This window comes from Apium graveolens, chromosome 10 (assembly GCF_009905375.1).
Source record: "Apium graveolens cultivar Ventura chromosome 10, ASM990537v1, whole genome shotgun sequence".
In the NCBI taxonomy this organism is placed as follows: domain Eukaryota; kingdom Viridiplantae; phylum Streptophyta; class Magnoliopsida; order Apiales; family Apiaceae; genus Apium; species Apium graveolens.
Window position 1 is genome coordinate 242,082,007 of NC_133656.1, and position 144,179 is coordinate 242,226,185.

The 144,179-nt window shown below is 34.9% G+C and overlaps 1 protein-coding gene, 1 long non-coding RNA gene and 2 pseudogenes across 2 annotated transcripts; 2 read left to right on the forward strand and 2 right to left on the reverse strand.

Moving 5' to 3' along the window:
- Positions 1-538, forward strand: part of LOC141693478 (blue copper protein 1b-like) — a 7,143-nt pseudogene extending 6,605 nt beyond the window's left edge.
- Positions 539-53,387: 52,849 nt separating this feature from the next.
- Positions 53,388-115,262, reverse strand: LOC141692234 (serine/threonine-protein kinase SAPK1-like). Its single transcript, XM_074496962.1, has 7 exons — positions 115,218-115,262; positions 115,066-115,119; positions 114,894-114,986; positions 114,693-114,785; positions 114,501-114,605; positions 96,367-96,465; positions 53,388-53,664 (listed from the first exon to the last, which is right to left on the reverse strand). Exons 1-7 carry the CDS (start codon positions 115,260-115,262, stop codon positions 53,389-53,391), a joined length of 765 nt encoding a protein of 254 aa, XP_074353063.1. The 3' UTR covers position 53,388.
- Positions 64,023-65,518, forward strand: LOC141689703 (uncharacterized). The gene is made up of 4 exons (XR_012562478.1): positions 64,023-64,148; positions 64,572-64,621; positions 64,742-64,813; positions 65,419-65,518. It is a non-coding gene; the product is annotated as an uncharacterized LOC141689703 (long non-coding RNA).
- Positions 115,263-133,177: 17,915 nt separating the features above from the next.
- LOC141692235 (serine/threonine-protein kinase SAPK1-like) lies at positions 133,178-137,385 on the reverse strand (annotated as a pseudogene).
- Between the last annotated feature and the right edge of the window lie 6,794 nt (positions 137,386-144,179).

Sequence of the window (144,179 nt, forward strand, 5' to 3'; positions counted from 1 at the left end):
GAAATTCAATTACTGCTGACAACACTGGATCGACAACTATCCCTCTGAAAACTGTGTGCAAACATTATTTCATTTGTGGTGTAATTGATCATTGTAGTGGTGGAATGAAACTAGCCGTACTGTTGCAGCTGGCGCGGGATCAGCTACTCCGGCACCAGCTGGTACTTCAGTGCCACCTGCGACAGATGGTGGAACTAGTGCTACTTTTCCAACACCAACTACAACTACCTCAGGCAATGTTCCGGTTTTAGCTAGTTCAGCAGGAAGTGTTTCTGCGATCCTAGACATTTTGCTTTGTACTTGCCATGGTGAAGCCTCGATTTTTCGACAGGCCAGGAGAGAGGCAGTGCCACAGGACTCTCTAGCTCCTTTATTTTTTCTATTTCTCTGGTGTTTGTTTTCTTATATTTATCAATTCGGACTGAGTATCTGCAGTTATATATGTGTCGGACCGTTATTATCGAGTTATCGGATCATTCTAGATTGCTAGTTATATATAAATTTTGAAAATAAAAGAGGCATTCCGTTTGTACGACAATGCGTAATTATGACTTTTAGCATTAGATCAAACATAAGCTGTACGAAAAAATTAAAAATGTTAGAAATGGTACCTTGTGTAAAGAATGTAGTGCACTGGGTAGGAACTTAAGTATAAAAGAGTTCGAAATTAAAGAGAAAAAACTTGTTTTCAATAATCCACACAACTAACTCACACAAAAGAGATACAAATTCACACTTGTATTTCACTCAAAAGATTATATAAAACTTGATGATTACAAAACTTGAAAAAGTGTCCTATAAACCTGCTAGAATATGCAACTCCCTAGGTACATGAAAAGCTAAAGGTCATAAACTCAAAAAACCATGAACTCAAAAGTCTTGAAACTCAAAGATCTATTCTAGATGTTTCGATGAACAATCAATATTATTATAATAATAATCAAAGTTTAGCTTATATTTATTTTAACTTCCCCCCTTAAGCTAAACTTTTTCTCATGCCAAGTTTATTCTTCAACTCCTTAAAAATATCGGACCTGCAAGGTTTCGTAAAGATATAACCAATTTGATCTTGTGACTTGCAATGTTGAATAACAACTTCTTCTTTCTTCAACAAGTCTCGGATAAAATGATATTTGATTCTTATGTGCTTGCTATTTCCATGAAATACCGGATTTTTCGTGAGTGCTATCGCTAACTTGCTATCACAATAAATAATTGGACTTTCTTTAGCGGCATGCTTGAGATCCTCCAACACCCATGTGATCCATAATGCTTGACAACTAGCTAATGATAAATAAATATATTTCGCCTCCGCTGTTGAGAGAGCCACAACTTGTTGTTTCTTTGACATCCATGTAATTGCACAAGAGCCAACAAAGAAAATATTTTCCGAAGTACTTTTACTATCATCAACACTTGCGGCCTAATCACTATCACAATATCCAAGCACCTTAGAGTTATTTGCCTTTTGATAATAAAGTCCATCTCCAAGTGTTCCCCGAACATACCTCAAGATTCTCTTTCCGGCCTCCCAATGTGTCTTCTTTGGCTGCTCTATGAATTTACTAATCAAACTAACACCATATGTGATATCCGGCCGAGTGGCGGTCAAGTAAATCAAACTCCCAACAATACTTCTATAAAATGTAGGATCAACAAATTTAGAATCATCATCCTTACTTAATTTCAAGCCAACTTCAGCGGGAGTACTACATGGTTTCGCCTCTTCCATTTGAAATTTCTTCATCAAATCTTTTGCATACTTTTCTTGGGAGATAAAAAATCCTCTTTCATCTTGCTTTACCTCAATACCAAGAAAGTAGTGAAGCAAACCCAAATCGGTCATCTCAAATTCTTGCATCATATTCTTCTTGAATTCTTCAATATCATCATGATTATTTCCCGTAAAAATCAAATCATCCACATATAAGCCAATGATTAGAATTTTCTTTTTGTTCTCCTTGATGTAAAGTGTATGCTCAAATGGACACCTCTTAAATCTCATCTTTACAAAATACTCATATATGCGGCTATACCATGCACGTGGGGCTTGTTTTAAGCCGTACAAAGCCTTCTTCAACCGATAGACTTTATCTTCTTCATTCATCTTCGCATATCTCGGTGGTTGATCAATATACACCTATTCTTGAAATTCGCCATTCAAAAAAGCGGATTTGACATCCATTTGGTGAACTTTCCACATATTTTGTGTGGCCAAAGAAAGTATCAAATGAATTATTTCAAGGCGTGCCGCGGCAGCAAAAACTTCTTTGTAATCAACACCATACTTTTGTTTGTAACATTTGACCACCAATCGCGCCTTATGTTTCTCAACTTCAATTTGTGCATTCATCTTTTTCTTGTATACCCACTTGACTCCAAAAGGTTTCTTTACTTTAGGAGCTTCAACTAACTCCCATGTTTGATTTCTTTCGATTGCATCAATTACTTGATCCATGGCATGCCTCCATTTATTTTCTTTAGCGGCATCTTCAAAAGACACCGGATCCGCATTTGCATATAAGGCAAAATCAACAAACTCATCTTTCAAAATTCTTCTTATTTCTCTATATAGATCCACAATAATTCTTGTCTTTCTAGATAGTGATTCGAAACTTGAGGATGATGATGATGAGTTTGGCGGAGAATTAGATGGTGGAGTAGGTGGAGTGGAGCTTTCTTCATCAACTGGATCAAATGCATCATCATCAAGAAAAACATTTGATCTTTCTTTCTCATTCTTCCATTCCCACGAAGCTTCCTCATTGAGGATCACATCATGACTAATTACAACCTTCCTTGTGATATGATTGTATAATTTGTATGCTTTGGAAGCTTCACTATAACCAACAAAGATGCATTTTTCAGATTTGTCATCAAGTTTGCCTCTCTTTTCATCGGGTACATGAGAGTAACAAATGCTTCCAAAAATTCGGAAGTGAGAGACACATGGCTTTTTGTGGCTCCAAACTTCTTGTGGAGTCTTTCCTTGTACACTTTTAGTAGGTGCACGATTAAGAACATAACAAGAACATGCCACCGCTTCAGCCCAAAACATCTTTGGCAATATTTTTATTTTTAACATACACTTTCGGCTACCCCATTTTGTTGAGGGGTTGAACGAACCGTTAGTTGATGGAGAATTCCATGCTTCTTCAAAAAACTTCCAAATTCTTCGGACATATATTCACCACCATGATCGGATCGTAGTGTCTTTAAAGAACGACCACTTTCTTTCTCCATATATGCTTTAAAATCTTTAAAAACTTCAAATACTTGAGATTTTTCTTTGAGAAAATAAATCCACATCTTGAGACTATAATCATCAATAAAAGTGAGGAAATAACGGCTACCTCAAATAGAGTTTGTGCGCATGGGTTCACACAAATCCGAATGTACTAATTCCAATGGCTTTTTACCTCTCCATGCCTTGTCTTTTGGAAATGGATCTCGATGATGCTTCCAAAAACATAATATTCACACACTTGATCTTGTCTTTGAATATTTGGGGATGCCTCTCACCATATGATCTACAAATCTTGGATAAAGTGCTAAAACTCAAGTGATTATATTGAAGATGCCAAAGCCAAAATTTATCATTCACAATATTAGAAAAGCATGGAAGAGACTCATTTTGGATTCCCAATGGAAACATTTAGTTAATGTCATATTGACTCTTACAACAAGAAGGCCTTTTTTGTCTCTTATCTCACAAAAATCATCTTCACAATTCACATGATGTCCCTTTCTTAAAAGTTGCCCAACACTTAAAAGATTATGCTTAAGATCGGGAACATAATAAGCACTAGAGATCTAGTTTGTACCTTTCTTTGTTTGGATTGGAACATCTCCACACCCTTTGACGAGGAGCCTATTATTGTTACCCGTCTTGACTTCTCATTGGACGCTTTCATCAAAATTTACAAAGCAATTTTTATTTCCGGTCATGTGGTTGCTACAACCACTATCGATAAACCAAACATCATCAAGTGACTCTTCTTGAACATTGTTAATAAGAAGCATACTTTCATCTTTCTCCTCAACATCCTCATGTAGAAAAATGGAATATTTTTCATCATTAATTCTTTTATAACAATCTTTTTTCATATGCCCAATTTTATGACAATAATGGCATTGAAAATTAAAATAATTACCTATTCCTCTTGCATTAAAGCCTCCACGAGCTCTTCATCTTCCTCTTTGATATGAGTTAAAATTTTCACTTTGCACATTTCCTCTTCCTTGTCCTCGACCACGAAATGATCCTCTTCCTCTAAAACCACCACGACTACTATCTTGAACTTGAAAAATTTGCTCGGAAGGAGAGGAGCCGAATTGCTTGATGCGGAGCTCGTGAGATTGTAGTGAGCCCAATAATTCTTCATGAGAGAAAGTATTTAAATATTTTGATTCTTCTATGGCCACAACAACATGCTCATATTTTCGAGTCATACTACGAGGAATTTTTTCCAAGACTCTTTTATCCGAAATATGTTCTCCATTAACACGAAGTTTTTTAGGTACCGAAGTATCGTAGACGGGGGGTTGAATACGATACTCACTAAATTAAAAAAATTCTTTCAAATTTTTTGCGCATATAAAATTTAGTGTCCGGTTAATGGTTCTGTGTTCTTGAGGTGAATAGTGATTAGGATGATAAATTAACAAACACAAGATATTCAGGGAAATATATATTCATATATAAATCCGCGAGGGGTGTTGCTACACTCCAGTAAATAAATTTACCGGCTACAATCCAAGAACAACAATATTCTTGCTTCTACAAAGATATTACAAAACAAATCATATACAATGATCTATCTTTATGTTTGTCTAAGGATTCAATTACCGGATAACATTTATAATGCCCCTAAGAATATACAAGAGTTAAATTGAGCATTTTAACGTTTCTCCGATGAGAAGTTAAACGGATATACAATGTGCTTTTTCTTCTCTATAAGTATTTGCTACTTGTTTTTATCTGCTCTTGTTTTTGTTGTTGAAGAAGATAAAAACTCAGAACAACTAAATTGATATGCTTCTCTTGTGTAGACTTTATATTCAAAATGAATTACGTGGTCATTTGTTTTACCATATAAATCAAATGAATAAAATCAATGAATTTTGTTGTTGAGAGTTACTTGTGACCTTGGGAAGCTAGGAGATTTTGCCTTAGTCATTTTCAACATAACAAGTTACTTGTTACTAGAGGGAGAGATTTGCCTTGGCCAATTTCAACCCGATAAGTTACTTGTTACTAGAGGATCCAAGGGAGTTTGCCTTAGCATTTTCTAAGTATCCAAGTTACTTGTTACCATGTGAAGCTAGTATACAAGTTACTTGTGACCTTCCTTCCCTGGTAGGAAGTTAGTTGCGACCATAAAGCTCTTGTAGGAGGTTACTTGCGACCTAAAACATGCATAGGGAGAGTTACTTGCGACCTAGTGTACCTAGGAGAGGATTTTGCCTTTGAAAAATATCTTGCATGAGTTACTTGCGACCAAGGGAGCTAGGAGGAGGATTTTTACTTAGTTTATTGGCATGCATTAGTTACTTACGACCCATGTTGTAGTAGTGCAAGACTTACTTGCGACTTAGAATACCAAGGGGGAATTTTTGCCTTAGAAACATTTCCTGTATGAGTTACTTGCGATCCTTGTATGCATACATGCACTTAGAATTTTCTTTCTGCTCTTGTTTCTTCCCTGAGACTCGTACCAAGTCAAGATCAGTTCCTGTACTTAAATATTGAACTGTATTTCCAAGATATTACTTCTGACATCCAATACACTGATCAGGGTGACTCCTACTATAAGGTAGTGATCACTTTGACTTAGTTTCCGTAGATCGCTTTAACCCTTAAACTATCCCGTATTCAAGTCTTCTATCTTGAGTCTTCATCTGAACCATATAACCTTCATCTTGAGATACGAATCCTCATTTAACAATTCTTCTAATAATAATACTCAAATTCCTTTCACAGATCACTGACGCCTAGTGCAACTGGTCTGGTTCACAGACGACTAGCTTCGATTCAGGTCTTTGTATTATATTCCTGATTATATTGTTAAGCTTGTAACAACTTCATCGCTTCGAACACTGACTGTCAATAAACAAATGTACTTTCACTGGAATCCTTCTAATACTTAGACAACATCTTCATTATTGTTCTTCACTGACGCTTGAACATATAAATGAACGACTTTAGTGAGTATAACTTTAAAACTGTAGCTGTCTTCTTTAACCTATGTATATACCATGTCTTCAATTTTTTCAGATTCCTATGCTTCATATACTGTCTATCTTCAATCAATGCCAATATACTGAAATCTTCTGGTGACACTTATACACTGAATCTTCAACATTTCCGAATTCCTGAAAGTCTTTAACCTTTATTCTTCACTGAGGCATGAACATATTAATGAACTTCTTTCAGTGACATGTAAACAGACTTCAAGCTTTCTTCTAATCTTTTGATTCTTTGTATTTGCCTTGTCTTCATTTCTTCTGATTTCTTGTGTAGACGTAGTATTATTTACCTGTCATGTTCTAGTGTTGTTCTCATATTGAGTTATCACGTAACTGTTCATACAGCTGCGCAGTCTTACCAATAAAGTTAATTAACAATTAAAACTGTTCGATTATAAAATTCCTCCACCGTTTCACTTTCTTTCATCTTTAGTAAATCAAACTCACCTCTTAGAGCTTGAAGTCTCACCATTTTTACTTTTTCTTCACCTTTGTACGGCTTGTTGAGGATGTCCCATGCCTCCTTTGATGTTGATGTCGTTGAAATTCTCTCAAAAATTACTTCATCCACCACTTGATAAATAAAGAAGAGGGCCTTCTTATCCTTCTTTCGGTTCTCCTTTAAAGTGTTTAATTGTTGCGGTGAGAGATTGACTTGATTCTCCGATTCTTCATAACCTTTTCAACTTTCTCCCAAAGATCTTGAGATCCATATAACACCTTTATTTGAATGCTCCATTGATTGTAATTCTTTCTCGTTAAATGTGGAAGTTGAGGTTGCAACATATTGTTGTTGGAAGACATCACTTAACCTTGCTCTTGATACCACTTTGTAGGAACTTAAGTATAAAAGAGTTGGAGATTAAAGAGAAGAAACTTATTCTCAATAATCCACACAACTAACTCACACAAAAGAGATATAAACTCACACTTGTATTTCACTCAAAGGATTATGTAAAACTTGATGATTACAAAGCTTAAAAGAGTGTCCTATTTATAGGCCTCCATGGAACCTACTAGAATATGCAACTCCCTAGGTACATGAAAAGCTAAAGGTCATAAACTCAAAAGACCATGAACTCAAAAGTCTTGAATCTCAAAGGTCTATTCTAGGTGCTTCCATGAACAATCAATTTATTAAAATAATAATCAAAGTTTAGCTTATAATTATTTTAACACACTGAAAGTCTAAAATAGAGAAAAAGACATGGTAATTTGGGCCCCTTATGGTACTTCACAAAAAATTGGCCATTGCTGGGAAAAATTCGAAGGGAGAAATTAACCTGAATTGTAAAGCAAAGGAGATCCTTTTAGGGAGGGTTCAAAGCTCATCAAATGCAAAGTGGTATGTGACTATGTTAAACTAGCGCAGAGAGAGAGAGTCATTTCAAGTCTATTACATGAATTTTTTAACACGGTTAATTAAGCTCAATTATAGGTGTAAACTAAACCGAACCAACTTGAAATCGACTCGATAAAATGAGTACAACTCGACTCGAACTCACTATCGAGCTCGAGTTTGTACGTATTTTCAGGCTTGATAAAAGAACTCGAGTCGAGCCAAGGTTTTTTGAGGTTGACTCGAAATTGACTCGATTCGAACTCGAACTCAATTAATTTTTTTTACGAAAAATCATTCGGGTATTTGTTAATTTATACTTCATCACCCAACTATTTAGAAAAATTAACTTTACAAACTAATTTACCAGTTTTTCATATATTGACGTGCATTATTATGTTATTATTAGATTTAGTAAAAAAATTGAATTTAAAATATTTTGTTATATTATATTAATTTATACTTTCTTATAATTAATTTATAAAATCAATTTATATCTCTTTGTTTAGTTCGGCATATTTGGGTATCATGTATAGGTTCCATTTTCGGTAGCCATATTTGGTATATGTCGGTTAACCGAAAAAATTCGATTTCAATTTTGGTTAACCAAATGCACACCCCTAGACTGAATATACCATTCAAATGCTAATATTCATTTGTATAATAAATTACTAGGTATGATAAATTACACTTTCAATTTTATCTCCCTTTAAAAATTTAAACAGCTCTAGATATTGATTTTAATCGAAGAATACTTGAAACTTAATTATAATTTCTTTGAACAATACAATATTATTAATAAAATTCAAACCATTTGCTTTAGTGATTTTGTAATACCTTCCAAACATGCCTTTAATATCTTTAATTGAGAGGAGAACTAAATCAATTAGCTACCTTCAAATTAACAATACTCGTCGATTATCTAAATTAATTTCTATGATTTGAATATGTAATTGTATGTCGTTTACTTTAATTTTCCCTTTTCAATTGGTCTATTGATTCAATATTTTCTTTTCAATTGATCGCTTATATGTTATCACATTTGATATATATTAGTGAATTTTATGATATTTTGTGTTATGGTATTTAAACTCATGAATCCTCAGTGATATATACAGTATACATGACCATGAAATACTTAACTCGTTCCTGATATTCCTCGATTGTTAGTACTATAATTTTTATAAAAATTAGATACTAGTGTATATGAGCAAGATGGAATAACTTGGTGGTCTGGTATGGTCTGTTCCAGGTCCTGGGTTCGAGTCTCGGTCATTAGTGAATTATGAAAAAACAAATACTATTGAATATTTGAGCGTTGCTTAAACTTAGAGTTTAGCGATTACTTGATATTGCAATAAAATTGATAATATATTTTTTTTAGCACGTTAAGTTGTAATTTATTCTCATTTTGAATTTTTCATTATGTTTTACTTGATTGCAACTAATTATTCTCCATTTATATTATACAACTATAACAGAATCTATAATTCACTTGCTATATAATGTGCATCATTCAAGGACAATAAAAAATAAAAAAGGTATAAAATAAGAAGTATATTTTCTATTTATGCCTTAGTGACTTAGTTATTTTGCCTTTGAAATAGAAGTACTCACCACTCTCTTCTTATTAGAAGGCACTGGAAAAATCATGATAACTAAAGATTCATTACCGATTTTAGAAATGTGTAAATCAAAAAATGAAAACAACTATCTAAATTAGAAGCTAAATTGTAAACTATATCTTATATGTTTTAAAAGAAACTATATATGAAACAACTTTCTAAGAGTTACCTAATTTAATTTACCTCATAATTTAATTTACCTGCAGTACTTAAAATATTATAAACTCGTTTATCCTAAATAACATGTCGTGAAGATGCACATTACCTTTATGGTCCAAGACTCTGTTTGGGATTGCTGTTAAAAATTGATGTGCTGTTAGAAAAAGTGTTGCTGAAAAAAGTGATGTTGTAAAAATCAGATGATTGTTTGGTAATTTTTTTGATACGTATATGTGTTGATGTAAAAAATTAAAAATAATGATGTTTTTGGTAAGGTTTGATGGTGAAATCAGCATCTGCTTCCCGCAACAGCTGAAAAGCAGATTTTTCTAAAAGCATGGGGGACTTGCTTTCTCTAACAGCAGCTTTTAGGCCAAAAGCACTTTTCCGGAAAACACCTTTTAAATTTTACCAAATAGTCTTTTAACTGCTTTTCAGCGAAAAGCTGCTGTTGCTGTCTGCAACAGCAATACCAAACACACCCCATGTCCGTCATGCAGAATTTGTCGGATCTCTTTTACTCATGCCTTTTTCAAATAAAATATTATACAGTATAAAATCGATTTGTAGAATCATATGTTACAGGAATGCAACAAAATTTTCGTTGGAAAATAATTTGATTCAGGATAATATTCTCTACATCTAATACTTACAAATATGAATTTGACAAAATACTCGAGGATCATGTGTCCTGAAAACTACACCATTCATTCAATTTCAATTTTAATAATGTTTGTAATAATTTATATATTATTTTAGACCGATGAACAAAAATATTTATGTGCTTAATAACATGCTCGTACTTTTTATTGGCTACATTTATAAAGACTTGTGATTTTCTTATTAATGCAACCAAAGTTCTGAGCATGGCTATTACATGCTCGTATATGTTTTGCATGATATTTTTTTGTAGGGTATAGATTTTGAATTAAAAAAGATATAAGAGTAGACGTTTTCATACCGTTAAAGAAAAGTTAGACCGCTTATTGAATGTGATTATATTATCGATTATAGTTATAATTCGGAAAAATATACTTATATTGATTTTATAAGAATTTTTGTAAAATGATTTTGATAATGAGGTGTTTATAGTTGCTCAAGTGATAACCAAGACCTCTAATGCAAAATAAATAAGTATGATCAGATGTAAGAATAATCAACACAATTTTATATCATTTGCGTTCGATGCATTTAGGCTTTTGGCCTATGATGCAATTTTATTTCATGATAGAAAAAAGAAAATAATAACGGAAGCTATAACTATTTTAGAAAGACATAAAAGCGAAAGCAAATGGGGTCAATTCCATAATTGAATAACCAACACCGAAAACCATTTTTACCAAAAGTTTGATGTTTCGATGATCCCTACTTTATTGACCGCAACTTCTGCTTTTATTATCGCCTTCATTGTTACTACTCCAGTAGATATTAATGGTATTTTTTGACAAAAAATATTGATGTCGATAACTGTAAAACATAATGTAACGTAATATGTAATCGAGGAATTATAACTAAACATGAAACAGAAACAGATAAATAATATTAAATTATGAAACACAGGAACCCTGATGATGAAGACTGAATAAATACAAAGAATCAAAAGATGAAATTGATGCTCTAAGTTCATAATCAAGTCATGGGAAGAAGTTCATTAACATGTTCAAGCCTCCATGAAGAATAAGATGTCAAAGGACTTCCAGTGTCAGTGAAATGATTTGATTTGAATTATTGAAGATCAGGGGTTCAGTTATTTACCAAGGGACTGGGAAGTATTTAGCTTCTTCAAAGCCATAAGAAGCACCATGCCTAATGACAAGTATCCAAAGCACTTCAACAAAACTCATCTACCCAAACCTTGAAACTTATTCTTCAACATTTATGTTCTTCTGCCTGTCTCCCAAGACTGGTGGATTTCATGGACTATCACATTTCATGAGGCTAGTTGGAGTGGCTATTGCTCATAATCTTTGAATCAACTTTGGATGTCTGATAATGCAAAAGGTATTGGAGAACCAAGCTCAAAATTGTTCAAAATGGTAAGCTCACAGAAGCTCAGAAGGCCTTGGTTCACAGAGATAATATGGAATATTCACAAGTCGTGTCCTAAAAAATGGTGGGTAAACTGTTCAGACAAACTCCTTTTTCCAATAACAACCCCATTCATGTGACGGACTTCATGCAAAAATACTTTGTCTCCATTGATCAAGAACCTGTCTCTGAGAATAAAAATGATCACGAACCTGATGCTGAAAATGAGGATGATCAAGAAGCAGAGGCTGAATATCAAGCAGATCCTCAGCCTAATCCTAACGCTCAACCAATGGATGTTGACCAAGAACCTGTATTTGCTGAACAGTCAGAAGAGGTTTCTCAACCTGAAGCTGCTGAACATCAAGAAGAAGCTGAGCCAAATCAACCAATGTTTAAAGGCAAGAATTCACAGGTACGAATGAATCTTCTATGAGTACTACTTTTGATGATTTGATTGACACTGATTCACTTAATCTTGGTGACTTTCACACACAACTTGCCTGAGAGCAATTATAATCAGAAGGCAGTGAGTTTGTATTCCCACAAATTTATAACTACCCTCTAGAGCCCATAAATACATCTCAATCTCTCTTATCCCAATCCCTGCCGTATAAGGATCCTTTGTGTATAGAGGGAGAAACTGCACACGATACAACAAATAAGGAAGGTACTTTGAGTGAACCCACAACTCTGTCTCCAACGAAGCAAAACAGTATCCCCACTAAGATAACTGTAACCTCCCATGTATCTTCCCAAAAGGATACAATGGCTGAAAAAGCACATAAACAGTTACCGGCCGGATCCATCTTTTCAACAAGGTGGGTCTATTAAAATTCGCCCGTTGGCCACGACATCCTTTAATAAGTCAAACACGCTCTCAAATCTTCAAGCTCCTGAAGTTTTACATGAGTCAATTAGAAGAGCATTATTTGGTGAGGATGTATTGACGGAAACGGGGAATTTAACCATATTACGGTTAAAATATCATGTTCGAGGTCCTTCAATGGATTAACTACCTTCACAGGTGTTAGGAGAGAGTGTTGTAATCACTGCCACATACAGCACAACACTTACCTCCCCGGGACTAAAAACCCTGGATACATCTGTGGATAGGGGATCCGACATTGGTGCGGATCGGAAACCCATTGGCGATGAACCAGATTCAACTGGTGAGCATACGGGGAAAGTGTCTTCACCGACACTGGAGGAAGCTGAGGAACAGATGCCAAATATGACAGCCTTAGTGATCCTCCCATATATTCAAACTCTTGACCAGTCATCTCATGATGACATGCAACTTGTCTTGAACAAGGATCGGGAATCGCGAACTCCCATTGCACCATTTTTGACCACCTTAAAAAATGGCTCCAGTGCTTTCTGCAGGTACATCTTCTGGATCTCGGAGCTATGAGCGGAGTGTATCCGTGAGGGTGAGTGAAACACAAATCCCTAAACCGAGTTATAGAGTGTTGAGTGATACACTGTGAGAAGCCCGTGAGACACCTACCTCCCAAACTACAACTATAGACATGTCACAATATGTAACCAAATCTGGATTACTTTGTATATTTTCTATTCAAAGCCCTCTATGGTCTTAAGCAAGATCCAAGGACATGGTATGACACTCACCAACAGTTTTTACTTGAAAATGGTTTTACTATAGGTGTTATAGATAAAACTCTATTTCATAAAATGCATAAATCTGATATGATATTAGTTCAAGTATATGTTGATGACATTATATTTTGTTCTACTAATGATGATCTTTGCAAGAGATCTTTTAAGCTAATGCAGAGTAAGTATGAAATTAGCATGATGGGAGAGTTGAACTACTTTCTTGGATTACAAGTGAGTCAATGGAAAGATGGTGTATTCATCTGTCAATCCAAGTACATAAAAGAGCTTCTCAAGAAGCATAATATGAAAGATTCAACTCTGGCAAATACTCTAATGCCAAAAGCCTCTAAGCTTGATCAAGACAAAACTGGTAAGAAAGTTGACATCACAAGCTATAAAGGTATTATAGGCTCATTACTTTATCTTACAACAAGTAAACCAGATATTATGTTTGCAATATGATTATGTGCTAAATTTCAAGCTGACCCTAAAGAATCTCATCTTATAGCTATTAAGCGGATATTTAGGTATCTTAAGGGGACTCCAAATATTGGAATTTAGTACCCTAAAGGTATAGGTTTTAACCTAGTTGGCTATACAGATTCACATTTTGCAGGTTATAAGAGTGACCAGAAAAGTAATTCAGGAAGCTTTTACTTTCTTGGAAGAAGCTTGGTATCATGGCATAGCAAGAAGCAGTACTCGGTATCCACATCAATTGCTGAAGCTGAATACATAGCTGCTGGAAGCTATTGTGCTCAAATCTTGTGTATGAGGAACCAACTTCGGGATTATGGTATGTTGATGTCAAAGATTCCAATATTTTATGTCAATACAAGTGCCATAGAAATCTCAAACAACCCAGTTCAGCACTCAAGAACAAAGCATATCGATATCAAGTATCACTTTATCAGAGAGCATGTCACCAATGGCACTGTGAAATTACATTTTGTACCCACAGATGATCAAATTGCAGAAATCTTCACAAAACCACTTGATGAAAACATTTTCTGTAAGTTGGTTAGTGAACTTCGGATGTTAAATCTTTCTAATTAATAAATTAGAAGTCAATAACTACAATTTGCATTAAATAAATTCACTTGTTATTCAATGTCAATATGATAACGACATGTGAATTTATGTGTCATTATTTATTTCTTGTAGTTCAAATATTTGTGTGCTTGTACCCAATTGATAGATATTTTAGCACGCTTATATTGATAAATTATTTGAAAATAATTTATTCATAATTGGTTAAGTTATGAGTAAAGTTTAGTAGCATAATTTTGATTTAATTATTTGAGACTTTATCAATTCAATGATAAAAGTTTCAATTTTAATAATCAAAGTTGTTATTTTTTAATTTTAGTGGCCTTTAAATTATTTAATATTTAAAGAGGTTCATTAAAGTTAATTAGTAATTAGCAGCATAATTAATTTCATAAAAATATAATATTATCAAGTTTAATGATAATAGTTGTATTATTATGAATATTATTTTGAAGTACAGAAATTTTTCTAAGTACAGATTTACTTGCGACCACAGTGCACTATAGGTCGCAAGTAAGTACTTAAACTATTTTTGTTCTTGTTACAGGGGATACTAGTCGCAAGTAACTACTTAGATTTGTGTTAGTTGCGATAAGGCTATTCCCTGTAGTAGCTAAGTAAGACTAAAAAAACTTGATGATTACAAAGCTTGAAAGAGTGTCCTATTTATAGGCCTCCATGGAACCTACTAGAATATGCAACTCCCTAGGTACATGAAAAGCTAAAGGTCATAAACTCAAAAGACCATGAACTCAAAAGTCTTGAATCTCAAAGGTCTATTCTAGGTGCTTCCATGAACAATCAATATTATTGAAATAATAATCAAAGTTTAGCTTATAATTATTTTAACACACTGAAATTCTAAAACAGAGAAAAAGACATGGTAATTAGGGCCCCTTATGGTACTTCACAAAAAATTGGCCATTGCTGGGAAAAATTCGAAGGGAGAAATTAACTTGAATTGTATACCAAAGGTGATCCTTTTAGGGAGGGTTCAAAGCTTGTCAAATGCAAAGTGGTATGTGACTATGTTAAACTAGCACTACAACATTTTTGCAATCATACAACTGTTTTTTTTCGTTGTCTGACAGGTAGAATTTTCGTTGTCTATTTTACACTCGTGTGATCGAAGGTTGGACAACGGTTGTTAATACAGTTGTAATAAGGGAGATTCAACAACGTTTTTCAATACTGGTTACAATCAATAAGGCACAACAGTTACTCTTTATTAACCATTGTTGGAACTTTATTAAAACAACTGTTTCTTTATTCAACTGTTGTCTACCTAACTTAACAACAATGGTTTTGTAGAAAAATCATTGTTGTTAACTTATTTAATATTATCATAAACAACAGTTTATAAACTTCTTTTCTGAATATTTTTTTAAAAGAAAATAGTGAAAAAAATTTAAACTGTTGCAAAGAATATCAAAAGACAACAGTTTTTTTTTAAAAAATATGTGCAGTGAGACATACAACGGTTTTTATCATTTTTAAGTGACTTTCACACAATTGTTTATAAAATTAATCTCATTATTTAAAATAAACCAATTTTAAAATAAAATTATATAATGATAATTCAATTATTATTTCACAATTGAAATTAAATTTACAATACAAAGGTTCTCTACAAGAATTACAAGTACAACAAAGTTTCATTAAAATTCACCAACAAGTTGGTAGTTACCAGTAAAATTCACTTTCACGCCAATTAGGTCCAGTTCTTTAAAATGCATTAAACTGGCTCCATAATAAGCTTCATCAATAAATAGAATGTTACTAACTTCAAAAGCAGCTTTCCACTTCTGGTTATATAAAACTGATTTATATGGGGCTCTGTCACCTTGGCTAGTCCTTAGCTATTGCCCACCTTTGATTCTACCAGCTCTCTTAGCGGGGGAAACTTTAAGTCTTGACCATTACTTCCAATCTCTAATCATCTGAATATTTCAATTCAGATGCTTTATAACCATTGTATAGCTGCAATGCTGAACTCTGCAAATAATAAATAAAAAAACATAAAGTTGTGTAACAAATCATGTAAATATATAATAAGGATGAATTGATAATCTACGAGTCTAAGAACGTGTTCAATACAAAATGAAGATTACAGAATGGATCAGTGCTTATTAAATAGAGACGTAATTCAAATAAATGCAATCCAAGTTCAGAATCTTACCTACAAGGTGATTTTCTAAGGAACCATTTGGCATGTATTCGTAGACTAAGATTCTTTGTTGGCCATCAGCACAATATTCCAAAAGATTGACAAGGTTTGGATGGTGAACAATACTAAGTGTCAAAACCTCTGCTAGGAACTCTCGATTTCCTTGATATCCATTTATGTCAAGTTGCTTCACTGCGACAATCTGAAGGACACAACCAAAAGCAGAGTTAAGATTGAAAAAAATTGGTGCACAGATGGAGGAAGAAGAAACAAAATAATTACTTTACTAGTGCGTGTTATCTGTCCTTTGTACACCCTCCCAAACCCTCATTCTCCTAATAGCAGATCAGGATGGAAGTTCTGTGTTGTAGCAGCTGGTGTTCTTAATGGAATCAGTACGCACAATTCTACAGCATATTACAGGAATTATTTAGGTTCCCCAGTCCCTTTTTTAGCAGTGGTTGTGAGCACACACACAACACATGGCTTGACATAAGTATGTGTAAGATGATTACCAACTAAATTGTGCTATTATTCAGAGGAATATAGATTAATATTATATGTGTTCTGCTATGCCTATAACCAAACTTGAATGTCAAAACTAATGGTTATTGGCAAGCACACAATGCAATAAATTTGATGATTTTGCGGCTGATAAATCACCCATCATTTTCAACATTCACAACACAATCTTGAGCACATTTAAGAACCTACAACAGAAAAAAATAACCAGCATATAATTACAATCAGTGCATGCTCCTTTTATACTATTCATGACTCAAATATCATTTAACATAAAAAAAGAACCCAACTCGCAGCATGTATCGCAGTTTTTGTTTTAATTCAACACAACTCTAGCAGCACATTTCTGCCATTAAAATAGACCACCCAAGTTTTACCCGGAGAGAGAGAGATCAAATTTAAGACCGACGCAATGACAATCATATGTTTTCAATTCAAAGAAGCTAAACATAATGTATCAGAATTTGGAACAAGGAAACACATAATCAAAATATGCAAACATACTAAGTTATAAGTTGACAATAGTTTATAATGTTCTTGCAGACTAGCTTACATTAAAGCTTGCATCTCTTAGATTATTAGAATTACAACAATTTAACAGGAGCAGTTACAGGCTTTTACCTGACAAGGCCCAAATTGAGTATACACCAAGAAGTCTGTGGCCAAGATTTCTTCTTGGCCTTCATCAACAAAACTCTAGCCCAAGCAATCCATCCTTCCCATGATATTCTCTTGTCCCATGGACTTCCCCACTCTAGCAGAAGTGTCAAGCCTTTCTCAGCTTCTTTCTCAGCCTCTTCATATCTGCACCTCCAGTCCTCCACAGCTAACATTTGTAACAAATTAAACTAAATGCAACTAAAAAACTACAATTGCCTAACAAACACAAAAGACATTAGAATTAAAGCTAAAAAACATCAATCATGATACCATATTTCATTTCATTTGAGCTTAACAGAGCAAATTGAAAAAATACAAATTGTAAATTGAAAATATAAATACCTTGGGACGTCTATCAATGAAGAATTTAATGAGCATCTTGAACCCTAATTTAACATCCTTCCACTCCTCCAAATCACAAAACCCTAACAAAATCCCCAAAATCCTAACCACGACTCTCAAACTCGGGGCTGGTTCCAAAGACGACAATGGCGGCGATGGAGGCGACGGAGCTGGTTCCAATGACGGCGATTGCGGCGGTTTCGAGGGTTTCGAGTTAGGGTGAAATGGAGGAGACTGAGAGGGGATTTCGGGTCAGGTTGGTGAGAGTAGGGAATGGGCTGGGCTTAATCGATGTGATTTTGAAAATAAAAAGGTAAGAAACCGGAGATAGAAGAGTGGCAGAGGAACAATGAGGGAGATGAAGGCGGTCAGAGATAAGATGGGAAAGGGAAAGGGAAATTGGAGGATCACACAAAAAATGAATTAAAGGAAAAAAGAGAGAGATAAGGGGGGAAATGAAATTTGGAGGAAGGGGGAAATGAAATTTCATTGGAGGGAATGGAAAAATTGGGTGATAATGGGAAAATAATTTAATAAATATTTTAATTTATAATTTTTTTTTAATATTTTAATTATATTTATCGTATTATATATTTATCGTATTATACTTAATTATATTTGTCGTAGTTTAATTATATTTGTCGTATTTTAATTATATTTATCGTAGTTTTACTGGATTTTCCTAATCCTGACATGCAAGATTAATTTCAAATTTGTTAATAATTTTTTCTTTTGACTAAAATTGATATATCTTAACATCCGTACGGTGGGATCTTCGAAAAAACCATTTTAAAAAATAATCTTGTGAATCGGGAACGAGTCTCGTTGTCGGGAGTGTAAGTTTTACTAGAATTTTCTAATCCTGACATGCAAGATGAATTTTACATGGATAAAATAAATATATTTTAACATCCGTACGGTTGGATCGTCCAAAAAATTATTTTAAAAAACTATGTTGTCAATCAGCAATGAATCTTGTTTCACGGAGTTGTACCTTTACCTCATTTTTCTTATAAAGTCAAGCAAGATAAATTTTGAAATTTTTAATTATTTTTTTACATGGCTAAAATCAATATATTTTAATATCCGTACGGTTGGATCGTCCAAAAAATCATTTCAAAAAATCATTTCGTTAATCAGCAAGGAATCTTGTTTTAGGGAGTTGTGCTTTTACCGGATTTTTCAAATCCTGACGTGCAAGATGAATTTCAAATTTTTTAATAATTTTTTCATATGACTAAAATCGATATATCTTAACATCCGTACGGTCGGATCGTCGAAAAAATCATTTTAAAAATCAATTTTGTAAATCGGGAACGAGTCTCGTTGTCGGGAGGGGTACTTTTATCGGATTTTTCTAATCCTGACGTGCAAGCTGAATTTCAAATTTTTTAATAATTTTTTCATATGACTAAAATCGATATATCTTAACATCCGTACGGTCGGATCATCGAAAAAATCATTTTAAAAATCAATCTTGTAAATCGGGAATGAGTCTCGTTGTCGGGAGGGGTACTTTTACCGGATTTTTCTAATCCTGACGTTCAAGATGAATTTTAAATTTTTTAATAATTTTTTCATAAGACTAAAATCGATATATCTTAACATCCGTACGGTCGGATCGTCGAAAAAATCATTTTAAAAATCAATCTTGTAAATCGGGAACGAGTCTCGTTGTCGGGAGGGGTACTTTTATCGGATTTTTCTAATCCTGACCTGCAAGATGAACTTCAAATTTTTTAATAATTTTTTCATATGACTAAAATCGATATATCTTAACATCCGTACGGTCGGATCGTCGAAAAAATCATTTTAAAAATCAATCTTGTAAATCGGGAACGAGTCTCGTTGTCGGGAGGGGTACTTTTACCGGATTTTTCTAATCCTGACGTTCAAGATGATTTTTAAATTTTTTAATAATTTTTTCATATGACTAAAATCGATATATCTTAACATCCGTACGGTCGGATCGTCGAAAAAATCATTTTAAAAATCAATCTTGTAAATCGGGAACGAGTCTCATTGTCGGGAGGTGTACTTTTATCGGATTTTTCTATCCTGACGTGCAAGATGAACTTTAAATTTTTTAATAATTTTTTCATATGACTAAAATTGATATATCTTAACATCCGTACGGTCGGATCGTCGAAAAAATCATTTTAAAAATCTATCTTGTAAATCAGGAACGAGTCTCGTTGTCGGGAGGGGTACTTTTATCGGATTTTTCTAATCCTGACGTGCAAGATGAATTTCAAATTTTTTAATAATTTTTTCATATGACTAAAATCGATATATCTTAACATCCGTACGGTCGGATCATCGAAAAAATCATTTTAAAAATCAATCTTGTAAATCGGGAACGAGTCTCGTTGTTAGGAGGGGTACTTTTACCGGATTTTTTAATCCTGACGTTCAAGATGAATTTTAAATTTTTTAATAATTTTTTCATATGACTAAAATCGATATATCTTAACATCCGTACGGTCGGATCGTCGAAAAAATCATTTTAAAAATCAATCTTGTAAATCGGGAACGAGTCTCGTTGTTGGGAGGGGTACTTTTATCGGATTTTTCTAATCCTGACGTGCAAGATGAACTTCAAATTTTTTAATAATATTTTGACACTAATCATTATAAAAATAAATAAATAAATAAAAAAAATTATACTCACTTTCATTTAATTCTTAGTTAAATAAAAAAATAATTACTTAAAAAATAATTATTTAAAATTTATTTTTTTAATAATTATGTACCAATATTATCTTTCCCTGGGTCACTCAATCATTTCCCCCTTCACAAATTTTTTGCCCCCCCTTTACTTGTAAATCTGATAAAATGTCTCCCCCTTTTACTTTCAATCTCAGTCCTCATCTTCAATTATAACATAGTGATGGGCTTCTATAGTGAATTGTTGGGCGGTCATTTTCCCCCCAAAACAATAAACTCCTCAATAATACTTCTCTCTCTGCCGCTGTCTTTTCTCTATCGATGCTCTCTTTCCCTCTCTCCCACTCTCTCTATGAAAGCATGAATTTTCGGTGTTTCAGGACTCCGAAATTCTTTCTCTCCACTGGACATGTCTATGGCTCCGATTAAATAAAAAGAAACAAGTGCTTTAGAAAGTAAAGACCCCAGCTCTGTTACTTTTGGTGCTCCTAGGTAAGCTTCTTTTTTCAAATCCTTATCTTTATTTTACATGCAATTTGAATTATCGGGTGTGGATCTGAAATGGGCTTTTATTGTTTCTTGCTAATTTAGAGCAAATAATTTTTTTTTGTTGGTATGTGGAAATGAGATAAAGATTGATTCTTTGATGACCCATTTTAGTTAGTGTTAATTGGTTTTGTTTGTTTTTCTGTTTAATGTTTTTTTGATAAATCTTGGGTTGCTTACAGGCTCATTTTGTAGGAAAGTTTGTATCTTTCTTCTTGGTAAGGTAGATTCTGATTGTGGTTAGTTGGTATTGTTTATTTGTTTGTTACGATGAGATTAATTGTTGGAGTTTAGTGATAGTTTGGAGCAGGCTGTAAGCTAGTAGTTGTTATAAGTAAGACTAAAGGTCGAATACCGGAGTCTGTTGTTTTCTACTTAAATATGAATCATATGAAAAAGTGACTAAATTTCGTATTTGTTTTTTAGATCCTGGAAGCTGAGCTACAACAGGTAGCAGCAGTGATGGGACTAGAGGATGAAATATATATCACAGAGGACATTGTCCTGGAAGATGCCTTCTAGCAACTAGTCCTGAACTGAAACAGAATCCTTGGATACGCATTGTAGCTAAATTTCAAAAGCTGCCTGTATTTGTTATTAAGGTATCCTGGCAAGTGGCATTACAGTTTTCTAGTTGGTTAAATAATGATTTTGTTTATCTCACTCTCAATTTGGTTTAAGATTTTCTTGACATGCAAACTATTACTTTGTTTATCTCACTTTCAACCTGATCTATGTTTGTCTAAATATGCAGTCAAGTAACATGTCACAACTGGTCAAGGCTATCTGCATGATTCTGGATAAGTGATACTATTGAATATCAGATTCCCAACAAGATTAGATCTAGTGACCAAGTGACACTTGCTTTTTCAAATAAATATAGTTCAGTAAAGTGATTGTACAAAACACCTTGACTTACATCGACACTCGACAATTTCTATGCTATGCTATGAGAGTAGTCAGCCCATATTCCTATTTAACAAAACATAAAGGTTGTATATGAAATGCGAGATAAATATACCTGACACTACAATTTAGTCTTACATTCTGCTAGAGTATCTCCGGATCCCGGGAGCAGGTACCATGCCATCTTTGAGTCGGGAACTAGTTTTCCTGATACAGCAATTCTTGGACGAGGAGAAATTCAAAGATACCGTTCATAAGTAAGTTATTTAGCATATCTTATCTTAGCTTTTCGGCTCTATCTTGTTGTTAATTTATTATATTTTTCAATGTAGGATCTTATATAAATTTGTTCGATGGATGTGCAACTTATTTTTTTCAGTTTTGTAAATTGTTATGTGTATTAGTCCTTCTTCAAGACAAAAATCGAAGTCTTCAGGTTTCAAGAACTGCTTAGATTAGACTTGTTTAGTTCATTTGTTATGTTCCAATTTTGGATAGTCAATCATTGATCATATTAAGAAAAACATAAGATGAAAAGATTTGAACTATCTGGCACTAGCATAGTTGGAATCTTGATGTAGTTGGAAGGACTAATCATTCTATTTGATGTAGTTGTCAGCCTCACTTTAACTGGCTACTTGGAATTTGGAATAACTAAGGGAGGCGGAAAGTATGGTAATGAGGGTCTGTCATTTGGAAATGGTGAAGTTGTTGAATCGGATAAAGTAGTTGTTGCTGCTGATGATGCGCGGTGTTCAAAAACTGGAGTGTCGATTCTTGGACAGGGTGGACATGCTGTTGATGCTGCAGTAGCAACTGCTTTGTGCCTAGGTGTTGTTAATGCAATGGCTAGTGGGATTGGTGGTGGAGGTTTTATGGTTGTTCGGTCTTCAGCAACTTCACGAACAGAGGCAATCAATATGAGGGAGACTGCTCCTATAGCTTCTTGTCATTTGGAAATGGTGAAGTTGTTGAATCGGATAAAGCAGTTGTTGCTGCTGATGATGCGCGGTGTTCAAAAACTGGAGTGTCGATTCTTGGACAGGGTGGACATGCTGTTGATGCTGCAGTAGCAACTGCTTTATGCCTAGGTGTTGTTAATGCAATGGCTAGTGGGATTGGTGGTGGAGGTTTTATGGTTGTTCGGTCTTCAGCAACTTCACGAACAGAGGCAATCAATATGAAGGAGACTGCTCCTATAGCTTCTTCCCAGGTTATTGGAATGTTAAGTTTCTGTTATAGCATTTATTTGGCAAACCAGAGTTTTTGTTACCAGTGATGATGATAATTACCTCAAACCAATTACCGGAGGCTCTTCACTGGACTTGTAGTATTATGGCATTGTGATTAATTTGTGTATTTTTCAATTCATAGATGAACTTGTAAATTTGTAAAAATATTTAGTTTGTTGATGAATGTATACGTGTCCAGGTTTACTCTCTTTATAGTAATGCAAGAGCTGCAAAATGCGGTCTCCATGAAATGGAGATTGCATTTTGCAGCTTTGTATTACTATAAAGAGAGTACACTTTGATTTGTATGTATTTATCGCCAAACTTTTAGTTTAATACTTGAACTCGTCCATTTGAGGTAGTATTTTTGGTTTTTGATTTGGCTCATGATTTTTTGATTGTTAGTTTGTTGGTCGAATGATTCATGGTTTGGAAATTTCTTGGTTAAATGTTTTTGGATCTGTTTTGTGGGGACTTGCATATTTTTGCAAGTCAATTTTTTTTACCATTACTCAACAGACAACGGTTACTGTCACAATGTGTAAAACAATCATCTAAATAAGGTGTTCAGATAACAAGACACAAGACCGGTTGTATGAACCTCATTTACCCAAAACTACTAATAACCATTGTCTGTGAGCTTTCCTTTTAATAATGGTATGTAAAAACCATTGTTTGATGTTCAATAAGATAAGTGTTATAATAAACACTTGTCTAAATTACACAACATAAGGCCAAAAACTGTAGTCTCACACTACCATAAGTTAGCTTATTAACAACGGTTTTTGACTGTTATGTGAAAGATTTATGACAACAGTGCAGAATCCGAACTGTTGTCTATCTCGGTAAGAGGATGCCACAGAGACAAGTCTTTCAAAAAACAGCTATAACCGTTGTTCTACATGTACTCCAACAACAGTTTTTCAAGGAAAGGAAATTCACAGTTGTCTACGAATTTGGGGTAACAGTTTTTTTGTCAACCGTTGTTTCATAGGTGTTGTGTGATTGCAAATTTCTTGTAGTGTAGCGCAGAGAGAGAGAATCATATTCAAGTCTATTACATGAATTTTTTAACACGGTTAATTAAGCACAATTATAGGTGTAAACTAAACCGAGCCAACTTGAAATCGACTCGATAAAATATGGTCAACTCGACTCGAACTCACTATAGAGCTCGAGTTTGTACGTATTTTTAGGCTTGATAAAAGACCTCGAGTCGAGCGGAGTTTTTTTGAGGTTGACTCGAAATTGACTCGATTCGAACTCGAACTCAAATCATTCGGGTATTTGTTAATTTATACTTCATCACCCAACTATTTACAAAAATTAACTTTACAAACTAATTTACCAGTTTTTCATATATTGACGTGCATTATTATGTTATTATTAGATTTAGTAAAAAAATTGAATTTAAAATATTTAGTTATATTATATTAATTTATACTTTCTTATAAATAATATTATAAAATCAATTTATATCTCTTTATTTAGTTCGGCATATTTGGGTATCATGTATAGGTTTCATTTTCGGTAGCCATATTTGGTATATGTTGGTTAACCGAAAAAATTCGATTTCGATTTTGGTTAACCGAATGCACACCCCTAGACTGAATATACCATTCAAATGCTAATATTCATTTGTATAATAAATTACTAGGTATGATAAATTACACTTTCAATTTCATCTCCCTTTAATAATTTAAACAGCTCTATTTATTGATTTTAATCGAAGAATACTTGAAACTTAAATATAATTTCTTTGAACAATACAATATTATTAATAAAATTCAAACCATTTGCTTTAGTGATTTTGTAACACCTTCCAAACATGCCTTTAATATCTTTAATTGAGAGGAGAACTAAATCAATTAGCTACCTTCAAATTAGCAATACTCGTCGATTATCTAAATTAATTTCTATGATTTGAATATGTAATTTTATGTCGTTTACTTCAATTTTCCCTTTTCAATTGGTCTATTGATTCAATATTTTCTTTTCAATTGATCGCTTATATGTTATCACATTTGATATATATCACTGAATTTTATGATATTTTGTGTTATGGTTTTTAAACTCTTGAATCCTCAGTGATATATACAGTATACATGACCATGAAATACTTAACTCGTTCTTGATATTCCTCGATTGTTAGTACTATAATTTTTATAAAAATTAGATACTAGTGTATATGAGCAAGATGGAATAACTTAGTGGTCTGGTGTGGTCTGTTCGAGGTCCTGGGTTCGAGTCTCGGTCATTAGTGAATTATGAAAAAACAAATACTATTGAATATTTGAGCGTTGCTTAAACTTAGAGTTTAGCGATTACTTGATATTGCAATAAAATTGATAATATATATTTTTTAGCACGCTAAGTTGTAATTTATTCTCATTTTGAATTTTTCATTATGTTTTACTTGATTGCAACTAATTATTCTCCATTTGTATTATACAACTATAACAGAATATATAATTCACTTGCTATATAATGTGTATCATTCAATGACAATAAAAAATAAAAAAGGTATAAAATAAGAAGTATATTTTCTATTTATGCCTTAGTGACTTAGTTATTTTGCCTTTGAAATAGAAGTACATACCAGTCTCTTCTTATTAGAAGGCACTGGAAAAATCATGATAACTAAAGATTCATTACCGATTTTAGAAATGTGTAAATCAAAAAATGAAAACAACTATCTAAATTAGAAGCTAAATTGTAAACTATATCTTATATGTTTTAAAAGAAACTATATATGAAACAACTTTCTAAGAGTTGCCTTATTTAATTTACCTCCTAATTTAATTTACCTGCAGTACTTAAAATATTATAAACTCGTTTATCCTAAATCACATGTCGTGAAGATGCACATTACCTTTATGGTCCAGGGCTCTGTTTGGGATTGCTGTTAAAAATTGATGTGCTGTTAGAAAAAGTGTTGCTGAAAAAAGTGATGTTGTAAAAATCAGATGATTGTTTGGTAATTTTTTGATATGTATATGTGTTGATGCAAAAAATTAAAAATAATGATATTTTTGGTAAGGTTTGATGGTGAAATCAGCATCTGCTTCCCGCAACAACTGAATAGCAGCTTTTTCTAAAAGCATGGGGGACTTGCTTTCTCTAACAGCAGCTTTTAGGCCAAAAGCACTTTTCCGGAAAACAGCTTTTAAATTTTACCAAATAGTTTTTTAACTGCTTTTCAGCGAAAAGCTGCTGTTGCTGTCTGCAACAGCAATACCAAACACACACCATGTCTCTCATGCAAAATTTGTCGGATCTCTTTTACTCATGCCTTTTTCAAATAAAATATTATACAATATAAAATCGATTTGTAGAATCATATGTTACAGGAATGCAACAAAATTTTCGTTGGAAAATAATTTGATTCAGGATAATATTCTCTACATCTAATACTTACAAATATGAATTTGACAAAATACTCGAGGATCATGTGTCCTGAAAACTATACCATTCATTTAATTTCAATTTTAATAATGTTTGTAATAATTTATATATTATTTTAGACCGATAAACAAAAATATTTATGTGCTTAATAACATGCTCGTACTTTTTGTTGGCTGCATTTATAAAGACTTGTGATCTCTTTATTAATGCAACCAAAGTTCTGAGCATGGCTATTACATGCTCGTATATGTTTTGCATGATATTTTTTTGTAGGGTATAGATTTTGAATTAAAAAATATATAAGAATAGACGTTTTCATACCGTTAAAGAAAAGTTAGACCGCTTATTGAATGTGATTATATTATCGATTACAGTTATAATTCGGAAAAATATACTTATATTGATTTTACAAGAATTTCTGTAAAATGATTTTGATAATGAGGTGTTTATAGTTTCTCAAGTGATAACCAAGACCTATAATGCAAAATAAATAAGTATGATCAGATGTAAGAATAATCAACACAATTTTATATCATTTGCGTTCGATGCATTTAGGCTTTTGGCCTATGATGCAATTTTATTTCATGATAGAAAAAAGAAAATAATAACGGAAGCTATAACTATTTTAGAAAGACATAAAAGCGAAAGCAAATGGGGTCAATTCCATAATTGAATAACCAACACCGAAAACCATTTTTACCAAAAGTTTGATGTTTCGATGATCCCTACTTTATTGACCGCAACTTCTGCTTTTATTATCGCCTTCATTGTTACTACTCCAGTAGATATTAATGGTATTTTTTGACAAAAAATATTGATGTCGATAACTGTAAAGCATAATGTAACGTAATATGTAATCGATGAATTATAACTAAACATGAAACAGAAATAGATAAATAATATTAAATTATGAAACACAAGAACCCTGATGATGAAGACTGGATAAATACAAAGAATCAAAAGATGAAATTGATGCTCTAAGTTCATAATCAAGTCATGGGAAGAAGTTCATTAACATGTTCAAGCCTCCATGAAGAATAGGATGTCAAAGGACTTCCAGTGTCATTGAAATGATTTGATTTGAAGTAATGAAGATCAGGGGTTCAGTTATTTACCAAGGGACTGGGAAGTATTTAGCTTCTTCAAAGCCATAAGAAGCACCATGCCTAATGACAAGTATCCAAAGCACTTCAACAAAAGTCATCTACCCAAACCTTGGAACTTATTCTTCAACATTTATGTGCTTCTGCCTGTCTCCCAAGACTGGTGGATTTCATGGACTATCACATTTCATGAGGCTAGTTGGAGTGGCTATTGCTCATAATCTTCGAATCAACTTTGGACGTTTGATAATGCAAAAGGTATTGGAGAACCAAGCTCAAGATTGTTCTCAATGGTAAGCTCACAGAAGCTCAGAAGGCCTTGGTTCACACAGATAATATGGAAAATTCACAAGTCGTGTCCTAAAAAATTATGGGTAAACTGTTCAGACAAACTCCTTTTTCCAATAACAACCCCATTCATGTGACGGACTTCATGCAAAATACTTTGACTCCATTGATCAAGAACCTGTCTCTGAGACTAAAAATGATCACGAACCTGATGCTGAAAATGAGGATGATCGAGAAGTAGAGGCTGAATATGAAGCAGATCCTCAGCCTAATCCTAATGCTCAAGCAATGGATGTTGACCAAGAACCTGTATTTGCTGAACAGTCAGAAGAGGTTTCTCAACCTGAAGCTGCTGAACATCAAGAAGAAGCTGAGCCAAATCAACCAATGTTTAAAGGCAAGAATTCACAGGTATGAATGAATCTTCTATGAGTACTACTTTTGATGATTTGATTGACACTGATTCACTTAATCTTGGTGACTTTCACACATAACTTGCCCGAGAGCAATTATAATCAGGAGGCAGTGAGTTTGTATTCCCACAAATTCATAACCACCCTCTAAAGCCCATAAATAAATCTCAAACTCTCTTATCCCAATCCCTACCGTATAAGGATCCTTTGTGTATAGAGGGAGAAACTGCACACAATACAACAAATAAGGAAGGTACTTTGAGTGAACCCACAACTCTGTCTCCAACGAAGCAAAACAGTATCCCCACTGAGAGAACTGTAACCTCCCATGTATCTTCCCAAAAGGATACAATGGCTGAAAAAGCACATAAATAGTTACCGGCCGGATCCATCTTTTCAACAAGGTGGGTCTATTGAAATTCGTCCGTTAGCCACGACATCCTGTAATAAGTCAAATACGCTCTCAAATCTTCAAGCTCCTGAAGTTTTACATGAGTCAATTAGAAGAGCATTATTTGGTGAGGATGTATTGACGGAAACAGGGAATTCAACCATATTACGGTTAAAATATCATGTTCGAGGTCCTTCAATGGATCAACTGCCTTCACAGGTGTTAGGAAAGAGTGTTGTAATCACTTCCACATACAGCACAACACTTACCTCCCCAGGACTAAAAACCCTGGATACATCTGTGGATAGGGGATCCGACATTGGTGTGGATCGGAAACCCATTGGCGATGAACCAGATTCAACTGGTGAGCATACGGAGAAAGTGTCTTCACCGACACTGGAGGAAGCTGAGGAAAAGATGCCAAATATGACAGCCTCACTGATCCTTCCAGAAATTCAAACTCTTAACCAGTCATCTCATGATGACATGCAACTTGTCTTGAACAAGGATCGGGAATCGCGAACTCCCATTGCACCATTGTTGACCTCCTTAAAAAATGGCTCCAGTGCTTTCTGCAGGTACATCTTCTGGATCTCGGAGCTATGAGCGGAGTGTATCCGTGAGGGTGAGTGAAACACAAACCCCTAAACCGAGTTATAGAGTGTTGAGTGATACACTGTGAGAAGCCCGTGAGACACCTACCTCCCAAACTACAATTATAGACATGTCACAATATATAACAAAATCTTACCTTGAAAAGCAGTTAGCATTTAAAGATAGCTATCTCAAAGAACAACTGGCTCTCAAGGATCAATATCTCAAAGATGAACTGTTTATCAGGGATCACCAGTTTGCATATCTTTCTGAACAACTTGACCTTCGACAAGCATCATTTGCTAATTTACGGGAATTCGTGGAGCAATCTCTCTCTCACTCAGGAAAGGGAAAAGAAATTGCCAATATTGAGCCAAAGATCTCAGTTAGAAAGCAAGCGCCAATCCATGACTCCTCTGGAATAGCTTTTTCCAGTACTGGGCCAAAGACCTTAGTCAGTAAGCAAATGTCTGTTTCAAAATCACCTACTCAAGAGATCCCTGTCTTGATCTTGCATGCTCAATCAACCCCAGCTCTGAAGGATAACACAACTGAGGGGGAGAAATGGGTGGAGCAAGAAAAAGTAGTTGCTGCTATGGACTTAATTCAAAATGATTTTCAAGTAGCTGATTCTGGATATGATGAGTTTGGAGATGAGCTTTAAGAAGAAAAGGAAGAAGAAGAGGAGAGGATTGATGAAAGGGTGTTACTAAAGTAAAGACATACTGCTGAGAAGAATTCTACAACTCAGGGGGAGAAATCAACATCAAAACAAGATCATCTGAACAAAGTCATTACAACTCAGAGGAATCTTCCGTCGGAGATATATGCTCCAAAGCCCTTATACTTAGAGTATGAACTGGAGGAGGGAGAGATAGAAGAGAGTGATGTTCCTAAGGGGTATGAACCTAGATTTGAAGAAGTGGTCACAGAGGAGAGAAAGATTATCTCTGAGGACTAGGAATATGAAGATGAAGATGTCTTCTCGGATGACTGTTTGTTCTATGTATAACAGGAGAAATTCAGCCGATCTTATGAAGAAATTCAAGGAGAGATTGAAAGATCAAGAGCTAGAGTGCATGTAATATCCGGGATATATCCTGTAATTATTTTTGCTAATAAATAATTAGTATGTATGTTCAGTATCTATTTTGTGAATTATTTGTTAAGTGTTAAATATGTTTGGATGTTTAAAAATATTATTAATTGAGTATTTCAATTTTTTTATGTCCAAAATAAAATATAGATAATTGTCATATCTTCCTAATTATTTTTATGTTAATTTATGAATTTATAGGAATCGTATGGATTTTTTTAAACTCTTGTTTCGGGTATTTAAAACCTATTTTATGAAAACGGGAACAACCACTGTTAACTGTTTTTACGTTTTTAGAACCAGAAACTCTTCCGAGAACTCCTTCCTAACCTAATTGCAATATTTCGAGCATTTTCCGTGTTTCGACTTTTTCGATCCGGCGTACGGTTTGTCCTGCGCGGGTCCCGGCGCAACATTTTCGATACAATATTCGTTTCGGTAAATCAATAAAACCCGTATTTTCGATAAACGGGAGCTTTTTATTAAACTATCCCAATTATCACCTCATAGTACGTGTAACCAGGCGCTGAGACCAAGACCGCAGTACAAATTGTACTGATTTGGATAATTATCCCGAAAACCGATACCGTTTGGATCAGTTTTTATAAATAAACATACCGTTTTAAATCCGGAATGATCCAATGGGATACTAATTCTCCGTAATTATAAATAGCCTTTTACCGTATTTTATTTCGTATCAAAATCATTTGCAGACAGATAATTATATAATTTTTACAGAGAAAAATCATATATTCATAAACCTTTCAGAGAATCAAACCACAAATTCAAGGTGTTAGTGAAATCCGTTTGGAAAGTTGGAGTAACCAATTTGAAGGTCTCAAGGAGTACTATCAGATTCCAGGACCTGTTTTACTGCAGAATCAAAGGTTGATTTTTTTTATAAATTTAATTATTTTCGAATTATTTTCATGAAAAATATGAATTTTTGTTCGGATGATTGTTTGTATGATTTGATGATTGCATGTTGTAGAGCTTGTTTTCCTGATGATTTTGGTATATTATACGTCTGATTTGGAGTCCAATAACATGTTCAAATTTGAGTTTGATTTTAAAATTTCAAAATTAGGGTTTATAACCCGTATGAATGTTCTTAATTAAAATTTTTGGGTTTCTTATTCTGGAATAGATTGATGTTGTGATATAGTGGATTGTGTTCCCTGTAAAATTTGCAATCCAGTCGTATAAGTTTCATGAATCAACGAGGTCTGTAGAGAAGGGAGTTGTGTTTTGAATATTTCCGAACTTAGCCGGAAACTGGCAAACTTCACGGCCAAATTCCGGCCAACTCAGGGATTGTTAGATCGATTTGATTGCATGGTTATGTTCCTGGTAATCCGTAGATGTGATTTGGAGCTTGTGGCAAGGTGAGGAGGCCGGAATCGTGTTCTCCAGCCACCCCTGTGTTTTCCGGCGACTGGACTGCAAAATTGCAGTTTAGTCCCTATAGTTTTGTAGATGATGAAGTTTAGTCCCTGAAGTTTCCAGACTTTGCAAAAATTGGATTCCTGTTTTAAAAATGTTTAAAAATCATATTTCCTATTTATTTTTATTATAAAAATCTGTTTTTAATTTCTGAAAATTCTAAAAATTATTATTTTAATTCCGAAAATTATTTTTAATTCACAAATAAATCTGAATTAATTAGTTAATTAATTTTAGTTAATTTTTAATTGATTAATTAGTCAATTAATTCGAAAATTAATTGATTTAATTAATTATTAATTGATTTTTAATTAATTATTTAATTAGATTTAATTATTTCAAAATGATTTAAAAATTTCGAAAAATAGTTTCGAGCTTTAAAATATTATTCTAAATTATTTTCAAGGCTCGATAATTATTCTAAAATTGTTTCGGAGCCAGAATTGGCCAACCGGACCCTGTTTATTATTCCAAAATTGATCCAACGACCCGTTTTAATTCCGAAAAATGTTTTAAAAATCATTTTAAATACCAGAAAGCCTATTTATGACCCGAAATGTCTTTATAAATGATATGTCATTGATTACGTGATGTATTATGTGTGACTTGTTTATTGACTGTCGGTTTATATATTCGATGATTACTGTTTATGGTGTAACTTTTAATCCGTTAATCGGATTTGGGTGAAACGAAGGGTAGATAGAAGTATGTGTTGAACAGAATCGTATGAGTGGAATATTGATAGATACTTATGATGCCTAGCAGAGTAAGCAAGGCGTAAGAAAGAGAAGCAGGTGATCAGAAAATAGAATTGACATGTAGAAAATACAGCAAGTGAGCAGAGATTAGAAGCGAGGCATAGGAGAAACAGATGAATGGTGGTTGAATAAAGTCGTAGACAAGTACAAGTGAGGTTGGAATCAATTATGATAAGGCAAGTACTTCTAAACATTTCTCGAGATTTATTGCAAATATTTCTAAATTCTCTTGTGACCTATTGTTAATATTCAAAATAGCTCTGTTTTATATTGGAAATACTTTGAATCCTCCAGCCTTGAACCTGAGCCACATCATTTGATCTTTGAGCCGTAGGCCTTATTCTTTGTGAACCATTTCTTGTGAATTTACCAAATATTAAACCACACAAATACGATACTACTCCACAAATATATATCCATCATATACCAAACACTGGAACAAAATTGTTTATATATACAAAAACTTTTATACTTAACCATACCTTGTGATATCAAAGCACTAAAACTTTGGAAAAACACTATTCATCTAATACCCGATTATCCTACCGGCTGGAGGCCACTTCTTTTATGTATTTTGACATACCCTTTTTGGTAACTATGAACTTTTACCTTGCTCTTTTACAAATGTTTTAAGGTTATGGATTATGATCTGGTTTTATTGAACTCTATTGTTTATCATATTGAAATTCTTTAGAATTGGATAGTTTTCTTTGTATGGACCAGATTCGTGGTCAGACCATATCGATGGTCAAGTTAGGCCAATGTGTGCCTTGGATCCAGTAGTTAGAGCAGTGCTGTGTGCTTTGCTCGGGGTTAGTGCGTGACTGATCAGCAGCCTAACCTTGGTTTTAAAAACTTAAAATGAATATCCAATTCTATTGGTTGTTTAACAAGAAACTTGATTCCTTTGAATCATTTCATTTATTATTATCTAACCTCAGTTATTGATAATATGACTTGCTGAGCTAGTTAGCTCACTCTTGCGAATCTTTTTATATATTCTACAGTTAAGAAGGATACGGTTGATAACAAGGTTTCCCAGTTCAATGTTCGAGCGAGGATTCCAGATTATGATTGATCGAGCTAGCAGGAGCTTATGGCAGTAGTGAGATAGCAAGGTTGTAAGAATGATTTTATTATCAATTGTAAGTTAAATTAGTTGGGATTTGGTATGATATAATAATTAAGGTTGTGGCTTGTTTTCATACTTTAGCCTGTTGCGATCCGTGGTTTTGTGAAGCAGGGTCATTATAAATAATATTTCTTATACAGGTTGATATATTGTGTTTGTGCTGTGGACCCCAAACTTCTGACCCGGGTTTGGAGGGCGCCACAGTGCAAAGAGCCATACAGAGAAGGGAAGCAAGAGAAGCAAAAGAATCATATTTTCGGGCAAATAGGAGAAGAAAGGAATGGGGTGAGATAAAAGGAAAATGGACAAACCTGTAAACTATCATAAGTTAGACCCTGACAACCGGAATCTTCTAAACACTATAGAGAAGTACATAGAGGATTATCCCAATATTCATGAGTTCTATGATCAGTTCAATAGGCTAATCACTGGTACCAAATTGAATATTCTAAAGAATATTCCAAATCTGGATGACTTTGTATATTTTCTATTCAAAGCTCTCTATGGTCTTAAGCAAGCTCCAAGGAAATGGTATGACACTCACCAAGAGTTTTTACTTGAAAATGGTTTTACTATAGGTGTTATAGATAAAACTCTATTTCATAAAATGCATAAATCTGATATGATATTAGTTCAAGTATATGTTGATGACATTATATTTTGTTCTACTAATGATGATCTTTGCAAGAGATTTTTTAAGCTAATGCAGAGTAAGTATGAAATTAGCATGATGGGAGAGTTGAACTACTTTCTTGGATTACAAGTGAGTCAATGGAAAGATGGTGTATTCATCTGTCAATCCAAGTACATAAAAGAGCTTCTCAAGAAGCACAATATGGAAGATTCAACTCTGGCAAAGACTCTAATGCCAACAGCCTCTAAGCTTGATCAGGACAAAACTGGTAAGAAAGTTGACATCACAAGCTATAAAGGTACGATAAGCTCATTACTTTATCTTATAATAAATAAACCAGATATTATGTTTGCAACATGATTATGTGCTAAATTTCAAGCTGACCCTAAAGAATCTCATCTTATAGCTATTAAGAGGATATTTAGGTATCTTAAGCGGACTCCAAATATTGGAATTTGGTACCCTAAAGGTATAGGTTTTAACCTAGTTGGCTATAAAGATTCACATTTTGCAGGTTATAAGATTGACTAGAAAAGTAATTCAGGAAGCTATTAGTTTCTTGGAAGAAGGTTGGTATCATGGCATAGCAAGAAGCAGTACTCAGTATCCACATCAATTGCTGAAGCTGAATACATAGTTGCTGGAAGCTATTGTGCTCAAATCTTGTGTATGAGGAACCAACTCCGGGATTATGGTATGTTGATGTCAAAGATTCCAATATTTTGTGACAATACAAGTGCCATAGAAATCTCAAACAACCCAGTTCAACACTCAAGAACAAAGCATATCGATATCAAGTATCACTTTATCAGAGAGCATGTCACCAATGGCACTGTGAAATTACATTTTGTATCCACAGAGGATCAAATTGCAGACATCTTCACAAAACCACTTGATGAAAACATTTTCTCTAAGTTGGTTAGTGAACTTCGGATGTTAAATCTTTCTAATTAATAAATTAGAAGTCAATAACTACAATTTGCATTAAATAAATTCACTTGTTATTCAATGTCAATATGATAAGGACATGTGAATTTATGTGTCATTATTTATTTCTTGTAGTTCAAATATTTTTGTGCTTGTACCTTATTGATAGATATTTTAGCATGCTTATATTGATAAATTCTTTCAAAACAATTTAATCATAATTGGTTAAGTTATGAGTAAAGTTTAGTAGCATAATTTTGATTTAATTATTTGAGACTTTATCAATTCAATGATAAAAGTTTCAATTTTAATAATCAAAGTTGTTATTTGTTAATTTTGCTGGCCTTTAAATTATTTAATATTTAAAGAGGTTCATTGAAGTTAATTAGTAATTAGCAGCATAATTTATTTCATAAAAATATAATATTATCAAGTTTAATGATAATAGTTGTATTATTATGAATAATATTTTGAAGTACAGAAATTTTTCTAAGTATAGAGTTACTTGCGACCACAGTGCACTATAGGTCGCAAGTAAGTACTTGAACAAAAAACTTAAACTATTTTTGTTCTTGTTACAGGGGATACTAGTCGCAAGTAATTACTTAGATTTGAGTTAGTTGGGACAAGGCTATTCCCTGTAGTAGCTAAGTAAGACTAAAAAAACTTGATGATTACAAAGCTTGAAAGAGTGTCCTATTTATAGGCCTCCATGGAACCTACTAGAATATGCAACTCCCTATGTACATGAAAAGCTAAAGGTCATAAACTCAAAAGACCATGAACTCAAAAGTCTTGAATCTCAAAGGTCTATTCTAGGTGGTTCCATGAACAATCAATATTATTGAAATAATAATCCAAGTTTAGCTTATAATTATTTTAACACACTGAAAGTCTAAAACAGAGAAAAAGACATGGTAATTAGGGACCCTTATGGTACTTCACAAAAAATTGGCCATTGCTGGGAAAAATTCGAAGGGAGAAATTAACCTGAATTGTATACCAAAGGAGATCCTTTTAGGGAGGGTTCAAAGCTCGTCAAATGCAAAGTGGTATGTGACTATGTTAAACTAGCGCAAAGAGAGAGTCATATTCAAGTCTATTACATGAATTTTTTAACACGGTTAATTAAGCTCAATTATAGGTGTAAACTAAACCGAGCCAACTTGAAATCGACTCGATAAAATGAGTTCAACTCGACTCGAACTCACTATAGAGCTCGAGTTTGTACATATTTTTAGGCTTGATAAAAAAACTCGAGTCGAGCCGAGTTTTTTTGAGGTTGACTCGAAATTGACTCGATTCGAACTCGAACTCAATTAATTTTTTTTACGAAAAATCATTCGGGTATTTGTTAATTTATACTTCATCACCCAACTATTTAGGAAAATTAACTTTACAAACTAATTTACCAGTTTTTCATATATTGACGTGCATTATTATGTTATTATTAGATTTAGTAAAAAAATTCAATTTAAAATATTTTGTTATATTATATTAATTTATACTTTCTTATAATTAATTTATAAAATCAATTTATATCTCTTTGTTTAGTTCGGCATATTTGGGTATCATGTATAGGTTCCATTTTCGGTAGCCATATTTGGTATATGTTGGTTAACCGAAAAAATTCGATTTCGATTTTGGTTAACCGAATGCACACCCCTAGACTGAATATACCATTCAAATGCTAATATTCATTTGTATAATAAATTACTAGGTATGATAAATTACACTTTCAATTTCATCTCCCTTTAATAATTTAAACAGCTCTAGTTATTGATTTTAATCGAAGAATACTTGAAACTTAAATATAATTTCTTTGAACAATACAATATTATTAGCACGCTTATATTGATAAATTATTTGAAAATAATTTGTGTGCTTGTACCTAATTGATAGATATTTTAGCACGCTTATATTGATAAATTATTTGAAAATAATTTAATCATAATTGGTTAAGTTATGAGTAAAGTTTAGTAGCATAATTTTGATTTAATTATTTGAGACTTTATCAATTCAATGATAAAAGTTTCAATTTTAATAATAAAAGTTGTTATTTGTTAATTTTAGTGGCCTTTAAATTATTTAATATTTAAAGAGATTCATTAAAGTTAATTAGTAATTAGTAGCATAATTTATTTCATAAAAATATAATATTATCAAGTTTAATGATAATAGTTGTATTATTATGAACTAATATTTTGAAGTACAAAATTTTTTCTAAGTACAGAGTTACTTGCGACCACAGTGCACTATAAATCGCAAGTAAGTACTTAAACTATTTTTCTTCTTGTTACAGGGGATACTAGTCGCAAGTAACTACTTAGATTTGAGTTAGTTACGACAAGGCTATTCCCTGTAGTAGCTAAGTAAGACTAAAAAAAACTGTATCAGAGTTAACATCACTGTGGTCGCAAGTAACTACATAGTTTTTCCAAGTTACTGCTTAGGTTACTTGCAACCCCTGTGAACTATAGGTCGCAAGTAACTGTCTTATTTTTTTTCTTCTGCGTTACTGCTGTGTATTTATGTGATCTCTCGGTTCATATATTTTATATATATACACACAGTCGCAAGTAAGGACGATAAAAGAGAGAATAATTTTCAATCGATTGGAACAGTACTCAAATTATGCTAAAATCTCTAAAAATTGCAGATTTGTGAAGCCCGCGACCTACTCTATCATTTGACTGTAAAATCACTCATTTTCACTGGTTAATTTGATAGATCTTAAACTGTGATTTCTAAGGAATAAGGCTTTGTTTGGTTTGTACTTAATTGATTATTCTTATTATTTGCTCTCTAGTGTTCTGTTATTGCATATTTGCTCCGCATAAATTTGTGTATTTTGCATATTAGTCTCGTGTTATTATTTCAAGTGCACAATAAATTTGTTTTACGGTCAAAATGTTATTCTCATTTTTAATTAAAATAGAGGAAAATATTACGATACCTAAAATAAATTATGTCTCGGTTATAAATCGCTATCCAGCTCACATGGGCTATTTTGAAAATTGGATTCGCTTTTTAGACGAGCACTCGATTGTGCATGATGCTTTAACTACTAATGTCTAATTAAATGATGAGCTCCTCAGAAACATTCACACCTCAGCTAAAGACACATCAGATGAGATCAACTAAGCTTCATTGAGAATGATTTCAATGAACATCTTCATTTTCCTCGGGATGATTTCGATGATTTACCAAGGGACTGGGAAGTATTTAGCTTCTTCAAGGCCATAAGAACCACCATGCCTAATGACAAGTATCCAAAGCACTTCAACAAAAGTCATCTACCCAAACCTTGGAACTTATTCTTCAACATTCTATCCTTCTGTCTGTCTCCCAAGATTGGTGGACTTCATGGACTATCACATTTCATGAGGCTAGTTGGAGTGGCTATTGCTCGTAATCTTCGAATCCACTTTGGACGTCTGATAATGCAAAAGATATTGGAAAACCAAGCTCAAAAACTAGATTATATCTTATATGTCAAGTTCCTCCAGATTGTTCTCAATGGTAAGCTCACAGAAGCTCAGAAGGCCTTGGTTCACACAGACAATATGGAAAATTCACAAGTCGTGTCCTCAAAAATGGTGGGTAAACTGTTCAGACAAACTCCTTTTTCCAATAACAACCCCATTTATGTGACGAACTTCATGCAAAAATACTTTAACTCCATTGCTCAAGAACCTGTCTCTAGGACTAAAGATGATCACGAACCTGATGCTGGAAATGAGGATGATCAAGAGGCAGAGGCTGAATAAGAAGCAGATCATCAGCCTAATCCTAACGCTCAACCAATGGATGTTGACCAAGAACATGTAATTGTTGAACAGTCAGAAGAGGTTTCTCAACCTGAAGCTGCTGAACATCAAGAAGAAGCTGATCCAAATCAACCAGAGAAAAATGTTTAAAGGCCAGAATTTACAGGTATGAATGAATCTTCTATGAGTACTACTTTTGATGATTTGATTGACACTGATTCACGTAATCTTGGTGACTTTCACACACAACTTGCCTGAGAGCAATTACAGTCAGGAGGCAGTGAGTTTGTATTCCCACAAATTCATAACAACCCTCTAGACCCCATAAATACATATCAAACTCTCTTAGCCCAATCCCTGGCGTATAAGGAGCCTTTGTGTATAGAGGGAGAAACTGCACAGGATACAACAAATAAGAAAGGTACTTTGAGCGAACCCACAACTCTGTCTCCAACGAAGCAAAACAGTATCCCCACTAAGATAATTGTAACCTCCCATGTATCTTCCCAAAATGATACAATGGATGAAAAGGCACATAAACAGTTACCGGATCCACCTTCTCAACAAGTTGGGTCTATTGAAATTCGCCCGTTGGCCACGACATCCTATAATGAGTCAAACACACTCTCATATCTTCCAGCTCTTGAAGTTTTATATGAGTCAAGGTCCTTCAATGGATCAACTGCCTTCACAGGTGTTAGGAGAGAGTGTTGTAATCACTGCCACATCTAGCACAACACTTACCTCCCCAGGACTAAAAACCCTGGATACATCTGTGGATAGGGGATCCGATATTGGTGCGGATCGGAAACCTATTGGGGATGAACCAGATTCAACTGGTGAGCATACGGGGAAAGTGTCTTCACCGACACTGGAGGAAGCTGAGGAACAGATGCCAAATATGACATCCTCACTGATCCTCCCAAAAATTTAAACTCTTGACCAGTTATCTCATGATGACATGCAACTTGTCTTGAACAAGGATCGAGAATCACGAACTCCCATTGCACCACTGTTGACCTCTTTAAGGATGGCTTTAGTGCTTTCTGCAGGTACATCTTCTGGATCTCGGAGCTATGAACGGAGTGTATCCGTGAGGGTGAGTGAAACACAAACCCCTAAACCGAGTTATAGAGTGTTGAGTGATACACTATGAGAAGCCCGTGAGACACCTACCTCCCAAAATACACCTATAGACATGTCACGATATGTAACCAAATCTTACCTTAAGTAGTTAGCATTTAAAGATAGCTATTTCAAAGAACAACTGGCTCTCAAGGATCAATATCTCAAAGATGAACTGTCTTTCAGGGATCATCAGATTGCATATCTTTCTGAATAACTTGACCTTCGACAAGCATCATTTTCTAGTTTACGGGAATTCGTGGAGCAATCTCTCTCTCACTCAGGAAAGGGAAAAGCAATTGCCAATATTGAGCCAAAGATCTCAGTTAGAAAGCAAGCGACAATCCCTATCTCCTCTGGAATAGCTTTTGCCAGTACTGGGCCAAAGACCTTAATCAGTAAGCAAGTGTCTGTTTCAAAATCACCTACTCAAGAGATCCATGTCTTGATCTTGCATGCTTAATCAACCCCAGCTCTGAAGGATAACATAACTGAGGGAGAGAAATGGGTGGAGCAAGAAAAAGTAGTTGCTGCTGTGAACTTAATTCAAGATGCTTTTAAAGCAGCTGATTCTGGATATGATGAGTTTGGAGATGAGCTTCAAGAAGAAGAGGAGAGTATTGATGAAAAGGTGTTACTAAAGTAAAGACATACTGCTGAGAAGAGTTCTACAACTCAGGGGGAGCAATTAATATCAAAACAAGAACATCTGAGCAAAGTCATTACAACTCAGAGGAATCTTCTGTCGGAGATATATGCTCCAAAGCCCCTATTCTTGGAGTACGAACTGGAGGAAGGAGAGATAGACGAGAGTGATGTTCCTAAGGGGTACGAACCTAGATTTGAAGAAGTGGTCACGGAGGAGAGAAAGATTATCTCTGAGGACTAGGAATATGAAGATGAAGATGCCTTCTCGGATGACTATTTGTTATATGGATTACAGGAGAAATTTAACCGATCTTATGAAGAAATTCAAGGAGAGATTGAAAGATCAAGAGCTAGAGTGCAAAGAGCCATACAGAGAAGGGAAGCAAGAGAAGCAAAAGAATTATATCTTCGGGCTAACAGGAGAGGAAAGGAATGGGATGAGATAAAAGTAAAATGGAAAAATCTGAAAACTATCATAAGTTAGACCTTGACAACCGGAATCTTCTAAACACTATGGAGAAGTACATAGAGGATTATCCCAGTATTCATGAGTTCTATGATCAGTTCTATAGGATAATCACTGGTACCACTGTGAATATTCTTAAGAATGGATGGAAAATCACTGCCGATCACAGAGATGGACTTCAAATAAAGATCTCTACTAGTGTATTGAAGAAACTAAATATTGTGGAACTATTTGTCTTAGCATCAAAAATCCCTTGGTTGAAAAGGAATGAGAATGAATACTTCAGAGACAAGCTTCAGAAAATGATGATGGATGTGTCTCCTCAAGCATTCTCTTACCCATTCGTGATCAAAGTATTTGCAGATGGAAAGTCAACTTTCCTGGAAAGTCAACTCATGAGCAAAAGAGTAAAATTGGAGGCACCATGAGTCAAAAAATCAGAAGCAGGCTTTAGAGCTGCTGAAGTTCTATATGTTTCCAAGCTCAATGATAAAATGATCGGGGAGACAGAGAAGGACGTGAAGAAAATTAAAAGAGATTATCATGAGATGGTGTTCATAAATGGAGAGCCAGAAATTAATCTTCTAAAAGATAGTGAACCTATCATCAGCACTAATAGTGAAGGGCATCTAGTCTTTGAGATTAACAAAGCAAAGATTAAGATCAACGATTTCAGAACAAGCGAATTAGAATCAATACATCAAGCCTTGATGGATGTCAAACTATCCACATGTAAAAAGGACAAGATTGCTTTAATTCCAATCATAAGAATACTTGATGAGGTAGTGGAAGAAGAATCGATTAACGACACCAAAAGAGTACGAGGACATCCTAAAAGGATAACAGTCTTCGTAATGTCAAAAAGATCTACCATGTTGTTTGAACTTATTCCTAAGTGCTCCAAAATCAGGAATTTCTAGTTGATACTTAATAAACTGAATAATCCACCTCCCATTAAAGCACTTGAAATAGACGCTCGTGATTTGGTCCAAGCTAGACTGAATGACCTTCTGGATAGAATTAAAGGGTCATCTCTCCCACACTCAACAAAATCAACAGGTCCTAGAAAAAAAGCTACCAAGAGAAAGTCTGATCAGACTCAATCCATTCAAGAAAGAGAAGGTAGTCAAGGCAAGAAGCTCAAGAAAACAAAAACAAATAAGACATAGATTATCCGTTCAAGCTAGAGGAACACTTCTTTGTAATTTGTAATTTAAGAAATCTGGAATTGAATATGTAATCCAGAATGTATTTAATATCTTAATATATTTTGAGGTTGTACTTTTTCATATTGATAGTTGAGTTATCTTTAGGGATTCGCTTGTCAAACTCTAACAATCAAATAGGGGGAGATTGTAAAGCATAATGTAACGTAATATGTAATCGAGGAATTATAAATCAATGTAAAATAGAAATAGATAAACAATATTAAATTATGAAACACGGGATCCCTAATGATGAAGACTAGATATATACAAAGAATCAAAAGATGGAATTGATGTTTTAAGTTCATAATCAAGTCATGGGAAGAAGTTCATTAACATGTTCAAGCCTCCATGAAGAATAAGATGTCAAAGGACTTCCAGTGTCAGTGAAATGATTTGATTTAAAGTATTGAAGATTAGGGGTTCAGTGATTGAAGCACTGAATAATCAAGCAAGGTGTATCAGCACAGCATTAGAAAAGAATTTGAAATAAATTAATTCATGTTAGTTATTTTTGAACCAGAACAGTGCACCAAGCATCAGCATATTAGAAAGGGTTTAATTCAGTTATACAGAAAGATCAATGTTAATACAATTATTAGAGTCAAGAATTTTTCTAAGTCAAAGATCCACTGCCAAGACAACTAGATCCCAAGTAAATTGCAAGGAACAAAAATTGGCTAAGGCAAAATAGCTTGCGATCCTGGTCGCAAGTATCTCATTCAGGGAGCTACAGGTCGCAAGTAACTTTATGACTTGGGAAATATGCATCCTCCTAGAAGCACAAGGTCGAAAGTAACCTGTACAGAGAAAGACAGGTCGCAAGTAAGTATTAGAGATGAAATTAAGGAAAAATCCTACACAGGTCTCCCTAGGTCGCAAGTAACTTTGCCCTAGGGAACTCGGTCGCAAGTAAATGCTTAAGGAGAAATTTGCTAAGGCAAAACTACCTGTGATGTTCTGGTCGCAAGTAAGTGACTAGAAAAGACTACTAGTGGTCGCAAGTAAAGTAGCAACCAAAGAACTCTCTCATGTCGCAAGTAACTACTTGGTTCTGTTATTGTGAATTATAAATGCAGCAATTCAAGGATTTGAATGGACTGAAATGTGCCACCTGCCCAAAGGAATTGAAGTCTACAAAGCAGAAAATGAATACAATTTCATTTGGTAATCTTCCTCAGCCAACAGAAAGTATTTTTACGGGAGCTCCATTAAAGACTTCATTTATTAAGCTTGTAAACACAAAGTTGTGCTGTTGAATTTATCGTAGCTAATCAATTTATTGATTAGATTGTAGCAACCTCAAGGTTTATATTAATAAAATAATATATTTCTCGAATTATTTTGTGTCTATTTTAATTCCGTACTTATAACAAAGAACTTGAAACGAATCGAAAAAGATTGTAGGTATCGTATTCAATCCCCCCCTTATACGTTAATTTGGAACTAACAATAACATTTGTAAACTTGTTTCTAGATCTCTACTTTATGGAAACAATATTATTTTTTGACTTCTACAACTATTAATTTGCACTTTTATCAAATTTTGGAAGCGGCTTATGTTGATGAACGGTTATACAACGGTGGTCTTTATGAATTAACGTCATAAGTGGAAGCTTAATTTCCATCTCAATATGTGACATTAGATTGTGTTACATATTCAGCTCCTGGCTACTGTTGTTTTATTGATCTACGACTGTATACCTCTACAATCATCTAGTACTTCATGATTGTGATTCAGGTTGAGCACAACATTTTCATGCATTCATTTTACATATTAAGTGTAACATGTGTATTCGGTGGTTCCTTATTTAACACTATGCATAACTCATTGGTAACCTCTATTTTTATGAAGAAAACCGATAAAATGAATATGCTAATGAAGGCTACAGATTCAGATATTTGGATAAAAGGAAGAAACTTATAATATCCTAACCGCTCATGTTATTTTGGTGATTGATTTTTTAATATGCTAGTTTTAACCTGTGTCGGGGGGAGTAAAAGACCAGGGAAGGTTTGGACCCTCCCTAAAATTGGTCCAAATTGTTTTTTTAAGAAAGCCCAATGTAAAAGTTCCCCAAAAAATACACATTCACAAAACTCATGCATCAGCACATACACATCAATGAGAAATTCAGAAAACAGAGAAATGTGATAAGAGAAGAGAGATGTGACCGAGAGAGATGTGATAATAGTGAACAAAAACGGATAAGTGATAATAATTTGTAACATGATAGGGGACGAATGGTTAAATGTTTAAATAATTTATTGATAATATATATTGAGCGTTATATTTTCCTAAGGATGAAAACTGAAGATGTACTTCAAACGTTCGGAGCGTGGACGGGAACGCTGATAACATATAATTGTAATAAAATATGTTTTTCATGATATTGTTTTGCACTTTTCTACTTTTAGTTGAGAATTTTTTTAGCTTATTTTCGTCTTCTCTCTGATTTCAACAACTCTCATTCTTTACACTTCTTTCGAGCCGCTTATCACTGCTTTAGGTAGCACTATGGCCTTCAAAAAAAAATTACAATTTTGCTTTTATAAAAACGTAAATTTTAATTATTTTTTGCAAAATGACTTTTTTGGGGAAAAAATGTATGCAATTTTACAACTGAAATTAACCAAATCAACTTTATTGAAAATTTAGGAATAATAATCGGTGGTTGAAAATTGCATTTAAAGTTACACCCAACTTACAAAATCTTGTATCTGTAATTGGGATTTGCATTTAATATTGGATTTGTTAAATCAAATGTACCTTTGTTAAATGTAATCAAAAACAGTTTTAATTATTTTGCTAAAACAAAAGTCTCATTTTCTCTAGTTACAAACCATATTTTATTGCGTATATTTTAGCACTTTTGCTCGTTTTCCTTTATTTAATTAATTCATAAATTAATAAACTTCATAGAAATTTTAGAAAATTCAAACAACACATCTCACAAGAAAACAAACACCAATATTTCGCCAAAAACATTTTCCTATACTTTTTCATAAAAAATAATAAGAAAATATTTAATCCACATAATACATTACACTATCGACACACATTGTTAAACACAATAAATCACAAAGTTCCAAAAATTTTCTTCTCTAGGTAGTACTAGGGGTGAGCAAAACCAAATCAAAATCGAGAAACTGAACTGAATCGTATAATTTCAGTTCTGTTTGGTTTGATTTTTCAAAAAATTCGGTTAATTCATTTTTCGGTTTTAACCAAAATAATATTGGTTCAGTTCGGGTAATCTAAAAATAAATTCGGTTTAACTGAAATAACCAAAATCTAAATATATATATTTTTTAAATTATATTATATATATATAATGTAATATAGTAAATATAAAAAAAAAACAGACTCTATGTATCATCAATTGGTTAGAATGTATGTATCTTCAATTTTTTACATATATAATATAATATGTATTCTTTTAATATTTTGAATTATTTTTTGTATCCATTTTAAATTATTTTGACAAATTTTCAAATATTTCGATTTTCAGAAACCAAACCGAATTAACCGAAATAATTCAGTTCGGTTTGTGCATAAGTTTGGTTCGGTTGGGTTCGATTAGGAAAAAATTATCACTTCGGTTTTCGGTCAGCAAACGTAAACTATAGCCTTTAAATATATGTATTTAATTTTTTTGTAATAAACGTAAACTTTTAAAAAAAAATTGCAAAACGATTTTTTTTAAGAAAAAGACGAGCTATACAATTTTACAACTGAAATTAACCAAAATTAATTTTAAAAATTAATTGAAAATAATAATAATCATGAGACTACTCTAATAGAAACCAATTTTAGAATATAAAATAGAAACTGAATAATATTTTTTTAAAATTACTTTGAAATATATCAAATATGGTATGCATCGATCGTTGAGCGATGGAGAAAAATACAGTGAATTCGGATTTAAAAAGTCATACCCTTTAACCGGAAAAATCAATTTAAAAATGGAGGGTAAAAACTGAGATTTTCTGTTGTAGGGTGCAAATTAGTTGGGTGTGATATTTTAAGGGGAATCAGACATTAAATTAAATTGAACTAATGATTTATTAATATCTAATTTATATTCTAATTTAATTTTTATTTGATCATTTGCCTAATAATCATATTTAGTTGAAAATTGCATTTAAGGTTGCACCCAATCTACAAAATCTTGTAATTGTAATTGTATTTGGTTGGAAGTTGCATTTTGGATTTGTTAAATTAAATGTAATCCTCTTAGAGATTGTTTGGTTTAGCTCATTCTCATATTTCAAACCCATATGTGGTATTTAGTTGACTATTTTAAAATTAGATACCATTTCTTATACCCATCTAGAATTAAATTTGATACATGTGGATTTAAGAGAGTGGTATGAGGTATAAATTAAATTTCATTATCTCATTTTTATTTATAAAGTTGAATACAATCTTAAAACATATATGTTAAATATCATGTTGTTTAATTTTAAATACGTTATGCTTATTTTTATTTAATACAAATTATTAATACTTTTTTTTATTTAAATATTATAAATGAACAATGAAATTTTAAAATTTTAATTTTTTAATCACTTATATTTATTTATTGTTGTTTGTAAGTTGTATAACAACTTAAATTCGACATATGCAATATATAAAAATTTGATTCAATCAATGAATCAAAAATATTTAAATTAAAGAGATTTCATTCCAGCACCGAAACAACACATGATATGAGGATTGATTTCTGAACCCCATGTCGGTTCAACCTGATTCCTTATTCCAAACCCAAATCGCCTTCTGAACCAAACGACCCCTTAAATGTAATCAAAAACAATTTTAATTATTTTGCATAAGCAGAAGTCGCACTTGGTTACAAACCATATTTTTATTACGAATATTTATAGAAAGCAGCAAAATCGTAAAAAAGCTTTAAAAAGTTAGCACTTTTGATCATTTTCCTTCATTTAATTAATTCAGAATAAATACCTTTCATAGAAATTTTAGAAAATTCAAACAACACATCTCACAAAAAAATAAACACCCATACTTCCAAAATAAATAAATTCCTCTACTTTTTCATAAAAAATAATAAAAAAATATTAAATCTACAAAATACATTACAACAACATAACACATATTGACACATATTGTCAAACACAGTAAATCACAAAGTTCCAAAAAATTTCTTCTCTAGAACCCACTAGATCACACCAAAAAACAAATTTCTATCTACCACCCTCAAAATTTAAAAAAAAAAACTCCAAAAATTAAAATAGAGTACAAATTATATTACAACCTTGGACCCCCTTCTCTGATAAGAGACACACTTGCAATTCTCGCCACCTTCTATAGTTCTATTCCTCCTTCTTCCGACAACAACTACTACATCTTCGCGATTTCCGAGGTAACATTCTTTTTACCCCCAATCTCAGTTTTACTCTCTGTAAATATTTGTTGTTAACTTCATTTTTTATGTAAGTCATTTCAGTTCTAGTGTTCGTTTTATAGTTCATGTGATTTTACATAGTTTTTGAATTTTAATTACATGATGTTAATTAGGGTTTTGAATTTGTGATTATTTAGATTATTTTAATATGATTTTTTTTAACTGTAGCATTCGTTTTATAGTTGGTGCAATTTTAAGTGATTTTTTTTTAATTTTGATTGAATGGTTTGAATTTGTGAGTATTTGTTGTGTGTTGTTGTTTCAACTCCATGTTAATGTAATTCCTGTTAAATTAGGGGTTAATTTTCGTGTAATTTACGTGATTATTGGTTCTTGATTGTTTTTAAGTAAATGATGTGGATTGAGGTTTTGAATTTGTGATTGTTTGTAGTGTGTAATTATTTTTAACTCCATGTTAATGTAATTCATATCAATTTAAGCTTTGGTTTCGTATAATTTAGGTAGTTATTGATTTTTAACCATTTTTAAGTGAAAGATGTGGAATAAGGTTTTGAATTTGTGATTGTTTACGGTATGTAATTAGTTTAGCTCCATGTTGATGTCATTGATTTAGATTCAAGCCTTTGGTGCTTGTAATTTATGTAATTGTTGATTTTTAAGCATTTTTAAGTGAATGATGTAAATTAAGGTTTTGAATTTGTGATTGTTTACGGTATGTAATTATTTTAACTCCACGTTGATGTCATTCTTTTTTATTCAAGCCTTTGTTGCATGTAATTATTTATGTGATTGTTGATTTGTAAGCCATTTTTGGTTAAATGATGTAAATTTGGGTTTGAATTGTGATATAATTAGTTTATGATTACAGATATGGAGCCAACGGAAGATTGGGGAAACAAATCATGGACGGTGGATTGTGTGTGTGGAGTGAATTTTGATGATGGAAAGGAAATGGTGAATTGTGATGAGTGTGAAGTGTGGGTGCACACGAGGTGTTCGAGGTACGTAAAGAGCGAGAAAGTGTTTAAGTGTGAGAAATGTAGGAGGAAGAGTAAGAGGGGTGAGAATATTGAGGATGAGGTTGCTGATAGTTTGCTTGGAATGGCGAATAAGAGTAGGGAGAATGTGGGGTCTAGCAGGACGACTTGGACGACTTGGACAGGGAAATTTCCGAGGGAGGAGAGGGCGCATGTGCAAGGAGTGGTGGGTGGGGAAAGCGCGGGAACGGGGATTTTTGGGTCGGCGTTGTGGAGGGCGAGCGGGTATGTACATAAGAAGTTTGGTTTTCAGTATAAGGAGTTTGATTGGAATGACGGGAATGAGACTGGTGGTAATGAGGGTGGTGGAAATGAGCTTGGTAGTGAGGGTAGTAATTGGGGAGCGTTCTCTTTGTTGAATAATTATAAAGCGGGGGGTGTTGGTGGTACTGTAAGTTTTGGTGCGGGGAAGAGAACAAGAGATGAAGAAAGTAATAAAAAGAAAAGGGAGGAAGGCGAGGAAGTTAATGACAATACAACTACCACTTCTAAGTTGATGCATAGAAGTAAGACAGTTGACCATTTAGATTATCAACCATCATCGAAGGTCATCCTCACACTACAAGAGGATCAGTCAAGCACTCTAAACACTCCTGCAACAATAAGTGATGAAGAGGTCTGAGTCAAGCTGGCATTTTGTTGTCATGTTTTCTTGAAGTTCCTCTGCTAATGTTTTGTTAATTTCTGTTTCATCTTTTGCAGCTTGCATTATTATTGTATCAGGAGCTTAACAGATCTGCAAGAGTCTCGCGGGTGCCACGCATGCGGCATGCTGGTAGTTTACCCCAGTTAGCTTCTCCGACTGGTGCAAGCATGCTCATGAAGCAGTCACCATCTAATTCTGTGGGAAAAGACCATGGTTCGGTAAGTTGCACATGTCACTTTTAATTTCATTTATACTAGTGATTTCTCAATTACATTAATCGTTGTGCTTAAACAGTACAAATATTCATTTCGCCCTTGGTAAGGTCGGTCCTTGTTAAGTTAGTTGTGTACTGATTTTTTTTCCTTTTATATCCTTGTTGATTTAAATATAACGTGATAAGTACTGTTAGGGTGTTAAGTAACCATCTATAATTAAAATCCTAAGGTGTTAGGGGGCGTCCTCAATTGGGTTATATAACTTTAATATCTTGCGCGACATGTCTTAGATATATAACTCTAAAATCACTTTTTTTTAAAAATCGAACTTTAAAGCGCATAATGAGTATGCGTTTCCATAAACGTGATAAAAAACAAAGTACTGTTTTAGTTATGTTTCCATAACTAAAACTAGGTATGTTAACATCATAAATGTTTATCTCATCCTTCCAATTGGTGGATATTGATCCCTTACGTGTCATTCTTTATTGATATTTTTATCAATGTTTATGTCTCGGGTGTTGGCCTTTTATGGCGAATTTTGAGAAATAGTGCACCCAATATCATAAAAGGAAAAATATGGCCCTTTATGGCACAGAAAAACGAGTCTTAGACATGTCTTCTTTTAAAACGCAAAGGCGTGCAACGTTTCTTATATTTATAACTCTGAAGTCACTTTTTTTTAAGAAACAAACTTTAATGCGCATCATAAGTATGCGTTTCCAAAAATGTGATACACAGTGGCGTGTTTGGAAGACGTCACATGCAGTAGCGGTTTTACTAAATTGTAATGGATACCTGTACATGTGTTTCGGAATGGTTCCTCACAACTGGTAATGTGTGGAGTCGACTCTGTGATCTTCACTTGAATGCACTACAAATGAACCACTGAACCAGATATATGCTTTGGCAAGATGTGAAAAACACAATATTATAATGTGTCACATGTGGTATTAAGGGCCTTTCTATCCAGTTTATACTTTTTGGGCAATTTTCCTTAGATATCTATTAAGTTTCATCCTCTAATGATGTCATTTCTCATTTTTAATATTACTTGCACGGTTAATTTTCATATCTAATGAAGGTGAAGTGAAGCCTGAGGAGATTATATAAAAATAACCATGTTAAGGTAATGTCTTACATTGCCGAGGGTATAGCTTTGTACTTCTTTAGCCTAGTGGTATCCATCTTCCCTTGGTAACAAGAGGGCGAGAGATTGACCTTGTGTAGACAGCATTTATGATAGGCTGACAGTGTGAGTATTAAATTTTCTGTAAATGACCGATAATCGAAAAAAGCTATAGTGGAAAAGGATGAGTAAAAACAGTTTAAAATTTTCAATTGTTCTTTTTTTTCTTTTATAAATGATAATGGCTGCTCGACTTAGCTTAATGGTAGTATCTGTTGTTGCTTTTTAACAATAAAGGTTTCCACAAGAAAAGGAAAAAGTGTAGCAACAGAGGGAACTCAAAATTCTCAAGAGCTCCAGGATGAATCTAAGAGTATGAAGAGATCACTACTGCTGCCAGTTCAGAGGACCAATGACTCGACTCGCACAGAAAATTCTGTTACCAAGAGGGAAGTGGACAATGGGTCAGCACCAGCCATACAATCTGCTAACAAGAGTAATCCTCCTGCAACTAGCAAGCAGCATGTGTCTTCCAGATGTAAATCGACTCAAACTGCCTCTGATGATGACTCTGGCACTGAAAACCGTGTGACCTACCGCACCTTACCAGGTTATTGCTTTAAGTTCTAGATTCTTCACATGTTTGAGAAAGATATAGCAACGTACAGAATAAGAAAAAGAAGTACTGTAAAAGGAAACCACTAGATAAATATAAAAATAGATCCGGTCTATGATATTCTCTTCTTCATTTCCTCATGCATGAATCCTTGTCTATAGGATTGCTCTCAGAGATTGTAACCAAGCCCATGACTTATAAGGAGCTTTGCGATGCTGTTTTACCGGTATGTGTGAAATGTCTTTGTTCACGTTAAACGTGAAAAAGATACAGTCTCACAACTTTCTGATTCTCTGTGCAGCACTGGCCTCACTTGAGGAAGAAGAACGGTGATCGTTATGCCTATTCCAGCCACTCACAGGCGGTCCTTGACTGTCTGAGGAGCAGAAAAGCTTGGGCCCGCCTTGTTGATCGAGGTCCCAAGGTATGCCATTGTAATCATTAGCAACAATATCTAGTTCTGCTTTCTAGTTCTGCTTAAATCAGCAGGAACACTGTTTGATGTTTCACTCTTGTTTAAATATCGATCAATGATTACAAACGAGTCATGGCCCGTATAAGAGATGGAAGAAGTGCTATATATTAATATTACTTTGTTCACTAAAGTTTATAGAATTATACGTTTTTATGTATACTCATTCACCATGCCCCTTGTTTTTAAATGTCTTTTTTTATCGCAATTGTTATCAAGTATGTTAAATTGATTTTTAATTATTGCACTAGTCAAATGTTGGAAGGAAGCCCCGCCGGTCCGATGCTGAGGGTCTTAGTATTGTGGAATCATTCATTGGCCACATACCCAAGGGTAAGAGGCAGATGAGGAAGCGGCGCAGAGAGTTAGCGCTGCAAGAAGGAGATCTCAAGAGTGTGGACGGTGATGATGTCAGCAGTGGTGAAGATAGCTTGAGTTCTAGTTCCAGTAGTGGGTAGATGGGCTTGTCCAGTGGCGATGGTGGAACAGGTTCGAATGGGGGGCCATCTGGAGTTTATGCTTCAGAGTAGTTTCGTAAGTGTTGTAGTTTTTTTTATGATCTTCATGCCGGAAAACTCCAACGTTGTTCGAATTTTACCAAGTGCAGACTTTTTCTAGAACTTGGAAGGTGTTATGTGTCATAGTGTAGTTTTTATGAGGAGTTTAGAACTTGGAAGGTGTTCTCTGTCAGACTGTAGTTTAAGACATCGATATATGTTGCTTCTGTTTTTGATCATGTTTTAAGACATCCCCTGTGAAGCTAAAATTTATGGTTTCGCCCTTGGAAACAATACACGGTAGCAGCGGTGGTTCTCCGGGGCACCGTATATTTAAGTGACCATGTTACTTTTAGTGGTCTAAATTCAATTCTTTTTTGATCCTTTTGATCACTAGAAACCTAACATATTATACAAATTAAGACAACACACTCTAGATTTTTTTTGATACTCATAATTAATATTTCAACCAATTATTCTCCAATTTATTGATAATCATATAATTATAAACAAAACCAAATATGACTCAAATTATGAAAAAATTATTAATATTATAGAAAACCTAAATTTTTTAGTGGGGCACTATAAAAAATATATATTTATACTTTTTTTTAAAAAAAAAACATGGCTATTATGAAAGTCTACTGATAGAAGATATTATGAAAGAGGTCTGATCGTTTTCCATCATTCTAGTTGTTCACAGTTCTGCCAACACTTCCATTTTGAGATCTTGTAAGCTGTTTCTGAATAATTCACTTGATAAATTTGAATAAGTGATGCACTTCCACAATTGACGCGTGAAGTTCCATATTGAGATCTTGTAAGCTGTTTCTGAACATATTATCCACTTGATAATTCTGAATAAGCGGCTCACTTTCACAATTGACACACATAATCGCCACTTGTTTCTATGTCTTCAACATCTGCATCATCCATATAATCAAAGTCCATACTACCTCCAAGTGAAAATTTCCCACCTTTAGTTGCCTCAGAAGGCACAGTCCTTGCTTCCTGTAGTATCGCTAATACATCTTCAATGCTTTGGGATGGGATGTTTACATCATTGCATTGATAGCTTCCTCCTTCCATTAGCTCCATAGGCAAGTTCTTCAGGAACCAAGGATGTCTTTTAATTTCAGAAATCGTTATCCTCTGTAAATCATAGAAGAAAAGAAAATTATGAATTATGACAGAAAATTGTATGATATAATTCAGGGCAGAAATTATTACCTTTTCAGGGTTTGTGATGAAAATCTTAGACAATAGATGCTTACATTCCATGGAAATCTGAATGCGGTTTGTGTTGAAATTACACTAAAGATAATAATAAAAATAACTATGCAATGCACAAAAAGCAACACTTGTATTTACAAACTCCAATGTACTTAATTTCTACATTTGTGGCTAGAAAATAGCAAACTAACCTAGCTAATTTATCTCCACTATTCTTACTAATTCAAACTACCTCATACAAATATTCAACTAGCTACTTGACCAGATCACACCTATACATATAAAGTCTTACACGTTTAAATTATTCTTAACATTAAACATAAATATAAACCCAATCCCATCAGCTAATTACAAGGTCCATCAACCTAAACAAAACCAATTAGTTTAGATTAAAATCCCAACAATCTCCCCCTTAATCTAAACTTCTCTTCGTTGCCCATCCAGCATCTTGTTTATCAGCCCGTATGGCTCTCAACTTAGCCCGTATGGCTCTTTTGTTTGCTCGTATGGCTCTTTTGTTTGCCCGACAATTTCATTTTTCCCATCTGGCATGACCTTCAGTGCCCGTCTGGCAAGATTTTCGGTGCTCATATGGCAAGCTTCTTTATCCGCTTGTTTGGCTAAGCCCGTAGGGCTTTTCATCACAAGCCCATATGGCTTTCAATCTTTACACCCTCTTCAACCTTTGAAGATATACATCGATCCATCATCTAAAGATACGCACATTTGCTACACGTTCACTCCACAAATCACAGCAGTCTTACTGTAATATTGACCATCCATTACAACCCTTTGTCCTCCATCAACCACCTGTCCAGCATATCCGTATACACATCACCTTATACTCCTTTTGACACAACCTTTTTACTCCACCAACATATCCTCCTGGAGTGGCCTTATAAATCTTCATTGTCCAGCAATGAAGCATCACTCTAACGCTATACAGCAAAATAAAAACTCATCTTCTTTTCCCTTGTATCGCCATTTCCGGTGCTGAACCATACTGCTACTTTCTTCATTCTCTGTCACAGCACCTTGTCATGTCCTCTTGAAACGAAAGCTCTGATACCATGTTGAAATTACACTAAAGATAATAATAAGAACAACAATGCAATGCAGAAAAAGCAACACTTGTATTTACAAACTCGAATGTACTTAATGTCTACATTGTGTTCTCTCTGGTAAAATTATAAAACTGAACGTTTACATGCACTTATATAAGGCTAAAGCCCACCCAAGATGGTGGCTAGAAAATAGCAAACTAACCTAGCTAATTTATCTCCACTATTCTTACTAATTCAAACTACCTCCTACAAATACTCAACTAGCTACTTGACCAGATCACACCTATACATATAAAGTATTACAGGTTTAAATTATTCTTAACGTTAAACATAAATATAAACCCAATCCCATCAGCTAATTACAAGGTCCATCAACCTAAACAAAACCCATTAGTTTAGATTAAAATCCCAACAGTTTGGTATCAAGAATTGGGCTTTCAGTATTCTTTGTCAAAAGCCAATTGTACATACATTTACGAAGGCGTATAGCTCCCAATTTAAAATCAGGCAATTTAAAATTTAGCTTCTATTTCCCCTACATATGCAAACTACTCTCATGTGCACTAACCTCAATTGTCTTTTTAAAGTCATTTGGATCATTCGAATCCGAAAAGGGATAAGTCCCAACAAGCATCACATATAGAGTTACTCCGCAAGACCAAACATCTGAAATCTATTATCTCGATAATTAGATAGAACATATGGCTATTAGCAAAATTTAGTACATCACCTAGGAAATCAACAGAAATTAACTTATCACCTTTCCGTCGTACGCTTTTCTGCTCAGAACCTCTGGTGCAACATAAGTGTTGATTTGCAGATTTCTGATGATGACCTAATCCAAGATGTAAGTAGAGAATACAGATTATGGGACTTAGTTGTTGTAAGTGATAGGGTTTGGTGTAATTCTATTTGACTGGGTAAATAAGTTTATCTCCAAAACAAACTCTATCTTGATAAACCTATTTGAACTATTCTAATCTTATCCTTTCTAAGGTTTATCTTTTACAACCAACTAACGGGTTGTTTTAAAAAGACTTATTCAAATATTTGCAAACAAATAGATTATCCAATCTTATCTCTTCTTTGTTTTGAAAATTAAACCCATTAGATTTGTGTGTATAAATACACATCTTGTTTTTCAGATTCAACAAGAGTGCTTATTCCACGTTCTATCTTTATTCTTTGAAAAACTCTTCTTATTCCATTCTCTTGAATATTCTATTTAAGAAGAAGACACGTCTCATGTTTTCAGATTACACCTAATGATTCCATGTTCTATCTTTATAATCTGAAACACCATTCTTGTTTTATATCTCTTGAATATCTAGTCAAACAAGAAGCCTAGTTTGAGTTGTAATATTTCATTATTATCTATTGCGTGTATTCATATCAATTTTATGTCGGATTGTGGCAAGCTTGATTCCAAAGTATAGCAAGGTAGCTAGAAGGCTAAGGAATAACAGTTGGTGAGGTAGCATGGTAGCTTGGGAAAGGGTTTCTTTCAGGTGCTATATTTGTAATCAAGGAAAAGACTGTAAGTTCTTTTATTAAAGTTGATATAATACATTCTCTATGCTAGTTGGCATGGGGACTTGGATGTAGGCCATAGACTAGGTGTAGGGGCCGAACCAAGTGAAAACTTCTGGTGTTTTTACTTTTCAGTTTTCAGCATTCTGCATTTCTTATTTTAGCATTTTACTTTCTGCAGTTATTTGAGACTGTCTCATTCATTGTCTCATTTGTAAAGGGACTGTCCCATTTGCATAAGAGACAGTCCCATCACTACAAGAAATTTGCAATCAGACAACGCTTGACAAACAACCGTCGTCCTAAAAAATCAAACAACGGTGAATTGATTTTACAGAAAAAACAGTTGCGTGAGCTCCAGAACAAACAACGGATATTCATCTTTTTTAAACTGTTGTACAAGTTGTATCCTCTCATCGAGTCAGACAACAGTTTTTTAAATATAGTGTTGTTGTAGATCTTTAACACAACTATTACAAACCGTTGTTACTATGTTCACGTATAGGGATATAAGACAACGGTTTTGACATTACATTGTGTAATTGAGACAACGGTTTTTTAGAAAGGTTGTCCTCTAAACCATCAAACAACGGAATAAAACCGTTGTCTGAGGAATTTCAATGGGTACCACGTATTGAGGTGGCAGCACGTGATAGGTGGTAAATCATTCACAAGGATTGCTGACGTGGCGAAATGAGAGCCCTTCATTGATATGAGATTTGATATTGGCCGTTAGATCGAAAAATAGCCGAATTCTTATACAACGGTTTTATGTTAAATCAAAAGTGTTGTCTTAGTTGGTCTCATACAAGCTTTTAGATATTACGTTGTGTAATTCACACAACAGTTTTTACAAGGGTTGTCTTAGAAAACTTCATACAATGGAAGAAAACAGTTGTCTGAAATAGTTATTTTATAATTTCAATGGGCACCACCTGATGAGGTGGCACCCCATGATTGGTTGTAAACATTTTACTCGGATTGCTGAAGTGTCTGAATGATAGCCCTTGATTGAAATGAGATTAGATATTAGCCGTTAGATTGAAAAAAGCTGATATGCTCACACAACGGTTTTATAATAAAAAAAGCGTTGTCTTATTTTATCTTTACACAATGGTGTTTCAAGGAAACCATTGTAAAAGTATTACTCTATAAATGAGATTTCCGGTTTACAAGATTAATTTCTAAAATAAATTTTTTCGACGATCCAACAGTATAGATGTTAAGATATATCAATTTTAGTCATATGAAAAAATTATTAAAAATTTGAAATTCATCTTGCACGTCAAGATTAGAAAAATCCAGTAAAACTACCCCTTCGAACAACGAAACTCGTTCCCGATTTACTAGATTAATTTTTAAATTGATATTTTCGAAGATCCGACCGTACGGATGTTAAGATATATCAATTTTAGTCATATGAAAAAATTATTAAAAAATTTGAAATTCATCTTGCATGTGAGGATTAGAAAAATCCGGTAAAATTACCCCTCCCGACAACGAGACTCGTTCCCGATTTACAAGATTAATTTTTAAAATGATTTTTTCGACGATCCAACCGTACGGATGTTAAGATATATCAATTTTAGTCATATGAAAAAATTATTAAAAAATATGAACTTCATCTTGCATGTCAGGATTAGAAAAATCCGGTAAAAGTACCCCTCCCGACAACGAGACTCGTTCCCGATTTACAACATTAATTTTTAAAATGATTTTTTTGACGATCCAACCGTACGGATGTTAAGATATATCAATTTTAGTCATATGAAAAAATTATTAAAAAATATGAACTTCATCTTGCATGTCAGGATTAGAAAAATCCGGTAAAAGTACCCCTCCCGATAAAGAGACTCGTTCCCGATTTACAAGATTAATTTTTAAAATGATTTTTTCGACGATCCAACCGTACGGATGTTAAGATATATCAATTTTAGTCATATAAAAAAATTATTAAAAAATTGAACTTCATCTTGCATGTCAGGATTAGAAAAATCCGGTAAAAGTACCCCTCCCAACAACGAGACTCGTTCCCGATTTATAAGATTAATTTTTAAAATGATTTTTTCAACGATCCAACCGTATGGATGTTAAGATATATCAATTTTAGTCATATGAAAAAATTATAAAAAAATACGAACTTCATCTTGCATGTCAGGATTAGAAAAATCCGGTAAAAGTACCCCTCCCGATAAAGAGACTCGTTCCCGATTTACAAGATTAATTTTTAAAATGATTTTTTCGACGATCCAACCGTACGGATGTTAAGATATATCAATTTTAGTCATATAAAAAAATTATTAAAAAATTGAACTTCATCTTGCATGTCAGGATTAGAAAAATCCGGTAAAAGTACCCCTCCCGACAACGAGACTCGTTCCCGATTTACAAGATTAATTTTTAAAATGTTTTTTTCAACGATCCAACCGTACGGATGTTAAGATATATCAATTTTAGTCATATGAAAAAATTATAAAAAAATACGAACTTCATCTTGCATGTCAGGATTAGAAAAATCCGGTAAAAGTACCCCTCCCGATAAAGAGACTCGTTCCCGATTTACAACATTAATTTTTAAAATGATTTTTTCGACGATCCAACCGTACGGATGTTAAGATATATCAATTTTAGTCATATAAAAAATTATTAAAAAATTGAACTTCATCTTGCATGTCAGGATTAGAAAAATCCGGTAAAAGTACCCCTCCCGACAACGAGACTCGTTCCCGATTTACAAGATTAATTTTTAAAATGATTTTTTCGACGATCCAACCGTACGGATGTTAAGATATATCAATTTTAGTCTTATGAAAAAATTATTAAAAAATTTGAACTTCATCTTGCATGTCAGGATTAGAAAAATCCGGTAAAAGTACCCCTCCCGACAACGAGACTCGTTCCCGATTTACAACATTAATTTTTAAATTGATTTTTTCGACGATCCAACCGTACGGATGTTAAGATATATCAATTTTATTCATATGAAAAAATTATTAAAAAATATGAACTTCATCTTGCATGTCAGGATTAGAAAAATCCGGTAAAAGTACCCCTCCCGACAAAGAGACTCGTTCCCGATTTACAAGATTAATTTTTAAAATAATTTTTTCGACGATCCAACCGTACGGATGTTAAGATATATCAATTTTAGTCATATAAAAAAATTATTAAAAAATTTGAACTTCATCTTGCATGTCAGGATTAGAAAAATCCGGTAAAAGTACCCCTCCCGACAACGAGACTCGTTCCCGATTTACAAGATTAATTTTTAAAATAATTTTTTCGACGATCCAACCGTACGGATGTTAAGATATATCAATTTTAGTCAGATGAAAAAATTATTAAAAAATTTGAACTTCATCTTACATGTCAGGATTAGAAAAATCCGGTAAAAGTACCCCTCCCGACAACGAGACTCGTCCCCGATTTACAAGATTAATTTATAAAATGATTTTTTCGACGATCCAACCGTACGGATGTTAAGATATATCAATTTTAGTCATATGAAAAAATTATAAAAAAATACGAACTTCATCTTGCATGTCAGGATTAGAAAAATCCGGTAAAAGTACCCCTCCCGACAACGAGACTCGTTCCCGATTTACAAGATTAATTTTTAAAATGATTTTTTCGACGATCCAACCGTACGGATGTTAAGATATATCAATTTTATTCATATAAAAAAATTATTAAAAAATTTGAACTTCATCTTGCATGTCAGGATTAGATAAATCCGGTAAAAGTACCCCTCCTTACAACGAGACTCGTTCCCGATTTACAAGATTAATTTTTAAAATTATTTTTTCGACGATCAAACCGTACGGATGTTAAGATATATCAATTTTAGTCTTACGAAAAAATTATTAAAAAATATGAACTTCATCTTGCATGTCAGGATTAGAAAAATCCGGTAAAAGTACCCCTCCCGACAATGAGACTCGTTCCCGATTTACAACATTAATTTTTAAATTGATTTTTTCGACGATCCAACCGTACGGATGTTAAGATATATCAATTTTAGTCATATGAAAAAATTATTAAAAACTATGAACTTCATCTTGCATGTCAGGATTAGAAAAATCCGGTAAAAGTACCCCTCCCGACAACGAGACTCGTTCCCGATTTACAACATTAATTTTTAAATTGATTTTTTCGACGATCCAACCGTACGGATGTTAAGATATATCAATTTTAGTCATATGAAAAAATTATAAAAAAATACGAACTTCATCTTGCATGTCAGGATTAGAAAAATCCGGTAAAAGTACCCCTCCGGACAACGAGACTCGTTCCCGATTTACAAGATTAATTTTTAAAATGATTTTTTCGACGATCCAACCGTACGGATGTTAAGATATATCAATTTTATTCATATAAAAAAATTATTAAAAAATTTGAACTTCATCTTGCATGTCAGGATTAGATAAATCCGGTAAAAGTACCCCTCCTGACAACGAGACTCGTTCCCGATTTACAAGATTAATTTTTAAAATTATTTTTTCGACGATCAAACCGTACGGATGTTAAGATATATCAATTTTAGTCTTACGAAAAAATTATTAAAAAATATGAACTTCATCTTGCATGTCAGGATTAGAAAAATCCGGTAAAAGTACCCCTCCCGACAACGAGACTCGTTCCCGATTTACAACATTAATTTTTAAATTGATTTTTTCGACGATCCAACCGTACGGATGTTAAGATATATCAATTTTATTCATATGAAAAAATTATTAAAAAATATGAACTTCATCTTGCATGTCAGGATTAGAAAAATCCGGTAAAAGTACCCCTCCAAACAAAGAGACTCGTTCCCGATTTACAAGATTAATTTTTAAAATAATTTTTTCGACGATCCAACCGTACGGATGTTAAGATATATCAATTTTAGTCATATAAAAAAATTATTAAAAAATTTGAACTTCATCTTGCATGTCAGGATTAGAAAAATCCGGTAAAAGTACCCCTCCCGACAACGAGACTCGTTCCCGATTTACAAGATTAATTTTTAAAATAATTTTTTCGACGATCCAACCGTACGGATGTTAAGATATATCAATTTTAGTCAGATGAAAAAATTATTAAAAAATTTGAACTTCATCTTACATGTCAGGATTAGAAAAATCCGGTAAAAGTACCCCTCCCGACAACGAGACTCGTTCCCGATTTACAAGATTAATTTATAAAATGATTTTTTCGACGATCCAACCGTACGGATGTTAAGATATATCAATTTTAGTCATATGAAAAAATTATAAAAAAATACGAACATCATCTTGCATGTCAGGATTAGAAAAATCCAGTAAAAGTACCCCTCCCGACAACGAGACTCGTTCCCGATTTACAAGATTAATTTTTAAAATGATTTTTTCGACGATCCAACCGTACGGATGTTAAGATATATCAATTTTATTCATATAAAAAAATTATTAAAAAATTTAAACTTCATCTTGCATGTCAGGATTAGATAAATCCGGTAAAAGTACCCCTCCTGACAACGAGACTCGTTCCCGATTTACAAGATTAATTTTTAAAATTATTTTTTCGACGATCAAACCGTACGGATGTTAAGATATATCAATTTTAGTCTTACGAAAAAATTATTAAAAAATATGAACTTCATCTTGCATGTCAGGATTAGAAAAATCCGGTAAAAGTACCCCTCCCGACAATGAGACTCGTTCCCGATTTACAACATTAATTTTTAAATTGATTTTTTCGACGATCCAACCGTACGGATGTTAAGATATATCAATTTTAGTCATATGAAAAAATTATTAAAAACTATGAACTTCATCTTGCATGTCATGATTAGAAAAATCCGGTAAAAGTACCCCTCCCGACAACGAGACTCGTTCCCGATTTACAACATTAATTTTTAAATTGATTTTTTCGACGATCCAACCGTACGGATGTTAAGATATATCAATTTTAGTCATATGAAAAAATTATAAAAAAATACGAACTTCATCTTGCACGTCAGGATTAGAAAAATCCGGTAAAAGTACCCCTCCGGACAACGAGACTCGTTCCCGATTTACAAGATTAATTTTTAAAATGATTTTTTCGACGATCCAACCGTACGGATGTTAAGATATATCAATTTTATTCATATAAAAAAATTATTAAAAAATTTGAACTTCATCTTGCATGTCAGGATTAGATAAATCCGGTAAAAGTACCCCTCCTGACAACGAGACTCGTTCCCGATTTACACGATTAATTTTTAAAATTATTTTTTCGACGATCAAACCGTACGGATGTTAAGATATATCAATTTTAGTCTTACGAAAAAATTATTAAAAAATATGAACTTCATCTTGCATGTCAGGATTAGAAAAATCCGGTAAAAGTACCCCTCCCGACAATGAGACTCGTTCCCGATTTATATCTCTCTCCGTTTCTTCTCACTCCTCTCGTAGCTTAATCGTCAAGGCTGTAAGTTTTTCTTATTTTTATATATTTATTACATTTGTGATTGTTGTAGTTTATAGTTGACCATACAAGTGTTGGTGTTAATTAATTGGGCAGATTTATGTTTAATTTTTTTTCCGATTTGTGTGTTGTTTAGAGTGAGCTTCCTCTGGTTGGAAATGTAGCTCCGGATTTCGGAGATGAAGCTGTTTTCAATCAGGAATTCGTCAATGTAAGTAACTAAATATACGAGTTTTTGTACCATTTACAAATTTTCGGCTAGAGTTGATTACTCTCGATATTACTAGTTTTTATAAATTGAGCGTCTCTTTGTACTTGGAGTTGTTCTAATTGAGCACGATGCCTTTTTTTGGCTGATTAATACATTATTATTGTCTTATAACACTTTTGTTTTGATGTCTTATTTAATTGAGATATATGTTATGAGAGCATACAATGAGAGCATGCAGAATACGATGAGAGTTCAATCCACCAATTGTATCATCCTTTGTTGAAGTTCAAGTTGGAAATATGGGTGAAGATGCAAGGTTGATGATACGGAGAGGTGTTCACGGACCAGGAGAGCCCTCTGGCATAATTTTGAGTGCCACTTTGTCTGTTTGGATTCCTGTCCAACTGCAACAATTGTTTGATTTGTTGCAGAGGTACAGATGCTCAGCTTATGCCTTCTGTTGCTAAGATTTCTAATTTGAAGTCTTTGGGAGAAAAGAATAAATAGTATGAGCTTTGTGCTTTTATAATGGTATAGAACCAAGCGTCTACAATTCGTGAATGGGTAATTTACCATGCCTGGATTGGAGTTGAGAGATGGTTTATATATGATAATAATTGTGATGACGGAATTAAGGAGACCACCGAAAAGCTTAACCTTAAAGGATATTTGTGAAAGCTACTAGCTGTTTTCATTTGAGGTTAATGGATGTTTGTAGAGAAGGATTTTGTTTATGTGAAGTCAGGTCAGGTTTGACTAATTTTGGATTGAACTCTTGGTTGTTAGGTATGAGTGATTTTTGATTGAACTCTTGGTGGTGGCAGACATTATCACCCTTATTTATGTGTTTGTTTTGATGCACACAGACGGTACGGCTCTATATATTTAATCCCTTCTTCAGGTTTGTTTTGTACCATTTTGTTATCTTCTAATTTAATACTCACCTCACTGGCTTATATTGGTTTTTTTTGCAGAAGTACACACAACTCTATCAGCAGCATTATACTCGGATAAGAATGCTCCCCTTCTTGTCACAACCAATTTAATATTGCAACTCTTCCTTATCTTCATTATACAGAGAACTCTGTCATATTAGAGAAAAAGCATTAGCCTCCAAGTCAAATTAGCTCTCTGCAACAATATTTTACCACACTTTCTTAAAGGTTTCATGTTCTTTCTTGTTTTTTTTACTTCTATCTCCTAATTGTTTATCTTCTCTGCCCTCATTTTTTCATTCACCATGTTGCAATTATGTTAGTCACACATGTTTTCGTGCTTATTACATAAACTGACAACAAACAACTTAGGTAGTACAAATGCTCCAACCCAGTTGTAAATTATTGTAACTTATATGTTATTTTGAAAAAAGATGTTAGCTGGTAATATACATTTGGGGCTGAAAATAAATGCAGTATTAAAAAATATTATATCATTTCCATGGATGAAACAAATACATATGCTGCTGGTAGCTGTTTATTCCGAAATTGAAATATGAAATTTGTCTAACTTTACATTTCTTTCCTAAGTTTCACAATAGTCTAACTTTATTGTTTATGTAATATATCATTTTTCAATTTTAATTTTAGGTGATAAGGACATGGGGTGTTTAAAACAAAATGCATAAGATGTTCGTGAAGTAAGTTCATTTTCTGGCATTAAACAGGAATTTTTCAAATTTCTTTTTATTGTTTGTCCTATAGTTGGTACTAAATGCTCAGATTCGTGCGATAGCTAACTTCTTTTTGCTCATTTACAGGCTCGTGACTATTTATCTAAGTTGGGTGATCTGAGCCAGACTCAAATATTTGCAAGAATTGAGAACATAAAAGTGAGTTAAAAATATTGATGCCGGTTCTACACAATTATCTAGTATATTGATTATTGATTTTCTTCCTCCTGTAGTATTGCTAGATAGGGATCTCTACATTATTTTCTTTCTGATTTAGGGTTTGACTCATTTTGATGAAATCCTGCAAGAGGCATATAGTGTTATCCTTTCCGGTGGAAATCTCAGTATAGACCTTCCATCTGAGAAGGTCACTTCTCAGAGTAATAATTTATATGATACTAAAATTAAATTTAGATTAGCTTCATTCAGGGTGAAGACACATGTACCGATAATTGCCCACATCACACACACAGTATACAAGCCAATGGAGGTAATCATTTATCAAAACTTCTTATTGTTGGACTTATAGAAGCTGAGGGTGATAGATGGGTTAAACAGAGGAAAATCCTCAGTCTTGCCTTTCATATGGAGAAGTTAAAGGTCATTCCTCATACTAATTGTCATGTTCATCTTCATATTACATAGATGTACTTAGTTTTAGCCTTGTTGGTATAAGATCATAAAGATTATTTAGTATTGTAAGTCTGTAAAAACTATGCATGTACCGAAACTGTCGGGTATTAATTTTTTATGTTTGGAAACAGAATCTGTTGCCAGCCTTTTACATGGAGTTCTTTTGAGATCATGCACATATGAGAAGATATGGTTTCTGTACAGGAGCAATGTGAGCTGGATGTATGGCCTAATTTACAAACTTTAACAAGTGATTGCAAGCTACACCATCAGTGTGCATACCTGGCATGAGGTCATTTACTCATGTTATCCTGCCTTGATCAAAATTGATGAAGAATTCTCTTAATCTTTGGAGAAAGCAAGGGAAGATTTTTTATACTAAATAGTTTTGTATCCCGATTAATATTGGTATAATTTTTTAGTTATAGTTGTAACTTTTGTTGATGACTTTTGTATATTTAATATTAGTTTCAATTGTAAAATAACTATTGTATTACGACAAATACAATTTTATTTATAAATTATTGGTTTCTTTTATTTTATATAATGTGCTTAATCTTGTAAACAATTAGGTAAAAGTCACTCAAAAATGATTAAAACCGTTGTATGTCTCATTGCACAAAAAGATTTTTGCAAATAAACAGTTGTATGTGATAATATGGGATAATTGTTTTTGAGTAAACATATGGTTGAATAATTAAGTGGACAATACTTTAAGAAGGAAACCATTGTTTGAGGAAGACTATAACAAATCTTTGATAAATATAGAAACTGTTATCTGACAAACTTGCTAGTAAATGGTTGTCTGTAACAAAGTAGAATAAAGGTTTTATTTATAAAATTGTTGTTGTTAAGTTTTCAAACAACTGTTTATATTATATTAACCGTTGTCCCTTCTATTTTTTAAGTAGTGCAAACTATTGTTGAACAATTATCTAGACAATATTTCAATAGAGAAACCGTTGTTTGAAGAGGACTGTAACAAAGGTTTAAAAAATTAAAAACTGTTGTTTGACAAGCCTGCTAGAAAACCATTGTGTATATTATACTAGAATAAAGGTTTTATTCATAAAACTGTTGTTGTTAAGTTTTTAGACAATGGTCATGTTAAACCACCCGTTGTCTCTTTTGTATTATAACATGTGTTATAAAACTGTTATGAAGTCTTCTTCTAACAAGTGTATAAACAACCGTTGTCTGGTATTCGATAACACGAGTGTTGGATAGACAACGGAAACTCTACGTGTCACACAACGGCAAAAAAACAGTTGTATGATTGCAAATATGTTGTAGTGCATTTACTGGCAATTAATTAGAATATTATATTATCTATTGAGCCAACGAATTCCAATAAGCTGGTGTTCCCACGGTAGATTTTGGTTGAGAATGAAAACCTGATGACTGGCATTACACAAATCCACCCAAAGAAACGAGAGGAGGGAAGTGGATTTAGCAGACAGAACATTTTTGTAATGGTATATATCCCAAAATCACATATTTTGACAGTGTATTTTCGAGCTTCAGATCTCTATGGCAGATATGTTGTACAATATCATAGATCGCTAAAAACTAAAACTGTGAAATTCAGAGTTGATACCAAAACAAAGCACAGACACATACCATTGAATGACAATAGCTAACTCCTGATATTAGTGGTTGGAAGAAAAACCTTGCCTGGTGTAAATATAACAGGAAGTGCAAAATGAGTACATAAAATTTACTTATTAACAATTATAATGATGCCATTGGGAAACGTCAAGATCTTATCTGCCTCGACAAAGAGTTTTTATTCAAAGCCCTCTATTGTCTTAAGCAAGCTCCAAGGACATAGTATGACACTCACCACGAGTTTTTACTTGAAAATGGTTTTACTAGAGGTGTTATAGATAAAACTCTATTTCATAAAATGCAAAAATCTGATATGATATTAGTTCAAGTATATGTTGATGACATTATATTTTGTTCTACTAATGATGATCTTTGTAAGAGATTTTTTAAACTAATGCAGAGTAAGTATGAAATGAGCATGATGGGAGAGTTGAACTACTTTCTTGGATTACAAATGAGTCAATGGAAAGATGGTGTATTCATCTGTCAATCCAAGTACATAAAAGAGCTTCTCAAGAAGTACAATATGGAAGATTCAACTCCTGGCAAAGATTCCAATGCCAACAGCCTCTAAGCTTGATCAGGACAAAACTGGTAAGAAAGTTGACATCACAAGCTACAGAGGTATGAGAGGCTCATTACTTTATCTTACAACAAGTAAACCAGAGATTATGTTTGCAACATGGTTATGTGCTAAATTTCAAGCTGACCCTAAGGAATCTCATCTTATAGCTGTTAAGAGGATATTTAGATAACTTAAGAGGACTCCAAATCTTGGAATTTGGTACCCTAAAGGTATAGGTTTTAACCTAGTTGGCTATACAGATTCACATTTTGCAGGTTGTAAGATTGACGAGAAAAGTAATTCAGGAAGCTGTTAGTTTCTTGGAAGAAGGTTTGTATCATGGCATAGCAAGAAGCAGTACTCAGTATTCACATCAACTGCTGAAGTTGAATACATAGCTGCTGGAAGCTATTGTGCTCAAATCTTGTGGATGAGGAACCAACTCCGGGATTTTGGTATGTTGATGTCAAGGATTCCAATATTTTGTGACAATACAACTGTCATAGCAATCTCAAACAACCCAGTTCAGCACTCAAGAACAAAGCATATTGATATCAAGTATCACTTTATCAGATAGCATGTCACCAATGGCACTGTGAAATTACATTTTGTACCCACAGAGGATCAAATTGCAGACATCTTCACAAAACCACGTGATGAAAACATTTTCTCTAAGTTGGTTAGTGAACTTCGGATGTTAAATCTTTCTAATTAATAAATTAGAAGTCAATAACTATAATTTACATTAAATAAATTCACTTGTTATCCAATGTCAATATGATAAGGACATGTGAATTTATGTGTCATTATTTATTTCTTGTAGTGCAAATATTTGTGCGCTTGTACCTAATTGATAAATATTTTAGCACACTTATATTGATAAATTATTTGAAAATAAATTAATCATAATTGGTTAAGTTATGACTAAAGTTTAGTAGCATAATTTTGATTTAATTATTTGAGACTTTATCAATTCAATGATAAAAGTTTCAGTTTTAATAATCAAAGTTGTTATTTGTTAATTTTAGTGGACTTTAAATTATTTAATATTTAAAGAGGTTCATTAAAGTTAATTAGTAATTAGCAGCATAATTTATTTCATAAAAATATAATATTATCAAGTTTAATGATAATAGTTGTATTATTATGAATAAAATTGTGAAGTACAGAAATTTTTCTAAGTACAGAGTTATTTGCGACCACAGTGCACTACATGTCACAAGTAAGTACTTAAACTATTTTTGTTCTTGTTACCGGGGATACTAGTCGCAAGTAACTACTTAGATTTGAGTTAGTTGCGACAAGGTTGTTCCGTGTAGTAGCTAAGTAAGACTAAAAAAAATTGTATCAGAGTTACTTGCGACTTTAACAACATTGTGGTCGCAAGTAACTACATTGTTTTTCCAAGTTATTGCTTAGGTTACTTGCGACCCCTGTGAACTATAGGTCGCAAGTAACTGTCTTATTTTTTTTTTCTGTGTTACCGCTATGTATTTATGTGATCTCTCAGTTCATATCTTTTTTATATATACATATATACACACAGTCACAAGTAAGGACGATAAAAGAGAGAATAATTTTCAATAAATTGGAATAGTACCCAAATTCTGCTAAAATCTGTAAAAATTGCAGATTTCTGAAGCCCATGACCTACTCTGTCATTTGACTGTAAAATCACACATTTTCACTGGTTAATTTGATAGATCTTAAACTGTGATTTCTAATGAATAAGGGTCTGTTTGGTTTGTACTTAATTGATTATTCTTCTTATTTGCTCTCTAGTGTTCTATTATTGCATATTTGCTCCGCATAAATTTGTGTGTTTTACATATTAGTCTCGTGTTATTATTTCTGTTATTCTCATTTTTAATTAAAATGGCGGATAATATTACGATACCTAAAATAAATTATGTCTTGGTTTTAAATCGCAATCCAGCTCACATAGGATATTTTGAAAATTAGATTCGCTTTTTAGACGAGCACTCAATTGTTTATTATACTTTAACTACTAATGTCTAATTAAATATTGAGCTCCTCAGAAACATTCACAACTCAGCTATAGACACATCAGATGACGATCAACTAAGCTTCATTTTCCCCATTAATGATGAGATAATTGAAATCATTGAGGACGATTTCAATTAACATCTTCATTTTCCTCAGGATGATTTCAATGATTTACCAAGGGACTGGGAAGTATTTAGCTTCTTTAAGGCCATAAGAAGCACCATGCCTAATGACAAGTATCCGAAGCACTTCAACAAAAATCATCTGCCCAAACCTTGGAACTTATTTTTCAACATTCTGTTCTTCTGTCTGTCTCCCAAGACTGGTGGATTTCATGGACTAAAACATTTTATGAGGCTAGTTGGAGTGGCTATTGCTCATAATCTTCGAATCAACTTTGGACGTCTGATAATGCAAAAGATATTGGAGAACCAAGATCAAAAATAAGATTACATCTTATATGTCAGGTTTCTCCAGATTGTTCTCAATGGTAAGCTCACAGAAGCTCAGAAGGCCGTGGTTCATACAGACAATATGGAAAATTCACAAGTCGTGTCCTCTTCCTTTTTCCAATAACAACCTCATTCATGTGACGGACTTCATGCAAAAATACTTTGACTCCATTGCTCAAGAACCTGTCTCTGAGACTAAAGATGATCATGAACCTGATGTTGAAAATGAGGATAATCAGGAGGCAGAAGCTGAATATGAAGCAGATCCTCAGCCTAATCCTAACACTCAACCAATGGATATTGACCAAGAACCTGTAATTGCTGAACAGTCAGAAGAGGTTTCTCAACCTGAAGCTGCTGAACATCAAGAAGAAGCTGAGCCAAATTAACCAGAGAAAAATATTTAAAGGCTAGAATTCACAGGTATGAATGAATCTTCTATGAGTACTACTTTTGATGATTTGATTGACACAGATTCACGTAATCTTGGTGACTTTCACACACAACTTGCCCGAGAGCAATTACAATCAGGAGGCAGTGAGTTTGTATTCCCACAAATTCATAACCACCCTCTAGAGGCCATAAATACATCTCAAACTCTCTTAGCCCAATCCCTGGCGTATAAGGATTCTTTGTGTATATAGGGAGACACTGCACACGATACAAAAAATAAGGAAGGTACTTTGGGTGAACCCACAACTCTATCTTCAACGAAGTAAAACAGTATCCCCATTAAGACGACTATAACCTCCCATGTATCTTCCCAAAAGGATATAATGGCTGAAAAGGCACATAAACAGTTACCGGGTCCATCTTCTCAACAAGGTGGGTCTATTAAAATTCGCCCGTTAGCCACGACATCCTGTAATGAGTCAAACACACTCTCAAATCTTCAAGCTTTTAAAGTTTTACATGAGTCAATTAGAGGAGCATTATTTGGTGAGGATGTATTGACGGAAAAAGGGAATTCAACCATATTATGGTTAGAATATCATGTTCGAGGTCCTTCAATGAATCAACTGCCTTCATAGGTGTTAGGAGAGAGTGATGTAATCGCTGCCACATCCAGCACAACACTTACCTCCCCAGGACTAAAAACCCGGGATACATCTATGGATAGGGGATCCAACATTGGTGCGGATCGGAAACCCATTGGCGATGAACCAGATTCTACTGGTGAGCATACGGGGAAAGTGTCTTCACCGACGCTGGAGGAAGCTGAGGAACATATGCCAAATATGACAGCCTCAGTGATCCTCCCAGAAATTCAAACTCTTGACCAGTCGTCTCATGATGACATACAACTTGTCTTGAACAAGGATCGGGAATCGCGAACTCCCATTGCACCACTGTTGACCTCCTTAAGGATGGCTCCAGTGCTTTCTGCAGGTACATCTTCTGGATCTCGGAGCTATGAGCGGGGTGTATCCGTGAGGGTGAGTGAAACACAAACCCCTAAACCGAGTGATAGAATGTTGAGTGATACACTGCGAGAATCCCGTGAGACACCTACCTCCCAAACTACACCTATAGATATGTCACAATATGTAACCAAATATTACCTTGAAAAGCAGTTAGCATTTAAAGATACCTATCTCAAAGAACAACTGGTTCTCAAGGATCAATATCTCAAAGATGAACTGTCTATCAAGGATCACTAGATTGCACATCTTTCCGAACAACTTGACCTTCGACAAGCATCATTTGCTAGTTTACGGGAATTCGTGGAGCAATCTCTCTCTCACTCAAGAAAGGGAAAAGCAATTGCCAATATTGAGCCAAAGATCTTAGTTAGCAAGCAAGCGCCAATCCCTGCCTCCTCTGGAATAGATTTTTCCAGTACTGGGCCAAACAGCTCAGTCAGTAAGCAAGTGTCTGTTTCAAAATCACCTACTCAAGAGATCCCCGTCTTGATCTTGCCTGCTCAATTAACCCCAGCTCTGAAGGATAACACAACTGAGGGGGAGAAATGGGTGGAGCAAGAAAAAGTAGTTGATGCTGTGAACTTAATTCAAGATGCTTTTGAAGCAGCTGATTCTGGATATGATGAGTTTAGTGATGAGCTTCAAGAAGAAAAGGAAGAAGAAGAGGAGAGGATTGATGGAAAGGTGTTACTAATGTTAAGACATACTGCTGAGAAGAGTTCTACAACTCAGGGGGAGCAATCAACATCAAAACAAGATCATTTGAGCAAAGCCATTACAACTCAGAGGAATCTTCTGTCGGAGATATATGCTCCAAAGCCCCTATTCTCAGAGTATGAACTGGAGAAAGGAGAGATAGACGAGAGTGATGTTCCCAAGGGGTATGAACCAAGATTTGAACAAGTGGTCACGGAGGAGTGAAAGATTATCTCTGAGGACTAGGAATATGAAGATGAAGATGCCTTCTGGGATGACTGTTTGTTCTATAGATTACAGGAGAAATCCAACCGATCTTATGAAGAAATTCAAGGAGAGATTGAAAGATCAAGAGCTAGAGTGCAAAGAGCCATACAGAGAAGGGCAGCAATAGAAGCAAAAGAATCATATCTTCGGGCAAACAGGAGAGGAAAGGAATGGGATGAGATAAAAGGAAAATGGACAAATCTGAAAACTATCATAAGTTAGACCCTGACCACCGGAATCCTCTAAACACTATAGAGAAGTACATAGAGGATTATCCCAATATTCATGAGTTCTATGATCTGTTCAATAGGATAATCACTGGTACCACTGTGAATATTCTAAAGAATGGATGGAAAATCACTGTCGATCACAGAGATGGACTTCAAATAAAGATCTCTACTAGTGTATTGAAGAAGCTAAATATTGTGGAACTGTTTATCTTAGCATCAAAATTCCCTTGGTTGAAAATGAATGAGAATGAATACTTCAGAGACAAGCTTTAGAAGATGATGATGGATGTGTCTCCTCAAGCATTCTCTTATCCATTCGTGATCAAAGTATTTACAGATGGCAGAATGCAGAATATCACCATGTATGATCAACCTATAAGATCCATTCATTATCTACAACTCACTTTCCTGGAAAGTCAACTCAGGAGCAAAAGAGCAAAATTGGAGGCACCATGAGTCAAAAAATCAGAAGCAGGCTTTAGAGCTGCTGAAGTTTTATATGTTTACAAGCTCAATGATAAAATGATCAGGGAGACAGAGAAGGACATGAAGAAAATTAAAAGAGATTATCATGAGTTGGTGTTCATAAATGGAGAGCCAGAAATTAATCTTCTGAAAGATAGTGAACCTATCATCAGCACTGACAGTGAAGGGGATCTAGTCTTTGAGATCAACAAAGCAAAGATTAAGATCAATAATTTTAGAACAAGCGGATCAGAATCAATACATCAAGCCTTGATGGATGTCAAACTATCCACATGTAAAAAGGACAAGATTGTTTTGATTCCAATCATAAGAATACTTGATGAGTTAGTGGAAGAAGAATCGATTAACGATACCAAAAGAGTATGAGGACATCCTAAAAGGATAATGTTAGGAATATATGTATTAGTTTGATGATAAGTTAAACAAAACACTTAAGTAGAAATCTAGTGTTTGTAGCCTCAACGGATAAGACCATCTTGGCTATCCGTTGATGGAGTAGCTTTACTTAGAAATAAGTTCAGTATTGTAGCACATCTCAGTCTCTGCATTTAAGTTATAATTCTTAGAAGTTGTGGGAAATTATAAGTCATGTTGACTACTAGTGGATATGCAAATAGGAGGGCTAATTGTAAATATTTCATGCCTTGTAATTTTGTATAAATGAATTAGTATCAACTGATAGATTAAAGGCCTTCAACGGATGAGAAACAAAGCTTCAACGGATGTCTCTAAAGCTTCAACGGATAACATCCATCAACGGATGAGTGCATCAACGAATAAAGCTTCAACTGTTAGAGCATCAACGGATGTCACTAAAGCATCAACGGATAAAGCCATCAACGGATGAAAGCTTCAACGGATGCTTAGTTCCATAGCAGTTGATAGTGACAATTCATAAGCTGACAGAGACACATGGGTTGACAGAGACAATTGGAATGTGGTAGCCACTTGGAGGAATCAAGAAAAAGCAGCATTTCCATTCTAGTGCAAACAAGGAAGTATTCAAAGATTCATAGATTATCTTAGATTGCATTGGATAGAGAAATGAAGAAGAAACATGTGAAGAACTATTTTATAATTGTATTTTATCTTTGTCTTCACTTGTAAACTTGGTGATATATAAACCAAATAGCAGCGAGTAATTAGATGTGAATTTTCCAGAGCTGTTTAGAAAAACATAGAGAGAAAATCATCTAGTTTGTAGGAAGCAGCTGTGATCAATTCTTTGTATCACAGATTTTCTGAAATACACATCTCTGGTGGAACAACAAATCCACCAGAAAAGTTTTTAAAGCCTTTGTGTTCTTTACATTTGTGTCTTGAATATACATCTGTCTGCACCTGCTCAAAGCAATTCACACACAATTGTTCATCATACACTTAGCTTTTGCAACTGCTTAAAACTTGAAAAAGTTTTGAGATTTACATTCAACCCCCCTTCTGTAAATCTCATTGTTAGTTCCTTGGGAATAACAATTGGTATCAGAGCTAGCTCTTGACATACAAAGAGTTTAAAGATCGATTTTACTAACATCATGAGTAAGAAGGATATTGGAGTGAAGATTCCAATATTGGAAAGAGATAATTATCATCACTGGAAAGTGAAGATGCATCTACATCTTCTCTCTCAAGATGAAAGCTACATCAACTACATTGAGAATGGTCCTCACATCCCTCACAAAGTGGCCACAGCTGCCACTGCCACAGTTGCTATTACACAATCTATTCCCAAGCCAAAAGCAGAATGGACTGATGAAGATATTGAAGAGGTTCACAAGGACAAGAAGCCCATGAACATTCTGATTAATGGCCTAGACAAAGATATGTTTGATAATGTCATTAACAGCCAAACTGCTAAGGAAATTTGAGATACTGTGCAACTTATCTGTGAAGGTACTGAACAAGTTAGAGAAAATAAAATGCAGCTTCTCATTCAATAATATGAATATTTTCATTCTGAAGAAGGAGAATCATTGAATGATACCTTCAATAGATTTCAGAAACTGTTGAATGGATTGAACCTGTATGGCGGAGTGTACCAAGTCAAGGATTTCAACTTAAAATTTCTGAGGTCTCTACCAAAGGAATGGAAGCCTATCACTGTTTCACTTAGGAATTCTCAAGATTATAAGGACTTCACACTTGAAAGATTATATGGAATTTTGAAGACCTATGAACTTGAGATGGAGCAAGATGAGTTGTTGGAGAAGGAAAAGAGAAAAGGTGGATCAGTTGCACTTGTAGCTGAAAATGAGAGAACTGAAGCCAGGAATGAAGAAAAGACAATGCGAAGTCTCAAAATTGGCACAAGTAAATCAGAATTAAGCAAGGGAAAGGAGCAAGAAGCTGAGGTTGAAGACAATTCCAGTCAAGATGACTTTGATGATGTCGATGAACATCTGGCTTTTCTGTCCAGAAGGTTTGCAAATATGAAATTCAAGAAAAACAATAGAACCATTAAGCCAAACAAGAACATGGTGGACAAATCTAAGTTCAAGTGTTATAACTGTGGCATAAGTGGACACTTTGCAAGTGATTGCAGAAAGCTAACTTCTGAAAAGAAGAAATTTGAGCAAGTGGATTACAAAAAGAAATATTTCGAATTGCTCAAACAAAAGGAAAGGGCCTTTCTGACTCAGGAAAATGACTGGGCAGCTGATGGAGCCAATGAAGATGATGATATGGAGTATGCTAACTTAGCCCTGATGGCTAATTTTGATGAAAATGAAACTAGTTCATCAAGCAACCAGGTAATTAGTACTGACCTCTCTCAGCTTTCTAAAAATGAATGCAATGAAGCTATAAATGATATGTCCAATGAATTATATCATTTACGTGTTTCCCTTAAATCAACAAAGTAAAGGATCATCTCTCCCACACTCAACAAAATCAATAGATCTTAGAAAGAAAGCTACCAAGAGAAAGCCTGATCAGACTCAATCCATTCAAGAAGGAGAAGGTAGTCAAGGCAAGAAGCTCAAGAAAACAAAAACAAAGAAGACATAGATTATCCGTTCAGGCTAGATGAACACTTCTTTGTAATTTATAATTTAAGAAATCTGGAATTGAATATGTAATCCAGAATGTATTTAATATCTTAATCTATTTTGAGGTTGTACTTTTTCATATTATCATTTGAGTTATCCTTAGGGATTTGCTTGTTAAACTCTAACAATAAAATAGGGGGAGATTGTAAAGCATAATGTAACATAATATGTAATCGAGGAATTATAACTCAACATGAAACCTAAATAGATAAACAATATTAAATTATGAAACACATGAACCCTGATGATGAAGACTGGATATATACAAAGAATCAAAAGATGGAATTGATGTTTTAAGTTCATAATCAAGTCATGAGAAGAAGTTCATTAACATGTTCAAGACTCCATGAAGAATAAGATGTCAAAGGACTTCCAGTGTTAGTGAAATGATTTGATTTGAAGTATTGAAGATCTAAAACACTGAATAATCAACCAAGGTGTATCAGCTCAGCATTACAAAAGAATTTGAATTAAATTAATTCATGTTAGTTGTTTGTGAACCAGACCAGTGCACCAAGCATCAGCAAATTAGAAAGGGTTTAATTCTGTTATACAAAAAGATCAATGTTGATACAATTAATAGAGTCAAAAAATTTTTTAAGTCAAAGATCCACTGCCAAAACAAATAGATCGCAAGTAAGTTGCAAGAAACAAAAATTGGCTAAGGCAAAATAGCTTACTATCCTGGTCGTAAGTATCTCATTCAGGGAGCTGCAGTTCGCAAGTAACTTTGTGACTTGGGAAATATGCATCCTCCTAGAAGCACAAGGTCGCAAGTAACCTGTACAGGGGAATACAGGTCGCAAGTATGTATTAGAAATATAATTAAGGAAAAATCTTACACAGGTCTCCTTAGGTCGCAAGTAACTTTGCCCCAGGGAACTAGGTCGCAAGTAAATGCTAAAGGAGAAATTTGCTAAGGAAAACCCACTTGTGATGTTCTGGTCACAAGTAAATGACTAGAAAAGGCTACTAGTGGTCGTAACTAAAGTAGCAACCAAAGAACTCTCTCTTGTCGCAAGTAACTACTTGGTTGTGTTATTGTGAATTATAAATGCAGCAATTCAATGATTTGAATGGACATAGATGTGCCACCTTCCCAAAGGAATTGAAGTCTATAAAGCAGAAAATGAATACAATTTCATTTGGTAATCTACCTCAGCCAACATAAAGTGTTTTTACGGGAGCTCCATTCAAGACTTCATTTATTAATCTTGTAAACACAAAGTTGTGCTGTTGAATTTATCGTAGCTAATCAATTCATTGATTAGATTGTAGCAACCTCAAGGTTTATATTAATAAAATATTATATTCCTCGAATTACTTTGTGTCTATTTTGATTTCGTACTTATAACGAAGAACTTGAAACTGAATCGAAAAAGATTGTAGGTATCGTATTCAACCCCCCTATACAATACTTTGGAACTAACAATAACATTTGTAAACTTGTTTCTAGATCTCTACTTTATGGAAACAATATTATTTTTTGACTTCTGTAACTATTAATTTGCACTTTTATCAAATTTTGGAAGCGGCTTATGTTGATGAATGGTTATACAACTGTGGTATTTATGAATTAACGTCATAAGTGGAAGCTTAATTTCCATCTCAATATGTGACTTTGGATTGTGTTACATATTCAGCTCCTGGCTACTGCTGTTTTATTGATCTACGACTGTATACCTCTACAATCATCTAGTACTTGATTATTGTAATTCAGGCTGAGCATAACATTTTCATGCTCTCATTTTACATAATAAGTGTAACTTGTGTATTCGGCGGTTCCTTATTTAGCGCTATGCATAACTCATTGGTAACCTCTATTTTGATCAAGAAAACCGATAAAATGAATATGCTAATGAAGGCTACAGATTCAGAGATTTAGATTAGAGGAAGAAACATATAATATCCTAACCGCTCATGTTATTTTGGTGATTGATTTTCTAATATGCTAGTTTTAACCTGTGTCAGATGGAGTAAAAGACCAGGGAAGGTTTGGACCCTCCCTGAAATTGGTCCAAATTTTTTTTTTAAGAAAGCCCAATGTAAAAGTTCCCCAAAAAATACACATTCACAAAACTCACGCATCAACACATACACATCAATGAGAAATTCAGAAAACAGAGAAATGTGATAAGAGAAGAGAGATGTGACCGAGAGAGATGTGATAATAGTGAATAAAAACGGATAAGTGATAATAGTTTGTAACATGATAGGGGACGAATGGTTAAATGTTTAAATAATTTATTGATAATATATATTGAGCGTTATATTTTCCAAAGCGTGAAAACTGAAGATGTACTTCAAACGTCTGGAGCATGGACGGGAGTGCCGAAAACATATAATTGTAATAAAATATGTTTTTCATGATATTGTTTTGCACTTTTCTACTTTTAGTTGAGAATTTTTTTAGCTTATTTTCGTCTTCTCTTTGATTTCAACAACTCTCATTCTTCACATTTCTTTCGAGCCGCTTATCACTGCTTTAGGTAGCACTTTGGCCTTCACTATGGCCTTCAAAAAAAAATTACAATTTTGCTTTTGTAAAAATGTAAATTTTAATTATTTTTTGCAAAACGGCTTTTTTGGGAAAAAAAGGTATGCAATTTTACAACTGAAATTAATCAAATTAACTTTATTGAAAATTTTGGAATAATAATCAATGGTTGAAAATTGCATTTAAGGTTACACCCAACTTACAAAATCCTATATCAGTGATAGTATTTGGTTGGGATTTGCCTTTAATATTGGATTTGTTAAATCAAATGTACCCTTGTTAAATGTAATCAAAAACAGTTTTAATTATTTAGCTCAAACAAAAGTCTTATTTTCTCGAGTTACAAACCATATTTTATTGCGTATATTTACAGAAAACAGCAAAATCATAAAAAAACTTTAAAAAGTTAACACTTTTGATCATTTTTCTTTATTTAATTAATTCATAAACAAATAAACTTCATAGAAATTTTAGAAAATTCAAACAACACATCTCACAAGAAAACAAACGCCCATATTTCGTCAAAAACATTTTCCTATACTTTTTCATAAAATATAATAAGAAAATATTTAATCTACATAATATGTTACACTAACATAACAGATATTGACACACATTGTCAAACACAATAAATCACAAAATTCCAAAAAAATTCTTCTCTAGGTAGTACTAGGGGTGAGCAAAACCGAACCGAAACCGAGAAACTGAACTGAATCGTATAATTTCGATTCTGTTTGATTTGAGTTTTTCAATAATTTCGGTTAATTCGTTTTTTCGGTTTGAACCGAAATAATATTGGTTCAGTTCGATTAATCTAAAAATAAATTCGGTTTAACTGAAACAACTGAAATCTAAATATATATATTTTTGAATTATATTATATATATAATGTCATATAGTAAATATAAACAAAAAATAGATTGTATGTATCTTCAATTGGTTTGAATGTATGTATCTTCAATTTTTTACATATATAATACAATATGTATTCTTTTAACATTTCGAATTATTTTTTGTTTTCATTTTAAATTATTTTGACAAAATTTTCAAATATTTCGGTTTTCAGAAACCAAACTGAATTAACCGAAATAATTTAGTTCGGTTTGTGCATAAGTTTGGTTCGGTTCGGTTCGATTACGAAAAAATTATCACTTCGGTTTTCGGTTAATTCGGTTCAGTTCGGTTTTTTGACCGAACCGACCTAACGATGAGCTTTAGGTAGCACTATGGCCTTTAAATATAAGTGTTTAATTTTTTTTGTAAGAAACGTAAATTTTTTTTAAAAAAATTGCAAAACGATTTTTTTTTAGAAAAAGACGAGCTATATAATTTTACAACTGAAATTAACCAAAATTAATTTCAAAAACAAATTGAAAATAATAATAATAATAATGAGACTACTCTAATAGAAACCAATTTTAGAATATAAAATAGAAACTGAATAATATTTTTTAAAAATTACTTTGAAATATATCAAATATGGTATGCAAATCGATCGTTGAGAGATGGAGAAAAGTACAGTGAATTCGGATTTAAAAAACATACCCTTTGAAGGGAATATTTAATTTTAAAATGGAGGGGAAAAGCTGAGATTGTCTGGGTGCAAATTAGTTGGGTGTGATGTTTTAAAGAGAACCGGACATTAAATTAGATTGATCTAATGATTTAGATTAATTTCTAGTTTGTATTCTAATTTAATTTTTATTTGATCATTTGCCTAATAATCCTATTTAGTTGAAAATTGCATTAAGGTTGCACCCAATTTACAAAATCTTGTAATTGTAATTGTATTTGGTTGGAAGTTGCATTTTGGATTTATTAAATTAAATGTAATCCTCTTAGAGATTGTTTAGTTCGGCTCATTCTGATATTTCGAACCCATATCCGGTATTTAGTTGACTATTTTAAAATTAGATACCATTTCTTATACTCATCTAGAATCAAATTTGATACATGTGGATTTAAGAGAGTGGTATGCTTATTTTTATTTTATACAAATTATTAATAATTTTTTTGATTTAAATATTATAACTGAACATTGAAATTTTAATTTTTTAATTTTTTAATTTTTTAATCACTTATATATATATTTATTTTTGTTTGTATGTTATATTTATTTTTGTCATTCTTTTTTATTCAAGCCTTTGTTGCATGTAATTATTTATGTGATTAGTTGATTTTTAAGCCATTTTTGGTTAAATGATGTAAATTTGGGTTTGAATTTGTGATATAATTGGTTTATGATTACAGATATGGAGCTAACGGAAGATTGGGGAAACAAGTCATGGACGGTGGATTGTGGTTGTGGAGTGAATTTCGATGATGGAGAGGAAATGGTGAATTGTGATGAGTGTGGAGTGTGGGTGCACACGAGGTGTTCGAGGTACGTAAAGAGCGAGAAAGTGTTTACGTGTGAGAAATGTAGGAGGAAGAGTAAGAGGGGTGAGAATATTGAGGATGAGGTTGCTGATAGTTTGCTTGGAATGGCGAATAAGAGTGGGGAGAATGTGGGGGCTAGCAGGACGGCTTGGACAGGGAGGGTTCGGAGGGAGGAGAGGGCGCATGTGCAAGGAGTGGTTGGTGGGGAAAGCGCGGGAACGGGGATTTTTGGGTCGGCGTTGTGGAGGGCGAGCGGGTATGTACATAAGAAGTTTGATTTTCAGTATAAGGAGTTTGATTGGAATGACCGGAATGAGACTGGTGGTAATGAGGGTGGTGGAAATGAGCTTGGTAGTGAGGGTAGTAATGGGGGAGCATTGTCTTTGTTGAATAATTATAAAGCGGGGGGTGTTGGTGGTAGTGTAAGTTTTGGTGCGGGGAAGAGAACAAGAGATGAAGAAAGTAATAAAAAGAAAGGGGAGGAAGGCGAGGAAGTTAATGACTGGAGCAGCCAGCAAAATCGTTTGAAAAAGGATAGGAGTTCGATGAAATCTATTATGAATTACTCTGGCAAGCGTAAGAAATGTTAGAATGTCAAACTCTTCCAGATGCATAGTTAATGAATAAAACAAAAGAATAAATGTAGTGCAAATCTTCATCCACGAAAAATGGTAGGCAGCTCGGTGCAATAATTTGTTATGCATGCATGGTCAACTATTCACATAAGAAATACACAAAAGTCTTCCTAAGAATCAGGGAGTTGTATGGCGTTGGTATGCAGCAGCTGTTAAAATGAAAGGCTTTGTTTTATCATTGAGCTACTAGTTGGAAGAATCAAGTTTGAATGCTAGATATAAGGTAGGCTACATGTTTTCTAGTTAAAATAATATGTAAGCAATGACATAAGAAGTTTGTACACTATAAATAGACATACCCAGGAATATAGCATTACTACAAAAATTTGAAAACATCAGAGGGAAAAAAAAGAGTCATAACTCTTGAAAGAAAGAAACAAGGCCGTAGCCTTAGTGGTGTAAACAAAACAAAAGCTGTAGTTTTTATTTATATATAAAGAGTGTGCTTTGTCTGTTTTAAAAAAAATAATTATACATACATAGCAGCAGGTGTTTTAAATATTAGAGTTAGCCCATTCACGTTTCCAACAACTGGTATCAGAGCCAGCGTTCCGTTCAAGAAAATGGCAAATATGGTGCAACCAAATATTCCAAAATTAACGGCAATAAATTATGGGAATTGGAGTATCCAGATGAAGGTGTTACTCGGTTCCTACGACAATTGGGATATTGTCGAAAGTCGGTTTATTGAGCCCGCAGATGCTGCCGCTGAAGTAGCACTACCAAATGCCGAGAAGACGGCATTAAAGGAATCCCGGAAAAAAGACAAGAAGGCGCTATATACAATTTTTCAAGGTGTTGACGAATCTTTGAAAAAATTTCAGATGCAAAAACGGCGAAAGAGGCATGGGAGATTTTACAAAAATCTTTCCAAGGTGTCGAAAAAGTTAAAAAGGTGCGGCTCCAAGTTCTTCGTGGCAAGTTCGAAAATATTAAAATGAAGGCCTCAGAAAATATTGGTGAATATGCTACTCGTTTAAAAACAGTGACAAACGAGATGAAGAGAAATGGAGAAAGTCTCGATGATGTTCGGGTCATGGAAAAATTACTCTGTTCATTGACAAGAAAATTTGACTATGTCGTTACTTCTATTGAGGAGTCAAAAGATTTGTCCACAATTTCCATTGATGAGTTAGTTGGTTCACTTCAAGCGCATGAACAGCGGATGAACCAGTATGATGATATAAGCCATTTGGAAAAGGCGTTGCAAAGTAAGGTGTCCATTGGTGAAAGTTCAAGCAGTAGCAGTTCTGGTCGTGGAAGAGGTGGCTTTAGAGGTGGCTACCGTGGTGGAAGAGGACGTGGAAGACAGTCCATCAACAGAAGCCAGAACACTGAAGGTTATCGTCCATCTGGCCGTGGTCAGAATTTTAGAAGCCGAGGACGAGGAGGATTTCAACGAGGTGACAAGTCTCAATTTCAGTGCTATAATTGTAATAAATTTGGCCATTTCAGTTATGAATGTAGATCACCAAAAGTGGAAGAAAGGAGTCATTTTACAGCAGCATAAGAAGACAAAGATGTTGGCACTGCTATGTTTCTCACTTACAAAGGAGACGAGGAAAGCAAGAAGAATGTTTGGTATCTTGACTCAGGGGCCAGTAATCACATGACTGGTCACAAGGAATTATTCACGGAGATAGACGACACCATCAGCGGAGAAGTTACTTTTGGTGACTCGTCAAAGATTCTGGTGAAAGGAAAAGGTACCGTGCACAATCATGTCAAAGAAAGGTGAAAAGAAATATATAAATGATGTTTATTATATTCCTGCATTGAAAAATAATATTATCAGTCTTGGCCAGCTTGTGGAGAAAGGATATAATATACAAATCCAGGACAATTCCCTCATTATCAGAAATCAAGCTCGGGAATTGATTGCAAATGTTGAGATGTCAAAAAATCGTTTGTTTACGCTTGATATGCAAATAAATGTGCAGAAGTGCTTAAAGTCGGTCATTAAAAATGACTCGTGGTTGTGGCATTTGAGATATGGTCATCTTGGATTTTCTGGCCTGAAATTATTGTCAAAGACAAAGATGGTAGACGGTTTGCCAGAAATCAACGAACCAGAAAATTTGTGTGAAGCGTGTGTCAAGGGGAAGCAACACAGACAAAGCTTTCCCGTTGGAAAATCGTGGAGAGCCAGGAGGCCATTGGAGATAGTTCATACAGATATAGCTGGTCCATTTGATATTCCATCACTTGGAGGTAATAGGTATTACCTAACATTTATTGATGATTTTAGCAGGAAAAGTTGGGTGTATATCATCAAAGAAAAATCGAAGGCTCTTGATAAATTCAAGGAGTTCAAAGCACTGGCGGAAAAACAAAGTGGATATTATTTTTAACACTCAGATCAGACAGAGGAGGCAAGTATACTTCAACCATGTTCAAAAGTTTTTGCAGAGCACATGGCATCAATCATCAGTTGACAACAACATATACTCCTCAACAAAATGGCGTTGCAGAAAGGAAGAACCGCACAATTCTTGACATGGCAAGGAGTATGGTAAAAGCAAAGCACTTGCCAAGAACTTTCTGGGCGGAAGCCGTTTAATGCGCAGTTTATTTGTTGAATCGTTGTCCAACAAAAAGTGTCAGAAATAAAACTCCGAATGAAGCATGGAGCGGAAGCAAACCATCAGTTGGACATCTCAGAATTTTTGGGTGTATTGCTTATGCCCATATTCCCGATCAGAAAAGAAAGAAGCTGGATGACAAAGGCGAAAAGTGTATTTTAACCGGATATGACAAAAGAAGCAAGGCGTACAGACTCTACAATCCCCTGACGAAGAAATTAATCATTTCTTGTGATGTTGAGTTCGATGAACCAGATTATTGGAGATGGAGCGAGGATGAAAGAAAAGTTGCTGGTTTATTTTTCAATGGTGATGACGATGACAGGTGATAACCAGAACATTGAAGATGACAGAGATGATGATCAAACTCCTCCACCAAGTCCAAATCAACAAACTCCTGGATCGACACCATCCACGGGAGGAAGCAGCAGTTCAGGGAGAGCACCACGAAAGATGCGGAGTCTGGATAATATTTATGAAGCAATAAGTCCGGTACAAACATCCTTTGATTATTCCTTATTTTGCTTAATGGCTGAATGTGATCCAGTTACATTTGAAGAAGCTTCTGAAGAAAGCAAATGGAACAAATCCATTAATGAAGAAATTGGCGCAATCAAGAAGAATGATACATGGGAGCTCACAGATCTTCCAGAAGGACACAAAGCAATTGGTGTCAAGTGGGTCTATAAAACCAAGACGAATCAAGATGGAGAAGTGGAGAAATACAAGGAGAGGTTGGTGGCTAAAGGCTACAAGCAGAGATATGGCATTGACTATGATGAGGTATTCGCTCCAGTTGTAAGAGTTAATACCATACGGCTTCTGACAGCAATTGCAGCTCAGAACCAGTGGAAGATATTTCAGATGGATGTCAAGTCAGCATTTCTAAATGGTTATCTCGAAGAAGAAGTCTACATCGAACAACCTCCAGGATATGTTCAGAAAGGCCAGGAAGATAAAGTCTACCGGCTAAAGAAAGCTTTATACGGCCTAAAACAGGCACCGAGAGCGTGGAATACAAGGATTGATGAGTATTTTCAGAAAAATGGTTTTGTGAAGAGTCCATACGATCATGCTCTCTACACGAAAACAAATTCAGGGGGAGATATTATGATCATTTGCTTATATGTGGACGACATGATCTTTACTGGAAACAATCCTGGTATGTTTGATGATTTTAAGAAAGTTATGACTAACGAATTTGAGATGACAGATATTGGTCAAATGTCATACTTTCTTGGAGTCGAGGTGAAGCAAAACAAAGATGGGATTTTTATGTCTCAGAAAAAATATGCGGAGCAGATTTTAAAGAAGTTTAGAATGGAGGAATGCAAGCCAGTGAGCACGCCAGCAGAAGCAAGCATAAAGCTTAGAATTGATTCAACGAGGGAGTCGGTAAATCCGACATTGTTCAAAAGTTTGGTTGGAAGTCTGAGGTACCTAACTTTCACTCGTCCAGATATTATGTATGCAGTTGGAATAGTTAGTAGGTACATGGAAAAACCGAAGCAAGATCACTTCATGGAAGCTAAAAGAATCTTGAGGTACATAAAAGGTACACTTGATCATGGTCTGTTTTACACGCATTCTCAAAATTCAAAATTAGTAGGCCACTCAGACAGTGATTATGGTGGTGACTTGAATGACGGGAAAAGCACTTCAGGTTATGCTTTTCACATTGGTTCTGCAATTTTTTCGTGGTCATCAAAGAAGCAGCAGACAGTTGCCCTCTCAACATGTGAGGCGGAATACATGGCAGCAGCAGCATGCGTATGACAGGTTATGCTTTTCACATTGGTTCAGTTGTATGGCGTTGGTATGCAGCAGCTATTAAAATGAAAGGCTGGGTTTTATCTTTGAGCTACTAGTTGGAAGAGTCAAGTTTGAATGCTAGATATAAGGTAGGCTGCATGTTTTCTAGTTAAAATAATATGTAAGCAATGACATAAGAAGTTTGTACACTATAAATAGACATACCCAGGAATATAGCATTACTACAAAAATTTGAAAACATCAGAGGGAAAAAAAAGAGTCATAACTCTTGAAAGAAAGAAACAAGGCCGTAGCCTTAGTGTTGTAAACAAAACAAAAGCTGTAGTTTTTATTTATATATAAAGAGTGTGCTTTGTCTGTTTTAAAAAAAAATAATTATACATACATAGCAGCAGGTGTTTTAAATATTAGAGTTAGCCCATTCACGTTTCCAACAACTGGTATCAGAGCCAGCGTTTCGTTCAAGAAAATGGCAAATATGGTGCAACCAAATATTCCAAAATTAACGGCAATAAATTACGGGAATTGGAGTATCCAGATGAAGGTGTTACTCGGTTCCTATGACAATTGGGATATTGTCGAAAGTGGGTTTATTGAGCCCGCAGATGCTGCCGCTGAAGTAGCACTACCAAATGCCGAGAAGATGGCATTAAAGGAATCCCGGAAAAAAGACAAGAAGGCGCTATATACAATTTTTCAAGGTGTTGACGAATCTTTGAAAAAATTTCAGATGCAAAAACGGCGAAAGAGGCATGGGAGATTTTGCAAAAATCTTTCCAAGGTGTCGAAAAAGTTAAAAAGGTGCGGCTCCAAGTTCTTCGTGGCAAGTTCGAAAATATTAAAATGAAGGCCTCATAAAATATTGGTGAATATGCTACTCGTTTAAAAACAGTGACAAACGAGATGAAGAGTAATGGAGAAAGTCTCGATGATGTTCGGGTCATGGAAAAATTACTCCGTTCATTGACAAGAAAATTTGACTATGTCGTTACTTCTATTGAGGAGTCAAAAGATTTGTCCACAATTTCCATTGATGAGTTAGTTGGTTCACTTCAAGCGCATGAACAGCGGATGAACCAGTATGATGATACAAGCCATTTGGAAAAGGCGTTGCAAAGTAAGGTGTCCATTGGTGAAAGTTCAAGCAGTAGCAGTTCTGGTCGTGGAAGAGGTGGCTTTAGAGGTGGCTACCGTGGTGGAAGAGGACGTGGAAGACAGTCCATCAACAGAAGCCAGAACACTGAAGGTTATCGTCCATCTAGCCGTGGTCAAAATTTTAGAAGCCGAGGACGAGAAGGATTTCAACGAGGTGACAAGTCTGCTGGTGGTTTTGTTAAGGACAGGGAGAGGTATGAAAAGTCAACGAGTTCTGGAAAAGAGCTTCCAAAATCTTTTGCCTCTTCTGTGAAAACTTCAAACCGAAGCAAGATTTCGGGTTCCTCTAATTTCAGTAAAACCTTGTCTGAATCAAAGGAATCTATTGCCTTTAGATCTGCTAAACCATCACTGTTACAAAATAGTATAGGTAATCCCGTGTCTTGTGAATCTGCTAGTTCCTTGCAACCTAAGAGTGCATCATATATTAACAATACAACTACCACTTCAAAGTTGATGCATAGAAGTAAGACAGTTGACCATTTAGATTATCAACCATCATCGAAGGTCATCCTCACACTACAAGAGGATCAGTCAAGCACTCTAAACACTCGTGCAACAATAAGTGATGAAGAGGTCTGAGTCAAGCTGGCATTTTGTTGTCATGTTTTCTTGAAGTTCCTCTGCTAATGTTTTGCTAATTTCTGTTTCATCTTTTGCAGCTTGCATTATTATTGCATCAGGAGCTTAACATATCTGCAAGAGTCTCGCGGGTGCCACGCATGCGGCATGCTGGTAGTTTACCCCAGTTAGCTTCTCCGACTGGTGCAAGCATGCTCATGAAGCAGTCACCATCTAATTCTGTGGGAAAAGATGATGCAGAAAACTCAGAATGCTGAGACTATTTTTAAGCTGGCTTGTCCGAATAAACTGTTTTGATCTAGAAGGTTGCAGGTGAAGTACAATATATCAGTGGAAAGGTTTCGGAGTCTAGTTTTCAGCAAATTTTATAGCTCGTGAAAATTCATTTTCTACAAAAAGTTATTCCTTTTTTAGTCAGAGGGGGTCAAGCTGTCCAGGCTGGTACATTTCTGAGAAAAGTATTTGCATTAGATTTATTTTCTTGCATTAGTCAAGTTCAATGAATTAGCAAGTCCCTAAGAATTATATTAAGTATATTTATCAGTTTCCAACTAGCATTTATTTCAAGTTCATTGCATCTACCTAAGGCAGAAGGGATGTTTCTAGCCAAGTCTCTATATAAAGACTATATCAGTCATGTAAAATTCATTCAGAAATAGAGATACAAAACTCAGATAAAAAAAAAAAAAACTCAGATAATTCTTTGTGTTCAAAAGAATTTTGTTCTTCATACTCTTATCCCCTAGGTTGGGTTCCTTTGGGTGGCGAGTTAACTCTTATCTCTAGGGTGGATTCCTTAGAGTGGCGAGTTTTTAAACCCTACTCTACGTGTTTCCCTTGCTTCCGGTGTCAATTTGGTACCAGAGCCATGCCTCCACGTCGACGAAATGTGCATGATATTGAGTTAGAGGAGATGAGGAAAGAGCTGCGAAAGAAATTTTTGCCGGACAATTACAAGGAAGATACTTTTCTCAGCTTTCATAATTTCAAGCAAGGAGATCTGTCCGTGGAAGACTATATGGCAGAATTTGAAAATCTCATGATGCGTTGCGAGGTGGTGGAATCTGAAGAACAAACCATTGCCCGATTTCTTGGTGGACTTAAGGCAGAAATCAGTGATGTTGTCAATTTGCAACCTTTCTGGACTTATAAGGATGTTTGTAAGCTTGCTCTCAAGGTGGAGAAACAACAAAAGACAAAAGGTCGCAGCAATCGATTCTCAAATCAAGCTATTGGTTCAACCAAACCAAGTGTTTCCAGAAAATTTTCTCCTAGTGACAAGAACGTAATTCCTAAATCATCAACAAAGAATGATAATGCAGCTGGTCCTAGCAAAGGTAGTGGTTCAAAAGCCTCAATAAAGTGCTTCAAATGTCAAGGTTTTGGACACATCGCCTCTGATTGCCCAAACCGTAAAGTTGTCATAATTTTGGAGGAAGAAATAGGAGGAGAGACTACATGGGATGAAGGAGGAAGTGAGAAAGAGGAGCTGTGAGTCAACATATTCCATGCAATCTCCGGATGATTCTTGGCTTCGTAGCAACATATTCCACACAAGGTGTACTTCACAAGGAAAGGTGTGTAATGTCATCATAGATGGAGGGAGCTGTGAGAATGTGGTGTCCAATGAAATTGTCCAGAAATTAAACTTGAAGACAGAGAAGCATCCATGTCCTTATAAGCTTTCATGGTTTCGCAAAGGTAATGAAGTAAGACTTGAAAAACAATGTTTAGTGCAATTCTCAATTGGAAGTAAATATAAAGATGAAGTGCTATGCGATGTTGTTCCTATGGATGCATGTCATTTACTTCTTGGTAGACCTTGGCAATATGATAGAAAGACTCAGCATGATGGTTTTAAAAACACGTATAGTTTCGTTAAAGATGGTGTAAAAACTATTTTGGGCCCTTCTAAAATGGACAGCATTCCTAAACCTTGTAAAGGGGAAGGAAATAATCTACTATCAAGGGCAGAAATTTGCAGAGCTATTCATGAGTCTAGAGAAACTTATGCTTTGGTTGTCTTAGAAGAAAATGAAGAGGTGTTTGACATTCCAGCTCTAGTGCAGCCTCTACTTCATGAATTTTCAGATGTAGTACCTGAAGAATTACCTCCCGGGCTGCCTCCAATGAGAGACATACAACATTGCATTGATCTTGTTCCGGGAGCTTCATTGCCTAACAAAGCAGCCTATAGAATGAATCCACAGCAACATGAAGAATTGCAGCGGCAAGTTGATGATCTTTTGAATAAAGTATTGGTGAAAGAAAGTAAGAGTCCTTGTGCAGTCCCTGCACTCCTCGTGCCAAAGAAAGACGGTTCATGGAGAATGTGTATTGATAGTAGAGCAGTCAATAAAATTACTGTCAAGTACCGCTTTCCTATTCCACGTTTTGATGACCTGATTGATCAACTTTCTGGGTCTAAGATACATAGCAAAATCGATCTACGCAGTGGTTATCATCAAATTCGTATAAGGCCAGGAGATGAATGGAAGACGGCCTTCAAAACAAGAGATGGGTTGTATGAATGGATGGTTCTACCTTTTGGAATGTGTAATGCTCCATCCACATTCATGAGGCTTATGAACGATATCTTTAAACCATTCATTGGAAAATTTGTGGTACTTTATTTTGATGACATTCTCATCTATAGCCGTGATGAAAAACAACATTTAGAGCATCTTCGTACAATTTTTCAGGTGCTAAGGGAGCAAAAATTGTATGCAAATTTGAAGAAGTGCCACTTCTTTGCAAACAACCTTGTTTTCCTTGGATTTGTCGTATCAGCTGATGGATTGAAGATGGATAACAATAAAGTTGAAGCAATAACTAGTTGGCCTACACCAGCCTCTCTTCATGACATCCGAAGTTTTCATGGCCTAGCATCATTTTATCGACGATTCGTAAGGAATTTCAGCACTATTATTGCGCCTATCACTGAATGTTTGAAAGGTGGGAGTTTCCATTGGACTGAAGAAGCACAAAAGAGCTTTGAACTTCTAAAGAAAAAAGTATCTGAAGCTCCTATTCTCGCCCTACCAGATTTTAATAAAGTTTTTGAAGTTGATTGTGATGCCTCAAATGTGGGAATTGGTGTTGTTCTTAGTCAAGAAGGACAACCTATTGCCTATTTCAGTGAAAAATTGAATGATGGTCGTAAAAATTATTCAACTTATGATAAAGAATTCTATGCTATTGTTCGAGCATTGGACCATTGGCAACATTATCTTTTGCATAAGGAGTTCATTCTCTTCTCTGATCATGAGGCCCTAAAGTATATCAACTCACAACAGAAGTTAAGTGCTCGACATGCCAAATGGGTTGAATTTCTTCAATCATTTACCTTTTCTATCAAGCATAAATCTGGTGTTTTAAACCAAGTAGCTAATGCTTTAAGTCGAAGAAGGTCTTTAATGTCAACAATGCAAGTAAAGGTGCTGGGATTTGATGTCCTAAAGGAGTTATACCAAGATGATCCTTTTTTTTGGTCAGATTTGGGAAAATTCTGCTAATAGTCCAAGTCGTGAATTTGTTATTCAAGATGGTTTTCTTTTCAAGAATAATCGCCTTTGCATTCCAACTTGTTCTTTAAGGGAAGCTATTATTTTGGAAGCTCATGGAGGAGGACTTGCTGGACACTTTGGTAGAGACAAGACTCTTGCCCTTGTGCAAGAAAATTTTTATTGGCCAAGAATGGAACGAGATGTGAAATGACTTATAGATCGATGTCGAACTTGTCACATTGCAAAAAGTCATTCTCAAAATACAGGGTTATACACTCCACTTCCAGTTCCGTTTGCACCTTGGGAGGACGTGAGTTTAGATTTTGTAGCGGGGTTACCAAGAACTCAACGAAACAAAGATGCAGTTATGGTGGTGGTTGATCGATATTCAAAAATGGCTCACTTTGTGCCCTGTTCTAAAACATTTGATGCTTCTCATGTGGCTGATTTATACTTCAGAGAGATTGTGAAACTGCATGGTGTTCCAAAGACAATAACTTCAGATCGTGACACAAAGTTTACGGGTCACTTTTGGCGTACATTATGGAAGAAGTTAGGAACCCAACTGCAATTTAGTTCAGCCCATCATCCACAAACGGATGGACAAACTGAAGTGGTTAATAGAAGTCTTGGAAATTTGTTGAGAAGTTTAATTGGCAACAATCCTCGCCAATGGGACTTGACTTTAGCTCAGGCTGAGTTTGCTTACAACAGATCAACGAGCCAGACAACGGGAAGAAGTCCTTTTGAAGTTGTGTATGGTCAGAATCCTTATAGTCCATTGGACTTAGCTCCGCTACCAGCTACTAGTCATTTCAGTGGAGATGCAGCTGATAGAGCTGATCAAATCAAGAAGCTACATGAGCAGGTCAGATTAAAAATAGCAAAGCAAAATGAGAAGTATAAGAAGCAAGCAGACAAGTTCAGAAAACCAGCTGTTTTCAAGGTTGGAGATCTAGTATGGATTCATCTTCGTAAAGAACGCTTCCCTAGAGGAAGGTCAGGAAAATTGCGACCTAGAGCTGATGGACCATTCAAAGTGCTTCAAAGAATTGGAGAAAATGCCTACAAGATTGAACTACCTGATAAATATGGTGTATCTAATACATTTAATGTATCCTATCTCTCACCTTATGTAGATAATGACAGCCATCTAGACTCGAGGACGAGTCCTTTTCAACCCGGGGAGAATGATGCAGAAAACTCAGAATGCTGAGACTATTTTTAAGCTGGCTTGTCCGAATAAACTGTTTTGATCTAGAAGGTTGCAGGTGAAGTACAATATATCAGTGGAAAGGTTTCGGAGTCTAGTTTTCAGCAAATTTTACAGCTCGTGAAAATTCATTTTCTACAAAAAGTTATTCCTTTTTTAGTCAGAGGGGGTCAAGTTGTCCAGGCTGGTGCATTTCTGAGAAAAGTATTTGCATTAGATTTATTTTCTTGCATTAGTCAAGTTCAATGAATTAGCAAGTCCCTAAGAATTATATTAAGTATATTTATCAGTTCCCAACTAGCATTTATTTCAAGTTCATTGCATCTACCTAAGGCAGAAGGGATGTTTCTAGCCAAGTCTCTATATAAAGACTATATCAGTCATGTAAAATTTATTCAGAAATAGAGATACAAAACTCAGATAAAAAAAAAAAAAAAACTCAGATAATTCTTTGTGTTCAAAAGAATTTTGTTCTTCATACTCTTATCCCCTAGGTTGGGTTCCTTTGGGTGGCGAGTTAACTCTTATCTCTAGGCTGGATTCCTTAGAGTGGTGATTTTTTAAACCTTACTCTACGTATTTCCCTTGCTTCCGGTGTCAAAAGACCATGGTTGGGTAAGTTGCACATATGTCACTTTTTAATTTCATTTATACTAGTGATTTCTCAATTACATTAATCGTTGTGCTTAAATAATACAAATATTCATTTCGCCCTTGGTAAGGTCCGTCCTTGTTAAGTTAGTTGTGTACTGATTTTTTTTCCTTTTATATCTTTGTTGATTTAAATATAAGGTGATAAGTACTGTTAGGGTGTTAAGTAACCATCTATAATTAAAATCCTAAGGTGTTAGGAGGCGTCCTCAATTGGGTTATATAACTCTAATATATTGCGCGACATGTGTTAGATATATAACTCAAAAATCACTTTTTTTTAAGAATCAAACTTTAAAGCGCATCATGAGTATGTGTTTTCATAAACGTGATAAAAAAACAAAGTACTGTTTTAGTTATGTTTCCATAACTAAAACTAGGTATTGTTGACATCATAATTGTTTATCTCATCGATCCAATTGGTCGATATTGATCGCTTGCGTGTCATTCTTTATTGATGTTTTTATCAATGTTTATGTCTGGGGTGTTGGCTTTTTATAGCAAATTTTGAGAAATAGTGCACCCAATATCATAAAAAGAAAAATATGGCCCTTTATGGCACAAAAAAACAAGTCTTAGACATGTCTTCTTTTAAAATGCAAAGGCATGCAACGTTTCTTATATTTATAACTCTGAAGTCACTTTTTTTTTAAGAAACAAACTTTAACGCGCATCATAAGTATGCGTTTCGAAAAATGTGATACACAGTGGCGTGTTTGGATGACATTACATGCAGTAGCGGTTTTATTAAATTGTAATGGATACATGTACATGTGTTTCGGAATGGTTCCCCACAACTGGTAATGTGTGGAGTCGACTCTGTGATCTTCACTTGAATGCACTACAAATGAACCACTGAACCAGATATATGCTTTGGCAAGATGTGAAAAACACAATATTATAATGTGTCACATATGGCATTAAGGGCCTTTTTATCCAGTTTATACAATATTATCTGTTGTTGTTTTTAACAATAAAGGTTTCCAAAAGAAAAGGAAAAAGTGTAGCAACAGAGGGAACTCAAAATTCTCAAGAGCTCCAGGATAAATCTAAGAGTATGAAGAGATCACTACTGCTGCCAGTTCAGAGGACCAATGACTCGACTCGCACAGAAAATTCTGTTACCAAGAGGGAAGTGGACAATGGGTCAGCACCAGCCATACAATCTGCTAACAAGAGTAATCCTCCTGCAACTAGCAAGCAACATGTGTCTTCCAGATGTAAATCGACTCAAACTGCCTCTGATGATGACTCTGGCACTGAAAACGGTGTGACCTACCGCACCTTACCAGGTTATTGCTTTAAGTTCTAGATTCTTCACATGTTTGAGAAAGATATAGCAACGTACAGAATAAGAAAAAGAAGTACTGTAAAAGGAAACCACTAGATAAATATAAAAATAGATCTGGTCTATGATATTCTCTTCTTCATTTCCTCATGCATGAATCCTTGTCTATAGGATTGCTCTCAGAGATTGTAACCAAGCCCATGACTTATAAGGAGCTTTGCGATGCTGTTTTACCGGTATGTGTGAAATGTCTTTGTTCACGTTAAACGTGAAAAAGATACAGTCTCAAGGTATGCCATTGTAAAGAAGAACGGTGATCGTTATGCCTACTCCAGCCACTCACAGGCGGTCCTTGACTGTCTGAGGAGCAGAAAAGCTTGGGCCCGCCTTGTTGATCGAGGTCCCAAGGTATGCCATTGTAATCATTAACAACTATTTCTAGTTCTGCTTAAATCAGCAGGAACACTGTTTGATGTTTCACTCTTGTTTAATTATCGATCAATGATTACAAACGAGTCATGGCCCGTATAAGAGATGGAAGAAGTGCTATTTATTAATATTACTTTGTTCACTAAAGGTTATAGAATCATACGTTTTTATGTATACTCATTCACCATGCCCCTTGTTTTTAGATGTCTTTTTTATCTCAATTGTTATTAAGTATGTTAAATTGATCTTTAATTATTGCACTAGTCAAATGTTGGAAGGAAGCCCCGCCGGTCCGATGCTGAGGGTCTTAGTATTGTGGAATCATTCATTGGCCACATACCCAAGGGTAAGAGGCAGATGAGGAAGCGGCGCAGAGAGTTAGCGCTGCAAGAAGGAGATCTCAAGAGTGTGGACGGTGATGATGTCAGCAGTGGTGAAGATTGCTTGAGTTCTAGTTCTAGTTCCATTAGTGGGGAGATGGGCTTGTCCAGTGGCGATGATGGAACAGGTTCGAATGGGGGGACATCTGGAGTAGTAAGTGTTGTAGTTTTTTTTAATTATCTTCATGCCGGAAAACTCCAACGTCGTTCAAGTTTTACCAAGTGCAGACTTTTCTAGAACTTGGAAGGTGTTCTGTGTCAGACCGTAGTTTTTATCAGGAATTTAGAACTCGGAACGTGTTCTGTGTCAGACTGTGGTTTTTATCAGAAGTTTAAGAATAGTTTTGAAAAATTTTACGGTTGGATTCTCCAATTTATTGATAATCATATAACTATAAATTAAACCAAATATGACTCAAATTATGAAAAAATTATTACTATTATAAAAAATCTAAATTTTTTAGTGGGGGCACAATAAAAAATATATATTTATACTTTTTTTTAAAAAAAAACCGCTAATTTTTTGTTATGAGGGGCAGAGGGACACTCCCTGCTGACCCCTATATTGACCCTATATGAATCCGGCCCTGACCGTAGCAATTGACAAAGTAACTCTACAGTACTATTGGTTGAACAATTGTGTTCTCAACTTTGTTCATATCTGTATATCAAGTAATCTAGGTAGTAAAAGTTCGTTACGCAGAAAAGAAACTACAGAGTGCATACTACTAGAAGATTAAGGAGTCTGTTTCATTAACAGATACAGATATACCAACGACAACGATACGTCGATACTCAACTCGGTGACAAGAACTAGCTATCAGAATAGACAAAACCTTATAAGCAAGAAGATCATCAGAAATATTTGATCTTGTTCTCATTTTTTACATATGCCACTTGAGATCTTGAAGAAAAAACATGGCTATTGTGAAAGTCTACTGATCGAAGATATTATGAAAGAGGTCTGATCGTTTTCCATCATTCTAGTTGTTCACAGTTCTGCCAACGCTTCCATTTTGAGATCTTGTAAGCTGTTTCTCAATAATTCACTTGATAAATTTGAATAAGTGATGCACTTCCACAATTGACGCGAGAAGTTTCATATTGAGATCTTGTAAGCTGTTTTTCAACATATTATCCACTTGATAATTCTGAATAAGCGGCGCACTTTCACAATTGACACACATAATCCACTTGTATGATATAATTCAGGGCAGAAATTATTACCTTTTCAGGGTTTGTGATGAAAATCTTAGACAATAGATGCCTCCATTCCATGGAAATCTGAATGCAGTTTGGTATCAAGAATGGGGCTTTCAGTATTCTCTGTCAAAAGCCAATTGTACATACAGTTTACGAAGGCGTATAGCTCCCAATTTGAATTCAGGCAATTTAAAATTTAGCTTCTATTTCCCTTTCATATGCAAACTACTCTCATGTACACTAACCTAAATTGTCTTTTCAAAGTCATTTAGATCATTCGGATCCGAAAAGGGATAAGTCCCAACAAGCATCACATATAGAGTTACTCCGCAAGACCAAACATCTGAAATCTATTATCTCGATAATTAGATAGAACATATGGCTATTAGCAAAATTTAGTATATCACCTAGGAAATCAACAGAAATTAACTTATCACCTTTCCGTCGTACGCTTTTCTGCTCAGAACCTCTCGTGCAACATAAGCTGGTGTTCCCACGGTAGATTTTGGTTGAGAATGAAAAACTGATGACTGGCAGTACGCAAATCCACCCAAAGAAAAGAGAGGAGAAAAGTGGATTTAGCAGATAGAACATTTTTGTAATGGTATATATCTGAGAGTAATCTGTAAAATTATTACCTTGGAGTACCCAAAATCATATATTTTGACACGTGGCGCTAGACTTCCATCTAACAGTGTATTTTCGAGCTTCAGATCTCTATGGCAGATATGCTGTACAACATCATAGATCGCTAAAAACTAAAACTGTGAAATTCAGAGCTGATACCAAAAACAAAGCACAGACACATACCATTGAATGACAATAACTAACTCCTGATATTAGTTGTTGGAAGAAAAACCTTGCCTAGTTCCAAATATAACAGGAAGTGCAAAATGAGTACATAAAATTTACCTATTAACTATTATAACGATGCCATTGGGAAACATCAAGATCTTATCTACCTCGATAAAGAGGTTGGAACAGAGACCATCCCTTTGAACTATCATTGGTGATCCTGACACAGGAGTGAGGAGTAGACATGCCACTCATAATGAATGTCACTTTTTAGGGTTTCTATCAGATATGGAACCTAAGAAAGTGGATGAGGCACTTGAAGATCCAGATTGGGTTATTTCTATGCAAGAAGAACTCAATCAGTTTGAGAGGCAGAAGGTATGGAAGTTGGTACCCGACCAAAGGGTGAGTCGACCAAAGGGTGAGTCGGTAACAGGCACTAAGTGGGTATTTAGAAAAACGTTAGATGAAGATGGCATTGTAACGAGAAACAAGGCCAGACTGGTAGCTAAAGGTTACTTTCAAGAAGAGGGTATAGATTATAATGAAACTTATGGACCGGTAGCTAGACTTGAGACAATCAGGATATTTTTGGCATTCGCAGCATATTCAGATTTCAAGGTTTATCAAATGGATGAGAAGAGTGCATTATTAAATGGGGAGCTTGAAGAGGAAGTGTATGTGGAACAACCTCCAGGTTTTGAAAATCTAAATCTGGCTGACTTTGTATATTTTCTATTCAAACCTCTATGGTGTTAAGCAAGCTCCAAGGACATGGTATGACACTCACCAAGAGTTTTTACTTGAAAATGGTTTTACTAGAGGTGTTATAGATAAAACTGTGTTTCATAAAATGCATAAATCTGATATGATATTAGTTCAAGTATATGTTGATGACATTATATTTTGTTCTACTAATGATGATCTTTGTACGAGATTTTTTAAACTAACGCAGAGTAAGTATGAAATGAGCATGATGGGAGAGTTGGACTACTTTCTTGAATTACAAGTGAGTCAATGGAAATATGGTGTATTCATCTGTCAATCCAAGTACATAAATGAGCTTCTCAAGAAGTACAATATGGAAGATTCAACTCCGGAAAAGACTCCAATGCCAACAGCCTCTAAGCTTGATCATGACAAAACTGGTAAGAAAGTTGACATCACAAGCTACATAGGTATGATAGGCTCATTACTTTATCTTACAACAAGTAAACCAGTAATCTGTTTTGAGGTTGTACTTTTTCATATTGTCATTTGAGTTATCCTTAGGGATTGCTTGTCAAACTCTAACAATCAAATAGGGGGACATTGTAAAGCATAATGTAACGTAATATGTAATCGAGGAATTATAACTCAACATGAAACAGAAATAGATAAACAATATTAAATTATGAAACATAGGAACCCTAATGATGAAGACTGGATATATACAAAGAATCAAAAGATGGAATTGATGTTTTAAGTTCATAATCAAGTCATGGGAAGAAGTTCATTAACATGTTCAAGCCTCCATAAAGAATAAGATGTCGAAGGACTTCCAGTGTCAGTGAAATGATTTGATTTGAAGTATTGAAGATCAAGGGTTCAGTGATTGAAGCACTGAATAATCAACCAAGGTGTATCAGCTCAGCATTACAAAAGAATTTGAATTAAATCAATTCATGTTAGTTGTTTGTGAACCAGACCAGTGCACCAAGCATCAGCATATTAGAGAAGGTTTAATTCAGTTATACAGAAAGATCAATATTGATACAATTATTAGAGTCAAGAATTTTTCTAAGTCAAAGATCCACTGCCAAGACAACTAGATCGCAAGTAAGTTGCAAGAAACAAAAATTGGCTAAGGAAAAATAGCTTACTATCCTGGTCGTAAGTATCTCATTCAGGGAGCTACAGGTCACAAGTAACTTTGTGACTTGGGAAATATGCATCCTCCTAGAAGCACAAGGTTGTAAGTAAGCTGTACAGGGAAAAACATGTCGCAAGTAAGTACTAGAGATGAAATTAAGGAAAAATCTTACACAGGTCTCCCTAGGTCGCAAGTAACTTTGCCCTAGGGAACTAGGTCGCAAGTAAATGCTAAAGGAGAAATTTGCTAAGGTAAAACCACCTGTGATGTTCTGGTCGCAAGTAAGTGACTAGAAAAGGCTACTAGTGGTCGCAAGTTAAGTAGCAACGAAAGAACTCTCTCTTGTCGCAAGTAACTACTTGGTTGTGTTATTGTGAATTATAAATGCAGCAATTCAATGATTTGAATGGACAGAAATGTGCCACCTTCCCTAAGGAATTGAAGTCGAAAAAGCAGAAAATGAATACAATTTCATTTGGTAATCTTCCTCAGCCAACAGAAAGTATTTTACGGGAGCTCCATTAAAGACTTCATTTATTAAGCTTGTAAACACAAAGTTGTGCTGTTGAATTTATATTAATAAAATAATATATTTCTCGAATTATTTTGTGTCTATTTTAATTCCGTACATATAACGAAGAACTTGAAATGAATCGAAAAAGATTGTAGGTATCGTATTCAACCCCCCCTATACGATACTTTGGAAGCGGCTTATGTTGATGAACGGTTATACAACTGTGGTATTTATGAATTAACGTCATAAGTGAAAGCTTAATTTCCATCTCAATATGTGACTTTGGATTGTGTTACATATTTAGCTCCTGGCTACTGCTGTTTTATTGATCTACGACTGTATACCTCTACAATCATCTAGTACTTCATGATTGTAATTCAGGCTGAGCACAACATTTTCATGCACTCATTTTATATATTAAGTGTAACTTGTGTATTTGGCGGTTCCTTATTTAGCGCTACGCATAACTCATTGGTAACCTCTATTTTGATCAAGAAAACCGATAAAATGAATATGCTAATGAAGGCTACAGATTCAAAGATTCAGATAAGAGGAAGAAACTTATAATATCTTAACCGCTCATGTTATTTTGGTGATTGATTTTCTAATATGCTAGTTTTAACCTGTGTCAGAGGGAGTAAAACACCAGGGAAGGTTTGGACCCTCCCTGAAATTGGTCCAAATTGTTTTTTTAAGAAAGCCCAATGTAAAAGTTCCCCAAAAAATACACATTAACAAAACTCACTGCATCAGCACATACACATCAATGAAAAATTCAGAAAACAGAGAAATGTGATAAGAGAAGAGAGATGTGATAATAGTGAACAAAAATGGATAAGTGATAATAGTTTGTAACATGATAGGGGACGAATGGTTAAATGTTTAAATAATTTATTGATAATATATATTGAGCGTTATATTTTCCTAAGCGTGAAAACTGAAGATGTACTTCAAACGTCCGGAGTGTAGACGGGAGCGCTAAAAACATATAATTGTAATAAAATATGTTTTTCATGATATTATTTTGCACTTTTCTACTTTTAGTTGAGAATGTTTTTAGCTTATATTCGCCTTCTCTCTGATCTCAACAACTCTCATTCTTTACACTTCTTTCGAGCCGCTTATCACTGCTTTAGGTAGCACAATGGCCTTCAAAAAAAAAATACAATTTTGCTTTTGTAAAAATGTAAATTTTAATTATTTTTTGCAAAACGACTTTTTTGGGAAAAAAGGTATGCAATTTTACAATTGAAATTAACCAAATCAACTTTATTGAAAATTTAGGAATAATAATCAGTGGTTTAAAATTGCATTTAAGGTTACACCCTTACAAAATCTTGTATCTGTAATAGTTTTTGGTTGGGATTTGCCTTTAATATTGGATTTGTTAAATCAAATGTACCCTTGTTAAATGTAATCAAAAATAGTTTTAATTATTTTGCTGAAACAAAAGTCTCATTTTCTCGAGTTACAAACCATATTTTATTGCGTATATTTACAAAAAACAGCAAAATCGTAAAAAAAACTTAAAAAAGTTAGCACTTTTGCTCATTTTCCTTTATTTAAATAATTCATAAATAAATAAACTTCATAGAAATTTTAGAAAATTTAAACAACACATCTCACAAGAAAACAAACACCCATATTTCGCCAAAAACATTTTCCTATACTTTTTCATAAAAAATAATAAGAAAATATTTAATCTACATAATATGTTACACCAACATAACATATATGGGCACACATTGTCAAACACAATAAATCACAAATTTCCAAAAAAATTCTTCTCAAGGTAGTACTAGGGGTGAGTAAAACCGAACCGAAACCGAGAAACTGAACCGAATCATATAATTTCGGTTCTGTTTGGTTTGAGTTTTTCAAAAATTTCGGTTAATTCGTTTTTTCGTTTTGAACCGAAATAATATTGGTTCAGTTCGGTTAATCTAAAAATAAATTCGGTTTAACTGAAATAACCGAAATCCAAAATATATATTTTTTTGAATTATTATATATATATAATGTAATATAGTAAATATAAACAAAAAACAGACTGTATGTATTTTCAATTGGTTAGAATGTATGTATCTTCAGTTTTTTACATATATAATATAATATGTATTCTTTTAACATTTCCAATTATTTTTTGTTTCCATTTTAAATTATTTTGATAAAATTTTCAAATATTTCGGTTTTCAGAAACCAAACCGAATTAACCGAAATAATTCAGTTCGGTTTGTGCATAAGTTTGGTTCGGTTCGGTTCGATTACGAAAAAATTATCACTTCGATTTTCGGTTAATTCGGTTCGGTTCGGTTTCTGACCGAACCGACCGGACGCTGAGCCTTAGGTAGCACTATGGCCTTTAAATATAGGTATTTAATTTTTTTGTAAGAAACGTAAATTTTTAAAAAAAATTGCAAAACAAATTTTTTTTTAGAAAAAGACGAGCTATACAATTTTACAACTGAAAATAACCAAAATTAATTTTAAAAACAAATTGAAAATAATAATAATCATGAGACTACTCTAATAAAAACCAATTTTAGAATATAAAATAGAAACTGAATAATATTTTTTTTAATTACTTTGAAATATATCAAATATGGTATGCAAATTGATCGTTGAGTGATGGAGAAAAGTACAGTGAATTCGGATTTAAAAAAAAACATACCCTTTAACGGGAAAAATCAATTTAAAACGGAGGGGGAAAACTGAGATTGTCTGTAGGGTGCAAATTAGTTGGGTGTGATGTTTTAAAGGGAACCGGACATTAAATTAAATTGATCTAATGATTTAGATTAAATTAGTTGGTGTTCGAGGTAGGTAAAGAGCGAAAAAGTGTTTACGTGTGAGAAATGTAGGAGGAAGAGTAAGAGGGGTGAGAATATTGAGGATGAGGTTGCTGATAGTTTGCTTGGAATGGCGAATAAGAGTGGGGAGAATGTGGGGTCTAGTAGGACGGCTTGGACAGGGAGGGTTCCGAGGGAGGAGAGGGCGCATGTGCAAGGAGTGGTTGGTGGGGAAAGCGCGGGAACGGGGATTTTTGGGTCGGCGTTGTGGAGGGCGAGCGGGTATGTACATAAGAAGTTTGGTTTTCAGTATAAGGAGTTTGATTGGAATGACGGGAATGAGACTGGTGGTAATGAGGGTGGTGGAAATGAGCTTGGTAGTGAGGGTAGTAATGGGGGAGCGTTGTCTTTGTTGAATAATTATAAAGTGGGGGGTGTTGGTGGTAGTGTAAGTTTTGGTGCGGGGAAGAGAACAAGAGATGAAGAAAGTAATAAAAAGAAAGGGGAGGAAGGCGAGGAAGTTAATGACTGGAGCAGCCAGCAGAATCGTTTGAAAAAGGATAGGAGTTCCATGAAATCTATTATGAATTACTCTGGCAAGCGTAAGAAAGAGGATTCACGAACTTCTGAGGATGTAGGTGCTTGACAAATAAACTAAACTTCTCTTCATCGTATAATTTGTGTGGGTGAAATATATAATAGAAAGTGTGGTTGCAGAGGGATCTTCTGAATTGCAGAGGGGAGCAGTTCTACAACTAGTGAAAGTCTCATAATCTACAAGATGAAAACCAATCAACTTTAGGAACTAAGAAAAAAATAAATCATTTACATGGTTGAATACTGAGCTTTTACTAATTGCTAGAATTGTTTTTTCCTGGTTCTTAGTCAACTAAACATGTACTATGTATCATTCAGTTCAGTGGACAGCTGGTAGGCTAAATTCTGGCTGCTTCTTGATTTAGAATTGGATTTGTATAGAACATAGTAAATTCTACTCCTGCAGTTGGTTTATTTTTTCCAGTATAAAATATATTATACATGTTAATTCTTGATGACACCCTTGGTATGATATCCAGATACTAAGGCTCTGATCAGATAAAATGTTCCCAATGATGCTGTAAACTGTCAGTTACATTGCTGTCATGTGAACTCTACATTTGCAACTTTCTTAATCATTGATGCATATATCTCTCTGCTTCTATACAGAATATAAATTTTACTCGTTATTACTTGGTATTAGTGGCTAAACTTTCTGCAAGAGTTGTAAACTGTGAGATTTGTTTTGATCTAGTGCACAAACTACTTGCCAAGCAGAAACATGCCAGGGAACTAGGAGCGTGGCAGGCATCTTTTGGGTTTCTTCCATTGGTCCACTGAAAATAAATTAAAAAAACTTTCTTGTCCATCAGGTCCTAGTTTGTGCAAATTTAATGCATCTGTCCTACGATTTCCCTTCTGTTGATGGGCGAGATGTGATGTTTTTTACTTGGGAATTTAATGTTCTCATGTATGTAATAATTAATATTATGTAAAAAAAATCTATATTTGAAAAAAGTGAGAGTAGAGATTTTCACATTTGTCACTGGTGACAAATAATGATTTTACCAATTAAGTGTAATGTGTGAAGTTATCAGTAGTCTGAAACTACTTGTTGCTGCTGATTGTCAAATCTATAATGATAGTTTCTTTAAGGAAATCTATAATGTATGTCAGAACTCAACCAAAAGTTGTGATTGTGATAAGATGTCTGATGTCTGCTGGTGGTTTTGTTAAGGACAGGGAGAGGTATGAAAAGTCAACGAGTTCTGGAAAAGAGCTTCCAAAATCTTTTGCCTCTTCTGTGAAAACTTCAAACCGAAGCAAGATTTCGGGTTCCTCTAATTTCAGTAAAACCTTGTCTGAATCAAAGGAATCTATTGCCTTTAGATCTGCTAAACCATCACTGTTACAAAATAGTATAGGTAATCCCGTGTCTTGTGAATCTGCTAGTTCCTTGCAACCTAAGAGTGCATCATATATTGACAATACAACTACCACTTCAAAGTTGATGCATAGAAGTAAGACAGTTGACCATTTAGATTATCAACCATCATCGAAGGTCATCCTCACACTACAAGAGGATCAGTCAAGCACTCTAAACACTCCTGCAACAATAAGTGATGAAGAGGTCTGAGTCAAGCTGGCATTTTGTTGTCATGTTTTCTTGAAGTTCCTCTGCTAATGTTTTGCTAATTTCTGTTTCATCTTTTGCAGCTTGCATTATTATTGCATCAGGAGCTTAACAGATCTGCAAGAGTCTCGCGGGTGCCACGCATGCGGCATGCTGGTAGTTTACCCCAGTTAGCTTCTCCGACTGGTGCAAGCATGCTCATGAAGCAGTCACCATCTAATTCTGTGGGAAAAGACCATGGTTGGGTAAGTTGCACATATGTCACTTTTTAATTTCATTTATACTAGTGATTTCTCAATTACATTAATCGTTGTGCTTAAATAATACAAATATTCATTTCTCCCTTGGTAAGGTCGGTCCTTGTTAAGTTAGTTGTGTACTGATTTTTTTTCCTTTTATATCCTTGTTGATTTAAATATAAGGTGATAAGTGTGAAAACAATCTGCGATTAATACAAATAATCAAACAAGTGTGTGCGTGAGTAAACGAAATCAAACGGAGGAAGAAAAGATATAAACAGAAGAGAGATCCTCGAGTCCAGTTGAAACTGTCTCCTTAAAGCTATTTCGCCTCTCACCGTATGTGCGAGTCGATAGCCTCCCAGGATAAAACGAGGTAGCGGCGGCGTTACGGATAACGAGCACCTTCAGCGAGCTTGAACGGGCACGAAACTATCACCGAGAGAGAGAGATTTGTGTTTAGAGGCGAATATGTTTTTTTGGTGTGTCTAACTCTAACGCCTTAGAGGTGTTTATATAGGTGTAGATAGACTTGTGCGCTACTCTTTTCCATAATTAAATATCATTAATTATGGAATCGGTGTAATACTTGCAAGCTACTCTATTCCATAAATAATCTGAAACAGAATCAGATTAAATATATCAAGACATACACCATATCAATTAATCTGAAACAAAATCAAATTAATTTATGCCATAATATTTGAGCCAAATTCTAATGGAAAATAATAATTTCCATTATTAAGAGAATATCATCATATCTCACACATCTTTTAGTCATAATGCTCAAAAATATGACTTACCAATATGGGACTTATACCCATATTTTCCAACAATCCCCCACATGGGTGAGATTGGTGATCATAGTAGCACACACCAGACAGACAGACAGACAGACACGGAGTTTGACTTGGTGATAGTTTCTTCGATCAGATATAGCATACGATAGGTAGAGAATCCTCCTTGAACCTTCGCTCGAGTAAGCATACCGACTTTACTGGTAGACAGTAGACGTGCTTATCCTTGAACTGTTCGACCGTTTATGTAAACGATGATATACTTATCACTATATCGTTTCTAACTCGTTCAGCTCTCATGAGTATGTCCATTTTGGCCATGGAACATCGTCCTGGTTCTGCAGAAGTTTCTAAAGAATTATGCCTTGCAATTCTCCTTTGAAGCGGCCCCACTTCTCTCCCACATAGGTGATCTTTATCTTATAGAGTAACCCGCGTTTACTCAACTGAATTCCATGCGTTCACTCCTGAGCTCCATGTATTCATCAAAGATCATTAAAGGCTCAAAGCTTAACCTCGTACCTTACGGGTCTCACTGTTTCCTCATCATAGGAACAGGCCAGGGGTTACCCCCACAGTGATTTGGTCATCATGATTTAGTTGTCCCATTGAACCAAGTTCTTGGGATCTCCAGTCAGCAATGGTTGGGTGTCCACCATGATGCCGTTAAGCAATAGGCTTAAGGCCCATCCCTCTCGATGATTTCTCAACCACTTATCTTGATAACCCTTTGGTTAGTGGATCCGCGATATTATCCTTTGACGGTATATAGTCAATAGTGATAATTCCGGTTGAGATCAATTGTCTAATGGAACTGTGTCGTCGTCGTATATGACGAGACTTTCCATTATACATCGTGCTCTGTGCTCTGCCAATAGCGGATTGACTATCACAGTGAATCCCTATTGCAGTTACAGGCTTTGGCCATCTTGGAATATCCTCCAGAAACTGACGTAGATATTCAGCCTCTTCGGCGCATTTATCTAGTGCCACAAACTCAGCTTCCATCGTGGAATGAGTTATCACCGTTCGTTTTGAGGATTTCCATGATATTGCCGCTCCAGCTAATGTAAACACATAGCCACTCGTAGACTTAAGTGCTTTCTTGCTAGATATCCAATTTGTGTCAGTATATCCTTCTAATACTGCTGGGTATCTGCCATAGTGCAGTCCATAGTCTCGAGTTCCCCTCAAGTACCTTAGTACCCTTATAATCGCTTTCCAGTGATCAGCTCCCGGATTACTCGTAAACCTACTCAACTTGCTAATTGAGTATGCAATGTCTGGTCTTGTACAACTCATGAGGTACATCAGACTACCAATTATCCTCGAGTATTCCAATTGGGAAACAGCTACACCTTTGTTCTTGGATAGGTGCAAAGTCATATCCACAGGTGTCCTAGCTTTCTCAAAGTCATCCTTAAGAAACTTCTCAAGGATCTTGTCAACATAATGTGGTTGACTTAATGCGAGACCCTCTGATGTTCTAAAAATTTGAATTCCCAGAATTACATTTGCTAGTCCCATATCTTTCATGTCAAACCTTGATTTCAACATGTCCTTTGTAGATTTGATAACTTTATCATTGCTTCCAGCAATAAGTAGATCATCTACATATAGTGTCATCATGACATAGCCATTGTCATTCTCCTTGACATAGCTGTTCTCGTTATCCTTGTAATAGGCACAGCTATCACATTCATTGATTTTGAAACCATTGGCCAGCACGACCTCATCAAATTTTTCATGCCATTTCATAGGCGCTTGTTTCAAACCATACAATGATTTCACCAATCTACACACTTTCCTTTCTTGTCCTGGGACAACAAACCCTTCAGGTTGTTCCATATAGATTTCTTCATCTATGTCTCCATTTAGGAAAGCTGTTTTCACATCCATTTGATGTACAGTTAGATTACGCATTGCAGCAATAGCAAACATCATCCTTATGGACGTTATTCTCGTTACAGGAGAATATGTATCAAAGTAATCAAGGCCTTTTTGTTGCTTGTATCCTTTAATTACAAGTCTGGCCTTATACTTATCAATAGTGCCATCAGTTTTCAACTTCTTCTTGAAAACCCACTTGCTACCTAATGGTTTGCAACTAGTTAGCAAGTCCACTAATTCCCAAGTATGATTTTGTATAATTGAATCAACTTCATTCTTGATGGCCTCTTTCCACATAGGCCCATCAGGTGAGGTAACCGCCTCCTTATAAGTTTTTGGGTCACCTTCTTCGAGCAAATAGGTCATAAAATCAGACCCATAGGATTTCTCCGTTCGTTGTCTTTTGCTCCTTCTCACTACCCCCACATTTTCGTCTTCACTTTCGTCACTCTCATTATCGTCATCTACAGACTCATGAGATCGTTTAGACGTCGTAGGTTGTTGGTTTCCTGGATTACAGGGAAACATCGTCTCAAAAAATGAGGCATTCCTTGATTCCATAATGGTATTCCTTTGAATATCAGGAATCTTGGATTCATGAACAAGAAACCGATATGCAGTGCTGTGTGGAGGATATCCGATGAAGACACAATCCACAGTCTTAGGACCTATCTTCACCTTCTTTGGTGTAGGGATCAGTACCTTTGCAAGGCACCCCCACACTTTCAGGTGTTGGTAACTTGGTTTCTTTTTCTTCCACATTTCATAAGGACTTACATCCTTATTCTTGCGCATCGTAATATTTAAAATATTATTTGCGCTTAAGATGGCTTCTCCCCACATTGATTGTGGGAGCCCAGAGCTTAACAACATCGCATTCATCATCTCTTTCAGAGTGCGATTCTTCCTTTCAGTCCACACCATTTGACTGAGGGGAGTATGGTGCAGTGACCTCATGGATTATACCATGTTGTGAATAGAATTCCCCAAACGGTTCAACATATTCACCTCCACGATCACTTCGTATCGTTTTGATTTTCTCAGTTTGTTGTGTCTCAACTTCTTCCTTATAGATTTTAAATTTATCTATAGCTTCGTCTTTGCTTTTCAACAAATATACATAGCAGTATTTTGTACAATCATCAATGAATGTAATAAAATACTTGTTTCCTCCTCTTGTTGGAGCGAATTTTAAATCACATATGTCGCTATGTATTAGGTCTAGCACTTTGGTGTTCCTTTCCACACGTTTAAATGATGATCTCGTTAATTTTGCCTCAACACAAGTCTCACACTTATGTTTTGGATCGATAGTAAGTTTAGGTATGTATTCTTTTGCACTTAAACGTCGTAAAGTGTCATAATTTACATGTCCTAATCTAGCATGCCATAAATTAGGAGACTCAAGCAAGTAAGCAGAAGAATTCTTCATTTCATTATCGTCCTTAACGGACATTACATTGAGCTTAAAAAGCCCATCAGTTAAATAACCCTTGCCTACAAACATACCACTCTTAGACAAAATAACTTTATCTGACTCTATTATAATGCGAAAGCCATGCTTATTCAACAGAGAACCAGACACAAGGTTCTTGCGAATATCAGGCACATAAAGTACATTCTTCAAAATCAGATTCTTTCCAGAGGTCATCTTCAGGATCACCGTGCCTTCACCCTCAATGGTAGAAGTTGCTGAATTCCCCATGTAGAGCTTCTCACCAGCATCGGAAGCTTTGAGGCTAGAGAAAACCGCCTTGTCTGAGCAAACATGCCTAGTAGCACCAGTATCAATCCACCATTCACGTGGATTAGAACCGACCAGGTTCACTTCAGAGACCGTAGCACAGAGGTCTATGTCACCCATCTCCTTGGAGATATTCTCTACCATGTTTGCTTCTTTCTTCTTGTTGGGCTTCTTGGGCTTCTTGCAGTCAGAAGACCTATGACCAACTTTATCACAGTTATAGCACTTCCCTTGAAATTTCGACTTCGAAATCCCTCCCTTGGGTGCCAGCTTTGCCCCTTTACCAGAATTAGCCTTCTTGGGCTTGGAGCTTTGAGCATGCTCCACCATGTTTGCCTTCTCAGTGGCAACGTTAATTTTTTTCTCGGACCCTCTGTTGTCTTCTTCAATACGAAGTCTAACAATAAGATCCTCCATAGACATCTCCTTTCGCTTGTGCTTAAGGTAGTTCTTGAAATCTTTCCATCCAGGTGGAAGCTTTTCAATAACAGCAGCAACTTGGAAAGACTCACTTATGACCATTCCCTCAGCATGAATGTCATGAATGATCACCTGCCATCTTATAATCAAGAAAGCGGCCAACAATCCACTTCTTTGCCCCAGCGTCCTCGGTTTTATACTTATGGTCAAGTGACTCCCATAAGACTTTAGCTGTTGGCTTCGCGCTATATACGTTATACAATGAGTCAGACAAACAATTTAACACATAGTTCCGACAGATGTAGTCGGAGTGCTTCCAAGCATCAGCAGCATACACAGTCTGCTTGTTACTCTCAGCAGTGAGCAACAGTGGTTCTTCCTTAAGGAAGCGATCCATATGCAACGTGGTCAGATAAAAGTGCATCTTTTGTTGCCAACGTTTGAAGTTCGTTCCGTTGAACTTCTCAGGTTTTTCAGCATGTGCAGCAGGCACAGTTGGCATAACAGGTGCAGCAGGCACCACGGGTGGAACAGATGGTACGTGCGTCTGTACTACAGGTGTATGCACACCAGTAGGCACCGCAGGTATGATCGGAGGAGTGAATCCTGCCGATATCTGTCCAAGAGGAACACTAAACTGTCCAATGACAGTGTGTCCTACAGGCACATGTCCCGAAGGCACATGTCCAACAGGCGTTTGACCCCCATCAGATCGTACGATCCGTGCGTTAGGGTTAATCGGCTGCTGGTGAACCCCATCAGATCCAGTGATCTGTGCGTTGGGATCAGCCGTCATGTTCATCGAATCGTTCACAGTTTGGTTCTCCATCGATCTGTTACTCAACAAAACAAGCAGATACAGATGTATCAGTCACAGATGTATATAAAATAAATAGCTTTAAGATTGTGAAAACAATCTGCGATTAATACAAATAATCAAACAAGTGTGTGCGTGAGTAAACGAAATCAAACGGAGGAAGAAAAGATATAAACAGAAGAGAGATCCTCGAGTCCAGTTGAAACTGTCTCCTTAAAGCTATTTCGCCTCTCACCGTATGTGCGAGTCGATAGCCTCCCAGGATAAAACGAGGTAGCGGCGGCGTTACGGATAACGAGCACCTTCAGCGAGCTTGAACGGGCACGAAACTATCACCGAGAGAGAGAGATTTGTGTTTAGAGGCGAATATGTTTTTTTGGTGTGTCTAACTCTAACGCCTTAGAGGTGTTTATATAGGTGTAGATAGACTTGTGCGCTACTCTTTTCCATAATTAAATATCATTAATTATGGAATCGGTGTAATACTTGCAAGCTACTCTATTCCATAAATAATCTGAAACAGAATCAGATTAAATATATCAAGACATACACCATATCAATTAATCTGAAACAAAATCAAATTAATTTATGCCATAATATTTGAGCCAAATTCTAATGGAAAATAATAATTTCCATTATTAAGAGAATATCATCATATCTCACACATCTTTTAGTCATAATGCTCAAAAATATGACTTACCAATATGGGACTTATACCCATATTTTCCAACAATAAATACTGTTAGGGTGTTAAGTAACCATCTATAATTAAAATCCTAAGGTGTTAGGAGGCGTCCTCAATTGGGTTATATAACTCTAATATATTGCGCGACATGTGTTAGATATATAACTCAAAAATCACTTTTTTTTTAAGAATCAAACTTTAAAACGCATCATGAGTATGTGTTTTCATAAACGTGATAAAAAAACAAAGTACTGTTTTAGTTATGTTTCCATAACTAAAACTAGGTATTGTTGACATCATAATTGTTTATCTCATCCATCCAATTGGTCGATATTGATCGCTTGCGTGTCATTCTTTATTGATGTTTTTATCAATGTTTATGTCTGGGGTGTTGGCTTTTTATAGCAAATTTTGAGAAATAGTGCACCCAATATCATAAAAAGAAAAATATGGCCCTTTATGGCACAAAAAAACAAGTCTTAGACATGTCTTCTTTTAAAGTACAAAGGCGTGCAACGTTTCTTATATTTATAACTCTGAAGTCACTTTTTTTTTAAGAAACAAACTTTAACGCGCATCATAAGTATGCGTTTCCAAAAATGTGATACACAGTGGCGTGTTTGGATGACATTACATGCAGTAGCGGTTTTATTAAATTGTAATGGATACATGTACATGTGCTTCGGAATGGTTCCCCACAACTGGTAATGTGTGGAGTCGACTCTGTGATCTTCACTTGAATGCACTACAAATGAACCACTGAACCAGATATATGCTTTGGCAAGATGTGAAAAACACAATATTATAATGTGTCACATATGGCATTAAGGGCCTTTTTATCCAGTTTATACAATATTATCTGTTGTTGTTTTTAACAATAAAGGTTTCCAAAAGAAAAGGAAAAAGTGTAGCGACAGAGGGAACTCAAAATTCTCAAGAGCTCCAGGATAAATCTAAGAGTATGAAGAGATCACTACTGCTGCCAGTTCAGAGGACCAATGACTCGACTCGCACAGAAAATTCTGTTACCAAGAGGGAAGTGGACAATGGGTAGGCACCAGCCATACAATCTGCTAACAAGAGTAATCCTCCTGCAACTAGCAAGCAACATGTGTCTTCTAGATGTAAATCGACTCAAACTGCCTCTGATGATGACTCTGGCACTGAAAACCGTGTGACCTACCGCACCTTACCAGGTTATTGCTTTAAGTTCTAGATTCTTCACATGTTTGAGAAAGATATAGCAACGTACAGAATAAGAAAAAGAAGTACTGTAAAAGGAAACCACTAGATAAATATAAAAATAGATCTGGTCTATGATATTCTCTTCTTCATTTCCTCATGCATGAATCCTTGTCTATAGGATTGCTCTCAGAGATTGCAACCAAGCCCATGACTTATAAGGAGCTTTGCGATGCTGTTTTACCGGTATGTGTGAAATGTCTTTGTTCACGTTAAACGTGAAAAAGATACAGTCTCAAGGTATGCCATTGTAAAGAAGAACGGTGATCGTTATGCCTACTCCAGCCACTCACAGGCGGTCCTTGACTGTCTGAGGAGCAGAAAAGCTTGGGCCCGCCTTGTTGATCGAGGCCCCAAGGTATGCCATTGTAATCATTAACAACTATTTCTAGTTCTGCTTAAATCAGCAGGAACACTGTTTGATGTTTCACTCTTGTTTAATTATCGATCAATGATTACAAACGAGTCATGGCCCGTATAAGAGATGGAAGAAGTGCTATTTATTAATATTACTTTGTTCACTAAAGGTTATAGAATCATACGTTTTTATGTATACTCATTCATCATGCCCCTTGTTTTTAGATGTCTTTTTTATCTCAATTGTTATTAAGTATGTTAAATTGATTTTTAATTATTGCACTAGTCAAATGTTGGAAGGAAGCCCCGCCGGTCCGATGCTGAGGGTCTTAGTATTGTGGAATCATTCATTGGCCACATACCCAAGGGTAAGAGGCAGATGAGGAAGCGGCGCAGAGAGTTAGCGCTGCAAGAAGGAGATCTCAAGAGTGTGGACGGTGATGATGTCAGCAGTGGTGAAGATTGCTTGAGTTCTAGTTCTAGTTCCATTAGTGGGGTGATGGGCTTGTCCAGTGGCGATGATGGAACAGGTTCGAATGGGGGGCCATCTGGAGTAGTAAGTGTTGTAGTTTTTTTTAATTATCTTCATGCCGGAAAACTCCAACGTCGTTCAAGTTTTACCAAGTGCAGACTTTTCTAGAACTTGGAAGGTGTTTTGTGTCAGACCGTAGTTTTTATCAGGAATTTAGAACTCGGAACGTGTTCTGTGTCAGACTGTGGTTTTTATCAGAAGTTTAAGAATAGTTTTGAAAAATTTTACGGTTGGATTCTCCAATTTATTGATAATCATATAACTATAAATTAAACCAAATATGACTCAAATTATGAAAAAATTATTACAATTATAAAAAATCTAAATTTTTTAGTGGGGGCACAATAAAAAATATATATTTATACTTTTTTTTAAAAAAAAACCGCTAATTTTTTGTTATCAGGGGCAGAGGGACACTCTCTGCTGACCCCTATATTGACCGTATATGAATCCGGCCCTGACCGTAGCAATTGACAAAGTAACTCTACAGTACTATTGGTTGAACAATTGTGTTCTCAACTTTGTTCATATCGTATATCAAGTAATCTAGGTAGTAAAAGTTCGTTACGCAGAAAAGAAACTACAGAGTGCATACTACTAGAAGATTAATGAGTCTGTTTCATTAACAGATACAGATATACCAACGACAACGATACGTCGATACTCAACTCGGTCACAAGAACTAGCTATCAGAATAGACAAAACCTTATAAGCAAGAAGATCATCAGAAATATTTGATCTTGTTCTCATTTTTTACATATGCCACTTGAGATCTTGAAGAAAAAACATGGCTATTGTGAAAGTCTACTGATCGAAGATATTATGAAAGAGGTCTGATCGTTTTCCATCATTCTAGTTGTTCACAGTTCTGCCAACGCTTCCATTTTGAGATCTTGTAAGCTGTTTCTGAATAATTCACTTGATAAATTTGAATAAGTGATGCACTTCCACAATTGACGCGAGAAGTTTCATATTGAGATCTTGTAAGCTGTTTCTCAACATATTATCCACTTGATAATTCTGAATAAGCGGCGCACTTTCACAATTGACACACATAATCCACTTGTATGATATAATTCAGGCAGAAATTATTACCTTTTCAGGGTTTGTGATGAAAATCTTAGACAATAGATGCCTCCATTCCATGGAAATCTGAATGTAGTTTGGTATCAAGAATGGGGCTTTCCGTATTCTCGGTCAAAAGCCAATTGTACATACGTTTACGAAGGTGTATAGCTCCCAATTTGAATTCAGGCAATTTAAAATTTAGCTTCTATTTCCCTTTCATATGCAAACTACTCTCATGTACACTAACCTCAATTGTCTTTTTAAAGTCATTTGGATCATTCGGATCCGAAAAGGGATAAGTCCCAACAAGCATCACATATAGAGTTACTCCGCAAGACCAAACATCTGAAATCTATTATCTCGATAATTTGATAGAACATATGGCTATTAGCAAAATTTAGTACATCACCTAGGAAATCAACAGAAATTAACTTATCACCTTTCCGTCGTACGCTTTTCTGCTCAGAACCTCTCGTGCAACATAAGCTGTTGTTCCCACATTAGATTTTGGTTGAGAATGAAAAACTGATGACTAGCAGTACGCAAATCCACCCAAAGAAAAGAGAGGAGGGAAGTGGATTTAGCAGACAGAACATTTTTGTAATGGTATATATCCGAGAGTAATTTGTAAAATTATTACCTTGGAGTACCCAGAATCACATATTTTGACACGTGGCGCTAGACTTCCATCTAACAGTGTATTTTCGAGCTTCAGATCTCTATGGCAGATATGCTGTACAACATCATAGATCGCTAAAAACTAAAACTGTGAAATTCAGAGCTGATACCAAAAACAAAGCACAGACACATACCATTGAATGACAATAGCTAACTCCTGATATTAGTTGTTGGAAGAAAAACCTTGCCTGGTTCCAAATATAACATGAAGTGCAAAATGAGTACATAAAATTTACCTATTAACTATTATAACGATGCCATTGGGAAACATCAAGATCTTATCTACCTCGATAAAGAGTTTGGAACAGAGACAATCCCTTTGAACTGTCATTGGTGATCCTGACACAGGAGTGAGGAGTAGACATGCCACTCATAATGAATGTCACTTTTTAGGGTTTCTATCAGATATGGAACCTAAGAAAGTGGATGAGGCACTTGAAGATCCAGATTGGGTTATTTCTATGCAAGAAGAACTCAATCAGTTTGAGAGGCAGAAGGTATGGAAGTTGGTACCCGACCAAAGGGTGAGTCGACCAAAGGGTGAGTCGGTAACAGGCACTAAGTGGGTATTTAGAAAAAAGTTAGATGAAGATGGCATTGTAATGAGAAACAAGGCCAGACTGGTAGCTAAAGGTTACTTTCAAGAAGAGGGTATAGATTATGATGAAACCTATGCACCGGTAGCTAGACTTGAGGCAATCAGGATATTTTTGGCATTCGCAGCATATTCAGATTTCAAGGTTTATCAAATGGATGAGAAGAGTGCATTATTAAATGGGGAGCTTGAAGAGGAAGTGTATGTGGAACAACCTCCAGGTTTTGAAAATCTAAATGTGGCTGACTTTGTATATTTTCTATTCAAACCTCTATGGTGTTAAGCAAGCTCCAAGGACATGGTATGACACTCACCAAGAGTTTTTACTTGAAAATGGTTTTACTAGAGGTGTTATAGATAAAACTGTGTTTCATAAAATGCATAAATCTGATATGATATTAGTTCAAGTATATGTTGATGACATTATATTTTGTTCTACTAATGATGATCTTTGTACGAGAGTTTTTAAACTAACGCAGAGTAAGTATGAAATGAGCATGATGGGAGAGTTGGACTACTTTCTTGAATTACAAGTGAGTCAATGGAAATATGGTGTATTCATCTGTCAATCCAAGTACATAAAAGAGCTTCTCAAGAAGTACAATATGGAAGATTCAACTCCGGAAAAGACTCCAATGCCAACAGCCTCTAAGCTTGATCATGACAAAACTGGTAAGAAAGTTGACATCACAAGCTACAGAGGTATGATAGGCTCATTACTTTATCTTACAACAAGTAAACCAGATATTATGTTTACAACATGGTTATGTGCTAAATTTCAAGCTCACCCTAAGGAATCTCATCTTATAGTTGTTAAGAGGATATTTAGGTAACTTAAGGGGACTCCAAATCTTGGAATTTGGTACCCTAAAGGTATAGGTTTTAACCTAGTTGGCTATACAGATTCATATTTTGCAGGTTGTAAGATTGACCATAAAAGTAATTCAGGAAGCTGTTACTTTCTTGGAAGAAGGTTGGTATCATGGCATAGCAAGAAGCAGTACTCAGTATCCACATCAACTGCGAAAGCTGAATACATAGCTACTGGAAGTTATTGTGCTCAAATCTTGTGGATGAGGAACCTACTGCGGGATTATGGTATGTTGATGTCAAATATTCCAATATTTTATGACAATACAAGTGTCATAGCAATCTCAAACAACCCGGTTAGAGGATCAAATTACAGACATGTTCACAAAACCACGTGATGAAAACATTTTCTCTAAGTTGGTTTGTGAACTTCCGATGTTAAATCTTTCTAATTAATAAATTAGAAGTCAATAACTATAATTTACATTAAATAAATTCACTTGTTATTCAATGTCAATATGATAAGGACATGTGAATTTATGTGTCATTATTTATTTCTTGTAGTTCAAATATTTGTGCGTTTGTACCTAATTGATAAATATTTTAGCACACTTATATTGATAAATTATTTGAAAATAAATTAATCATAATTGGTTAAGTTATGAGTAAAGTTTAGTAGCATAATTTTGATTTAATTATTTGAGACTTTATCAATTCAATAATAAAAGTTTCAATTTTAATAATCAAAGTTGTTATTTGTTAATTTTAGTGGACTTTAAATTATTTAATATTTAAAGAGGTTCATTAAAGTTAACTAGTAATTAGAAGCATAATTTATTTCATAAAAATATAATATTATCAAGTTTAATGATAATAGTTGTATTATTATGAATAAAATTATGAAGTACGGAAATTTTTTTAAGTACAGAGTTACTTGCGACCACAGTGCACTATAGGTCGCAAGTAAGTACTTAAACTATTTTTGTTCTTGTTACGGGGGATACTAGTCGCAAGTAACTACTTAGATTTGAGTTAGTTGCGACAAGGTTGTTCCCTGTAGTAGCTAAGTAAGACTAAAAAAATTGTATTAGAGTTACTTGCGACCTTAACATCAATGTGGTCGCAAGTAACTACATTGTTTTTCCAAGTTATTGCTTAGGTTACTTGCGACCCCTGTGAACTATAGGTCGCAAGTAACTGTCTTATTTTTTTTCTTCTGCGTTACTGTTGTGTATATATGTGATCTCCCAGTTCATATCTTTTTTATATATACATATATACACACAATCGCAAGTAAGGACGATAAAAGAGAGAATAATTTTCAATCGATTGGATAATATTACGATACCTAAAATAAATTAGGTCTTGGTTATAAATCGCAATCCAGCTCACATGGACTATTTTGAAAATAAGATTCGCTTTTTAGACGAGCACTCGATTGTGCATTATGCTTTAACTACTAATGTCTAATTAAATGTTGAGCTCCTCAGAAATATTCACACCTCATATATAGACACATCAGATGACGATCAACTAAACTTCATGTTCCCCATTAATGATGAGATAATTGAAATTATTGAGGATGATTTCAATGAACATCTTCATTTTCCTCGGGATGATTTCGATGATTTACCAAGGGACTGGGAAGTATTTAGCTTCTTCAAGGCCATAAGAAGCACCATGCCTAATGACAAGTATCCAAAGCACTTCAACAAAAGTCATCTACCCAAACCTTGGAACTTATTCTTCAACATTCTGTTCTTCTGTCAGTCTCCCAAGACTGGTGGATTTCACGGACTAACACATTTCATGAGGCTAGTTGGAGTGGCTATTGCTCATAATCTTTGAATCAACTTTGGACGTCTGATAATGCAAAAGATATTGGAGAACCAAGATCAAAAACAAGATTACATCTTATATGTCAAGTTCCTCCAGATTGTTCTCAATGGTAAGCTCACAGAAGCGCAGAAGGCCTTGGTTCACACAGACAATATGGAAAATTCACAAGTCGTGTCCTCAAAAATGGTGGGTAAACTGTTCAGACAAACTCCTTTTTCCAATAACAACCCCATTCATGTGATGGAATTCAAGCAAAAATACTTTGACTCCATTGCTCAAGAACCTGTCTCTGAGACTAAAGATGATCACGAACCTGATGCTGAAAATGAGGATGATCAAGAGGCAGAGGCTGAATATGAAGCAGATCTTCAACCTAATCTTAACGCTCAACTAATGGATGTTGACCAAGAATTTGTAATTGTTGAACAGCCAGAAGAGGTTTCTCAACCTGAAGCTGCTGAACATCAAGAAGAAACTGAGCCAAATCAACCATAGAAAAATGTTTAAAGGCTAGAATTCACAGGTATGAATGAATCTTCTATGAGTACTACTTTTAATGATTTTATTGACACTGATTCACGTAATCTTGGTGACTTTCACACACAACTTTCCCGAGAGCAATTACAATCAGGAGGCAGTGAGTTTGTATTCCCTCAAATTCATAACCACCCTCTAGAGCCCATAAATATATCTCAAACTCTCTTAGCCCAATCCCTTGCGTATAAGGATTCTTTTGTGTATAGAGGGAGAAACTGCACATGATACAAAAAATAAGGAAGGTACTTTGAGTGAACCCACAACTCTGTCTCCAACGAAGGAAAATAGTATCCCCGCTAAGACAACTATAACCTCCCATGTATCTTCCCAAAAGGATACAATGGCTGAAAAGGCACATAAACAGTTATCGGATCCATCTTCTCAACAAGGTGGGTCTATTAAAATTCGCCCGTTAGCCACGACATCCTGTAATGAGTCAAACAAACTCTCAAATCTTCAACCTCTTGAAGTTTTACGTGAGTCAATTAGAAGAGCGTTATTTGGTGAGGATGTATTGACGAAAACAGGGAATTCAACCACATTATGGTTATAATATCATGTTGGAGGTCCTTCAATGGATCAACTTCCTTCACAGGTGTTAGGAGAGAGTGTTGTAATCACTGCGACATCCAGCACAACACGTGCCTCCCCAGGACTAAAACTTTGGATACATCTATGGATAGGGGATCCAACATTGGTGCGGATCGAAAACCCATTGGCGATGTACCAGATTCAACTGGTGAGCATACGGGAAACGTATCTTCACCGACACTGGAGGAAGCTGAGGAACAGATGCCAAATATGACTGCCTCAGTGATCCTCCCAGAAATTCAAACTCTTGACCAGTCGTCTCATGATGAGATGCAACTTTTCTTGAACAAGGATCGGAAATCGCGAACTCCCATTTCACCACTGTTGACCTCCTTAAGGATGGCTCCAGTGCTTTCTGCAGGTACATCTTCTGGATCTCGGAGCTATGAGCAGAGTGTATCCGTGAGGGTGAGTGAAACACAAACCCCTAAACCGAGTGATGGAGTGTTGAGTGATACACTGCGAGAAGCCCGTGAGACACCTACCTCCCAAACTACACCTATAGACATGTCACAATATGTAACCAAATCTTACCTTGAAAAGCAGTTAGCATTTAAAGATAGCTATCTCAAAGAACAACTGGCTCTCAAGGATCAATATCTCAAAGATGAATTGTCTATCAAGGATCACCAGATTGCACATCTTTCCGAACAACTTGACCTTCGACAAGCATCATTTGCTAGTTTACGGGAATTCGTGGAGCTATCTCTCTCTCACTCAGGAAAGGGAAAAGCAATTTCCAATATTGAGCCAAAGATCTCAGTTAGCAAGCAAGCGCCAATCCCTGTCTCCTCTGGAATAGATTTTTCCAGTACTGGCCCAAAGACCTCAGTCAGTAAGCAAGTGTTTGTTTCAAAATCACCTACTCAAGAGATCCCTGTCTTGATCTTGCCTGCTCAATCAACCCCAGCTCTGAAGGATAACACAACTTAGGGGGGAAATGGGTGGAGCAAGAAAAAGTAGTTGCTGCTGTGAACTTAATTCAAGATGCTTTTCAAGCAGCTGATTCTAGGTATGATGAGTTTGGAGATGAGCTTCAAGAAGAAAAGGATGAAGAAGAGGAGAGGATTGATGGAAAGGTGTTACTAAAGTTAAGACATACTGCTGAGAAGAGTTCTACGACTCAGGGGGGGAATTCAACATCAAAACAAGATCATTTGAGCTAAGTCATTACAACTCAGAGGAATCATCTGTCGGAGATATATGCTCCAAAGCCCCTATTCTTAGAGTATGAACTGGAAAAAGGAGAGATAGACGAGAGTGATGTTCCTAAGGGGTATGAACCTAGATTTGAAGAAGTGGTCACGGAGGAGAGAAAGATTATCTCTGAGGACTAGGAATGTGAAGATGAAGATGCCTTCTCGGATGACTGTTTGTTCTATGGATTACAGGAGAAATTCAACCTGATCTTATGAAGAAATTCAGGGAGAGATTGAAAGATCAAGAGCTAGAGTGCAAAGAGCCATACAGAGAAGGGAAGCAAGAGAAGCAAAAGAATCATATCTTCGGGCAAACAGGAGGGGAAAGGAATGGGATGAGATAAAAGGAAAATGGACAAATCTGAAAACTATTATAAGTTAGAACCTGACAATCGGAATCTTCTAAACACTATGGAGAAGTACATAGAGGATTATCCCAATATTCATGAGTTCTATGATCAGTTTAATAGGATAATCACTGTGAATATTCTAAAGAATGGATGGAAAATCATTGTCGATCACAGAGATGGACTTCAAATAAAGATCTCTACTAGTGTATTAAAGAAGCTAAATATTGTGGAACTATTTGTCTTAGCATCAAAAATCCCTTAGTTGAAAATGAATGAGAATGAATACTTCAGAGACAAGCTTCAGAAGATGATGATGGATGTGTCTCCTCAAGCATTCTCTAATCCATTCGTGATCAAAGTATTTGCAGATTGCAGAATGCAGAACATCACCATGTATGATTAACCTATAAGATCCATTCATTATCTATAACTCACTTTCCTGGAAAGTAAACTCAAGAGCAAAAAAGCAAAATTGGAGGCACCAGGAGTCAAAAAATCAGAAGCAGGCTTTAGAGCTGCTAAAGTTCTATATGTTTACAAGCTCAATGATAAAATGATTAGGGATACAGAGAAGGACATGAAGAAAATTAAAAGAAATTATCATGATATGGTGTTCATAAATGGAGAGCCATAAATTAATCTTCTTAAAGATAGTGAACCTATCATCAACACTGACAGTGAAGGGGATCTAGTCTTTGAGATCAACAAAGCAAAGATTAAGATCAATAATTTCATAACAAGCGGATCAGAATCATTACATCAAGCCTTGATGGATGTCAGACTATCCACATGTAAAAAGGACAAGATTGCTTTGATTCCAATCATAAGAATACTTGATGAGGTAGTGGAAGAAGAATCGATTAACGACACGAAGGAGAAGCTCGTGATTTGGTCCAAGCAAGACTGAATGACCTTCTGGATAGAAGTAAAGGATCATCTCTCCCACACTCAACAAAATCAACAAATCCTAGAAAGAAAGCTACCAAGAGAAAGCCTGATCAGACTCAATCCATTCAAGAAGGAGAAGGTAGTAAATGCAAGAAGCTCAAGAAAACAAAAATAAAGAAGACATAGATTATCCGTTCAGGCTAGAGGAACACTTCTTTGTAATTTATAATTTAAGAAATCTGGAATTGAATATGTAATCCAGAATGTATTTAATATCTTACTCTGTTTTGAGGTTGTACTTTTTCATATTGTCATTTGAGTTATCCTTAGGGATTGCTTGTCAAACTCTAACAATCAAATAGGGGGAGATTGTAAAGCATAATGTAACGTAATATGTAATCGAGGAATTATAACTCAACATAAAACATAAATAGATAAACAATATTAAATTATGAAACATAGGAACCCTAATGATGAAGACTGGATATATACAAAGAATCAAAAGATGGAATTGATGTTTTAAGTTCATAATCAAGTCATGGGAAGAAGTTCATTAACATGTTCAAGCCTCCATAAAGAATAAGATGTCGATGGACTTCCAGTGTCAGTGAAATGATTTGATTTGAAGTATTGAAGATCAAGGGTTCAGTAATTGAAGCACTGAATAATCAACCAAGGTGTATCAGCTCAGCATTACAAAAGAATTTGAATTAAATCAATTCATGTTAGTTGTTTGTGAACCAGACCAGTGCACCAAGCATCAGCATATTAGAGAAGGTTTAGTTCAGTTATACAGAAAGATCAATATTGATACAATTATTAGAGTCCAGAATTTTTCTAAGTCAAAGATCCACTGTCAAGACAACTAGATCGCAAGTAAGTTGCAAGAAACAAAAATTGGCTAAGGAAAAATAGCTTACTATCCTGGTCGTAAGTATCTCATTCAGGGAGCTACAGGTCACAAGTAACTTTGTGAATTGGGAAATATGCATCCACCTAGAAGCACAAGGTCGTAAGTAACCTGTACAGGGAAAGACAGGTCGCAAGTAAGTATTAGAGATGAAATTAAGGAAAAATCTTACACAGGTCTCCCTAGGTCGCAAGTAACTTTGCCCTAGGGAACTAGGTCGCAAGTAAATGCTAAAGGAGAAATTTGCTAAGGCAAAATCACCTGTGATGTTCTGGTCGCAAGTAAGTGACTAGAAAAGGCTACTAGTGGTCGCAAGTTAAGTAGCAACCAAAGAACTCTCTCTTGTCGCAAGTAACTACTTGGTTGTGTTATTGTGAATTATAAATGCAGCAATTCAATGATTTGAATGGACAGAAATGTGCCACCTTCCCTAAGGAATTGAAGTCGAAAAAGCAGAAAATGAATACAATTTCATTTGGTAATCTTCCTCAGCTAACAGAAAGTATTTTACGGGAGCTCCATTAAAGACTTCATTTATTAAGCTTGTAAACACAAAGTTGTGTTGTTGAATTTATATTAATAAAATAATATATTTCTCGAATTATTTTGTGTCTATTTTAATTCCGTACATATAACGAAGAAGGGTTTATACGATACTTTGGAAGCGGCTTATGTTGATGAACAGTTATACAACTTTGGTATTTATGAATTAACGTCATAAGGGGAAGCTTAATTTCCATCTTAATATGTGACTTTGGATTGTGTTACATATTCAGCTCCTGGCTACTGCTGTTTTATTGATCTAAAACTGTATACCTCTACAATCATCTAGTACTTCATGATTGTAATTCAGGCTGAGCACAATATTTTCATGCACTCATTTTACATATTAAGTGTAACTTGTGTATTCGGCGGTTCCTTATTTAGCGCTATTTTGATCAATAAAACCGATAAAATGAATATGCTAATGAAGGCTACAGATTTAAAGATTCAGATAAGAGGAAGAAACTTATAATATCTTAACCGCTCATGTTATTTTGGTGATTGATTTTCTAATATGAAAGTTTTAACCTGTGTCAGAGGGAGTAAAACACCAGGGAAGGTTTGGACCCTCCCTGAAATTGGTCCAAATTGTTTTTTTAAGAAAGCCCAATGTAAAAGTTCCCCAAAAAATACACATTCACAAAACTCACGCATCAGCACATACAAATCAATGAAAAATTCAGAAAACAGAGAAATGTGATAAGAGAAGAGAGATGTGACCAAGAGAGTTGTGATAATAGTGAACAAAAACGGATAAGTGATAATAGTTTGTAACATGATAGGGGACGAATGGTTAAATGTTTAAATAATTTATTGATAATATATATTGAGCATTATATTTTCCTAAGCGTGAAAACTGAAGATGTACTTCAAACGTCCGGAGCGTAGACGGGAGCGCTGAAAACATATAATTGTAATAAAATATGTTTTTCATGATATTATTTTGCACTTTTCTACTTTTAGTTGAGAATTTTTTTTAGCTTATATTCGCCTTCTCTCTGATTTCAACAACTCTCATTTTTTACACTTCTTTCGAGCCGCTTATCACTGCTTTAGGTAGCACTATGGCCTTCAAAAAAAATTACAATTTTGTTTTTGTAAAAATGTAAATTTTAATTATTTTTTGCAAAACGACTTTTTTGGGAAAAAAGGTATGCAATTTTACAATTGAAATTAATCAAATCAACTTTACTGAAAATTTAGGAATAATAATCAGTGGTTTAAAATTGCATTTAAGGTTACACCCAAATTACAAAATCTTGTATCTGTAATAGTTTTTGGTTGGGATTTGCCTTTAATATTGGATTTGTTAGATCAAATGTACCCTTGTTAAATGTAATCAAAAATAGTTTTAATTATTTTGCTGAAACAAAAGTCTCATTTTCTCGAGTTACAAACCATATTTTATTGCGTATATTTACAGAAAACAGCAAAATCGTAAAAAAACTTTAAAAAGTTAGCACTTTTGCTCATTTTCCATTATTTAAATAATTCATAAATAAATAAACTTCATAGAAATTTTAGAAAATTTAAACAACACATCACACAAGAAAACAAACACCCATATTTCGCAAAAAACATTTTCCTATACTTTTTCATAAAAAATTATAAGAAAATATTTAATCTACATAATACGTTACACCAACATAATAGATATTGGCACACATTGTCAAACACAATAAATCACAAATTTCCAAAAAATTTCTTCTCAAGGTAGTACTAGGGGTGAGTAAAACCAAACCGAAACCGAGAAACTGAACCGAATCGTATAATTTCAGTTCTGTTTGGTTTGAGTTTTTCAAAAATTTCGGTTAATTCGTTTTTTCGGTTTGAACCGAAATAATATTGGTTCAGTTCGGTTAATCTAAAAATAAATTCGGTTTAACTGAAATAACCTAAATCTAAAATATATATATTTTTTGAATTATATTATATATATATAATGTAATATAGTAAATATAAACAAAAAACAGACTGTATGTATTTTCAATTGGTTAGAATGTATGTATCTTCATTTTTTACATATATAATATAATATGTATTCTTTTAACATTTCGAATTATTTTTTATTTCCATTTTAAATTATTTTGATAAAATTTTCAAATATTTCGGTTTTCAGAAACTAAATCGAATTAACCGAAATAATTCAGTTCGGTTTGTGCATAAGTTTGGTTCGGTTCGGTTCGATTACGAAAAAATTATCACTTCGATTTTCGTTTAATTCGGTTTGGTTCGGTTTCTGACCGAACCGACCCGACGCTGAGCCCTATGTAGCACTATGGCCTTTAAATATAAGTATTTATTTTTTAGTAAGAAACGTAAATTTAAAAAAAAAATTGCAAAAAAATTTTTTTTTTTAGAAAAAGACGAGCTATACAATTTTACAACTGAAATTAACCAAAATTAATTTTAAAAACAAATTGAAAATATTAATAATTATGAGACTACTCTAATAAAAACCAATTTTAGAATATACAATAGAAACTGAATAATATTTTTTTAAAATTACTTTGAAATATATCAAATATGGTATGCAAATTGATCGTTGAGTGATGGAGAAAAGTACAGTGAATTCGGATTTAAAAAAAACATACCCTTTAACGGGAAAAATCAATTTAAAAATGGAGGGGGAAAACTGAGATTGTCTGTAGGGTGCAAATTAGTTGGGTGTGATGTTTTAAAGGGAACCGGACATTAAATTAAATTGATCTAATGATTTAGATTAATTTCTAGTTTGTATTCTAATTTAATTTTTATTTGATCATTTGCCTAATAATCCTATTTAGTTTAAAATTACATTTAAGGTTGCACCCAATTTACAAAATCTTGTAATTGTAGCTGTATTTGGTTGGAAGTTGCATTTTGGATTTGTTAAATTAAATGTAATCTTCTTGGAGATTGTTTGGTTCGGCTCATATTTCCAACCCATATCTAGTGTTTAGTTGACTATTTTAAAATTAGATATCATTTCTTATACTCATCTAGAATCAAATTTGATACATGTGGATTTAAGAGAGTAGTATGAGGTATAAATTAAATTTCATTATCTCATTTTTAATTATAAAGTTGAATACAATCTTAAAACATATATCTTAAATATCATGTTGTTTAATAAGTTATGCTTATTTTTATTTAATTCAAATTATTAATAATTTTTTTGATTTAAATATTATAAATGAACATTGAATTTTAAAATTTTAATTTTTTAATCACTTATATATATTTATTTTTGTTTGTATGTTATATAACAACTTAAATTCGACATATGCCATATATAAAAGTTTGATTCAATCAATGAATCAAAAATATTTAATTTAAAAAGATTTCATTCCATCACCGAAACAACACATGATATGGGATTGATTTTTGAACCTCATGCCGGCCCAACCTGATTCTTTATTCCAAACTCATATCGGCTTCTGAACCAAACGACCCTTAAATGTAATCAAAAACAGTTTTAATTATTTTGCAAAAGCAGAAGTCGCACTTGGTTACAAACCATATTTTTATTACGAATATTTATAGAAAGCAGCAAAATTGTAAAAAAGCTTTAAAAAGTTAGCACTTTTGATCATTTTCCTTCATTTAATTAATTCATAAATAAATACATTTCATAGAAATTTTAGAAAATTCAAACAACACATCTCACAAAAAAATAAACACCCATACTTCCAAAATAAATAAATTCCTCTACTTTTTCATTAAAAATAATAAGAAAATATTGAATCTACAAAATACGTTACACCAACATAACACATATTGACACATATTGTCAAACACAATAAATCACAAAGTTCCAAAAAAAATCATCTCTGGAACCCACGAGTTCACACCAAAAAATAAATTTCTATCTACCACCATCAAAATTAAAAAAAAAACTCCTAAAAATAAAATAAATCACAAATTATATTACAACCTCGTACCCCCTTGTTTGATAAGAGACAAACTTGCAATTCTCGCCACCTTCTACAGTTCTACTCCTTCTTCTTCCAGACAACGACTACTACATCTTCGCGATTTCCGAGGTAACATTCTTTTTACCCCCAATCTCAGTTTTACTTTGTGTAAATATTTGTTTTTAACTTCATTTTTTATGTAAGTCATTTCAATTCTAGTGTTCGTTTTATAGTTCATGTGATTTTACGTAGTTTTTGAATTTTAATTACACGATGTTGATTAGGGTTTTGAATTTGTGATTATTTAGATTATTTTACTGTAGTTACGTTGATATGATTTTTTTAATTGTAGCATTCGTTTTATAGTTGGTGCAATTTTAAGTGATTTTTTTTTAATTTTGATTGAATGGATTGAATTTGTGAGTATTTGTTGTGTGTTGTTGTTTCAACTCCATGTTAATGTAATTCCTGTTGAATTCGTGTAATTTACGTGATTATTGGTTCTTGATTGTTTTTAAGTAAATGATGTGGATTGAGGTTTTGAATTTGTGATTGTTTGTAGTGTGTAATTATTTTTAACTCCATGTTAATGTAATTCATATCAATTTAAGCTTTGGTTTCGTATAATTTAGGTAGTTATTGATTTTTAACCATTTTTAAGTGAATGATGTGGATTAAGGTTTTGAAGTTGCGATTGTTTACGGTATGTAATTATTTTAAGTCCATGTTGATGTCATTGATTTCGATTCAAGCCTTTGTTGCATGTAATTTATGTAATTGTTGATTTTTAAGCATTTGTAAGTGAATGATGTGAATTAAGGTTTTGAATTTGTGATTGTTTACGGTATGTAATTATTTTAACTCCACATTGATGTCATTCTTTTTTATTCAAGCCTTTGTTGCATGTAATTATTTATGTGATTGTTGATTTTTAAGCCATTTTTGGTTAAATGATGTAAATTTGGGTTTGAATTTGTGATATAATTGGTTTATGATTACAGATATGGAGCCAACGGAAGATTGGGGAAACAAATCATGGATGGTGGATTGTGCGTGTGGAGTGAATTTCGATGATGGAGAGGAAATGGTGAATTGTGATGAGTGTGGAGTGTGGGTGCACACGAGGTGTTCGAGGTACGTAAAGAGCGAAAAAGTGTTTACGTGTGAGAAATGTAGGAGGAAGAGTAAGAGGGGTGAGAATATTGAGGATGAGGTTGCTGATAGTTTGCTTGGAATGGCGAATAAGAGTGGGGAGAATGTGGGGTCTAGCAGGACGACTTGGACAGGGAGGGTTCCGAGGGAGGAGAGGGCGCATGTGCAAGGAGTGGTTGGTGGGGAAAGCGCGGGAACGGGGATTTTTGGGTCGGCGTTGTGGAGGGCGAGCGGGTATGTACATAAGAAGTTTGGTTTTCAGTATAAGGCGTTTGATTGGAATGACGGGAATGAGACTGGTCATAATGAGGGTGGTGGAAATGAGCTTGGTAGTGAGGGTAGTAATGGGGGAGCGTTGTCTTTGTTGAATAATTATAAAGCGGGGGGTGTTGGTGGTAGTGTAAGTTTTGGTGCGGGGAAGAGAACAAGAGATGAAGAAAGTAATAAAAAGAAAAGGGAGGAAGGCGAGGAAGTTAATGACAATACAACTACCACTTCTAAGTTGATGCATAGAAGTAAGACAGTTGACCATTTAGATTATCAACCATCATCGAAGGTCAACCTCACACTACAGGAGGATCAGTCAAGCACTCTAAACACTCCTGCAACAATAAGTGATGAAGAGGTCTGAGTCAAGCTGGCGTTTTGTTGTCATGTTTTCTTGAAGTTCCTCTGCTAATGTTTTGCTAATTTATGTTTCATCTTTTGCAGCTTGCATTATTATTGCATCAGGAGCTTAACAGATCTGCAAGAGTCTCGCGGGTGCCACGCATGCGGCATGCTGGTAGTTTACCCCAGTTAGCTTCTCCGACTGGTGCAAGCATGCTCATGAAGCAGTCACCATCTAATTCTGTGGGAAAAGACCGTGGTTCGGTAAGTTGCACATGTCACTTTTAATTTCATTTATACTAGTGATTTCTCAATTAAATTAATCGTTGTGCTTAAACAATACAAATATTCATTTCGCCCTTGGTAAGGCCCGTCCTTGTTAAGTTAGTTGTGTACTAATTTTTTTCCTTTTATATCCTTGTTGATTTAAATATAACGTGATAAGTACTGTTAGGGTGTTAAGTAACCATCTATAATTAAAATTCTAAGGTGTTTGGAGGCGTCCTCAATTGGGTTATATAATTGTAATATCTTGCATGACATGTCTTAGATATATAACTCTAAAATCACTTTGTTTTTAAGAATCAAACATTAAAGCGCATTATGAGTATGCGTTTCCATAAACGTGATAAAAAACAAAGTACTGTTTTAGTTATGTTTCCATAACTAAAACTAGGTATTGTTGACATTATAAATGTTTATCTCATCCTTCCAATTGGTTGATATTAATCGCTTACGTGTCATTCTTTATTGATGTTTTTATCAATGTTTATGTCTGGCCTTTTATGGCAAATTTTGAGAAATAGTGCACCCAATATCATAAAAGGAAAAATATGGCCTTTTATGGCACAGAAAAACGAGTCTTAGACATGTCTTCTTCTAAACGCAAAGTCGTGCAACGTTTCTTATATTTATAACTCTGAAGTCACTTTTTTTTTAAGAAACAAACTTTAATGCGCATCATAAGTATGCGTTTCCAAAAACGTGATACATAGTGGCGTGTTTGGAAGACGTCACATGCAGTAGCAGTTTTACTAAATTGTAATGGATACCTGTACATGTGTTTCGGAATGGTTCCACACAACTGGTAATGTGTGGAGTCGACTCTGTGATCTTCACTTGAATGCACTACAAATGAACCACTGAACCAGATATATGCTTTGGCAAGATGTGAAACACACAATATTATAATGTGTCACATGTGGCATTAAGGGCCTTTCTATCCAGTTTATACTTTTTGGGCAATTTTCCTTAGATATCTATTAAGTTTCATCCTCTAATGATGTCATTTCTCATTTTTAATATTACTTGCACGGTTAATTTTCATATCTAATGAAGGTGAAGTGAAGCCTGAGGAGATTATATAAAAATAACCATGTTAAGGTAATGTCTTACATTGCCGAGGGTATAGCTTTGTACTTCTTTAGCCTAGTGGTATCCATCTTCCCTTGGTAACAAGAGGGCGAGAGATTGACCTTGTGTAGACAGCATTTATGACAGGCTGACACTGTGAGTATTAAATTTTCTGTAAATGACCGATAATCGAAAAAAGCTATAGTGGAAAAGGATGAGTAAAAACAGTTTAAAATTTTCAATTGTTCCTTTTTTCTTTTATAAATGATAATGGCTGCTCGACTTAGCTTAATGGTAGTATCTGTTGTTGTTTTTAACAATAAAGGTTTCCAAAAGAAAAGGAAAAAGTGTAGCAACAGAGGGAACTCAAAATTCTCAAGAGCTCCAAGATGAATCTAAGAGTATGAAGAGATCACTACTGCTGCCAGTTCAGAGGACCAATGACTCGGCTCGCACAGAAAATTCTGTTACCATGAGGGTAGTGGACAATGGGTCAGCACCAACCATACAATCTGCTAACAAGAGTAATCCTCCTGCAACTAGCAAGCAGCATGTGTCTTCCAGATGTAAATCGACTCAAACTGCCTCTGATGATGACTCTGGCACTGAAAACCGTGTGACTTACCGCACCTTACCAGGTTATTGCTTTAAGTTCTAGATTCTTCACATGTTTGAGAAAGATATAGCAACGTACAGAATAAGAAAAAGAAGTACTGTAAAAGGAAACCACTAGATAAATATAAAAATAGATCTGGTCTATGATATTCTCTTCTTCATTTCCTCATGCATGAATCCTTGTCTATAGGATTGCTCTCAGAGATTGTAACCAAGCCCATGACTTATAAGGAGCTTTGCGATGCTGTTTTACCGGTATGTGTGAAATGTCTTTGTTCACGTTAAACGTGAAAAAGATACAGTCTCACAACTTTCTGATTCTCTGTGCAGCACTGGCCTCACTTGAGGAAGAAGAACGGTGATCGTTATGCCTATTCCAGCCACTCACAGGCGGTCCTTGACTGTCTGAGGAGCAGAAAAGCTTGGGCCCGCCTTGTTGATCGAGGTCCCAAGGTATGCCATTGTAATCATTAGCAACTATTTCTAGTTCTGCTTTCTAGTTCTGCTTAAATCAGCAGGAACACTGTTTGATGTTTCACTCTTGTTTAATTATCGATCAATGATTACAAACGAGTCATGGCCCGTATAAGAGATGGAAGAAGTGCTATTTATTAATATTACTTTGTTCACTAAAGGTTATAGAATCATACGTTTTTATGTATACTCATTCACCATGCCCCTTGTTTTTAGATGTCTTTTTTATCTCAATTGTTATTTAGTATGTTAAATTGATTTTTAATTATTGCACTAGTCAAATGTTGGAAGGAAGCCCCGCCGGTCCGATGCTGAGGGTCTTAGTATTGTGGAATCATTCATTGGCCACATACCTAAGGGTAAGAGGCAGATGAGGAAGCGGCGCAGAGAGTTAGCGCTGAAAGAAGGAGATCTCAAGAGTGTGGACGGTGATGATGTCAGCAGTGGTGAAGATAGCTTGAGTTCTAGTTCCAGTAGTGGGGAGATGGGCTTGTCCAGTGGCGATGGTGGAACAGGTTCGAATGGGGGGCCATCTGGAGTTTATGCTTCAGAGTAGTTTCGTAAGTGTTGTAGTTTTTTTTATGATCTTCATGCCGGAAAACTCCAACATTGTTCGAATTTTACCAAGTGCAGACTTTTCTAGAACTTGGAAGGTGTTCTGTGTCATACTGTAGTTTTTATGAGGAGTTAAGAACTTGGAAGGTGTTCTCTGTCAAACTGTAGTTTAAGAATAGTTTTGAAAACTTTTACAGTTGCATTTATGTCAGTGTTTCCTGGATTACCATCGATATATGTTGCTTCTGTTTTTGATCATGTTTTATGACATCCCCTGTGAAGCTAAAATTTATGGTTTCGCCCTTGGAAACAATACACGGTAGCCAGCGGCGGATTATATTTAAGTGATCATGTTACTTTTAGTGGTCTAAATTCAATTCTTTTTTGATCATTTTCACTAGAAACCTCATATAGTATAGAAATCAAGACAACACACTCTAGATTTTTTTTGATACTGAAAATTAATATTTCAACCAATTATTCTCCAATTTATTGATAATCATATAATTATAAATAAAACCAAATATGACTCAAATTATGAAAAAATTATTAATATTATAGAAAACCTAAATTTTTTAGTGGGGCACTATAAAAAATATATATTTATACTTTTAAAAAAAACGCTAATTTTTGGTTATCAGGGGCAGGGGCACGTGTCCCTGCTGACCCTATATGAATCTGGCCCTGACAGTAGCAATTGACAAAGTAACTCTACAGTGTATGGTACTATTGGTTGAACAATTGTGTTCTCAACTTTGTTCATATCTGTATATCAAGTAATCTAGGTAGTAAAAGTTCATTACGCAGAAAAGAAACTACAGAGTGCATACTACTTGAAGAGCAACGCCAGTGTAAAAGGTACATGGGGTTTTCTTTAACATTGATAGGGTGTACTAGAAGATTAAGGAGTCTGTTTCATTAACAGATACAGATATACCAACGACAACGATACGTCGATACTCAACTCGGTCACAAGAACTAGCTATGAGAATAGACAAAACCATATAAGCAAGAAGATCATCAGAAATATTTGATCTTGTTCTCATCTTTACATATGCCACTTGAGATCTTGAAGAAAGAACATGGCTATTATGAAAGTCTACTGATAGAAGATATTATGAAAGAAGTCTGATCGTTTTCCATCATTCTAGTTGTTCACAGTTCTGCCAACACTTCCATTTTGAGATCTTGTAAGCTGTTTCTGAATAATTCACTTGATAAATTTGAATAAGTGATGCACTTCCACAATTGACGCGAGAAGTTCCATATTGAGATCTTGTAAGCTTTTTCTGAACATATTATCCACTTGATAATTCTGAATAAGCGGTGCACTTTCACAATTGACACACATAATCGCCACTTGTTTCTATGTCTTCAACATCTGCATCATCCATATAATCAAAGTCCATACTACCTCCAAGTGAAAATTTCCCACCTTTAGTTGCCTCAGAAGGCACAGTCCTTGCTTCCTGTAGTATCGCTAATACATCTTCAATGCTTTGGGATGGGAAGTTTACATCATTGCATTGATAGCTTCCTCCTTCCATTAGCTCCATAGGCAAGTTCTTCAGGAACCAAGGATGTCCTTTAATTTCAGAAATCGTTATCCTCTGTAAATCAAAGAAGAAAAGAAAATTATGAATTATGACAGAGAAAATTGTATGATATTAATTCAGGGCAGAAATTATTAGCTTTTCAGGGTTTGTGATGAAAATCTTCGACAATAGATGCCTCCATTCCATGGAAATCTGAATGCAGTTTGGTATCAAGAATGGGGCTTTCAGTATTCTCTGTCAAAAGCCAATTGTACATACGTTTACGAAGGCGTATAGCTCCGAAAAGTCATTTGGATCATTCGGATCCGAAAAGGGATAAGTCCCAACAAGCATCACATATAGAGTTACTCCGCAAGACCAAACATCTGAAATCTATTATCTCGATAATTAGATAGAACATATGGCTATTAGCAAAATTTAGTACATCACCTAGGAAATCAACCGGAATTAACTTATCACCTTTCCGTCGTACGCTTTTCTGCTTAGAACCTCTGGTGCAACATAAGCTGGTGTTCCCACGGTAGATTTTGGTTGAGAATGAAAAACTGATGACTGGCAGTACGCAAATCCACCCAAAGAAAAGAGAGGAGGGAAGTGGATTTAGCAGACAGAACATTTTTGTAATGGTATATATCCCAGAGTAATCTGTAAAATTATTACCTTGGAGTACCCAAAATCACATATTTTGACACGTGGCGCTAGACTTCCATCTAACAGTGTATTTTCGAGCTTCAGATCTCTATGGCAGATATGTTGTACAATATCATAGATCGCTAAAAACTAAAACTGTGAAGTTCAGAGCTGATACCAAAAACAAAGCACAGACACATACCATTGAATGACAATAGCTAACTCCTGATATTAGTTGTTGGAAGAAAAACCTTGCTTGGTTCCAAATATAACAGGAACCTAAGAAAGTGGGTGAGGCACTTGAAGATCCAGATTGAGTTATTGCTATGCAAGAAGAACTCAATCAGTTTGAGAGGCAGAATGTATGGAAGTTGGTACCCGACCAAAGGGTGAGTCAGTAACGGGCACTAAGTGGGTATTCAAAAAAAAGTTAGATAAAGATGGAATTGTAACGAGAAACAAGGCCAGACTAGTAGATAAAGGTTACTCTCAAGAAGAGGGTATAGATTATGATGAAACCTATGCACCGGTAGCTAGACTTGTGGCAATCAGGATGTTTTTGGCATTCGCAGCATATTCAGATTTCAAGGTTTATCAAATGGATGTGAAGAGTGCATTCCTAAATGGGGAGCTTGAAGAGGAAGTGTATGTGGAACAACCTCCAGGTTTTGAAAATCTAAATCTGGCTGACTTTGTATATTTTCTATTCAAAGCCCTATTTGGTCTTAAGCAAGCTCCAAGGACATGGTATGACACTCACCAAGAGTTTTTACTTGAAAATGGTTTTACTAGAGGTGTTATTGATAAAACTCTATTTCATAAAATGCATAAATTTGATATGATATTAGTTCAAGTATATGTTGATGACATTATATTTTTTTCTACTAATGATCATCTTTGTAAGAGATTTTTTAAGCTAATGCAGAGTAAGTATGAAATGAGTATGATGGGAGAGTTGAACTACTTTCTTGGATTACAAGTGAGTCAATGGAAAGATGATGTATTCATCTGTCAATCCAAGTACATAAAAGAGCTTCTCAAGAAGTATAATATGGAAGATTCAACTCCGGAAAAGACTCCAATGCCAACAGCCTCTAAGCTTGATCAGGACAAAACTCGGTAAGAAAGTTGACATCAGAAGCTATAGAGGTATGATAGGCTCATTACTTTATCTTACAACAAGTAAACCAGATATTACTGTTTGCAATATGGTTATGTACTAAATTTCAAGCTGACTCTAAGGAATCTCATCTTATAGCTGTTAAGAGGATATATAGGTAACTTAAGGGGACTCCAAATCTTGGAATTTGGTACCCTAAAGGTATAGGTTTTAGCCTAGTTGGCTATACAGATTCACATTTTGCAGGTTGTAAGATTGACCGGAAAAGTAATTCAGGAAGCTGTTAGTTTCTTGGAAGAAGTCTGGTATCATGGTATAGCAAGAAGCAGTACTCAGTATCCACATCAACTGCTGAAGCTGAATACATAGCTGCTGGAAGCTATTGTGCTCAAATCTTATGGATGAGGAACCAACTCTGGGATTATCGTATGTTGATGTCAAAGATTCCAATATTTTGTGACAATAAAAGTGTCATAGCAATCTCAAACAACCCAGTTCAGCACTCAAGAACAAAGCATATTCATATCAAGTATCACTTTATAGAGAGCATGTCACCAATGGCACTGTGGAATTACATTTTGTACCACAGAGGATCAAATTGCAGACATCTTCACAAAACCACGTGATGAAAACATTTTCTCTAAGTTATTTAGTGAACTTAGGATGTTAAATTTTTCTAATTAATAAATTAGAAGTCAATAACTACAATTTACATTAAATAAATTCACTTGTTATTCAATGCCAATATGATAAGGACATGTGAATTTATGTGTCATTATTTATTTCTTGTAGTTCAAATATTTGTGTGTTTGTACCTAATTGATAAATATTTTAGCACACTTATATTGATAAATTATTTGAAAATAAATTAATCATAATTGGTTAAGTTATGAGTAAAGTTTAGTAGCATAATTTTGATTTAATAATTTGAGACTTTATCAATTCAATGATAAAAGTTTCAATTTTAATAATCAAAGTTGTTATTTGTTAATTTTAGTGGACTTTAAATTATTTAATATTTAAAGAGGTTCATTAAAGTTAATTAGTAATTAGCAGCATAATTTATTTCATAAAAATATAATTTTATCAAGTTTAATGATAATAGTTGTATTATTATAAATAAAATTGTGAAGTACAGAAATTTTTCTAAGTACAGAGTTACTTGCGACCACAGTGCACTATAGGTCGCAAGTAAGTAATTAAACTATTTTTGGTCTTGTTACAGGGGATCCTAGTCGCAAGTAACTACTTAGATTTGAGTTGGTTGCGACAAAGCGGTTCCCTGTAGTAGCTAAGTAAGACTAAAAAAACTGTATCAGAGTTACTTGCGACCTTAACATCATTGTGGTCACAAGTAACTACATTATTTTTCCAAGTTATTGCTTAGGTTACTTGCGACCCCTGTGAACTATAGGTCGCAAGTAACTGTCTTATTTTTTTTCTTCTGTGTTACTGCTGTGTATTTATGTGATCTCTCAGTTCATATATTTTTTATATATACATATATACACACAGTCGCAAGTAAGGACGATAAAAGAGAGAATAATTTTCAATCGATTCAAACAGTACCCAAATTCTGCTAAAATCTCTAAAAATTACAGATTTGTGAAGCCCATGACCTACTCTATCATTTGACTGTAAAATCACACATTTTCACTGGTTAATTTGATAGATCTTAAACTGTGATTTCTAAGGAATAAGGCTCTGTTTGGTTTGTACTTCATTGATTATTCTTCTTATTTGCTCTCTAGTGTTCTATTATTGCATATTTGCTCCGCATAAATTTATGTATTTTGCATATTAGTCTCATGTTATTATTTCAAGTGCACGATAAATTTGTTTGACGGTCAAAATGTTATTCTCATTTTTAATTAAAATGTCGTATAATATTACGATACCTAAAATAAATTATGTCTTGGTTATAAATCGCAATCCAGCTCACATAGGCTATTTTGAAAATTAGATTCGCTTTTTAAAAGAGCACTCGATTGTGCATTATGCTTTAACTACTAATGTCTAATTAAATGTTGAGCTCCTCAGAAACATTCACACCTCAGCTATAGACACATTAGATGACGATCAACTAAGCTTCATGTTCCCCATTAATGATGAGATAATTGAAATCATTGAGGATGATTTCAATGAACATCTTCATTTTCCTCGGGATGATTTCGATGATTTACCAAGGGACTGGGAAGTATTTAGCTTTTTCAAGGCCATAAGAAGCACCATGCCTAATGACAAGTATCCAAAGCACTTCAACAAAAGTCATCTACCCAAACCTTGGAACTTATTCTTCATCATGCTGTTCTTCTGTCTGTCTCCCAAGACTGGTGGATTTCATGGACTAACACATTTCATGAGACTAGTTGGAGTGGCTATTGCTCATAATCTTCGAATCAACTTTGGACGTCTAATAATGCGAAAGATATTGGAGAACCAAGATCAAAAATAAGATTACATCTTATATGTTAGGTTCCTCCAGATTGTTTTTAATGGTAAGCTCACAGAAGCTCAGAAGGCCTTGGTTCGCACAGACAATACGGAAAATTCTTAAGTCGTGTCCTCAAAAATGGTGGGTAAACAGGTTTAGACAAACTCCTTTTTCCAAAAACAACCCCATTCATGTGACGGACTTCATGCAAAAATACTTTGACTTCATTGCTCAAGAACCTGTCTATGAGACTAAAGATGATCACGAACCTGATGCTGAAAATGAGGATAATCAAGAGGCAGAGGTTGAATATGAAGCAGATCTTCAGCCTAATCCTAACGCTCAACTAATGGATGTTGACCAAGAATTTGTAATTGTTGAACAGCCAGAAGAGGTTTCTCAACCTGAAGCTGCTGAACATCAAGAAGAAACTGAGCCTAAATCAACCAGAGAAAAATGTTTAAAGGCTAGAATTCACAGGTATGAATGAATCTTTTATGAGTACTACTTTTGATGACTTGATTGACACTGGTTCACGTAATCTTGGTTACTTTCACACACAACTTGCCCGAGAGCAATTGCAATCAGGAGGCAGTGATTTGTATTCCCAAAAATTTATAACCGCCCTCTAGAGACCATAAATACATCTCAAACTCTCTTAGCCCAATCCCTGGCGTATAAGGATTCTTTGTGTATAGAGGGAGAAAACTGCACACGATACAAAATATAAGGAAGGTACTTTGAGTGAACCTACAACTCTGTCTCCAACGAAGTAAAACAGTATCCCAACTAAGACAAGTATAACCTCCCATGTATCTTTCCAAAAGGATACAATAGCTGAAAAGGCACATAAACAGTTACCGGATCCATCTTCTCAACAAGGTGTGTCTATTGAAATTCGCCCGTTAGCCACGACATCCTGTAATGATTCAAGCACACTCTCAAATCTTCAAGCTCTTAAATTTTACATGAGTCAATTAGAAGAGCGTTATTTGGTGAGGATGTATTGACAAAAACAGGGAATTCAACCATATTATGGTTAGAATATTATGTTCGAGGTCCTTCAATGGATCAACTGCCTTCACAGGTGTTAGGAGAGAGTGTTGTAATCGCTGCCACATCCAGCACAACACTTACCTCCCCAGGACTAAAAACCCTGGATACATCTGTGGATAGGGGATCCGACATTAGTGCGGATCGGAAACCCATTGGCGATGAACCATATTCAACTGGTGAGCATACGGGGAAAGTGTCTTCACCGACACTGGAGGAAGCTGAGGAACAGATGCCAAATATGACAGCCTCAGTGATCCTCCCAGAAATTTAAACTCTTGACCAGTCGTCTCATGATGACATGCAACTTGTCTTGAACAAGGGTCGGGAATCGCGAACTCCCATTGCACCACTGTTGACCTCCTTAAGGATGGCTCTTGTGCTTTCTGCATGTACATCTTCTGGATCTCGGAGCTATGAGCGGAGTGTATCCGTGAGGGTGAGTGAAACACAAACCCCTAAACTGAGTGATAGAGTATTGAGTGATACACTGCGAGAAGCCCGTGAGACACCTACCTGCCAAACTACACCTATAGACATGTCACAATATGTAACGAAATCTTACCTTTAAAATTAGTTAGCATTTAAAGATAGTTATCTCAAAGAACAAATGGCTCTCAAGGATCAATATCCTAAAGATGAACTGTCTATCAAGGATCACCAGATTGCACATCTTTCCGAACAACTTGACCTTCGACAAGCATCATTTTCTAGTTTACAGGAATTCCTGGAGAAATCTCTCTCTCACTCAAGAAAGGGAAAAGCAATTGCCAATATTGAGTCAAAGATCTCAGTTAGCAAGCAAGCGGCAATCCCTGTCTCCTCTGAAATAGATTTTTCCAGTACTGGGTCGAAGACCTCAGTCAGTAAGCAAGTGTTTGTTTCAAAATCACCTAATCAAGAGATCCCTGTCTTGATCTTGCCTGCTCAATCAACCCCATCTCTGAAGGATAACACAACTGAGGTGTAGAAATGAGTGGAGCAAGAAAAAGTAGTTGCAACTGTGAACTTAATTCAAGATGCTTTTCAAACAGCTGATTCTGGATAGGATAAGTTTGGAGATGAGCTTCAAGAAGAAAAGGAAGAAGAAGAGGAGAGGATTGATGGAAAGGTGTTATTAAAGTTAAGACATACTGCTGAGAAGAGTTCTACAACTCAGGGGGAGCAATCAACATCAAAACAAGATCATTTGAGCAAAGTCATTACAACTCAGAGGAATCTTCTATCGGAAATATATGCTCCAAATCCCCTATTCTCAGAGTATGAACTGGAGAAAGGAGAGATAGACGAGAGTGATGTTCCTAAGGGGTATGAACCTAAATTTGAAGAAGTGGTCACGGAGGAGAGAAAGATTATCTCTGAGGACTAGGAATATGAAGATGAAGATGCCTTCTCGGATGACCGTTTGTTCAATGGATTACAGGAGAAATTCAACTGATCAAATGAAGAAATTCAAGGAGAGATTGAAAGATCAAGAGCTAGAGTGCAAAGAGTCATACAGAAAAGGGAAGCAAGGGAAGCAAAAGAATCATATCTTCGGGCAAACAGGAGAGAAAAGGAATGGGATGAGATAAAAGGAAAATGGACAAATCTGAAAACTATCATAAGTTAGACCCTGACAACCGGAATCTTCTAAACACTATGGAGAAGTACATAGAGGATTATCCCAATATTCATGATTTCTATGATCAGTTCAATAGGATAATCACTGGTACCACTGTGAATATTCTAAAGAATGGATGGAAAATCACTATCGATCACAGAGATGGACTTCAAATAAAGATCTTTACTAGTGTATTGAAGAAGCTAAATATTGTGGAACTGTTTGTCTTAGCATCAAAAAATCCCTTGCAGATGGCAGAATTCAGAACATCACCATGTCTGTGAAGGGTTTTTAGCACATAAACGCAACGAAAACGTAAATTTAAATCTTAAAAAACCGAAACCCTCCGCAGGATCCATGCGAAAAATAATATTTAATTCATAGTTCATATGTTTACCTTAAGAAGCTTTACGTTAATGGAAAGATGGAGGTCTTTAATAGCGATCCAAGAACGACGAGCGGAGATCCCTAGCAGCTGCTCCTCAAGTGTGAAGCACTCCACCGGTATCCACCAAGAAAACGATTTAATGAAGGAGGAGGAGGTGGAGAGAATTAGGCTTTTGTAAATCTTTGGGTTGAGGCAAAAATAGGGTTTATAATAGTATAATTATAGGCAAAATTTTCAGCTGAAATTTTTTCCATAAAATATTATTATTGTTAACCCTTTATTATTCTCATTAATAATTAAAACACCTTTTAATTATTAATCCTTTTTCTAAACACTTTAGAAATAATTCTCTCTTTTGATTTAACTTCCAAAAATTAAATTCTTAATTAATAATATTAAGAACCTTTTCTTAATAATTCATAATCAATTAAATCTTATTTAATCAATTATTAAATTTGCCAATTAATTATTTATTTCATAAATAAATAATTATCAGCCATTATTAATTAATTCCTCCACCATTAAATCATTCTCTTTTATGGTATGACCCTGTAGGTTCAATATTAAGCCGGTAGTACAAATAAATAATAATAAAACTATTTTATCATTATTTATATAAATTCTCTAATTCATTAAATATGATTAATTAATTAATCATATTTATTCTACATCGTGAGGTATACTTCTCAGCATATCGCGACTATCCGGATAATACGAATTCACTGCTTAGAATACCAAGAACTTATTCAGTGAGTAGTTACCGTACAATTAATTCCTTCTACCCTACAATGTCACGATTAAATATAAGACATGGAACTTGTATCAAGCCTATCTTATTTAATCACTTGCTTTCCCATTCACTATGCTCAGTTCTATTTAATGTAAATTAGAAACTCCTTTCTAATTTCATTCACTTCGGCCAGAGATTCCTGAACTAGCATAAGTGGATCAACATTAAACATTCTCTTCCTTCACTGGAAGGGGTAGATCCTTTATTAATCATACACTATCTTCGTGTAAAAATTCCTATACCCAGTAGAGCCCTTATAATTATCCCTTGAGACTAAGAACTAATACACAAGATGACTATGATGACCTCCAGTCTAAGGATACTTGTACAACTATCACTATGTGAACAACTGCTGACACATGAGTGAACTCCATCAGTTGTTCAGCTGTGTGAGTCATGTTCAAGGAACTTATTCTATAATAAGAACCTACATACTAGCTATAGTGTCACCACACAAATGTCTATGAGAACAGACATCCTTCATAATGAAGCAAGCATAGTATGTACCGATCTTTGCAGATTAAAAATTACCAGTTAGTAATCCTACGACCAGGAATTATTTAAGTTTAGAGTTATCATCTTTTAGGTCTCATTATTATGATCTCATCACAATCCATAAAAATCTTTACTCTAAACTATGGTATATCTTATTTAAACACTTAAATAGATAAAGCTCGCAATAAAACCAAAACAAGTCTTTTATTAATATCAATGAAATCAAAACAGATTACATAAAAGTTATTCCTAAATCCTCATACATGATTGGACTTAGGACATATTTATTTCAGACATGTCACAATATGTAACCAAATCTTACCTTGAAAAGCAGTTAGCATTTAGAGATAGCTAACTCAAAGAACAACTTGCTCTCAAGGATCAATATCTCAAAGATGAACTGTCTATCAGGGATCACCAGATTACACATCTTTCCGAACAACTTGACCTTTGACAAGCATCATTTGCTAGTTTACGGGAATTCGTGGAGCAATCGCTCTCACTCAGGAAAGGGAAAAGCAATTGCCAATATTGAGCCAAAGACCTCAGTTAGCAAGAAAGCACCAATCCCTGTCTCCTCTGGGATAGATTTTTCCAGTACTGGGCCAAAGACCTTAGTCAGTAAGCAAGTGTCTGTTTCAAAATCACCTACTCAAGAGATCCCTGTCTTGATCTTGCCTGCTCAATCAACCCCAGCTCTGAAGGATAACACAAATGAGGGGGAGAAATGGGTGGAGCAAGAAAAAGTAGTTGTTGTTGTGGAGCAAGAAAAAGTAGTAATTTTTCACGTCCATTTGCCAGATCTCATAGTCGTAGTAAGCAGCAATCGCAAGCAAAATACGAATTGATTTTAATAGGGCTACAGGCAAAAAAAATTCATCAAAGTCAATCCCTTGCCTTTGTCTGAATCCTTTTTCCACGAGCCTGGCCTTATAGGTCTCCACCTGCCCATCTGCTCCAATCTTTCTTTTATATACACACTTGCACCCAATAGGCTTAACACCTTCACGCGCCTCAACCAGAGTCCATACTTGGTTGGTATACATAGATTCCATTTCGGATTTCATGGCACTATGCCATTTCTCTGAGTCAACACTACTCATAGCCTCATTATAGGTCACAGGGTCGTCATTATCAATGATTGACAACTCATTGTCATTCTCAATGACAAGGCCATAATACCTCTCAGGTTGGCGAGACACTCTCCCTGACCTACGGATGGGCTGTTCCACAGAAGGTTTGTTCAGTCTGAATAGGTGTTTCCACTTGATCCGTAGTAGTTTGTGCTTCTTGAACTTCATCAAGTTCAATTTTGCTCCCACTGTTTCCTTCAAGGATAAACTGTTTTTCCAAGAAGGTAGCATGTCTGGAGACAAACACCCTATGATCGGTGTAAAAGTAATACCCTAAAGTCTCTTTAGGATATCCCATAAAATTACATTTTACAGATCGAGATTCCAGCTTATTTGGGTCAACTTTCTTGACATAAGCTGGACATCCCCAAATCTTAACGTGTTTAAGACTCAGTTTCCTTTCTTTCCATATCTCGTATGGTGTTTGAGGAACATATTTGGAAGGCACCTTATTCAATAAATATGCTGAGGTTTCCAATGCATAACCCCATAGGAATACTGGAAGATTCGCATAGCTCATCATGGACCGAAAAATGTCTAACAAAGTTCGATTTCTCCTTTCAGATACCCCATTTAACTGTGGAGTATATGGAGGAGTCCACTGGGAGACTATACCATTTTTTTTGAGATAATCTAGAAACTCTCCATTCAAGTATTCACCACCTCGATCTGATCGAAGAGTTATAATACTGTGTTTGGTTTGTTTCTCCACTTCATGTTTATATTCTTTGAACTTTTCAAAGGCTTCAGACTTGTGTTTCATCAAATACACATATCCAAATCTAGATCTATCATCTATGAAAGTAATGAAGTACGAAAATCCACCCATGGCTTGCGTAGACATTGGTCCACATACATCTGTGTGTACCAATCCTAGCAAATCTGCAGCCCTCTCTCCATGTCCACTAAATGGAGAGTTGGTCATTTTACCCAATAGACAAGACTCGCATGTAGGATATGATTCAAAATCAAAGGGGTCAAGTAACCCTTCCTTATGCAATGTCCGCAGTCTATTTTCACTAATATGACCTAGCCTACAGTGCCATAAATAGGTCAGATTTTCATCATCTCGTTTTCTTTTATTAGTTTATTCAATCTGAAGTAAATCATGCTCTACGTCACATACATAC

Excerpts from the sequence above, each read along its gene's own strand:
- LOC141692234 (XM_074496962.1), bottom strand. The coding sequence starts at position 115,262 with ATGACAGTTCAAAGGGATTGTCTCTGTTCCAAACTCTTTATCGAG. Across the intron at positions 114,606-114,692 it reads GAAAAGCGTACGACGGAAAG|ATTTCAGATGTTTGGTCTTG; the intron begins GTGATAAGTTAA and ends TCGAGATAATAG. Across the intron at positions 96,466-114,500 it reads ACTTTAAAAAGACAATTGAG|AGAATACTGAAAGCCCCATT; the intron begins GTTAGTGTACAT and ends GGCTTTTGACAG.